The 116,168-nt window shown below is 36.8% G+C and overlaps 11 protein-coding genes and 1 pseudogene across 16 annotated transcripts; 6 read left to right on the plus strand and 6 right to left on the minus strand.

Annotated features, from left to right (window-relative positions):
- The first annotated feature begins 7,344 nt into the window (after positions 1-7,344).
- LOC113703856 (cytosolic sulfotransferase 14-like) lies at positions 7,345-8,709 on the plus strand. Its single transcript, XM_027225339.2, has one exon. It carries the CDS (start codon positions 7,360-7,362, stop codon positions 8,446-8,448), a length of 1,089 nt encoding a protein of 362 aa, XP_027081140.2. The 5' UTR covers positions 7,345-7,359; the 3' UTR covers positions 8,449-8,709.
- A 5,723-nt stretch (positions 8,710-14,432) lies between these two features.
- On the plus strand, positions 14,433-14,885 carry LOC113703858 (flavonol 4'-sulfotransferase-like). Its single transcript, XM_027225341.1, has one exon. It carries the CDS (start codon positions 14,433-14,435, stop codon positions 14,883-14,885), a length of 453 nt encoding a protein of 150 aa, XP_027081142.1.
- Positions 14,886-18,511: 3,626 nt separating this feature from the next.
- LOC113704348 (phosphomevalonate kinase, peroxisomal-like) lies at positions 18,512-26,061 on the plus strand. 4 transcript variants are annotated; one of them, XM_072061726.1, is made up of 11 exons: positions 18,512-18,769; positions 19,152-19,232; positions 19,357-19,507; positions 19,952-20,049; positions 20,269-20,381; positions 20,470-20,522; positions 21,525-21,884; positions 23,192-23,296; positions 23,847-24,074; positions 24,589-24,708; positions 25,418-26,061. In XM_072061726.1, exons 2-11 carry the CDS (start codon positions 19,225-19,227, stop codon positions 25,682-25,684), a joined length of 1,503 nt encoding a protein of 500 aa, XP_071917827.1. In that variant the 5' UTR covers positions 18,512-18,769; positions 19,152-19,224; the 3' UTR covers positions 25,685-26,061. The 4 variants fall into 4 exon arrangements, with proteins under 4 accessions (XP_071917827.1, XP_027082003.1, XP_027082002.1 ...); XM_027226202.2 differs by having other exon boundaries at positions 19,168-19,232; positions 20,272-20,381; XM_027226201.2 differs by having other exon boundaries at positions 18,513-18,769; positions 19,168-19,232.
- A 1,075-nt stretch (positions 26,062-27,136) lies between these two features.
- LOC113703963 (pentatricopeptide repeat-containing protein At1g31920) lies at positions 27,137-29,477 on the minus strand. Its single transcript, XM_027225515.2, has one exon. The coding sequence runs from the start codon at positions 28,984-28,986 to the stop codon at positions 27,169-27,171; it is 1,818 nt and encodes a 605-aa protein (XP_027081316.1). The 5' UTR covers positions 28,987-29,477; the 3' UTR covers positions 27,137-27,168.
- Positions 29,478-36,476: 6,999 nt separating this feature from the next.
- LOC113704284 (extra-large guanine nucleotide-binding protein 3-like) lies at positions 36,477-46,806 on the plus strand. 2 transcript variants are annotated; one of them, XM_072060634.1, is made up of 9 exons: positions 36,477-36,642; positions 37,111-38,427; positions 38,527-38,664; positions 41,302-41,406; positions 41,505-41,684; positions 42,835-43,012; positions 43,718-43,965; positions 44,860-45,032; positions 45,802-46,806. In XM_072060634.1, exons 2-9 carry the CDS (start codon positions 37,447-37,449, stop codon positions 46,397-46,399), a joined length of 2,601 nt encoding a protein of 866 aa, XP_071916735.1. In that variant the 5' UTR covers positions 36,477-36,642; positions 37,111-37,446; the 3' UTR covers positions 46,400-46,806. The 2 variants fall into 2 exon arrangements, with proteins under 2 accessions (XP_071916735.1, XP_071916736.1); XM_072060635.1 differs by lacking the exon at positions 36,477-36,642 and adding an exon at positions 36,664-36,794.
- A 1,564-nt stretch (positions 46,807-48,370) lies between these two features.
- On the plus strand, positions 48,371-51,051 carry LOC113702757 (uncharacterized). Of its 2 annotated transcripts, none has more exons than XM_027223887.2 (2): positions 48,371-50,016; positions 50,509-51,051. In XM_027223887.2, exon 1 carries the CDS (start codon positions 48,558-48,560, stop codon positions 49,971-49,973), a length of 1,416 nt encoding a protein of 471 aa, XP_027079688.1. In that variant the 5' UTR covers positions 48,371-48,557; the 3' UTR covers positions 49,974-50,016; positions 50,509-51,051. The 2 variants fall into 2 exon arrangements, 1 of the variants encoding a protein (XP_027079688.1); XR_003451262.2 differs by having other exon boundaries at positions 48,377-50,073.
- Positions 51,052-52,452: 1,401 nt separating this feature from the next.
- LOC140003747 (26S proteasome non-ATPase regulatory subunit 13 homolog A-like) lies at positions 52,453-58,554 on the minus strand. Its single transcript, XM_027223888.2, has 6 exons — positions 58,297-58,554; positions 55,982-56,428; positions 55,062-55,142; positions 53,978-54,174; positions 53,798-53,897; positions 52,453-52,870 (listed from the first exon to the last, which is right to left on the minus strand). The coding sequence occupies exons 1-6, from the start codon at positions 58,444-58,446 to the stop codon at positions 52,685-52,687; spliced, it is 1,161 nt and encodes a 386-aa protein (XP_027079689.1). The 5' UTR covers positions 58,447-58,554; the 3' UTR covers positions 52,453-52,684.
- A 10,964-nt stretch (positions 58,555-69,518) lies between these two features.
- Positions 69,519-74,512, minus strand: LOC113705064 (uncharacterized). The gene is made up of 3 exons (XM_027226939.2): positions 73,889-74,512; positions 72,754-72,939; positions 69,519-70,000 (listed from the first exon to the last, which is right to left on the minus strand). The coding sequence occupies exons 1-3, from the start codon at positions 73,952-73,954 to the stop codon at positions 69,806-69,808; spliced, it is 447 nt and encodes a 148-aa protein (XP_027082740.1). The 5' UTR covers positions 73,955-74,512; the 3' UTR covers positions 69,519-69,805.
- A 9,786-nt stretch (positions 74,513-84,298) lies between these two features.
- LOC113703299 (disease resistance protein RPM1-like) lies at positions 84,299-87,706 on the minus strand. Its single transcript, XM_072062144.1, has one exon. It carries the CDS (start codon positions 87,246-87,248, stop codon positions 84,471-84,473), a length of 2,778 nt encoding a protein of 925 aa, XP_071918245.1. The 5' UTR covers positions 87,249-87,706; the 3' UTR covers positions 84,299-84,470.
- Positions 87,707-89,589: 1,883 nt separating this feature from the next.
- LOC113704418 (disease resistance protein RPM1-like) lies at positions 89,590-91,409 on the minus strand (annotated as a pseudogene).
- Positions 91,410-105,090: 13,681 nt separating this feature from the next.
- On the plus strand, positions 105,091-106,694 carry LOC113704314 (CASP-like protein 4D1). Its single transcript, XM_027226130.2, has 3 exons — positions 105,091-105,298; positions 105,542-105,677; positions 106,369-106,694. Exons 1-3 carry the CDS (start codon positions 105,114-105,116, stop codon positions 106,573-106,575), a joined length of 528 nt encoding a protein of 175 aa, XP_027081931.1. The 5' UTR covers positions 105,091-105,113; the 3' UTR covers positions 106,576-106,694.
- Positions 106,695-113,766: 7,072 nt separating this feature from the next.
- On the minus strand, positions 113,767-114,702 carry LOC113704419 (uncharacterized). The gene has a single exon (XM_027226323.2). The coding sequence runs from the start codon at positions 114,700-114,702 to the stop codon at positions 113,767-113,769; it is 936 nt and encodes a 311-aa protein (XP_027082124.2).
- Between the last annotated feature and the right edge of the window lie 1,466 nt (positions 114,703-116,168).

Raw genomic sequence — 116,168 nt, forward strand, 5'->3', positions numbered from 1 at the left:
ACCTGGCACCACCTTTAGAAGAAGCACGAGAAGGCCCCCAGAGGTCTAAATGAATGTAGTCCAAAGTTCCTTTTGTCCTGTGAACTGCCGGCAACTGGAAGCTAACTCTCTTCTGCTTTCCAAAAATGCAATGTTCACAGAGTCTCATCTTTCCAATACTTTGACTACCAAGAAGACCTCGTTTGCATAAAATAGATAAGCCCTTCTTGCTCATGTGCCCCAATCTCATGTGCTATAATTTGGTAAAATCAGAATCAGACAAAGTTGATGTAGAAACAGCAGCAGCACCTGTAACAATAGATCCCTGTAAAATATATAAAGTACCAGATCTGTGTGCCTTCATAACAACAAGAGCACCTCGACTGATTTTGAGAACTCCATCTCCACCTGAATACCTGCACCCGATAGACTCAAGAGTGCCCAAAGAGATGAGATTTTTCTTCAAATCTGGAACATGTCTAACATCTGTGAGCGTCCTCACAATACCATCGTACATTTTAATCCGGATTGTGCCTTTGCCAACAACTTTACAAACAGCGTTGTTGCCCATTAAGACAACTCCACCTTCAGTTGATTCATATGTTGAAAACCAGTCCCTATTGGGACACATATGATATGAACAACCCGAATCTAAAATCCACTCATTGTTAGACCTAAAAATATTTTTCGTTGCACAGAAAATGGTTCCATCATTCTCATCAGCTGCTATACTAGCTTCAGCGGATTCAGTATTTTTCTCAACAAATTTCCCTTTTTGCTTTTCTTTATTTTTCAATTTAAAGCAATCAGAGATAACATGGCCCTTCTTTTTACAATAATTGCACACCACATTTTTATGTCTGGACTTGGATCTACTTCTATTTTCTGTGTTTCTTTTTTCAGATCTACCCCGAACAAACAAGCCATCGGCTTGACTCCCACTAGTTTTCCCAGTAATGTCCCTATCTATCTGCTCTTTAGATTTTAATGCAGATTTAATTTTCCGATACGAAATTGTTTCCTTTCAATAAATCATAGTATCGCGGAAATGCTTAAAAGATTGGGGAAGGGAACACAAAAGCAATAGGGCTTGATCTTCATCATCAATTTTCGAATCTATATTCCCCAAATCCATAATAATGGAATCAAATTTATCAAGATGGGAGAGTATAGATGTACCTTCAGACATCCGAAGCATGTACAAACTCTGATTCAAATATAGCCGATTCTCGACTGTCTTCTTCATATACAAGGCTTTCAATTTATCCCACATAGCCTTGGCTGAAGTCTCCGTTGCTACCTCACGCAATACCTCATCGGAGAGATTTAAGATTATACTGGATCTGGCCTTCTTATCCATATCAGCGAAATCCGCATCCTTTACATCTTCTGGTTTGTTCTCGATTCCGTGAATCGCTAGATCAACTCCGTCTTGAACAAGAATGGCCTCCATCTTGAGCTACCACATTCCGAAGTTGACATTCCTGTCGAATTTCTCGACAACCGTCTTTGTTATCGTCATTGTTGCCACAAAATCAGTAACTTAAAATTTGTCTCAAAAATTGGCCAAACAAATATGCAAGTCTCGTGAGCGGGCCCCACAGGGTGAGCGGACCCAACGAGATAAGCGGGCCCCACGGAGATGAACGGACCCCACAAGGTGAGCGGGCCCCACGGATAAACGGACCCCACAGGATGAGTGGGCCCCACAGGATGGACGGACCCCACCAGATGAACGGGCCCCACCAGATGAACCTGTCTTGCAAAATATAACAACCAGTTCTGATACCAGTTTGTTAGGACCGGGCCAGGAAATAGACAAATCCAAGTTAGGACAAAGTAGGCGGTATAACCGACCATATAATAGATAGGCGGTAGATACCAGCCATATAATAATTAGGCGGTAAAACCGACCATATAAAGACGGATAACAAAGCAAATAAAAGACACAGAAGATTTACGTGGTTCGGTCAAATTGACCTACGTCCACGGGCGAGGGAGGAACAATATTTCTACTATGAAGAAGAAATACAAAAGCCGTAGGAAAGTGATTCCTAGGCCAATAGGCACTTACAAAAGAGTTTAGAAAATATTTCTAAACTCAAAACAAGAGAGCCTAAAATATTTGACTGAATGGGCTAGATGACTCAAGAAGCTAATAGCCCATATAACTCTCTTGAGTGGTGCAAGTTAAAACCTTCATAAGGCTCCCTTATTTATAGGAAAACAACGGAAGGCTTTCCTTGGCTGCCATCGATGTGGGATGGAAATGTTTGCCACACAAGTCAAGCCACAATGCTTGACAATTCAACACATCAAATGGATTAGGGGCCTTGCTGTCTGGTTCTTAACAAAAGTATCTTAATCAATGCAATTCTATGTTGATAAATCAATATTCAATGTGATAATGAATATTGTTGTATGCAAAGAGATTAAGAGTAATGATATTTTCAGAATCTCTTTCCTATACCAACTTTTCTTGCCAACCCTGGATTGTTAAAGTAGTGAACATGGAAAAATAAATGGTTCGATGTTTTTCGTTTAGTAATTGAAGGGGCCACAGAGCTTCCGGGCTGGATATTCTCTTTACATCAAGAATCTAGAAAGCAAGATTTTGCTGGTCGCTGAAAGGATTTCAAATGCAAATTTGTGTCCATACTGTACAATGGTTATAAACCGTACATTAGTTTGGGGAACCAGTTGAGCAGTTTCAAGTTGTTTCCAGATAATATATGCTAATTGCTCCAGACATTGATTTTAATTGGAGAAGGAGAAGAAGGGGTGAAACAATGAGGTCAGGTCTGTGGGACTTTTAGTTTTCGGTGTTGGTTTGGTTTTAAGGATCGGGGTCAGTGTAGTATCTCTATTGATCGCAATTGCTTTTTCTTTAAAATTCTATGCTCTCCTTTCTGAACATATTCTTTTGCCTCAGTATTCTATATCAGCCAATGACTTCCTGGATAAAATTAACCAAAAATATGGCTGAAACTTTTGCATTTCAATGCAGATATTGGACTTAGTTTTTTTTTGGTGACCCAGAACGTGTCCCGACTCGAGTCATTTTGGATTCGAGCTGACACATCAAACCAGGGGATACGCCCCCCCCCCCCCCCCCCACAAGTACCTAGGTTAGATAGGGGGATTCAAGTTTAGGAAAAGATTTGAACTCAGAACTTTGTTTAGTCCAAGAGCTCATTTTACCACTAAACTATCCCCTGGAGGCTATTAGACTTAGTTTTCTTTTGTGTATACAAACAAAATTCTTCGCTGAAGTTTCTGATTTTTCCGCTTCTAGTTGTGGTTAATTGATATTATCTCGTTTAATTTCAGGATGCTAATTAATGCCACAATAATATTTCACATTGATAAATGAACACATTAAGTTCTTGTAGCACTATAATGCATTTGCACGTGTGTTTGTTGAAAGGTTAGCAGTCTTTTTGTGATACAATTCATTAGAGCTTTCAGTGAAACTTAATCCTTTTTAATACTTCGCAGTTTATTGAAATTTTTTAATGTAATTTTTATCATTAATGAAATAATTTTTTCTTTATAATGGTCTCAGCACGCAGCACCCAATTGGCTGCGCCACTATGGAATTGGATATGGAATATTTATGATCAACTATTTGGGTTTATCACACATAAATCGTAAAAGTGTTAGGTGTTAGTTTATAGGTGTGTGTGTAAAGAGCATATTGATCACAAGAAGTTTACCAAAAACAACTTTGACACAATTTTATCCTTGTGATCAAGTCCAACCTAGAGTTCGATGTCTGAGGCCTGATACAACAACTTAGCCTGATTATATGTTCAGATCTCGTAATGTAGCCAGTTTCAGTGATACATTGTCTTAAGACCTCACTTGACAAGTTTCCAGTTGTCTGTTTCACTTATTTAGACGAACCAAAAATACTCATCTTTGAAATTCGTGCCATCTCTTGTCCATCAGAACAGTAGATGGATTTTGATTGTATCCTATGCAACGGCAACTTGATTTGAAACTGATACAATTCCAATCCTAATAAAGCAACAACACGGCCTTGATTTTTTATGGGGATACGATTCAAATAAAATAAAAAAAAAGTTTACTAGTAATATGTCACGTGCTTTGCACGTGAATATGATATAACATTTTTTATATACTACATTTTTTTTGATAAATTTTGATTGTTAATATTCTAAGAAACTTTGATGGACAAAATTTAGTAATTGCCATTCATACAAAATGTAAGCATATAAAAAAAATTAAACATTTATCTTACATTCGACCATAAACTTTTTAAGATGGAAATTTAGCTAAGTTATTGTCTATTTTACTAGAGTTGCAGCAGAAAGTATGGATTAATTTTTCTGCAAATGTAAAGATTTATCCACACGAGAGCAGTGATACATTGTCTTAAGACCTCACTTGACAAGTGCCACTTTTTCTAAGTATTGAAGGTCCAAAATCTTTCCCGAAATTTGAGACCGCATGCAGCAGTATGAGAAGGACGTTCCTACGAGTATTTGAATTTAAGTATTTAATAAGTTTAAATTAATGGCGCGACTAACGATTGCCAGTCAGCAATCATTTAGAGAAGTAGTATACTGTTAGGCGTTAATTTTTTTTAAAAAATATATAATTAATTTGGAATAGTGTTTAAATGTAGGGGGTGCAATAATTATGATTGTGCATATGTAAATAATAAGTTAGATGTAGTTTTAGAATAATTCTCAAACTTATATACAACATCTCTATGATGTCAATTTTCAATGGTTTTATTGAACCAACAAGTCTTTGACTGAGTTAATATTCAGGTCAGTCAACAATTTTATCTAAAATCTTGCTAAGGACACAAAAGGGGCTAAAGTCTATTTCACTCCTAAAAGTTCTTCCTCTTTCTTCTTTTCTCAAAACCCTCACTCTTTTTTTTATTTTTTATCCTTACGATCAATTCACTACTTCTTCAATTAAATGCTATATTCCAAGTCAGGAGTTACCATCACCATCATCATTTGTTGCAGTCTTTAACATTGTCGTTGTTATCACTACCATTATAATCGTTCTTACACTCGCTGTTGTCATCAATTGACAGTCATCGTTACAAGTCATTGATTAGACAATTTTTCTCATTCCGTAAGCAGTCACTTTTTAAATATTATAAGCTATCAAATTAAATAAATTCTCAAATTTATCTTGGATTTGTAACTAATCTATTTCTTAATTTGTTTTTAACCTAGGAATTTTGGCAATTTTAAAAAGCAAATGATAATTTTTATTATTATTGAACAATACCCTCGACCCAATTCTCATTTTTCCTTAAGTTGTGCCCTACTTTGTAAATATTAACTTCTATTTTGACCTTATAGGAAATTTTCCCTAAACAAATTTAGAAAGGAAAAAAGAAATAGGAGAAAATAATAAAGTAATAACTAAATAAGACATTGAGACTTTCCAATTGTCTTCCCTTCCCTAACAATTTTGTTTCGTTCTTTAATTTGCTGGCATAATTGTTTCTCCAAATTCAGATTTTCGCATCCAATTTACAATGGAATCCCCAAATTTGCCAGAGCCAAACCAAGTAACGGATAAAAAAATTAAATTGCCCAAAATCCCAAATCAAATTATTCCTGACTTCAAGACTACCAGTAAAATCATTGTGTCGATTCAAATGTGTGGTAGTAAGTCAATGGCAGTCTCCAATATCTGATCCCAAATTCAGTCTCAAAACCAACGTTTCCCGGGCAAATTTCTGGAGTGGAATCAGCCCATTTCTATACTCTGTGAACCTTGATCTTCTTGCTGCAAACATCCTCAACCCATTAGCAGAAAACCCATGTTCTCCTAATCCAAACCAACTAATTCTTGGTTCTTGTAGCGGCTTCATACTCTTCAGCTATTCTACCTCAATATACTTCTGGAATCCCTCCATTAGATCTTGTAAAGAAGTTCTCCAAATTTTTTTAGTCATAGTTTCTTAGAATATATTATATTAACAATCAGTATTTAGCAAAGAAATTTATCATATAAAAAATGTTATATCTTCAAAAAATATATCCACGTGCAAAATACGTGGCATACTACTAGTACTAAGAAAGGTACAAAACACGTGGCATATTACTAGTACTAAGAAAGGTACAAAATCTTAATTATGGGCCACAAATTGACATTTTACCATGAAATTCAGTGGGACTTTTAACCATTAATTAGTGGACACAAGTTTGTTTCCATCTTGACTAAAAGCTGTTTGGCGTTTGTGGCACTAATCTATTCTGTGTCCCCATAATTTGCAGTAGTTACACTGGTTCTTTAATTTTTGAGATTTTTCTCCTTTAAATTGTTGTGCTTGTGATTTTGAAATGCATGCCATAACAATTTCAGTAGTTTTAGAATTCAAGCTATGAAGACGAATTTCTTCTTAGATCAATTCATCTAAAACTAATCGAAATGTAGACAAAGGATGATGGTGTAAAAAATTTGCTCGTGTAGGTTCATAGTCATCATGTAAAGCCATTAGAAATTGAACTTATCTCATGTTGTCTCTATATTTGATAAAAAAAAAAAAAAATTAGCATCTTCAAGACATCGCCATTCAGGCTCAGAGACAGCCAACTACTGTTCCCAAAGATTATTCATTTGAGAGTGGAAAGAGTCATTGGACCGACCTGACTCTTGACGAGCTATTGTATTTTAATGGCAAATTGATACCGATGAGCTAAATCGGTTGTTGTATACCTTTCTATCAAAAAATTCCAAACTTCTTTTGCACTGTCAAAACTATGGAAAAGGTACTAATGGAGGGAGTAGAAGTATTGATTAGCCAAATCAGCATATTTATCAGAAGATTCTTCCTTTTCTTGAGTGGGCTTGACACGCTCCCCTATGATGACTCACCGTAGTTTGGGGCCTTTAAGAAAGGTTGGCATCCATAATCCATAATTAGCGCCATCTAAAACAATGGAGGTAGGATGCGGGACATCGGAATCAGGATTAGATACAATTACGATAAAGCATTGGCCCAGTAATGACGTAGTGCTTGATTGAATGATGTCTTGGTGCTAACTGGCTGTGAGAGGCACCCAGATGATTGCTGTATTAGATCAAAATTTATAATGGAAAGAAAGACAAAGAAAAGTAATAAAATTTATATGAAACTTGTCTTTCAAACCACCCTTAACATGATTCTCAGGGGATTATCTTATTCTAAAACGATCACATTCATTGGATCATCACTCCATTACTCTCTTTCATTGTATAATTTATTTACATATCATAAACTATAGCGCAACTTGAATGTGTAGATAACATATTGGACTGTTGATCTGTCCTAACTTGGATGTCTAGATAATATATTAAAGGACAGTTGATCATCTTTATATAAACTTCAGCATTTCATTAATGGTGCAGCACATAAGTATTGGCTCAAACTTTGCTGGTATCAATCCAAAAAATAAAAAACACACACAGATTTTCACTGAAGTTGTCCAGGAAATGTCATCTTCAACTGAAGTGGAGCAAAAAGATGATCACTTTGAAGAGCTCTTCCAGAGGTTGCAACCAAAGAAGCCTGTAGCAGGGGGCCTGGTGGCTAATTACCAAGGCGTTTGGTTTTATGCAGAATTACTTCAAGCTACATTAACCTTTCAAAAGCACTTCAAAGCCATTGACTCTGACATTATTTTGGCCACCATGGCGAAATCAGGAACCACATGGCTTAAAGCTCTCACCTTCAGTATTGTTAACCGCAACAATCATTCAGTCGATAAGAGCCCTTTGCTCTTCTCCAACCCTCATTATCTCGTCCCTTTTCTCGAGCTATATCTGTACAAGGATGGTAATATTCCCGATATAGACTCTATGCCTTGCCCACGAATCCTCGCTGCTCATCTCCCTTATCAATTCCTTCCTAGCAGCATCTTGGATTGCTCCAATTGTCGAATCATCTACCTGTGCCGAAACCCTTTGGATGTGTTCACTTCAGTGTTGCAATTCTTCCTGCAAAATGGTCATATTTCAAGCCCATCGATGTCTATTGATGTACCTTTTGAAGAGTTTTGTCAGGGCATACACGCGTATGGTCCATTTTGGGACCATTGTTTAGGATATTGGGATGCAAGCTTGAAAAACCCTCAAAAAGTGTTGTTTTTGAAGTATGAGGATCTAAAAAAGGATATCAATAGCTCCGTGAAGAAGATGGCTGACTTCTTAGGATATCCATTTTCAGCTGAGGAAGAGGAAGCAGGTTTGGTTGAAGAGATAGCAACGCTTTGTAGCTTCGAAAATCTTAAGAATTTGAACTGTAACAAAGAGGGGGAGATACAAACTGTTTTTAGAGCTAAGCATAATTCCTTTTTCAGGAAAGGAGAAGTCGGTGATTGGGTGAATTTGGTTCCTCCATCCATGGCCAACCGACTCGAAAAACTGATGCAAGAAAAGTTTGGTGAATCAGGGTTGACACTGGATATCCATGGCAATTCTGTCGGCTGAAGATGAATGTTGGATGGGACGGATCCATGTTTCAACAGTTTTTCCTCAAAAAACAAAGAAAACAAAATAAAAGGCCTAATTCAGTTACGTTCAAATTGTTTGTTGCTTATTGTTGTGTAAGTGTGTGTTTGTATTAATTACTTTTCATTAAGTTATTGTAAGACCAAAATTATCAGTTTTGGAACATGTTAGTATATATCTGTGCAAATGCGCGTTTCCCAGGGCTTACTGCAATAGTTTATCACTTTTTGATCTTTTCAATCATTTTTTTATCTCATATCCATCACATTATAAAAATTATTACAGTGATTATTTTAAATAATATTTCAAATAATCTTCTATCCAAGCACACGCTTTATTTATTGTTTTCGGAAATCAACTATCCAAAATAAACAAAACATTGATTAGTTACAATTTGGGGAATCGCTAATTACTATGTGACCTTAAATATTTCAAATTCCTGATTTTTGGATGTGTGATCTCGCCTAATCCAAACAAGGATGTTTTGTTTACACCACACATTCGACTAATTCTTAATCATTAATTGTTTGGTTCACTACAGACTAAAACTAAAAAAAAAAAAAAAAAAACTTAATTCTTTTTTTGACCACCAAAAGTGAGAAGGGTACTACTATCGGTAAACAAAATTTTGCGCACAATTCTATGAGCAAAATCATTATTTGATTGGTTGAGACCCCAAAAATCTCCCTTGCTGGAAAATTTTTTTAAAATCATTATTCCATTGGTCCTCTCTCTAGGGTAGGAATAGTGGCCCCCACTTCTTCTAGACTTTTTCAATTTACGTAGAATTCAAACACAATTTACAAAACCATCTCCAGACTAGAAACCGCAACAAGACTTAATACCTTTTTTTAATTTTTCTAAAATGATAAGACCACTACCAGCATACAAAAGTTTGAGCACAATTCTAAGAGAAAATCGTTATCTCCATTTGAAGAAGTAAGAAAAAGAGTTAAACGGCTCAAAGTGGGAGTGAAATTTTTTATTGTACTCTAAATTGCTCAATTCCTTAGTTTGGAAAAGGCAATGCAAGTAATCTCAATTGGTCCACAAACTTTGTCATAAGTTAAAATTCTTCCCACATCGAGCCACTAACTAGCGTCTATTATCGTTCCTCTAACTCCTATGCCTTGCTACCTGATATGGGTAGTACGGCATATAATAATAATAATACTAATAATAATAATAATTACTCCTATCAATTTTTACTATAATAATTTTAAAATTTTTTGTAAGGTAGAACTTTACATCGAGATGCACATTAAAGACATACATATCATGATTATCTAACCTGTGGTACCTCACACATTAAAGCACCTACTCTATTTTCTGTAGACAGCTATGATCCAATGGAATTAATATAGAATCCTTTTCCACCAATTAAATATGACAAGACTTCAAGTATGGTTACCCTCTCACTCTCATCGACCGTATGATTGATGATTACATTGCAAACTTTTGAGTAACTATATGTGATAAAAGTGGAGGGTAGGGAGTGATAGAGTAGAGAAATGAGAAAATGAAAAGAATGTTGTATTAGATAAAATTATGTATGTCTACAAGTATATGAGGTGCCTTATATAGATATGGTAAGATATGATAAATGTAGTGGTTATGGTAGTTGGTAGATGTTGTAAATACATGTAGTTAGTAGTGGTTGAATACACTAGATACAAGATAGAAAACTCAAAAAATATGAGTTAGATAGTAGCTATATTTACATCTAACATCCCCCTCAAATTCAAGGTGATAAAGGGGAAACCAAAACTTGAGTTTGGAAATGAAAATATGAAACTGTCCCGTGAATGGGATTTTGTGAAAAAATCCGCAATTTGGTCTACAGACACCATAGGTACCAAAGAAAGAGTTTGTTACATAAGATGGTGCTGAATGAAATGGCAGTCAATCTCTATGTGTTTCATCCTTTCGTGGAAGACGTCATTATGAGCGATTTGATCAGCACTCTTATTATTACAATAGATAGGAGTACTGGTAGAGAATGGAACACCCATGTCATGAAGGAGCCAGCTCAACCATAGAAGCTCGGTAGCAGTATCAGCAAGGGCACAATACTCCGACTTTGAGCTAGATCGAGAAACAACTAATTGCTTCTTGCTTTGCCAAGAGATAAGGGAAGCTCCAAGAAAGAAACAGTAACCTGTTGTAGAATAACGGTTAGTAGGATCACCAACCAATCAACATCAGAATATGCTCGTAACTCTAGAGAAGAAAATGAGGAAAAATGCAATCCATGATAGATGGTTCCTTTCACATAGTACAAGATTCGAAGAACTGCAGCATAGTGAGTGGAACGTGGACTTGACATGAATTGGCTCACCAAGTGTACAGCATAAGCTATATCTAATTGAGTAACAGTTAAGTAGATTAGACTCCCAATTGACTGACTATACCAAGTAGGGTCACTTAGAAATTCTCCATCATTTGGACGTAACTTGATATTAGTTTCAAGTGAAGTGTCAACAGTTTTGGAATATGTTATACCAGCACGAGAGAGAAGATCTGATGCATACTTTGTTTGGGATAAATAGTAGCCTATAAAAGGACTTGGAAACCTCAAGACCAAGAAAGTATGAGACTGTTCCCAAATTCTTCATCTCAAATTGTGTGCTAAGACATTCCTTTAAGGTTTGAATTCCTACTCTATCGTCACCAATGATCAGCATATCATCCACATAGAGAAGAAGCAGAATAATTCCAGATGAAAAGTTTTTTATGAATAATAGGAAATCACATGAGCTACTGGAAAAGCCAAGTCTTCCAAGGGTGCCGCTAAATTTTGAATACCAAACTCGAGGAGTTTGTTTAAGACCATAGAGTGCTTTCTTTAGGTGACAGACTTTGTTTGGAAGATGATCATAGCCAGGAGAAGGATACGTGTATACTTCGTCAGAAAGATCACTGACGGGATTTTTGTATCAATGCAAGTTTAAAATCCGAATTCATACCCGTTGACTGCAAGTGTATAGGCCGAAATCGTAATGTAGGGTATGTATCGGGTCGATCCCACGAGGAGCAAATTAAACAAGTATTAGGCCTTTATTTGTCTCTATTATTTAGACTTACAATAAATCTGGGCAAGAAAATTATAATGCTATTGTCTACAAATCTGGTTTAATCAATGTTAAATGCCAATGGAGAAATTTCACTAAAGATTGAATCTAGAGATGTAGATTCCACTTATGGCATAAATAACACAAATGAATAGATTTACCTCTTGTTATTATTCTTGTTCAACTAGGGATTCATTTCCAATATTACTAAATCTCATTCTCATGATAAAATGGCTGACAGGTTGTCAGCCTGTGCAATAATAAAACCTGCTCAAACTAAAAGTAATTTCTGTAGATAGCGGTGAGCAGGGTCGAATCCACAGGGACTGGGAGTAATTGTTTCTTTTCAAATTCACAGTGACAAAGGGGGTGTTCTTGTGCAGAATGTGACACTCAAAGGAATTCAAATAAAATCTAAGAAACTACTAAAAATTAAATAACAAATTACTAAAATCAAACGAGTGATAATTAAGGATCTAGCCAAGAAATAACTTCAGCAATGGTTCACCTAATTGATCATCGATAAGCAAAGGCAATTCCAATTATTTATCAATAAATAGGTTATAACTGCCAAACAAGCGATGACAGTCAACCCCTCCTTACTGTGTCGGTGATCAAGGTACGCCCGTTAATCACTGCTCTAATTGAGAAATAATCCTAGGTACGCCCGTAGAATTTAATTCCCCAATTGCCTTAAGTATTAGAGGAGCCCTATTCTAACCAAATAACGCACTACCAGGGTTATTTTAGATTAGCCCGCGTATTCCCCTGACACAAACCTAATCATGCCAGTTGTCACTATTTTAGAGCAATTAAACAATTACGGATTTAATGCCCTAATTGACAATAGATTACCCAATCAACTAATTATCTGGATCCAAGACAATCAATTAATTAAATAACCATAAGCATAGCAATCAGGGAATATGCGGATACCAATAAATAAAAGAAAAAGATTAAATTAAAACGATCTCACAATTTTAGATGACCCAAAGCATCCGTTGTCCCTTGACTAGATAAGGGAAATTAGTTCATTGTTGCTAAACAAAGCCCACAAGAAATTGTAAAGAGGGCCGCGGCCATTATCACAGATGTTTGAAGAATTCAATTCGCAAGAACTAAAGGGGAAGAAAAGTCAAAGCTTTCCTCTTTGCTCCTGCCATGCGTACTAAGACCCAAAGGAAAAGTCACCAATAATGCTCCTAAGCTACAGACGAAAGACTAAACAAAGCCAGTCATCCTTTCCTCTGCTGCCGTTCTCTTTCTTTTTTTCCTTTTCTTGTGTGCGGCGGCCCTCCTTGCGTAGAGGACTCCGGAGGAAAAAGAAGCTCTGGCCCCTGCGGCGCTCCAGCCCTTTTTCTAGTTGTTGTCTTCAGTCGAAATTACCAAAAAGGTCTTGCATCTCCTTGTTCCAAAAATACCCTAGATGCCTGCTACTTGAATTCTTTCCTGATAACTGTCAAATCGGCACTTATTATGGTATTTTCGTTCTACTCCCTGAAATACACGCAAAATACTAAAAGTGAGTAGAATCTAACAATTAATCCAGATTGGGTCAGGTAATAGGAGAAATTAATAATAAAATAAATGATAAAATTGCAACCTATCAATGGCTTAGAGTTTTCCCTATTTTCATAGTGAAATACTACTACTACTCTGTTTTGTTTCATGAAATGCTAAGTAATCCACCTAAGGGTCCGTTTGTTTCGGGTGAAAATGTTTTCCAGGAAAAGGGAGGTTCAGAACTGATGCCTGCTGTGATCAGTCAGGTGGTGGAATAGTACAGAGATGTTTTCGAAGAGCCTAAGGGAATGCCCCCAACCAGGAGCCATGATCACCAGATTGTGTTAAAAGAAGAAGCCAAGCCTTTCTAGGTAAGACCATATAGATGTCCATACGTACAGAAGACAGAGATTGAGAGATTGGTAAAAAAATGCTGGAAATAGGAATCATACAACCTAGTAGCAGTCCATTTGCCTCCCCAGTGCTGCTAGTCAAGAAGAAGGATGGGACATGGAGGTTCTGTGTGGATTACAGACAGCTAAATGAGTTGATAGTAAAGAATAAATTCCCTATGCCCAAGATTGAAGAGCTGATAGATGAACTACATGGAGCCAAGTACTACACCAAAACTGACATAAGAGCAGGATACTTCCAAATCAGAGTCAAGGTGGAAGACATCCCAAAAACAGCTTTCAGAACTCACCAAGGACTCTATGAGTTCAAGGTCATGCCCTTTGGCTTGACCAATGCTCCTGCCACCTTCCAAAGCCTAATGAACCAGGTCTTTCAGGAGCAGATGAGGAAGCATGTCCTGGTATTCTTTGATGACATCTTGGTTTACAGCCCAACCCTGGAGTTGCATGTCAGGCATGTAACTGAAGTACTGAATTTCCTAAGGCAGCACCAACTATATGCTAAAATGAGCAAGTGCTCCTTTGCTCAGCTGCAAGTGGCGTATTTGGGGCATATCATATCAGTAGAAGGGGTGCAAGTTGACCCTAAGAAGGTAGAGTGCATGGAGAGGTGGCGCAAACCAAAGAATGTCAAACAGCTGAGGGGGTTCTTGGGATTGACAGGCTACTACAGAAGGTTTGCAATAGGGAGCGGAAGTTCAATCATTCAGTTGATGAGAGCCCTTTGCTATTCTCCAACCCTCATTATCTCGTCCCTTTCTTCGAGATATATCTGTACAAGGATGGTAATATTCTCAATATAGACTCTATGCCTTGCCCACGAATCCTCGCTACTCACCTGCCTTGTCAATTCCTTCCTAGAAGCATCTTGGATTGTTCCAACTGTCGAATCATCTACCTGTGCCGAAACCCTTTGGATGTGTTCACTTCAGTGTTGCAATTCTTTCTGCAAAATGGTCGTATTTCAAGCCCATCGATGTCTATTGATGTACCTTTAGAAGAGTTTTGTCAGGGCATACACCCGTATGGTCCATTATGGGACCATTGTTTGGGATATTGGGATGCAAGCTTGAAAAACCCTCAAAAAGTGTTGTTTTTGAAGTATGAGGATCTAAAAAAGGATATCAATAGCTCCGTGAAGAAGATAGCTGACTTTTTAGGATATCCGTTTTCAGCTGAGGAGGAGGAAGCCGGTTTTGTTGAAGAGATAGCAATGCTCTGCAGCTTCGAAAATCTCAAGAATTTGGACTGTAACAAGGAAGGGGAGATACACGCCGCTTATAGAGCTAAGCACAGTTCCTTTTTCAGGAAGGCAGAAGTTGGCGACTGGGTAAATGTACTAACTCCTTCCATGGCCAACCGACTTGAAAATTTGTTTCAAGAAAAGCTTGGGGAATCCGGGTTGACGCTGGAAATCAACAGCAACTAGATCACTATGCGTGTTTCATGTGAGATTTCTCATTAGATTGTCAAGCATGTTTCATGTGGATATCTCTCTCCCCTCTGGACGAGTTCAGCAAATCCTGATCAACAGTTCAGCTCCAAAAACAAGAAAACAAAAGAGAAGACCTAATACGTTTATCTTCAACTATTTGTTGCTTATTGATGTGTAATGGTTGTATCAGTTACTTTTCATTCAGTTGTTTTATTGCCAAAATATCATATATGTGTGCACATGTATGCAACTATTCTTAAGGATTAAAAAGATTACCATATCTTTATCATTTTGACAGGATTCATTCCCTTCCTTGCTTTTTTCAAGCCGAAATGATAAATATGCTCATAGAATCGTGCTCAAAATGTTTCCTGATAATAGGATTATTCTCATTTGAAACTCCAAGAAAAAAGGACAAAAGAAAATATTTGGGACTTTAAGTCACGTATTGGATTTTAGTCAGGAGAACTTTTTGTAAATCCTGTCTTGTGTTGTTTTTAATCACTAACGATGAAGTATATTGTGGTTTTCCTATTTAGAGTTTTTCTTTATCTGAACTACAAGTTTTTTTTTGTTTTTTGCTTTCGTGCTTTGGTGGGTTGCCTTCATAAGCTCATGAATAATCTGTTTAACTATGGAATCTTGAAAAATCACATAATTTTCAAACCATCCTTAGCATTATTATGGCATCATCTAATTCTAATGCTCGACTCAAACTCAATTAATAAAGCTGTGAATCTAGTACCACCCATTTGTTGGAAATTTTTTGCTCTGTCACTATTATTATTTATCCATAAAACTCTATAATGGTGTCTTCCATAGCGAGATAGACACACCCTAGATTACTTTTTTTTTTTTTTAGAATTGTGATTAAAAGATATTTTCACGAGCACTTCAGGTTTTTTTTTTCTCTTTTTTCTGAGTTACAGTCTGACAAATAGCTTCCAAATTCGATTAATTTTCATATGGACTAACCAACGTATTTCCTTTTCATTTTTCTTATTCCTTTTTTTTTTTTTTTTTTGAGGGTCGGAAGACTGGCCCAAATTTAGATTGACACATTCTTAATGGTGTGCAGAGATATATAGGTAGCTCAAGAATTGACATGGCAAGTGAATGCAAGTCACTTTCTCTTATCTGCAACAAAGCCAGAAATAAATAATCCTTAAAAAATAAAAAGAAACAAAAAAAAGTGGCTATGAATACTAAATATTGTAGCAGTAACAAGTTTAATTTGATTCAGAGTTTCAGATGATTGACACATATTTTACTTTCTTTCCTTTCTTGTGATTCTTCTGATGGCACACAATAAACCTCTACCTTCCACTTATAGATTTTTCAAGAGGAAAGGAGACTCTAATCACTAAATTATTAGTGCTAATAAACCAGTACAGTAAAATAAAGGTCGTGATAAACATTACGCTTTTCCCATAATCAATCGAAAGAGGGTATACACAAAACATCCTGGTTTGGATTAGGTGAGATAACACATCCAAAAATCAGGAATTTGAGATGTTAACGGTCCACATAATTATTAGTGATTCCCCAAATTGTAACTAATCAATGTTTTGTTTATGTTGGATAGTTGATTTCCGAGAACGATAAATAAATTTATTCTTATTCTAGGATTGATCCAACCATCAATGTACATGACAATTGAGTTTTGCGATAAAATCATTAATCCAGAGTTCAAAAAATTAACCAAACATTGGATTGCACTTTACTTGCGACCTTATTCCATTTCTTTCTTTTATAAAAAGGTCCGACTTTATTAGTTAACTTGTATCATAAACATAATTTTCAATCACATTTTTACCTCACATACATCACACCATAAAAAGTGTTATAGTGTTGTTCCAAATAATCTCTTATCCAAACACATTATTGTTTGTCCTGGGATGAGGAATGGGTGAGATAATTAATATTATGATTTTTTTAAAGTTATTTTGACTTAAATTTTGGTAACCGTAAGATTAAAATTAAACTTACGAAACATAAAATTGAATTTTTTTTTTGTATGTAATTTTCAACTGGTTAAACTTACGGAACATAAAATTGAATTTTTTTTTTGTATGTAATTTTCAACCTCAGGCATAATACTCAAAAGAGACTATAGCATTTTTACATGAATGATCCAATATGAGCCAAGCCTAACATAATTTTTTTATGGGTGGAGTCAAGCCCACACTTGTTCATATTAAATCCGCATCCTATACATTTCTTAGACACTCATGCCCTTTAGCTTTCATATATTAAATTAAAATTTTTTTAATCTTTAAATTATCTTTCTATATAATGAAGACAGGACTAGTATCATCTTTTGTAAAAAGGAAAAAAATTTCATACCATAAGCTTTACTGTAGTCCTGTATAGAAATCCCTTTTGCTGTTTATTTCATTCCAAAATGTATGTTTTCTCTGAAGTTGTTTTAATTTTTTTCTCTTTCCTTTTATAACTTACTACCTTTATTTTGTTCAATTGTCTTTAATAGTAATTTACACATAATTAGACGCTAGATATTAGCATTAAGAACTCAATATTATTTCATATTCTACTTTGAAAAATATGTAGAATTCAATTTTATGGAATTAAAAATATGTAGATATTGCTATTTGCATGCCAAATTCTAATTGAAAAATATGGATTGCTAAATTGAATTTTAATTAATGGTTAATATCCTAAGCAATTTTAAAATGTTCGAAAATATACTCTTTTGCTTCATTTGTTTTTCCTCTTCTTATGATCTGTTAATATATGTTACATAATACTAGTAATTAATAATAATAATTAAAGAAAATAAAAAATAAAAATTCTTTTACTTTTTTTTTTTTGGTTTTATCAACATGGTAACTTATTCTATTATGGGTTCAAATGGGTCAAGGGAGAATTTGGAGGGGATTGAACCACTATCGAACGAAATGAGTACAATTAGGGATGTAATCGAGTCGAGTCGAGCTCGAGTATGTCGAGTATCACCATATACAAGAAAGGTGCTCGAGCTCGAGCGAGTAGTATTATTGGAGTTCGAGCTCGAGTTCGAAGCTTGTTTGCAGAACTCAAGCTCGACTTGCATGGGCTCGAGTCAATTCGAGCCTTATTGAGCTTGATCGAGTTCGAGTTACAAAATCTCATTTTCTTGATAATTTTTGAGCGAAAAGACATTATTGACCTTTTAAAATTTTTGTACGACTTGAAACATTTCGTAAATTCAACAACTCTTTTGAATATAAGAGTAATTTTATAATAATAATATATTAAAAAATTAAAATTAAAAAGCTCGATAAGGCTCGACGAGCTTTCGAGCATTGCTTCTGAATACTCGAACTCTACTCGCTTGCTTTATCGAGGCGTTCGAACTCGACTCGAACTCGGATTGAGTTTTTGACCGCTCGCGAGTAGTTCGGTTCGACTACACTCCTATATACAATGCGCACTGATTGATAAATTTTTTTGAAAATTCTAAAAATGAATACCTGCACCCAAAGAGAGCCTCAAAGCTCTTTCTAGTGAACAACTACTCTCACTACTCTAAAAGTAAAGGTCGTTGGTAAAGGTAGTTGGTTCTTTTACACTCTAGTACTTTGTAAGCTTGATCTGTTGCACAGCGAGAAATGGACCACGTTCCCAAGTCAGCGAGTGAGAACTGAAAACTGAGAAGTAGCTACGCAGGCTTGAAGTTTTAACAAATTGAGTCAACAAAGAGCAGTAATTGTTTTATTGCCCTTGCTGCTTTTATTCCTTGTCATTGTCCCAAAAAAAAAAAACAAGAAGATACTGATCACTTGAATCCGAATCCGCGAATCCCAGAACGTACTTGAAGTCCTGAACACAACAATACCATCTGCATATTCTTCTCTCCATCCTTGCATCAGTTATTAGTAAGTTAATCTATCCCGCATTGAATCTGAAATTTTTTGGGTTTTTGACATCCAACCATCAATTTACCCCGGTTGAAGTACTCAATCTGCCGTGTCTGTTTCATTATTACCTTTCTTGCATTTCAGTTTCTTGGTCGTAGGATATATCGTTGCTGGCCAAAAGAGAAAAAGGAAGAATCTTTTCCTGCTTTCATTTTGGATGTGATATTGGGTTTTTGATGTTAACTTTATTGTTTCTGCCTTACTATTATTATGAGAACGGCGACTTGCTTGCCTTATTTTCCCATTTTGGCATTTTTCTCAGCTGCCTGGAAAAAGAGTCTTGTTTATTTTCTCTACTGGTCTTGCTGTTTCTTCAATTGAAGTAAAATTGTGACATTAGGGACTTCTGATTGCAGCTCTGCTTTGTTGAATATCAATAATTCCAAGATCAATCCATTGAGTATAGTGAAGAAATGGCAGTGTAAGTCTAAAGTTTCTTCGACATTTCATGTTCGTCTAATTCTCAGCGTTATGGTGAAAATTGTATCCTTTTGCATTCAATGAAATAGAATTAACTGATTTTAACATGAATGATATTTGAGCAGGATTGCTTCTGCTCCTGGAAAGGTTTTGATGACTGGAGGTTATCTAATTTTGGAGAGGCCTAATGCAGGGATTGTCCTGAGCACAAATGCACGATTTTATGCCATAGTGAAGCCCCTTTATGAGGAAATTAAACCTGAGAGTTGGGCTTGGGTGAGGCTTTTTTTTTTTTTTAATTATCGTGAACTTTTTCTTTCAGTAACAAGTATTTTCCACTTCATTCTTTATTATGCAATCATAAGTTTGAATACTATCTGTATGAAGTTTACTCCCTGAGAAGAATGCTTGGTTCAGTAGGGGATAAATAAACCCATATTATTTAAGAAAGTTAGAAACCCTGTGAAGTAATTAATTTGATGCCATTTGATAACCAAATGATAAAAGGACTATGTCTTATATTAGGATGGGCTTTAACGAGGTTACTTGAATTGATCTTTTATTTGAAGCAAGCATGTTATACCTAAGTTTCCTCATTCTTAATCAACCTCCTCTAGTATGTAACTGTATGAAGAGTCTGTTTTTCTCTACCTATGTATCTTTAACCATGATCAATTTATTTGCAGAATTTGAATAGAGTTTGTTCTTGTTAACTTTTAGGCATGGACAGATGTGAAATTAACTTCTCCACAGATGTCGAGAGAAACTATATACAAATTGTCCCTCAAACATTTAACTCTTCAGCCTGTGTCTTCAAGGTAAGTCTATCTGTTTTCACGCCTTACTTTTGTTGAACCATATCTGCTGATGTCTTTCCGTTTAACTTCAATCATTTTTTTGTTTGCAATTTTACAATTAGAAATATGTATGCTTTTGTGGAATTCTGGATTGGATTCGTGTTTTAAAAACCACATGCAAAGGATTCATGTATTAAATGGAAATCACTGGAGTAATGCCTTATGCTGTTGGCTTAACAGCAGTGACTCAAGAAACCCCTTTGTAGAACATGCAGTCCAATATGCAGTGGCAGCAGCTCATGCAAAATTTGGCAAAGACAGGACAGATGCATTACAAAAGATACTTTTGCAAGGTAATGTCTGACATTTCACTCTTCATATTTGTTCGTTAAGCTAAATGAATATAAATGAATCTAAATTGCTGATGGATTAGTCATGCAGGTCTTGATATTACGATTCTAGGATGCAATGAGTTTTATTCATATAGGAATCAGGTATTTCACATTTCCTGTCATGTATCTTCAAGCCGTGACAGCTTAGTGGTGTTTAGTGATCATTTCCTTCATTTCCCTCTTAACACAATGGCTGTCTCTAAATTACTGGTTGACTTGAATCATATTTATGCCCCAAAAAGCAATTTGCTAGTTGTTCAAGTGCCAGGTTTCATAATAATAAAAGCTTACTCAGTTTGACTCTTGCAATTGATGTTCTCTTAGCTTCCTTCGGCACAATCATCTATTACTTGTATGATTGTGAGGTTCCTGTTCATGTTTAGCAAAGATTTGTAGTTCAATATCTTCTTGAGATAGTCATGCTTTCTAGTTAACTAACCAATATAAGAATGGATTTTGTTATTTGGATCTTATCGTTTCGTATATGTCACTGTATACTTTCATAATTGAATGAAACTTTTCTAAGATCAACTTATATATGTGAGATTCTGAAGTGGAACTTTCCCTTGCAGATTGAGAAACAACTACAAAAAACTAAATTAGATCAGTCTTTTCTATTAGGAAATTTTAGATATTTGAAGCCTGCTGACTCTATCTAATTTAAGAAAAATGATGTACTTACTAGATTTACCAGACCCACTGATTTTAGGAACTCGTGTTAGCAAAATTTATTTTCTTTAGAACATTGATGCATACTTGTGAATTTGAATCAACCTCTGTTCCCACATAGGACTTGATAAAGTTTTTTGGATTCCTTATGCCATATGGCAATATCTAGATTGGTAGAAGCATCACTTTCTGGTAGGTTATCCAATAAGGTTTCATCCATACTGAAATCTGGAATTTGCGGAATGAAAGATTGAATTACTTTATCTTTCATCATTACGACTCAATATTTTCTTGTTCCTTTTGCTAGACTATTTAGGTTAATAATATCATATTCTATGCTTACAGTTTAATAGAATATTTGTTCCATTCTTGTTTTGGGTTTCTTGTGGAAACATGTAGACAGTTAAAGTGTAAATTGGATACATTTTTTTGTAGATCGAGTTGCAAGGTTTACCTTTGACACCAGAATCCTTGGCTTTGCTTCCACCTTTTAGTTCTATCACCTTCAATGCAGAAGAATCAAGTGGACAAAAGCCTGAAGTTGCAAAAACTGGATTGGGATCATCTGCAGCTATGACAACTGCAGTTGTTGCCAGTTTGCTCCATTACCTTGGAGTTGTTGACCTTTCTTCTGGAAAGAAAGTTGATGCAGATCTTGATATTGTGCACATGATAGCTCAAACAGCTCACTGCATTGCACAGGGAAAAGTGGGTAGTGGATTTGATGTAAGTTCTGCAGTTTATGGCAGCCAACGCTATGTTCGGTTCTCACCAGAAGTGCTTTCTTCTGCTCAGGTGCCATATCACCCAACTCCTCATGATTATCTGATGATTATGTTTGAGTGAAAGATGAAGGCAGCTTAGGTCATTTTGCTCTTAACACCACTTGAGGCATATGATTAAACGTGCACATGCACTCATGTGCGTGTGTGTGTGTACATGCAGCTTAGGTATTAGTTGTCCATAAATGAGTTCTTTTCATTTTATTAGTATCACTTGCTAAACTTTAATGTTTCTAGATTTGAGAGTGACAGTTTTTTATTGTCAAAAAGAACTCAAAAGGCCAAGTTAATTTATCTCTATGTGCGATCCATGTCGTCTGAAAAGCTTTTGTAAGTGTTTGGTTCATCTGCTAGTTTTTTTTTTTGTTCCCAGTAGTGTCCACCTGGACAGAAATTGGGGAACATTTGATTAGGTAAGAAACTAGTATTTACTCAAAGGAGTCAAACAGTGCTATAGTACCTTTGAATATGCCTCATTAAGTCATTATAGGTAGATGGTACCACTGGGATGCTTTGTTAGGCAAAGAGGAAAATAAATTGTGCCATGCCTCAAGGATGGAGAGACAATGACCAATCCTGAGCCCGATGGTTGCATCTGATGTTTTCTTTCCCAGAATCATAATGCCATACTAGCTAATGATCATCCATGGCTTCTCTAGTGTAACTTTTTCTTAAAGGGCGAGGCTTACTTGGGTTAATTTGTACTGTTTTCTGCTTAGCTTTCAACAATAGTTACTTGAGGAGTAAAGTTTGGTTCTTATGGTCTTTAATATGTGGTAAGGTGCTCTCTTAGAAAATATATGGGGAATTCCTCTTAAAATTGTGAAGTAGAGCTTCTCTTTTATATAATTGGCATCAACATTTGGTAAAGCGCACCCCATTTTTCATGTTTATCTTATAACATGACAGTTCATGATGGTGCAGTCATAAAGAAACTTCTTATAGTCATCAAAATGACCTACTTCCAGTTGTCGGATCATTTGAGCATTTTACTATTGCATCTATGACATATGATGGCTGTGAACTCCTGAAATCTGCTTAATGATCTGTACATCTAAAAACGGGTTCTTCTCAACTTAGCACAGAAGTTTATTAGTTTCAGCATAGATCATTTTATGTAGAGCTAGTTTGATAGCATGCTTTAAAAAGTAGCTTCCTTCTAAGTTGCTGTCAGCCATCTTGTATGTTCTTCTTAACTTGAAATAATTTAAATGCTTTTTGAAACTTTATAGTGCAGGACAGCTGGGTTTTCCAGACTAAAATAAAATAACTTCATTGGTGTTATTTGAGTCATAAATCAGTGTCATTGTGGACTTGCAGGGTGCAGTTATAGGAATACCTCTGGAAGAAGTCATATCTGATGTCCTTCAAGCCAAGTGGGACCATGAAAGGAAAAAGTTTTCTTTGCCTCCATCAATGACTCTTGTAAGTTGTACAGAAATATAGCATTTGATGGAATTTAGTGCCCCTGGCCCTTGTGTATATGATATGGCCTCCATGGATACCGATGGCATTTGTGCCCCTTTGCTGGATTTGTTTCTCAAGCAGAAACCAGTCGTTGATTTTATTATTTTTTTCAGTCCTTGATTACTTTCAATAGAATTAAAAGCTAAACATTGATTGGAAACCTACTGGTAGTAATGATATTAGCTGGTGCAATTGGATCTTTCCTGACTTTATGCCATGATCGTTGCCAAAACAACATACACCAACTTTCTTTATATTTCAAATAGCTGTTTGATTGTACATTACTGCATCTGTGTGAGCTCAAGCATGTGTTCAGTATTGCATTACGTGAGCTCAAGCGTGCCTCCTCCAATTCTAGATGATGAGAATATGCTTCAAATTGAAATAAATAACACCATGTTAATTTGCATCACTTGTCAAAAGCTTTATACTGGTTTTGAGGGTTCCCATCATTTCTAACTAACAGAGTATGTTCACTTAGTTTCCTAATGTTGTGATGCACTTGCAGTTACTGGGAGAACCAGGAACTGGAGGATCATCAACACCATCAATGGTAGGTGCTGTAAAGAAGTGGCAGAAGTCTGACCCTCAAAATTCTCTAGAAACATGGAGGAAGTTGTCAGAAGCAAACTCGGCACTTGAATTGCATCTGAATGCCTTGAGTGGATTGGCTGAAAAACATAGTGATGCGTACCAAAATGTCATCAACAGGTGCAGTGGGCTTACCTCAGAAAAGGTAAATCTTCAATCAACTGCAGCAAAATTTCCTGGCAATTGGTCTCTTAACAAATGAATCCCTTCGGTCTTCCTAAATTACATTATCCTGACTTGTATGACTTGCATGTCAAAGGCAGATACCTTATTCATGTGCTGCTCACATCTTGGCTGAACATGCATTTTTTCCTCCAATCTTCATAAAGTGCTAGTCTCCTAGTTCAACAATGTATTAGTTAAGCAACAGAGATTTTAATGCAGATAATGAGGATCTTTGTTTATGACAGTAATCCAAGATCTAAATACAAAAGAAATTTTGATATAAATCATCCCTGTAATTGTCTAGCTATGAATTGATTTTACGGGCTAGCAGAGTTCTTTTGAATTGTCTGCATCTGCACCTCAGGGATAACCACTTCTCTTCTTGTTGATTAATGTATTTTGTTGTGGATGTCAACTTTAATACTTTGGTGAGCATTTCTCATTATGTTGAAACCTCTCTCTCTAAAATGAGCTTGCAAACTTCTTATCAACAGTGGGTAGGAGGAGAAGATGAACCAAGCCAAGCGGTTATAGAAGCATTATTAGGAGCTAGAAATGCCATGCTTGGTATCAGAAACCACATGCGGAAGATGGGTGAGGCAGCTGGAATCCCAGTAAGTCTCTTCTTTCTGGTTTGAAACAGCACTCGTCTATGTTTTGTTGTCTGTTTGTCTTGCATGCATGTACGTGTTTTTATTCTTCTTTCTGGTTAGAAACATTATTCCTCTTTCTATCTATCCCAGCACATTCTTCATTCCAGTTGGAGACTTACAAATCCATGAATTATGAAAAGAAATGTTTAAAACCTTTCTCAATAGCAGTTTAATCTACTTAAACATATTTGTCGGATATGATGGTCTCAAATGATAAGCCGATTGGAATCTCTTTTGCCTCTCGAAGAAATCTTTAATTAGAGAATATACGACACCAAAAACTTTACACTTGATTCAAAGTGCATGAGATCAGAAGTGATACTTCACATTAGCCACGGATGTTATTTCATGCCCACAGTTAACAACTGCATAGGAAATGCAGAAAGAATTTGCATGTTAGAAAGAAAATCTGAAATTGATTTGTCCACATACAGTTGGCACAATGGATTTGGAAAAGGCAACAGCTCTCTCTCTCTCTCTGTAATTGTTTTGCATTTGAGCATTTCTTGATCTGCCCGACTTCCTTTATCTCTATAGGTGCATCTGTCCAAGTGTGAGCTTTGATTTCTTTCAGTTATCATGTCCTAGGTCTAACATGGTAGCAGGTACTGTTCACACTGCATGTCTGTAGTCGATCAGACCATCACTTCTGCCATGTTCCACTTTGCAGATAGAACCTGAATCACAAAGTGAGCTTCTAGATGCCACGATGAATATGGAGGGAGTTTTGCTGGCTGGTGTCCCTGGCGCAGGCGGGTTCGATGCTGTGTTTGCTGTTACTTTAGGAGCTTCAAGTGACAATGTCATCAGAGCTTGGAGCTCTAGCAATGTTCTTGCCTTGCTAGTGAGAGAAGATCCTAATGGTGTTTCTATAGAGAACAATGATCCACGAGCAAAGGAAATCACAACTGCTGTTTCTTCAATTAGGATTGAATAAACCTAGATCACCAGAAGTAATGTGAAAGTGAACAATCGCCCCCAATATTTTAGCAGCATATAGAATTTGCAAGCAGGTAACTTTCTAGTGAGTTCTTTTCCAAAGCTGTATTAGCTTTGAGACAATAAACACCTAATTATATACCTGTGGGGTTTCATATGTTGTAACAAATAGGTTTAACTCTCATCGTGATTACTAATGCTCTTATTAGGCTGATGAGTTTATCCAAATTTGGGCGTCTTTGGAGGCATAGATGCCTTCTGCCACCCATGTGAAAGAAACAGATTAAATAACATTATTGTCAATTGTTCTGTCTCTGACGGCGATCACTGCTGCAAGTTACCTGATATATATACTCAACATTGATGATGTCTCAAGTACTATATAGCAGGTTGCCTCTCCTCCCTCCGCATGTTTTTTTTATTTTTGCTTTTTCTCTGTCTTGTTGATTGTCACGAACTTCTTGTATAAATGGCTAATGTTATTGGGATGGTAGCACAGGAAATACAGGGAAACGTTATTTGCGCTCTCATTTTTATTAATCACACTTCCACTATCATTTTACTCGTATAGTTTCAATTATTAGACTATTGCTAAGTTTTTCTCAATTTTTTAACTATTTTAACTACAGTAATTTGAAAAAACTCTTCAAAATTTTGAAAATATACATCTCAAAATATCGATAAACATACTAAAAAATTTCCCTTCTTTCCTTTTTTCTTCTACCTTCCCCCCCCCCCACCACCCCTGCCTCCCAACTTAGATGTTGGCAAGTCCTCTTTTTTTCTTTTCTTTTTTCCTTTCTCTCGTTCTCCTCCCTCCCTTCGCCTCCTCCCCCTCTCCCTTCCCCAAGTCCCCTCCGTTTCCGCTGCCCCCCAATAGTCGTGCTGACCAACCATGCAACCAACCATCTCCCGACCCTGGGCCCCCCATCCCATCTGGTTGCAACTAGAGGAGGGGCGAGGGAAGGGATGGAGGAGGAGAGAGGAAAAAAAAGATGGGTGAGGTGGTGGTGGCTGGCGATGGTGGGATTCTGATGGCTGATAGTGGGAAGGGAAGGAGGAAGAACAAGAAAGGGAAAAGAAAAAGAAAAAGAGAACGAAGAAGAAAAAGAAAGAGAAAAGAAAATTTTTCTCCAAACCCTCAATATTATGAAAGTTTTTTTACAACTTTAATGGTAAGTTATAGTAAAATTTTATATAAACATCTAAAAAATTCACTTGTCAAACAGGGCCTATATGATAAAACAAATTATGGAGTAAAAGTAACAAAATATAGAGTGCAAAAACGTTTTCCTCCTAAATATATTGTCACACCTTTCTAAGCACTTATTTCCTCATGTTCCCTGAGCAGCAGTTTTGCATGAGGATGCACGGTTTTTTTTTTTTTTTGGGGTAAGAGATGCATGCTTTCTTTAACGTTAAAGATGGAAGAACTTAGTTAAAATTGATGTGGAAGAAAAGAAAAATTTGAACATCCTGTATTCACCAGTAATCTCCACAGGAGCAAGTTCCATTTTTGAAATGATGGAAGCGATTCCTATCTCTTACAGTAATTTCTCTTTCATAAATTGTTGAAATGAATTTAGTATATGTGTGACAGTCACTGCACATTCTGACACTTCTAACAATTCTGATGGGAGAATGCTGCGATGTATGAATCAGTGCAAAGGCAATTGCCAATTTTTGGCTGTGAGTACTCAATCTCTGTCTCTTCTCTTCTTCATCTACATCCAGCGATACTTGTGATGTATCTGGGGAATACCCTTCAAATTTCAACTGCCATTCCATCTGGTGAAGCATCTCATATACGCTCTCCCACTGGGGATGTGACTTATCTTGAGATACAAACTTAAACACTTCCCTTTTCACCTCCACAGAGCTGGATCCAGGCTCTTGGTTCAAGCCCTCTTCGGCTAATCTGGTGCGAGTAGACGCCACATCCTCCCATCTTTGAGCTTTTGAATAAAGATTTGATAAAGTCAAATAATCACTGGCATTTTGAGAATTCAGTTGAAACAGGTTTTTAGCTGCTACCTCTGCCAATTCAACATTAGAATGGATCTTACAAGCAGTAAGAAGACCTCTCCACAAAACACCGTTTGGTTCCATTGGCATGCCATTGATAAGCTCTAAAGCTTCATTAAGCATTCCGGCTCTGCCCATTAGATCAACCATACACCCATAGTGTTGAATTGTTGGTTTAATCCCATATTCATACTTCATCTTGTTGAAACATCTCAAACCTTCTTCGACAAGGCCAGCATGACTGCAAGCACTGAGTACACCGACATAAATAACATCATCTGGTGGTAATCCTTCTTCAAGCATTTGTGAGAAGACTCTTAGAGCTTCCTGACCACATCCATGCATTGCCAGCCCTGAAATCATTACACTGTAAGACATCTGGTTCTTGTTTGCCATTCTTTCAAACAGACACAACCCTTTCTCTAAGCAGCCACATTTCATATACATGTCCATTAAGGAAGTCTCCACTATGACATTGAGGCCACTCATATTCCTTATTAGATAACAATGTACAGACCTACCTAAATCCAGTGCACCTAAATGAGTACAAGCAGAGAGCACACTTACTAGCACACTCTCCTCAGCCCTCCAACAACCTTCAGAATTCATGTCAGCAAAAATCCCAAGGCATTCAGACCACATGCCCAAGTTTGCATGAGCTGAAACTAGAGCACTCCAAGAAGCAATTGTCTTTTGATCCATCTGCTCAAAAACCATACGTGAATTCCTTATATCTCTACATTTTCCATACAGATTTATCAAGCTATTCTGCACAAATAGATCTTCTTGAAAACCAAGCTTAAACACATGCCCATGAATCTGCATTCCTTCCTCAAGTGTTCTTAAAAGAGCACATGCTTTGAAAACAGCAGGATATGTGAAATTATCAGGTTCCACCCCACTTTCAAGCATTTCAAGATACATAAATAATGCTTCTACTAGGCTCATTTCCTTGATTAGTCCTCTAATTACAGTATTATATTCAAAAGTACCTGGGTCGTCTATTTGGCGAAAAATTGAGCAGGCATAGTCCATGCTGCCCCAGTCAGAAAGAGCACAAGTGGCAACTAGATTGCTTGCACAGAAAGAGCTCCAAATCAACCCCAATTTCACAATCTGGCAATGAACTTGTTTCATATCTCTGAGGCTCTTGCATCTCTTCATGAAAGCGATGCATTCTTGTTCCTTCAATGTGAAATCAGATTCTGGGATTCTTGAATGATCCTCCTGTGGTGTCATGAAATGACTCTGATAAAGGACTGATGTCCCCACCATCCTTATAACATGTCATACTATGTGAGGTGGCTAAGTTAGCACTACATGAAGTAAGAATCAGGCCCCCGACCATGCAACTTGAAGATTTTGTATGTACACGTTTTAGCTACTTTAGCAGCTAAGTAGCTCACTCCACTTTCTAGTTTTAAGCATCAAGAACAAAGACAATCAGAGATATCCAAACCTGGACATAAAAAAGTATGTTTGCTGAATTTTAAGGGATTGATCAACCGAACAGAAAATGGGTATAGTTATTTCCATAATTTGAAGTGAAATTCTGATCACTGAAGTAACAACTGTCCCAAAGTATGATGCATTTGAGCATTGGTGTGATGATACTTGGGCAAGATTTATTAGAGGCTGGGAAATTTTTGTTTGGTATTCTGATTGAAACTTTTGGAACAGTTTTCAAAGAGTTTCGCGGACAAGGAGGAAATCTCATCCATGAGATAAGAAGAGAGAATCTGAGCCTAAGGATTGTGTCCCCATGCAGCATGGAACGATGTTGGTGATAGGATAATGTTTCTGCCACTTGGCTACGAGAGATACCTTCAAAAATATCCACAGCCACTAATATATCACTGTTAAATTTCTCCTACTCTAGTAGTATCTAAAACAGCTTTTATTGGTTCAATGGTGGCTGAAATTTAGTAAAGGTTGGATTTTTTTTTTTTGACAGAAAAGAGTAGAGGTAGAAAGGCTAGATTGTGGAATTCGTCATTTGAGAAAAATTCATGGCAACGGTCCCATTGAACCATCTCTAGTTTCATGTCAAAATATAAGCAAATTTTTAATTTTCCTTGTTGCTTTGTTTAATCCTAAGTAGGCACTAAACCGTTTTAGCCTATTTATAAATGTCCTTCTAGAAAGATGAAACCTAAGGTTTTTTTCTTTGTAAGTAACAATCATAATTACAGTCACTAATCGCTCATCCATTAGCATAATCCTAGTCCAAAGGTGCATATTCTTGCTTTTAAACTTGTGTGTGTGTGTGTGTCAGTGGTATACAAAAGGAGGTATTGTATCTTGATTTGTGTGAAACTTCGAAGATATTAGCTAGAGTCTTTCCCAATTGCCTATGCACCAATGCTTCTTGAAGAACAATTAATATAACTTTTCGATGTTAAATTCTTCTATAATCAGCGAATTTCAATGCATTTACAAAATAGGCTTGGACGATCAAATTGGAATAACTTTCTCAGTTTTGGGGGGACCAAATTGAGATTCTATGCTACTTTGGAGTACCAAATTGGAATTTCTTTACCCTTAAAAGATAATATCTTTAGTTTGAGGGACCAAATTGAGATGAGATTCTATGCTACTTTGGAGTACCAAATCGGAATTTCCTTACCCTTAAAAATAATAACTTTAGTTTGAGGGACCAAATTGAGATGTTTGGTTACTTTGGAGGACCAAATTAAGGCCTTTTAGTTTGAGGGACCAAATTAACATATTGAACAAATTTACAGGACCAAAATAAAATTAACCCTAAAAATATTCCAAAACACTGGGCTAGTAAATATTCAAAGGGTTAATATCGTTTTGGTCATCTAAAGCGAATCTGTATCTAAATATAGTCTCTCAATCTAACATCTCAATTTTGTCTTTCAAACTATAAAAGTCCTATTTTGGTCCTCCAATGCAATACAAAAACTCAATTTGATCACTCAAATGGAAATTTCTCAATTTGTTACTCCAAACTAGAGGTGGCAAATCAACCCACTTAACTAAATTTATCCATACCCGCCCATGAATAGATGGGTATGGGTATCTTAAATTTTTGTATATGGGTATAAATGGGTTACCCAATAATGCCCATTTAATAAATGGGTATTATTGGGTAACCCATCAAACCCAATTAACCCATTTAAAATTCTCTTCCCCTAAATCTCTTCTTTTCCCCCACCCATTTTTTTTTTCAAATTTTTCATTTTGTCATTATGTTAACTACTTTTGTTTCATTATTATTATTATTTGTTGGTTTTATTTTATTATTTTGTTTTCTCTTAGTTTGTTAACTTGCTCATTTTTTGGCATTACCAATTTATGATAAATTTGAGCCTCTTTTCTTATCTTTCTAAAATGAAATTTTAAATTTATATATGGAAAAAATGTTAGGGGTTAAAAATTTTTGGATTAAATTTTTATATTAACTTTTATAGTATTTAGTTCAAATTTTTATATTCTTATTATTCAATTATTAAATAATATGTAATTTTGTGAAATAGAGTATAAATGAAAAAATTTTGGTAATTAGGCTTATTGAACATTATAAGTAAATATTTAAAACTAATGATGGCTACAAAGAGCGGTATAAATTGATAACTTAGTTTGCAAAAATGAATTTAAATGAATTTACAAAAAATTAAAATAAATGGGTTATAAATGGGTAATTGGGTTACCCAATTCATTTTTTGACTTACCCATTTATACCCATCTAATTAAATGGGTACAAATGGGTTGACTCACTTATACCCATTACCCATTTTATCCAACCCAAACCCGTCCAAGTCACCCATTTTGACACCTCTACTCCAAACTAAGAAGTTATGCTACGTTGATCCTTCAACTATATTTCATAAAAGGCATCAACAATTAGCTGATTACAAAAAAAAATGCAGAAATAGCAAACTTGTTTAGACTTTTAATTGTTCTACAAGTCCATGAAGCTTTTGTTCTTTATTTTTTTTTAATAATAAAGGTGTGATATTTCACAGGTTAGTTGTGATTTGGATATAAAATAATTTTGAGGTTTATCAATAGGGAAAAAAGAGTAGGTTTGCACAAATTTAATTTCACCAAAAAAGGCACTTTGACTGAAATCACCAAAGTAGGAAAAACTCTTAGTAAATAGATTACTAAATGTTCCTTTGTTTTCTTTTCAGCAGTTTGATTCTTCCATAGTTTTTTTTTAAAAATTATTCTTCCAAAGTTATCAAACCATTAATATAATAACTTTGCAGGACCAAATTGGAACAATTGTCTTATTTGGAGGACCGAAATTAGATTTATTTAGTTTGAGGGAGCAAGTAGAGATTTTATACTACTTTAGAGGACCATTACAAGATCTATACAGTTTGAGAGACCAAATTGAGATGTTTTGCTAATTTTTGAGGACCAAATTGAGACCCTTGCAATTTGAGGGACCAAATTGAGAAATTTTGTTACTTGGGAGGCCCAAAATAAAATTAATCTGAAGTTAAAACATTTTAGAGTTGCCCCCTAACCACAGACATTGAAATTGTTCGACTATAAATCAATTTGTATTTCCAATTTTTTTATAATAATTTGCATTTCCAATTTAAGAGTCATGGCTCCTATCGTTTCGAAAAAAAAAAAAAAAATTTAAGAGGCATGGCAAAAGTTCGTGGATAGCTGAACCTTTGTATCCGAGCCAATCCTTTTTTAACTAATAACTTATGAAACATGATCTCATAGAGAAGAAGGTAAATTAGCTTTTATCATCCTATAATTTAATATTTTTTCATATAACTCTTTTATTATTTAAAAATCTATATATAACCTTCTCATAGTTAGAGTTAAATTTTTTTAAAAAAAAAATTCAAGCAAAAGTTAGAAGAAGGAAAGAAAAATTGAACTCAGGGTCTTAAATTTTAGGTATCAATCTTAACCATTGGACCAAAACTTCCTCGACACTTGAGCTAAACTACCATAATTAGTTTTTCTTTTAAAACTAACAAATACTATTAAAAAGTCAAACTAATAAATTAACGGATTCATCCTTTAACTACTTTTTTTTGGCTTTCTATATTTTTCTTTTCTTTCTCTTTTTCTTTTACCTTTGAAAAAAAAAGAGATGATTTTAAAAAATTGTACTTTGGCCTGGCAAATCTAATAGATCTTAATTTTCCCCAATACAAAAAAAAGAAAAAAATAGATAAGTAAAGAAAATAGAAAGTACCATTAAAATTTTGGTTTTTAAACTCATAACGATATTTATATTCACTAAATATTTAGCATTTTTCATTTCTCATTAGCTATATTTTTTATTTTCCTTTCTTCTTATTATTTTGGTTTTCAAATTGGGAGACAGCACTATTCCAACCAATCCAGCTTGCCAAGTGCAGTTGGCCACCACCAATGACATAAAATGGGGTAGAAATATGGTGCAATCAAGATTGAAGAAGATCTATCCATAGTACCAAAAAGATCAATTCAGTTATGGACTATATCAATAATTCAACTGTACCACCATCAAGTAAATTCACTGTCTCATTGAGGAACTTGAGAAGATAGAAAGACTAGTCTTCCTTGGTCCCAGGTGACATTAATAATGTGGTCCTTTGCCTGCCTTTTTTGCCTCCCATTCATCCTTTGACATTGGATTTTGGAATATGCAGCTGGGGATGCATGGAAAAATATGCAGTAAAATAGTGATTGCTACAACTTTTTACTCTTAAAATTATCTCCCAAAACTTCCAATTAATATTCCTTTAGATACACGAACAACAAAAGGGAAGTTAATTTTTTCTTTATGTGGAACACATAGTAGCTTGCTTTTTGCATCTCAAATAAAATAGGGATTAATTTTCCTATAGTATCAATATAAAATTGTTTTTACACTAACTGGTGCAGATGCATAACACATAACATTCACGTTAATATGTACAGATACCGATGCTGTGTAAGAAAGATCAATTCATAGTATAATAATTCAACTTTGAAATACCTCAACCACTTGTTAAAAGGTAGGTTTATGGTTAGTCACATACTTAAATTTTTGGAAATACTTTGGATAACATTATGGGTAGTTAACTATATTAGCTTGAAAAATACTTTTAATAAGTTCCCAATTTTGGAAATGTATTTTACATAAACCACTTTATTCTAATGAAGCTTTAAATGATGTCATTTCCTTTCCCACATTTGGTCTTTTCAATTAGATACATTATAGGAATGCTACATGGTGGAAAGTTGCCTATAATTACTTTTGAAAGGTTTCTCTGTCAGGCATATTTTCATTTGGGGCAGTAACCAGAAAAGGCAAAATTAGACAAGGGATGCCAACTTACTACTATTGTATTGAGAACAAAGAATTAGAACTGGATGATTTTCTAGCATTCTCAGCCCATTGCTTTCCTGGAAGGGCATTTGGAGATTTGAAACTTGAAAGCTACATTGTCAAATTTAGCAAGAGGTGACAAAGGAACAAGACAAAGAAAACAAAAGCCAATAATGTCAAAGTTTTTATTGTTAATTTTTAATGTGGTTGGGGTTAATGTCAAAATAATACAATATTGCAAGTTTTACCACCATTTGATTTGATTGAATCCTTTGAATGGTCAACTGAGAAGTGAGAACATTAAGCTAACGTTCACCAGGGCGCGTGGAACAACGCGTTTGTACTAATTTTATGGGAGTTGAGATTAACCATTTCGTAGGTCACATATTTGGATATGAGTAGCATGACTTGTTGGACTGTTTCCATATTAGTATTTTGACCTAGCTTTTTAACGACTTTTTCTTTTTTATTAAAGGTAATTTTTAAAATGTCTTAAGTCTTAACTCCAAGAGGATTAATGAACATACATTTTGTCAAAGTATAAAAAAGATATAAGATATAAAAATGTAAAAAATAATAATTAAATAAATATCGACCTCTGAATTTAAAATTAGGAGTAACTCATTCAAAAGATAGAATAACCTTGACTTTTACAATTTTACTATATTAATGGAATTAATAATTTGTCTAATAGTCTAAAAGAAAAGAAGAACCAAAAAACTAAAAAAGGAAAAGAAACCAAAATGATATTTTGTATAACTCATTCTCATTGTGATGTACACTTGGCCATTTTTTTTTTCTAATGGTGAACTTGCACATTCATTAGTGATTTTGACATATTTGATGCGTGTCAAACTTTAAAAGAAGATCTAAATTTTATATTAATATTTAAATTAATTTTCTAGAGTTGATTATATAAGGACAATGAAACAATGATAAGTGACTGTTTTGCTTTCTTTTATATTCAGCCATTTTAATTGACTTTACTTTTTTCAAAAGATTAAACCTTTTGACGATCTAAATGATAAGTATTACACCTAATTAGTACATTAGGACTCTCATTATACAAATCCCAATTTTAACTAGCAAATTTTATTGGGTGAGTTTACCATGAATTCATCATAACGGATTTAACAATCATATTCCTTTTGAATTCAACTTTGTTAAGGTAGAGGTTTAGTCAAATAAACATTTTTAGAATGACATGAACAAATAATTCTTTAAAGCCTAAACTAGTTTGCCTTTTGTTTTTCATATTGTTGAACATTATGGCAAACCCCATGAAACGTAAAGCTCCTAAACTCAAATTCCAAAAATTTGGACATAAAAAATGCAAATTTCAAATTATTTCCACCAAATGATTTTGACTATCTCATTTTGTCTCGTGCAGATAAAATTTTCAAAACTACATGATGATATTCTTAAGTACTTTTCACAAAATGATTTGGGTATAAAATAGACTATGACAAACATATTTAGCAACATGTTATTTCCTTTCAAATTGTCAATTATTCCCCCCCCCCCCTCCCATTCTACTACAGTATAACACTTGATCTCACAGACTGCAAAACTACATTCTACTATTTGGAACTCGAAAATACATTGAGTAAAAATTACCTGATAATTGTAAAATCTAATCAAATTAACTAAGTCTTCTCAAGTGATAATTTTAAAAACTAATAGAGATTAGTTTCTCGGTGTATGTGATTTTCAACCTTTAGCCAAACCATAATATTATTTGAGTTTTTTCTAGAAGTAAAATGAAATAATATAATTTGATCACTTTTGAATTTTTTTTCTTAAAATGCTTTCTCCAAATGTTGCAATAGGAACAATTTTTAAGAAAAAAACTAACATTACCCTAATGCTGTAGTTGCTATAGCACAAATCATTTTAGGCTATCAAGAATTATAATTTCCGCTTCATAAAATCCCTCAATATTAATCCTACTCAAACAAATGAATGCAAAATAATTACGCATTATTCAAATTCAATAATGTTTGACTTAAAAGATCTTTCTATTCATTAAACTAGATCTCAGAGAAATTAATACAACTACTCAGCGTTTGTGGTCCCTCATACATTACCATCATCAATCATCCTCAAAAAATTCTGGTAATTAAAATACAACCATTTGCAGGAGCAAAAGGAGTTATGAGCCTCTTTTTTTTTTCCCCCCCTCCAGCGCTTACATATTCACCACCAATTCTATCTCACTCTCACCCACATCGCGTGATCACGCGCCTACACTTCAAAGAATCCCACCTGTCTCATCATCATCATCTTCTCCAGACCAGACCACCCCACTTAACTTGCAAACATAGCACACAGTGCCCGATCGTGCACTCCTGTGGACCCCACTCATCTCTTTGTATTCAGCAAAATTACCTGTCCCTCTCCTTTTTCTCTCTCTAGCTGTAATTGTATCTACACAACCCTTTGTTCGGAAAACATGCCATTCTTTTTTATTCTTTTCTGAAGATTTTTCATCTTCTTTCAAAAAGGGTATTTGTAGTAGAATCCTAAAAAGGAAGAAAATGAACTTTAACTCCCTTTTTGATTTTTCACACCTTTGAAGCTCAATAAAAAGGGGGAATCAATTTTTAACCCACTGTTGAATGTCCCTTTCTCAGGTACTTGTACCCCAAAATGCCCTTTTTTCTTCTCTCTTTACTTTTTATAATATCAGTCCATCTTTGCCTTCAAGTTTAGATTTTTCTTAACTTCTTATGCTTACATTTCAACAGTCCATTTTCCTATTTTCAGTTGTTAGTCCAATTCTGAGGTATTGCAGTTGTGTATCATTTATGGTGATGTGGGGTTGAATTTGTCTAACAGGTTGCGGCTTTGTTTAGTGGAACTTTGACTCTGAAACTTTCAACAGTTTCAACTTTTGAGAATTGGATATTTATTTCTGTTCAAGATTTCAACTTTACTTCTGGATCATTTATTTCTTTTGAGAATTGAAGCATCTTTGTCTTTTTTGGTGGTGGTTGTATACTTATTGGAGCTGAAAATTCAGCTGGTTGGACTGTTGAATTTTCTTGGCTGTCAATCTTTGATTTTTGGCATTAATTATTTTTTGTTTTTCAATTTTGTAGGCTTTGGAGAGCTGGGTTTGGGGAAAAGGCTACGTTTTTCTTTGTTGTGGGGCAAATCAGAAGGAGTTGAATAAGTGTAGGATTGTTGATTTTTTAGCTGTGATGGTGATTAAAATCTACTAACATCTTTACTTTGGTATCTGACTTAAAGGGTGTTTGTGTTCAGAGTTGTGTAGTAGCAACCCATTGGTTGAGTTGCTCTGACTTTGCTTGCAGTTTTGGTCGTTTTCGTGAAGTGGATTGATGAAACTTTTAGGGTGTTTAAAAGTATAGATTGAAAGCTTCAGGCTGTGAGGATAGATAGCTTAGGGAAGTTGGTGGTTTTGAATCTGAACGATGGAGAATAATGATAAGGGGGATTGGAGGGAGATGGTTAGGAAGATGCTTCCTCCCGGGGCTCCTATCCCTGAAGACGAGGCTAATCTTGACTATTCTATAGCTATGGAATATGAGGGTCCTCCTGTTCCATATGAGCTTCCTAGAGTAGAACCCCTTGGTAAGAATTCAGGTGAAATTCCAACTGCATCTGTTGCAGAATCATTTTCAGAGTCTAGAAGATCAGTGAGTCGTGATGTTCCTCCAGTGATAGAACCTATCCCTTTGCCAGTATCTCTTATTGCAAGTGTCACGAGTCCCCCTGATCAGAGTCCAAGGCTATCAGGGAGTTCAGAATCAGTGGTGTCTGTGTTGCATAATCCTGATTCTTCTTCTGCATCTGCTTCAGCATCGCCAGGGTCTATGCATAATCCTCCGGATAATGCTCCTAAGAATGTAGCTAATGAAGGAAGGAGAGCCCCTGTGGTTACATTTAATACCATTGATAGATCTGAAAGGAGAGTGGTAGAATCAGAAAAGCAAGTCTTCCCAGAGTATGATGGTGTCTCTACAGAAAAGAAAAAAAGGAAGAAGAGTAGAGTCTGTTATAGGTGTGGAAAAGGAAAGTGGGAAACCAAGGAATCCTGTCTTGTATGCAATGCAAAGTATTGCAGCAATTGTGTGCTCAGAGCAATGGGATCCATGCCAGAGGGGCGGAAGTGTGTTACCTGCATTGGGGAGCCAATTGATGAGTCAAAACGGAGCAAACTGGGAAAACACTCGAGGGTGTTGTCACGTTTGCTTAGTCCTTTGGAGGTCAAACATATAATGAGAGCCGAGAAAGAATGTGCTGCTAATCAACTCCGCCCAGAGCAGCTGATTGTTAATGGATTTCCTCTGAAACCAGAAGAGATGGCTGAACTGTTTGGTTGCCCTTTGCCCCCTCGAAAATTGAAACCTGGTAGGTATTGGTATGACAAGGAATCTGGTATGTGGGGAAAGGTAACTTCATTTTCCATATTAAAGTTCAGCTGATTGCTTGTGCTCTTGTTTCACTGGAAATAATAATTGCTTATGTATGCCTACTTTTTAATTTGGCAGGAGGGAGAAAAACCAGACAGAGTCATAAGCTCGAACCTCAATTTCACGGGAAAACTCAGCCCTCATGCAAGCAATGGGAACACTGAAGTTTACATCAATGGCAGAGAAATTACAAAGCGTGAACTGAAAGTGTTGAAGGTCAGTTCCCCCCCCCCCCCCCCCAATAATTTCCTTAGTTCATTGTTTATTCTTATATATGGGCAGTCAGTTTCTAACTGATAATATTTAGCAGGTGATTAGTCTGTAATAAGTTAATCAAGTGAAGTGCCACCTTCACTCTTTCTTTCAGATTTAATACTGACTTTGTCTTGTAATGGTAAATGATACTTTTGGGGAAGCCCCTTCAGATTATGCATGATTAGATTGGAATTCTAGTGCATGGGAATGAGTCAGTGATATTCGTGATGGGTTACATATTTTAACTTGCCAATCTCATGTCTTAATTTGTCTATCAAAACCTTTTCTGGAACTGTAGTAGTTCAAGAACAGAGTAGTCATAAAGTCCAAAGCTTTTTGGCATAAAAGATGTTGAAAACTTTTCAAGATTTGATCGAGCTTTGGTTGTACGTTGTTTTCGGAAAATGAAGTACATGTCAAATGGTAGCTCATATGGGTATTTCCTTATAAAGATCGCTCAAATACTTGGTCAATAACATAAATCATAATTTCCTACTTCAAGCTTTTAGAAAGATAAACTGATAGAAAGTTAAGCAATCCTAGTGGCATGATTTTTCATCTTTCCTCAATTATATGCTAATGAATTCTCATGGATTTGGGCCACCTGTTGTCTTTCTGTCGTAAGACATAAAAGACATTTCATAACTAATTACATGTTTTAACCTCAATTACATTGACTAATTAAGTAGTAGATCTCATAAGTAGTGTTTAAGTTCTTAGTTCTCTAGGATGCAAAGTGATGTAGAACAGGTGCTTTTTTTTTTTTTTTAAATTTGAATGGGAATGTAGTATGGGTAATTGAGTAGGAAAAAGAGATAATAGAGTCTCAAAAGGGAAAGGCTTGAAGAGCCAAAAATCAGGTTTATGGTCGCTCTGTGGGCTGCTTGGTTGCATAAAGGAACTAGAGGCTGTAGGGGATATTAGTTGTGGTGTTGGTTGAGATTAGAGAATAGCGTGATCTTTCCAGTCACACTTAAAATACTATAGGCACCTGTTCAGGTCTAGAATTGCATGTTAGACTCCATTGAGAGCATAAATTGGAACTTTTGATTAATCGATTACTAAAAATTGTAGAAACAGTTGTGTTAACAATTTCTTCAAATACCTATACCTAATGACACAAATGTTCTTTGATTCCAAACATTGATTCCTTTCTTGAGTTTTCTTATTATTAAAGAGACACCCCTGGACGAAGATAAAACCGAGTAGATCAAATAAGAACTGGATTGCAGCTGTTTACAACCTGAAATGAGAACTCAGAAGCCTACTTTCTAGTTTTTACAACCTACTTTTCTCAAACATTTTTCAGACGAATCAGAAAGGCCCTTCCAATTCTTTTTGAAGATTGGAATGCTTTATTTGCTTCAAGATTAGTGTTACTGTCTTTACTTGTCTGAAAGGGAGACTGTTATATGCTGTCACTATAATGCTTACTCCTCCAGTATTAACTTGTTTCTTTATTTTTGTTTCATTTGCACCTCAAATACTTGTATAGTTTGCTTACACTCTTGTTATAGAATGCTTCCTTTCAATTCATTTTTCATGAATCCAGAACCTCAGGAGTACTCATTTTTCAGCTGCGGGATGTCAAATATGTTATACCTGTTCAATGACTGAGCATATTAGTGACAAGACTTACTTATGGCCCAACCTTTAGCGATCTTTCTGGATCCACAGGTTGTGAACTGAGTGACATTAAGCAGTCAGGTTATCAAAATTCTTTTTTCTGTTGTTCTACATGCTGGACGCTCTTGAATCTGTCGAGTATTTAGTGTGGAAATCATCCAGCAAATGGAATTGAGAAAAATGGAAATTGCTCAAAAAAAAAAAGTCCCTATAAACACCGTAAACAAACCAGAAAACATTCCTTGACATCATTTAGTGAGATTTAAACTTAGTATGCAGAGATCTACTAAGTTTTAGGTGTAAGTTAGCATACCCTAGGTAGATGTCAATACTCAAAATCAGTTTCAGCCCGCGGTCCAATTAGCTTCTATTGGAAACAGTATCATGTCTAATCATGCTGTTTCTGGTACTTGGGAAATGGTTCTTTCTGCTCTCAATTGGACAAAAACACGAGTCTTCTTATTCGCTAGTGAATTTCCGACTTCTGTTTTGTTAGATATCACATGCAATAAATTGGATATGTTCAATGACTTTTGCCTCATGTTGGGAAAATTCATACGCTATTGGCTTGAGTTAATGTCAAGCAAAGTTGGTTGTTGTGTTCCAAGATATTCTTAAGCTGCATGGACAATCAGCTTAATTTTAAGAATGTCACTGAAGCCTCTTGGTTCAATCTGGATTGGCTAATCCATCCATCTTATGTTTCTTATGCTAGACTGCATGGATACATATACTTGCATTCTTTCGTGCACACCCAAAATACTAGTTGTTTAAGTTTGGCTTGCAGACTTCTGGGCTGAGCATATCTCCTTGCTGACATTTAGTTTGAGTAGATAGCAAGACAAAACATGTATTCCAACATGATTTGAACTCATTTTGAGACATGTCTATTCAAATCCAAAGCAGCTGTTGGATGAGTTCTCAATGCAATCTGGAGTTGTTTAACCCTAACATCGATATATTGTGTTTCAGCTTGCAAATGTGCAATGTCCTCGTGATACCCACTTCTGGGTCTATGATGATGGTCGTTATGAGGAAGAAGGTCAAAATAATATCCGAGGCAATATCTGGGAAAAGGTAATTATCATTATATACATATTTAATGATTTCTTTTAGAGCATACTGTCTTAATAATGTTGTATGAAATATTTAAACATTATAGCTTTGGTGAACAGGCATCAACACGGTTTGTCTGCTCTTTGTTCTCCTTGCCTGTACCCCAAGGTCAGCCTTATCCACAGAGGGATGAACCTAGTAATTATACTACTGTTCCAAATTATCTGGAACAGAAAAGAACTCAGAAGCTGCTACTTATCGGACTTCAAGGCTCTGGAACTAGCACCATTTTCAAACAGGTCTTTCCATTTTGGATTACATGCTGATGTTTGTTTAGAGCATATTATTGAAGTTGTTTGTTTAGATGGAAATTGTACGAAATTAAAATCAGTTATTCTTGTTGTGCCTAATGATACTAATTTGTAATCTTTAGACAGAATAAATGTGCTTCCATCTTTCTGTGTTTCCAAGCAAGCTAAGTTTTTGGTGCACAACTTGTTTATTTGTTAAATAATGAGTAAATTCCGTTCTTGCCTAAAGATTTTGGAGTATGATCCTTTTATAAGCCATCTGTCAGTCTGGCTTTCTGCATTTGACAAAAGAGCTGTATGATCATAAATTTCTTGTTATATTTTGACTCACTCAACCAGACATCTTAACTTCCATTCATATGATGTTCAATTTGGTATGAAATATTATCTCTCTGAAAGAGGTGGGAGATAATTTCCTCTTTAATAGTTGGAATCTCCTTGCGTATTGCGTGCCATAGTTCCACTCCCCATGATTTTTCCATCTTTTCTTTTCTACCTTTTCCTTCTGTTATGAATTTCACATCTAACATTTTTCTTTGTAATGCACACATGGAACTACACACCACATTTAATCTGCATCTTAGAAGAGTTTTGCTCTCAGCATTAGTCTTTGTGATCCCTGTGATCACCAAAATGGGAAGGAAAAAAAGGGGAAGCTCAAGATAAAGGATAGATCATGAGTGATAAAGAAAAATCCAAGATAAAGATTACACCTTGAGATGAATAGAGAAAAGTTCAAATGTATTATTTCAAATAGAATGCCTGAATCATTTTTGGTGGTTGCCATGAAACCTCAAACTGATTCTTCATAAAGTGAGATGTTTCTGATCTGCAAGACAATCTCATTTATGTAAATCAAGTAAGTGAACTGGATGTTTCCCAATTATCAAGCACTCTTTTGACATCCTCGGCAATGTTTTCACTTGCCATAATTATTTACTAAAACTTTTTGGTTGGATACATTGAGAATGCGATGTTTCTCAAAAGGTGTTAATTGGCATGATCCTTTAACTTGCGTTGACAAAGCACTGAGTAATATTTTCTCATAATTATTTCTTAACCACCTCCCATATAGAGCATATTTGTGATGTCATACACTGTACTGACTTTTTTGTGAATTCTATGTTTGGTTCAACAGGCTAAATTTATGTATGGGAACAAGTTTACTGCTGAAGAACTGCTGGATATTAAGCTCATGATCCAGAGCAACATGTACAAATATCTTAGCATTTTACTTGATGGACGAGAGCGTTTTGAGGAGGAGGCCTTGTCAAGGACAAAAGAACTAACTTTGAATGAACAGACCACTGAAACAGGTAATGATTCAAGCTATGACAATTCATGTTCCATTTTTTGAACTCCCCATCGACCAACTTTTAATCATGTGCTACAATATTTTCTTCTTCTAGATAACTGGGCTGTTGTGATTTGAGTGAAAATCATTTGTAACTACACTATCCATAAATAGATACTTAGTCTTTGTCTTGCATATTGCTATCAGTGATGAACTTCAAAACATGGGATATTCATAACACGCTCGTGATTATGGGACCTACAAATCTAAATGTAGGGTCTAAGAATTTATACAGTATACGTTTAGTCTAATCCTGGTGATACCTGAAGCTAAATGGTCATCTCAAAGCATAGATTCTCAAGAAAGAAGCTTTTCCAATAAACATAGCAAATAAAGTTTCCTTGCTCAAATCCATGTGAGAAATCTGCTGCCAGCCAAATTGCTGGTACCAAAGTTCTGTGACAAGCCTTTTATATGAGAGACTGCTTGGGGGGGGGGGGGGGAGGGACTTCTAAATTTCTTGAAAGAGAAGTTTTCATCTTCTGTAATTGCGTCTCCTCTTTTTCTTCTTGAATACAATGCCTTCTACTTTAAAATCTTAACTAGTCCTTCATCCATTTGGAAACTTTTTGATGATAAAACCCATAACTAGTCCACCTAATATATTCTCGGCTTTCCAAGTTGTCCTACCTACTGCTTCTGATGTTTGAGTTTGTACTTCACTCAGGTGATGACATTGACTCCAGTGACAGTAATCAATGTGTGTACTCCCTGAACCCAAGGCTGAAGCACTTTTCTGACTGGCTCCTAGATATAATTGCAACTGGAGATTTGGATGCATTTTTCCCTGCAGCAACACGTGAATATGCTCCATTGGTTGAGGAGGTGTGGCGAGATCCTTCCATACAGGAGTCATACAGAAGGAAAGATGAACTTCACTTCCTTCCAGATGTGGCAGAGTACTTCTTAAGCAGGGTATGGCATTTCCTAAGTTCCAGTGCTTTACTAGTTAGCCACATTTGGTAGCTAAGTGTACATGTTATCCTATATTATCTTAATTTCCTATTGTAAACTTTGCTGTTGTCCATGACTATTTATGTAGTTAGTGTACCAAAGGGTTTTGGATTTTAGGTCTTATACTGGGTTTGGATATGTTCTTATTTGCCAAAAAAAAATTTTTTGTTTGATTGCATCATAAACACGTTTTCCAACCACCTTTTTATGTCACATGCATCACATCACAAAAAGTGCTACACTTTTTTTCAAAAAATTATTTCAAATAATCTCCTATCCAAACACAGTCACAATGATTCATCTTTTTGTTGAAATTTGAAGGGTGAATCTCTATATGAATCCATCATAGCCTCAACTAGTGTGTTAGTTTACTTTGATAATTCTGATGTTATAAATCATGAACTAAGCACACTGGCCAGTTGTGTGTGTTTGTATCTGTGAGTGTTTTCCAAGTGATATCTGAGAAAGTTGCATAAAGAGAGCATACTACTGTAGCAGCTTGTCCTTTTCAAATGCCATTTTGCTGGAAGTTAGATTGCTTATACAAACATAAATACAGGCATTTCTGCTTTAAAAGAGCTAGTCTTTACTACTTAGTGAAAGGAAATTACTTATTTGGTCTTAGCGGAGGGTGAACTCTTAATCCAATAAAGATGGAGATTTGTTTTATGCAGGACTTGTGTGCCTCAGCTGCTGTATAATACATATATGTTCGTTTTCTTTCTGCATTAATTTCATTGTCTACATAGACTAGTTGTAGGTACAATGTTGCACAAGTAAAACGTTTTAGCTCCACGAGCTTGTATCTGGTTCACAATGTGGAAACTTAGTTGATCGTGATGTGTTCCTTCTCAGGCTGTTGAAGTATCTAGCAATGAATATGAACCCACAGAGCGAGACATCCTCTATGCAGAAGGTGTCACCCAAGGCAATGGCCTTGCTTTTATGGAGTTCTCCCTGGATGAGCGTAGCCCAATGTCAGAAACCTATACAGACAATCTGGATGCTCCACCCCCTCCTCTTACAAGGTGGTTATCTTTCCTGTCTCATTATATTCACATGTATTTCCTTTTATTGGGGAATAAAGCTAATAAGTTGGAGGTTTTGCTGATGAAGTTCTTCACTCTCAAAGTAATGTATTATTACAATAATTGGTCTGGTACATCTCGTAATTGAAAGTTGACTTGGGCAGAGATGCTATACAATATCATCTTTTGGGGGAAAATTCTTACTACCCTTGCATTCGAAAATTCATCCTTTTCCCAAGTTTTCATTTGTTGGGCATTTAGCATCAGAACTTGCATTAAACAATTCTTTTTAGTAAATCCAAAACTTAAGACTCGATGAAATTTCTGTGCCTAATTGTTTAGAGTCAGGCTGGAAATGTAGGTATTTTTCCTTTGACTGTGGTTAGGAATGGGAAAATGTTACTACGTCTTACCACGGGAAAATGTTATTACTTTGATCTCTTAACTGCAATCTTTCTTGTTTATGCAACGAAATGAAGACATAAGAGGCTCAGACACTCTTATCCGCAGACAATGCTATCTTTTTTCATGCATAATTTGGAAATGCTGATATCTGATAGGGGAAAGGGGCAGAATTCTTATGCATTACGGATTGGCAGAATAAAAATGGCAAAATTTTGGGGCAAATGATTTTGACCATCTGTGACACCAAATGTGGTGGAGCAATTTTCTTTTCTTTTTCTTTTTTCCTAGGACCGATAAACAGATGCAGTGTACTTAAAATACCTATTTGTGATATTTAATGTTAGCTTTCTGTTTTGCTGTTTAGATACCAGCTTATTAGAGTAAATGCCAAAGGAATGAATGAAGGATGCAAATGGGTGGAGATGTTTGAAGATGTTCGTGTAGTTGTTTTCTGTGCTGCTCTTAGTGATTACGATCAAATTTCAGTGGCTCCGGAGCAAGGTGGTAGCGGAGTTCTCCTCCAAAACAAGATGATGCAAAGCAAAGAACTCTTTGAAACAATGATCAGGCACCCTTGTTTCAAAGACACTCCTTTTGTGTTGATTTTAAACAAGTACGACCTTTTCGAGGAAAAGGTCAACAGGGCGCATCTGAGTACCTGTGAGTGGTTTACCGACTTTAGTCCGGTGCGACCCCACCACAACAACCAATCACTGGCGCATCAAGCTTACTACTATGTTGCTATGAAGTTCAAAGATCTTTATGCATCTCTTACAGCTCGAAAGCTATTTGTGTGGCAAGCCAGGGCAAGAGACCGGGTGACAATTGATGAGGCCTTCAAGTATATAAGGGAGGTTGTCAAGTGGGACGACGAGAGGGAAGAAAATTTCTACGGCGGGGAAGGGGATTCATTTTACAGTACGACAGATGTGAGCTCCTCGCCCTTTGTCAGACAAGAATGAAATAATAAACTAATCTAGATATGATTGGGATTGTAGATAGGGAGAAGAGAGAGGAGATGATTATCGAATAAACCCTGTTTTTGGAAGTTTTTCGCCATCAAAGCTCAATGCGTTATGGTGCTGTTTGAGCATTTGAGCTGGAAGTCATCTGATTTGACCATCCCAAGTGTATATTAAGGCTGTAAGTTTTCACAGGTGGACAAGAACGATGAAATTTTTATGTTGAATTTGATCCCAACTTCATGTACTTCTGTATAACCACTTCTGCCATGTTACAAATGAGCAGGGTGTCTTCTATCTTATTGTACTTGATACTGTTGTAATACATGTAGGAGATTGCTTGTATCTTTGCTTCAGAGGCACTTTTCCAGGTCCATACAATTATTATATTTCAGTGTGTTCAACAAGTCACAAATGCCTATATCTGGTAACGGATTTGTTATCCATGATGCTTCATTACTCATGAGGTGGCTTATGTAGTTATTAAGAGCTGGTTCATTGGAAGTCTCAACATAAAACATGGTGTTTATATTTAAGGGGTGTAAAATTTTGGAGATTAGCTTGTCTATAACCTCCATTTCACCTCAAAATTTGATACAAATTGTGGTCCATGTTAATATTTGTCTGAGTTGATTTTCACTTCAGTAGAAATGAGCATTGAGGATGATGAATCTCGAATGTCTTTTCATCACCTCGCTAATCTGCATGAGGTGCCTAAAGCTCAGTTCTTGTCCGAGTTTGCATGAAATGCTTATATTGTTCAAGGGAAAAAAAACTTGATTTTACCTCTTATTGTCTAAATCATGACCACCCGAAAGGCATATCTTTTGTATAGAATTAGGGGCCTTTGCTCCAAGTGTAAAGGTTAGTTGATGATTAATATATGGCTAATATCGTTTCGGAAAAAAAAAAAAAGGCATATCAAGAAAACTGCGCTTTATCCTTATCCTTCTTTAATCTTGAAATGCCCAACTACCAAAGTCGTGATTTTTTGCTATTTTATCGTAGAAATGGCAGCAAATCGAGCACCCTCTGAAATTTCTGTTACCAAACTCTAATCTACGTATTTATATATTTTATCAAACCCTATCGAATAACCCTACGGGTTATAATTTTCACAACCAAACCTTCTCACTTGCAGGTTCGGATTATCCATCGGATACCTTTTAACCTCTAAGCTTAATAGCTCAAAAAAAAATTAACCTTTATCAAACAAAAATCATTACTTATATCATGTTAAATTGAGTTTTAAACTTGGGTAAAGCCATCGAAGTTGCATCGGAAAAATCCAACATTTAGTGAAAATTTTCCCATCAACTTATTTGTCAAAGTTAGATTAATAAAAAATTTTCTCTTTTTCTAGAAGAATGGGGATAAGACCTTTAGTTAATAGTTATTTTAATCAAAGGGTTGAATAAAAAAAAACTAATAGATTAAATCTTTGAAATCCTTTGCAATAGCTTTTGTACTTTTTATTTTATTTTATAGGAATTACTTTAATTTTAAAGATTCACCAGATATTTTCTTTTGTCAACATTTAATGAAGGGTTAAATTAACATTCTTTTGTTTTTTTAATCATAATTGTCTTAATTGTGTTGGATTAGAGTTGTATCTTATTGGATTATAAAATTAAGAAATGCAATATCAGACTATAAAATTGGAACATATATATATATATATATATATGGATCCTGTTACCAAATCCTATCAAAGTACCCGATTACCCGTCGATGACCAAATTTTAAAGGATAACCCATTGATTGAATAATCGGATTAACCATCGGGTTGGACACTCACGGCTGGTTGGGATTTCCCTAGCATTTGTCATCCTTATTTCAACATATTTAATCCTGAATCGCCCTTACTACCGAAGCTATGAGTTTTAGCTTGCCGAATCAGGACACGCCTTCTTTCTCGATTCTCCAAATCGTTATTTTACCAGTAAAACTACTACCTGGAAGGCGTGATTATTAAGTGTACAAACTGACACTTCCGTGGAAAAAGCGTGGTTTATGTACTATCTCGAAGTTGTGCCTTCTTTTCGCCCCCTTACCCTTACACTTCAAGGCGTGATGGCGCCTTCTAACTCTAATTTCCCTCCACTTTCTACAAAAGCTCCAATTGGCCCCCCGCCCATATTACAAAATCACCAGAAAAATGGATCAAGCCGACCCGAAATCCAGCGACCTCCTCCGCCTTCCACCGCCCGCCGCCGCCTCCAAAGCCCGCCCCAAACGCTTTGTAAAAAACCAAATTCCGGACTCAATCCTGAACGACGCCGCTCTGAACTCTGCCATCTCCGTCTTACCATCCAACTACAATTTCGAAATCCACAAGTGCGTGTGGCGCGTTCGCTCCTCAGCCGCAAAGCGCGTTGCCCTCCAGTTCCCGGAAGGCCTTCTCATGTACTCTCTTATCATCTCCGATATCCTCCAGACCTTTACTTCCGTCACCCACTGCTTCGTCCTTGGTGACGTCACATACGGCGCGTGCTGCGTCGACGACCTCTCAGCCGCCGCTCTCTCCGCCGACCTGTTAATCCACTTCGGTCATAGTTGCCTTGTTCCCATTGATTTTACTGCTATTCCTTGCTTATATATATTCGTTGAGATATTTATTGATAGTAATAAATTGTTTAATCAAATAAAGCTGAATTTTTCGAGTTCTGAAAATTTCAGCTTTATTTTAGCTGGGACCATACAATTTTCCCATGCTATTAGGGCTGTAAAGCCCGAGTTGGAGAAATTAGGGTTTAGGGTTTTAGTTCCCCAGGCAAAACCCCTGTCCGCTGGGGAAGTACTGGGGTGCACTGCCCCTAGTGTGAGTATCAATAAAGAATTCACCCGTGTTGAGAGGGAGGGAAAGGAGGAAAATGAGGAGGTTATAATATTTGTGGCGGATGGGAGGTTTCATTTGGAGGCGTTTATGATAGCAAATCCTGGGGTTAAAACATTTAGGTATGATCCGTTTTTGGGGAAGTTGTTTTTGGAGGAGTATGATTATGATGGAATGAAGGAGGAGAGAAGGAGGGCGATTGAGAGGGCAAGAGGGGCTAAGAATTGGGGGCTTGTGTTGGGGACGTTGGGGAGGCAAGGGAATCCGAGGATTTTGGAGAGGCTGGAAGGGAAGATGACGGAGAAAGGTTTGGATTGGATGGTGGTTTTGATGTCTGAGTTATCTCCTCAAAGGATTGCATTGTTTGAGGACTCAGTGGATGCTTGGGTTCAAATTGCTTGTCCAAGGTTGTCAATTGATTGGGGGGATGCATTTGGGAAGCCGCTTTTGACTACTTTTGAAGCAGAGATTGCTCTTGGTGATTTACCAGGGTGGTGGGAGAGGAAATCAAAGGCTGGTGTGGAGTTGAGTTGCAGCAGTGGATCAGAGCGTTCTGAGAATAAATCATGTTGTGCGAGTAATAGTGGAGATAGGAAGGAGAAGGATGAGGTTGTTGTGGATTATCCCATGGATTACTATGCTCAGGATGGTGGAGAATGGAATTCTTGTTACACTAAGAAGCCAACTCGCAATCTGCGTAAAAATTTACAGGCTGCTACTTACACTGCCAGTACCTGAATATCCAATAAATTGACAGTACATTCCACATATTGCCTTGAAGGTGACTTGACATCCCATGAAGCCATGAAATGCATAAAATCGTTGAAAGCTATTCTATGTGAGTATCATAAGCATGCTATTGCCTTAAGACATTGTTTTATGTTTCTGTTGGTTGTATCTCTATGGCTTCAATATAAGCTTGTCGGTTTTACTATTGTAGTTACCATAGGCACAGAAATGTCAACCTTATTTTTTCCCCCCTTCTTTTTTTTTTGTTTTTTGGTTTCCTTGTGTCTATAAATTGGAAAAGGTTGGGATGATGCTGCGTTCCAAAGTCGTTCACTTGCTTTTCTGAATACCATTATTTTATGTTGTAAATGTTCCTTGAACACTTGATACTCTTGTTTGGTTTCATGTTTAAAGTTAAATTACGAATTGCATTTGATTGATGGGATCTCTTTTGAACTTCTTGACAGCTATATTGTGTTTAACTGTGTATATAAGCATTTTGGCTGTCATGGAGTAATATGTGTGTGTGATGCAAAATATGCAGGCTTTTTGGAGTGCTTCCTGGCATTTGCAGGCATGACGGCTGGCCACTCTAGTTCTTCATTTTTGAACTTTGTGAGCGAGTGGGGCAATGTTTCCTCTTTCTTGCTGTTGCTTGTGGATCTCTTGCTAAATGGGTTTGGAATGATCTTACTGTTTTCTGGCCGTCATGGTTCCTGCAACTTGCTGGAGGTAATGTGACACCAGGCAGTCTGGTTGATGTGTATCATCTGGCTCGCAATGTACTTCAAGCATATAGGGAAGGGATGAGACAGGATGCTGGTGTTATGGTTTCGATGCAAAAGTTAAAGAGTTCTTCAGACACGCAAAAGTTTTTTCTCTGGAAGGTCTGCTGTTTTTGTGGAATGTTAGGAGTGACATGATTGAATTCTCCATCGTTAATGGGGCCTATGCTTTGAGCCTAGTTTTCTTTTGGCTGGCTTTTGTGTTCTTCAGTCTTCACTTTTCTGTCTTGCTTTTGGGCTTTGGCTGCTGGTCGTGTGTCTTTGGTGACTATATAAAAAATAAATTCTTGCCACTTCCCAAATTTCTCGTCAGTTTCCTGATAGCCTGGATCTATTTTTATTGAGTGGCTGTTAGTATTTTGTTCTTTGATTTTGTTTTTAAATAACCTGAAAATATAGAACAAAATGTCAAAAGCAAGTATGTTTTCTTTGGTCTAATTTCCGGGACTTGCAGCTACAAAAATTAGTTATGCCCAAACAAGAGAGGGTAGATATGTTTTCTACTTTCTGATTTTCAACGTTCTTGTTTTGCTCTAAAAGTTGAAAGTAGTAAATAATTAATAGGACAGTAAATCAAAGTAATGAACTCGTTTGCAACCACACGAAAGAAAGATCTGGTTTGGTAAACATAAACTCGATTTAGCACTCATTTTAATTCTGCTATCATGCAAGTAGTTAACTCTCTCTATTGTTCAGACGATCTGAAACAAAAAATTGTTTTTCTTGGTAGGTATTTGTCTTTCAATAAGCATTTCTTTAATCAATTTTCAATGTTCCGTGACAATATCAAATAGGACGAAAGGGAAGCTGGGAGCTAATGGGGCCGGGGATGCATCCCACGGGGGGAGAGGGAGGGGGAATGATTTTCTGCCCCCTTTAGAAACGAGGCAGGGGGGCGGGGGAGTGTACGCTTGCTCACCCCCCGTCCCGCCACCCACTTAAAAAAATAAATAAATATTTTTATATATAATATTTAATTTAATTAATTACAAATTTATTTGTGTCAAAAGTGAAAACGTAACTACTTTAATTGTATTTATTTCATTATATTGAATTGTATTCAAATAACTTTTGTTTGATTATTTTTATAAGTTTTAATTGTAAAATTATAATGAATAATAATTTAGTGTTGTGTTGATATTTTATTACTTGATTATTTGCTAAAATATAATTACAATAAAATTGTGTAACAAATTTTATCAGCCTTGTGAGGGCATCCACGAGAGAAGTGGGATGGGGGGCGAGAAGAATTTGTAGGCAACGGAACGGGGGACGGGGACCCCATCCCATTGCCATGCTTAATTATTATCAGCATCTTGCCATTTTTAATCAATTGTCCACTCAATTATTCACACCAAAAAAAAAAAAAGAGAAATCTCATCGAAGGCTGCTTCTTTCTTTTATTTCATAGGATCCGCCCTCAATTCCTGCCACCTCCATTGCCATCAAACCTTCCTCTCTTTCTTGGCCATCAGCAGCCACAAAACGACCAACCACACTGGTTTTGTGTTGCTGCCGCCGCCACCATCTTAGCATCCACCAAACCATTCGGTTGATTTGATTTGTACCACAACGTTTAGCCACCAGCACACGCTAAGAATAGAAAATGCATTTTGTCCAGTCAAAGCCAAATATACGTGACTGAAATTGTGAAAAAAAAATGTTTGGAAAAGTACTTTTGGATAAAAGAACAGGTATTAAGATTATCCATCAATGTATCTTGCCCCCGTCATGTCATTAGAATGATATGAAATCCACGGTACAGAAAAACAGAGGGAAAAACAATACATTGCCAACAAAATGTGATAAACTGAACATGTAAAGCGGGGTAACAGGCCCAGACAACTAAAAAAATCCATCTTCTTTCATTTCCCAGCTGGAACATTAGCTTGTTTAGGGCACTATGTTACAGAAAATTGAGGTCAGGACCTAAACTTAAGCAGCAACTAAATCAGGTGTTTCTGCCTCAACAGATACCAAAGCAGTATGTACTTTTCCCACCCAATTATCCAGCCGGTCCCGCAAAGATTTGATCTGAGGGATCCCTAGAACTCTTGGTTGCACCCAGGTAACATGGACTAGTCCATCAACTTGATCAATGACTCCCTCAATTAAATGAACCTACAAATCATATTGAAAACATTTCAAAACTCTTTTGAAAAACTTCAGAAAAACAAATAACATATAACAAGAGGCAGAAGCGATTCAAATACATGGAAAAGTTGAATGACCATTTTAAACCAAAACTACACCATATGCCCACACCCCCTAGAAAATATGAAAAAAACCCTCTTCGTCCAGGAGACGAGGACCCGGGTGGAGGGATTTTACTGGAAATTCATTGAATTTAAATTTCCAAAGAGTCATCAAGACAAATACATGTGAGATATGTAGCGTAAGAAAGATGCGAGAGGGGAGGACAAAAAGAACTCAACAACATGAAAGAAACTAGCTACAATATTAACATATCTGAAATGCACATGCAAGTGAAATATTCCTGCAGATACAACTCCTACCATATGGAGATCATCTGTATTCCCAACTTATGCATCCAATAAATGGGACATGGAACAGAATACCATACAACCAATCAATCAGTAATTCCATATCAATAAAAATTGGTATCAGCCCGTGGCGAAACCAAAAGTGTAATTCAGACAACCTTAGACGACAGTTTCATCTCCAACAGATGTTTACATTTAAAAGAAATCTGAAAATTGAATGGAGGAAAGATATGATATCAACTTATGCGATCAAGTAACCCAAATTCGGTCCTTCATATGGCAAGCATATAAACAATTTAGCCTCATAACTGAAACAATTATGATAAAACCAATACTTAAACTGGAAGAGGACGATGTAACTAAAAAGCAAAATCAATTACTGCTATCCATGCTTTGTCCAACAAACTTAAAAGGGAAGGGCAGGGAAGGGAGAATACATGCAGCAGATAAAATGAATTTTCAATATTCAATGAACATCTGTGCTACTGACGGAAGAAAAGCAAGACTCCAGGTCTACTAAGTTTAGCAAGAAGGATAAGCTTACAGAGAGGCTCTTCATCAGGAGAAACTCCACATCTTCTACAGAAAGTTTTGTGCGCTCAGCAATCAGACTTAAGGGGATCGTTCTGTCTTCAGATGGTCGACTGCAGGCAAAGACAAATGTTTAGTTGATCTGTGAACTCAATTCCAGAATTTTTGCTAGATATATAGCAAACAGTTATACCTGAAGATTATTTCCATCAAGCAGAGAATGTTAATCTTCTCCATGAGTTTTTTCTCATTCTGCACCAGTGCTGGTTGAGAACTAAGAGCAGCTCTATGAACGTTGCATAATTCTTGATAACGAACCAAATCACCAGTGTTGAATGCTTCAAGGATATAATACAGCCACTCAACCTTAGTACCCAAAAGACTTTTGATCTGTAGAAGGGAAATGATGAATTAGCCCGGTAAGGGCATAAGTGCTCTTAAATTTACAAGAGCAAAGAATAAGCAGCATTCACTTGCCCATCTTGTGTTGGGTTGCTTAACTTTAAACAACTATAACATTTAAAAAAAGACAACAAAACTGTGAAAGCATGGATCATGATCATAAGCACTTTTAGCAGATTTAGATACGGAACAACAAAAGAATTCCAACAGAAACCCCCAAAAAATAATTGAGATCTAACTATACATAATGCTGTAAAAATAACAAACACAAATAATTAGCGCATCCAAACTTTAGCAAATTTCAATATCAAATCACCACTTCCCTCATTGTGTTGAAACATTAAAGTATCTATAGCAGAGTAAAATTTGAACTATTTCCACTGTCATTAATTGACCAATAAAGATAAGAGGAAAATTCTCTGACTCCCTTTCTAAATGGACATCTAAAGTATTGACAAAAAACAGACAGAAAGCTCCGTTACTCATTTTATGCCAAGACCACGAGTACATCCGTTACTCATTTTATGCCAAGACCACGAGTACATCTATATAGTGTAGACATAGAAAAGAATCAGAAACTGACTTATCAATCACAAACAAAAGAACTACAATCACATGACTATCAACACTGGGTAGCTGTATAACCAACAACTCGTTTCACAAGAAACTCACATAAACTTATTCCTCTGCATTTTCAAAAAGCAAACACATAATAGGAATTACGAGTGATTTCGGAGTCCAACATGAGAAATATAAAAATGTACAAAAAATGAAGAAAATAAGTTCCATCCATCAAATATAAGATGCTAGAAATATATTCATCCAGGAAAAACAAAGTCACTTGTACAAAATCCAACAAATCAGTAGTTACTTACAATTGGATGCGCAAGCAGCTCCCCAAAATTGTAAATGTTTTCTCCCAGCAATGCTGATAGGGATAGATCAAAAGCCAAATCCTAGTAGAAAATAAGCACCCATCAAAAGGATAACAGCAACTTATTTGTTTAAAGTACTGAAATAAGGAAAGTTTAAAACATGAAGATTTTTATCAGTTATTCTCTTGGCTAGATAGAAACATTGCCTCAACTGTAGCAACAGTTTACAAATTAAAATAAACAACAGTAAATATCTTTAAAAGAATAAATGCTTCACAACTTCCCTCAGTCAGCCCACAAAGTAAAAGCACTTTGCTACATCAGATTTATATCCCTAACCAGTATGAAACCAACACCTGTAACAGGCCTAAAAAGTAATCATACTATCCTTCTCCCATCAGATGGAATAGTCCATAGACAAAGCAGCTGTGGCAGTAGGATTATGTAAACATTCATGTATTCTCTTCTAAACATCTTGTTACTAATCATCACAAACAACAGCTATAAGATTAGTTTGACCTTTTTGTCTACTAATTAATAAAAAAAATCTACTTTATATCTCCTAGCTTTAAAGGAAATTATGAACCATCAGAATCAACAGCTTAAGAACCGATTATTTGCAAAATTTAAAGTTTCCTTTAGAGTATGCATTTTCCCTTGTGGTATTTTTCCGAATTTGACAAAAAATGATCATTGACTTCTGATAATAGCCATTTTCTGAGAGATCCTGAAAATGAATTTATGGACAACAAAAATGAAACGGGGAGCATATCATAAATTATTCACATAGAAAAGTGAAAGTGAGAATTCTCTAAAAGACCAAGAGCATATTTAATTAAATAAAAACCAAGAGCATATTTAATTAGGGAATCAAAGAGAGCATTCTCTAAAAACTTAGAGAAATTAGGTTGACAACTTACAAGCTTAAACGAATCAGATAAAGTTTCCACTGACGTATAAGCCAGAAAAAGGAGGGCACTCTTGTAAAACTCGGCAAACTCTTGGCGAGCTTTGTAATATTGAGATGAAACCCAATAATAGCTCGCATACACAGATGGATCGATGTCAGTCATGCTATCAAGCGTACTCTTTCCTTCATCCAAAAGTTTTTTACACTCTTTTTGATCCCCTTGCTGAAGCTTTAATAAAGCCTTCTGCATCTTAATATAGAGGATGGGTTCCTCTATACGCAACTCTCTGGTGTTACGAAGCTTTTCAATCACCCCTTCAAGATAGCTAATAGCTGCTTCTCTCTCTGAGTACTGCCTAGAAACTATAACGGCAAAATGTGCAAGCTTGAGAAGATTAATTTTCGTCTCAAAATCGGCAATGAAATTATGATACAACTGTATCAAAGTATCCCCAGCCTGAAATAGGAAATAAGAGAATCAGGACAAAAAAGTATTAGATGTCAATAACGAGCAATAAGTTGCAAAGCATATCTCTATCAAATACTCTCCAAACACACAGTTGGACATATGAGGCAATAAGCATAGACCAAATCTAAAAGTTTTTTAACGTGGTGGGATAGGGTCTATATTTTCTCTAACAAACTTTAGAAGCACGACAAAAGAGAGAAGTAAAAAACAAAAAAAGATTCCAATATGTGATTTTTGTTGAGGTGGGCTAGTGTAAATGTTAGCCCACCACAAAAAACAAGAAATATGAGATGACACGCATTTGCTAATCCTGAAAATTTTTTATTGTGGTGGGGTGGCATCGTTATTTTCTCTAACAAACATTAGAAGCACAGTATTTGAGAAAAAGATGACTGACAACCAAGAAAAGATTCCAATATGTGATTGTGTAAATGCTAGCCCACCGCAAATTAATCTCTATGAAATACTTTCCAAACACAGTCAACAAAATGAGCTGATAAACATTTAGCCATTCTGAAAGGTCTTTTTTTGTCGTGGGGAAGGATATTATTTTCTCTAACGAAATTTAGAAGCACACTGTTTCAGAAAAGAGATAAGTAACAATTAAAGGAGGAAAAAACAAATTCCATCATGTGGTTTTTGTTGAGGTGGGCTATTGTAAATGCCAGCCCACCACAAATTAGATCTATATGAAGTACATTCCATTCACACAGACAGAAAAATCAGATAGTAAGGATTTACAAATCCTCAAAGGTCTTTATTGTGGTGGATTAAGATATCTATTTTTTCTAATGAACTTTATAAGCACGCTTCCACTAATTTTTTCTGGGGTGGGCTACTGTCGAATACTACCTGGTGTGCCAAATATTTTATTTATTTTCAAGATAGGAAAGATAATAATGACATAATTGTTCCAGGCTGAAACTCGGTGACAGAGGGACATTCAATAACCCCCTGCCCCCGGCCCCCAAAAAAAAGCCAAAAAACTGGTAGAACGTTGGATTTTTACACGTCAGGAATTCAATGAACGGTCAAAATATGTTCCTTCCAAAAATTAAGAAAGTCTTTAAAAGCCGCTTTGGAATTTGAACGTTTTTGTTGCTTTTTGAGTTCAAAACGCGTCACGAGAATTCCACTATGTTGATGACAAATCATAAAATCATGGTTATTGTTCATCAATAATCCCACGTCATCCATCTCACAAGTTAACACTAGAACTGAAATACCTCAAAATTTCCAGATAAGAAATGCCTAATTCCCATCTGAAGTTTTTCCAACCTATAATCAATCAACACACAATACACCAACCCATTTTATACACTCTATGGACAGAGAAAAGGGCCATTTAGATGAAATTGGCCAACTCCAAATCCCAGCCAAATAAGCTAATACCTTGCTCCGAAACCTGCACTTTCTTCTCTCTACTAGCGCCCAAATCTTTTCCAATTGTTTGTACACAAAGCAATTGTACTCCATCTTCATTCTACCAAAAATTTTCCATTTTGTACATACCCAAATCAAAATTAATGCTAAAACTCCCCATCTACTGAATCACAGCGCATACGCATGGCACAAAGGATAACGACTTCCCTTAAAAATCCCATAAACCCAATTTCTTCTTAAACCCTACCATTCAACCCTCCCCGAGAAAACCATTTTCTTAAATCCCCAACCCTAACTAACGAAACCCACCAAGTCAAACACCCAAAACCCCCAAATTCCCCAAATCCCACCCCATTCGAATGCATCAAACCAACATTCAATCAGAAAAAAATTCCAATCAAATCAAACAAAGCCAAAACAAATGTCAATCAGTATGCCTGTCCACAATTCAACAAAATTAAGGCGGAACCCACCTGAAACACGGAAAGAGCCACGAATTGCTCGAGCTTCTGAGTGAGCTGATGCCAGAGCTTGCGCTGGTACAGATCTGCGAGGGAGTCGTACCACTCGGAGAGCTCGGGATGGACATTCCTGAGGGTCTCCAGATACTGGAGTGCCGCCATAGCTGAATGTTGCGGACAAAAAACGATGCCGAATACAGAAGAGAGCTGGAGTTGCTTCTTGTTTTGGGGAAAACTGCTATGCAAAACCCTCTCTCCGCGCCTAACTTATATATGTCTTTTCTTCCGTAAAAAGAAAGGAATAAAATTAAAAGAAAAAATAATTCTGGGGGAAGGAAATAGAAAAAGGAGTTTATCTGGGGTTTCTTGAGCCAATTGTTAGGGATTTTTTTATTGTATTTTCTTTTTTTTTTCCTTAATCTTTTTTCTGTGCCTTTGGGAAGGGTCCTTCATGTTTCTTGGAATAAAAGTATAAAACCTCCCTCTTAGTTCAATATTATACCTTAAACAACTTAGCGAAAACTCAAGTAAAGTTGTGCAAAGTTAATTCAAATTAAACATGATACTTGACTTCACACAAACCCTAATCCTCACCAAGTTTTGTGTTAAATTTGATTTTCTCACCAAGTGATCACAGTTTTTATCCAAGTTTAATTTATCGAAAACTCTAAAATATGGTAAATGTGAATAAAACTCTTGATTTAAATTATTCTAAATGAATAACAAGTAATATGTAAAATGATCATGTAATATACCTCGGGTAAAATATACGAAACCCCCTTTTGACTTCATCAAAAGATATATCACTCCCTATAGTTTAGAAACACCCATAGAACCACCTTATACTTCCAACTAAAGTGGAGTTGACTGTAAAACCAACAAGTTATCGGCAGTCGGTGAAATACCCAAAATATCCTCTTTGATAATGTCAACCAGGAGAGAGATTGAACAATTGGCTTCCTTTCTTTCTCGTCTATAGAATTAGAAGAGCAAAAACCCTACGAAATCGAGGATCTAATCAATTGGTGCATTGTTGGCAAAATCTCATGAATGTCATTGAGAAGTAGACTAGGTTTGCATCTTATTGTGAAGAATAGTTTAGAGGTAAGGACATAGAGCTGTTCTTGTATTTGTAGAATATTAAGCAACTTATTATTTTATTTTTATATTTGTGGGTATTTGTGTGGATTTAACATTTTCGGGTATAGATGCTCACATGGGTTAACTTTAGTACATATTTAGATGGTTTAACAGTCAAATTAAGGTTTAAAAAAAGTTTGTGGCTTTTTGTAGTATGTGGTCAATTTTAGTGGAAGTAGTATACAATGAATGTGTTGGCCTGATTAATATATTGGATTTGACCATGTAATTTGACTAGCTTTTGTTTACTCAGTGAATTAGTGGTCTGATTTATGTGTTTTTCTTGCTTAATTTAGTTATTATATATGAATTTTGAAATCTACTTTTTCATAAATTAATTAGGTTGGGACCAAGTCATTAGCCTTTAGAACAATCAATATCCATATGCACTATGGTAGGCGGTTTATATACAAGGCCAAGATAAGGTATACAAGTGACATAGTGAAGGTATCTCCTAGATGTGGCCCAAATGAATTATTAACATATTCGCTATTAAATTGGTACTCCAATATTGAAAAACATGTGCCCTATGCAAAGTTTTGGTATTCCCTTCCAAACCATGACCTAGATGTGGGTGTGATCAGTATAAATGATGATGTAGATATAGAGTTGCAGACTAGTTGCTATGAAGTGTTGCCCTATATGCATATTTATGTTGAGGTAGATGAAGCACCTCTGAGAATTCTTTCACCAGATGGCAAGGTCTTATTCATGAGGGTCCAACATGACGGCCCACTTGCCTTACATTACCATGAGAGTTCTTCACAAATGAACAAAGATTTGATTGTAAATGACAATAAAGCTTCACAAATTTGCATAGATTTGGGTATTGATGAATTAGATGGTGATGAAACTAGAGGACTAAAAGTTCCTCTTGAAGCAATTAAGAAGCATAGGAAAAAATCTGGTAAAACTCCAGTTAAAAGGGCATAGATAGTTGTGAAATTGGTGAAGATAACATCAAATAAATTTGTCCAAAAGTTGTTCCAGAAGAGTATACCAACAGAATCTATCGACCAAGAGGCATCATCAGTCAACAATAGCACAATAGTAGAACCTGTTGAAAGAGAGGAGCAACATGTTGACTTGGAGGCACAAATTAGAGGTGATGAAGAACAACCATGCACAAATGATGGAGAGTTCAAATTTGAATCATCACAAGGTTCATAATAGTTTAGAAAAGGTCTAGAATTTCCAGAAGATGAGGGCATGTTTGCAACTAGAGGTTTCATCTATACCCCAATCAAATTAAGGATCTTGTGCCTTTTCAAAATAGCAACAGACAAATCAGGAATCTAGTCACTTTGTAGTTAGTGGTTCATCTATACCTAAATCAAATCAAGAATCTGGTAGCTTTTCAGAACAGCAGCAGACAAATCAGGAATTTGGTTAATTTTAAGAGCAACAACAGACAAATCAACAACCTGAGAGTAATCATTGGAGAGATTCCTTAGCACAGTAACAACATAGAGATGAACATATTTAGTATAACAGTGACGATTGGAATGAGCCAATGATTACAAATGAAGTATTTCTATATTCTAATGATGATGAGAATGGTCTTGATTACTCATACTTCACGCTGAAGTGGAGTTTTAGAAGCCGAAGTTTGAGTTAAAAATTGGGAAAAAGTTCACAAGCTTTAAAAAGTTTAGGGAGATTAGGGGAGTGGAACATTAGAGAAAGCTATGAGTTTCTCTATGCTAACAATGATAGTTAGAGGATAAATGTCAAGTGCAAGAAAGGATGCTCATATGGGATCCATGCAAGAAAGGTTAATGGGGCTAGTACTTGTCAGATAAAGACTTTAAATGGAGAGCACCACTATGCAAATAGGCATACAACCTCAACATATTTGAGCAATAAGTTCTAAGAGAAGGCTAGAAATGACTCTAGTTGCAGCCTAAATGGAAAAATGAATGATGTCAGGAGGATTTATATGGTTAACGTTAGTGAAAAAAAACATATAGGACTAAGAGAAAGCCAAGGAGGCAATCAAAGGGTGCCATATGGAGCAATATAAAAGGTTGTAGGATTATGCAGCTACTATTAGACAATCAAATCCATACACACATATAGCTATACAAATAGATAGGAGGACTATTGATCAAAGGGCAACCTTTGAAAGACTTTCTATGGGTTGGGAGTCCTAAAACATGGCTTTCTAGTAGGCTATAAACCAATCATGGTTAGTTGTTAGCAACAATCGGAAGAGATGGAAATGATAATATGTTTCCTATAGCCATAGCTATTGTAGAGAGTAGTTTTTGAGAAAGTTGATTACTCATGTTGGGAGGTGAAATGGAGTGCCTTATAAATTCATTTCAGATAGATAGAAAGGGCAGGTAAATGCAATAAAGAAGCTATTTCCAGATATAGAACATAGGTTTTACCTTAAGCATTTGTTCAAGAACTTCAAGCTAAGGTTCAAAGACAATGATCTTAAAGAATTGTTATGGAGTATAGCATTAGCTACCAATATTGACGACTTCAAAAGGGCTATGGCTGATTTAGAGAGAGCTGACCCACAACATAGAGATAATTTGATTGCTGCATCTTGGTTAAAGAGGTTGCCTTTACACTTTTGGTCTAGGGCACACTATGGTACCAGTGCAAAAATTGACATACTAGTCAATAACTTGAATGAAAGCTTCAACAACCACGTTTTCAAAGCAAGAAGCGAGCCAATTGTGACTCTTCTTGAATTTTTAGAAGAAAGATGATGTAGCGGCTGATTGTGAAGAGACAAGGCATAGAGAAATATGGAGGCAAATTCTGTCCAAACATTATTGAGAAACCGCACAGGGGTATTGAGAAAAGCAGGCAGCTGTTTTTTGATGGAATTGATTCGTTAAAAGTTGATGGCTTCAACAAGACTTCAGCTGCTAATTTGACAACCAAGACATATACATGGGGTTCATTCCAGCTAATTTGAATCCATGAGTGCTTGCTATTTTTACCATTCAAAGTATGCAACTTAAAGTTGAGGACTATGTTGATAAGTGCTACAGTAAGGAGGCATACTTGAGGGCATATATGCTTATAGTATTGGCACTGTGCCTTCTAAAGAACATTGGGTTGATAATCAAATACAGCTGTTCAATCTACCACTTATGAAGAAACAACTTGTCAGACCAAAAAAACTAAGGAAAAGAGTCCTAATGAGCCTAGAGATCCCCAAAAGCATTCATAAAGGGATTGATAGTTATTGCAGAAGATATTAAAGGGCTAGATACAATTAGAGAACTTGTAAGTGGCCCCCTCATCCCAAGTGTAAATTGTACAGGATAAATTCAATTACATGACATCTTTTTTTCTACCTAATTTCTGATAACTTTGTATTTTCTTTTTCATTATAGACCCAAGCAAGCAACAACCAAACTACTTTATTTGGTGGATTGACTTCACGTGGCCCCCAAATTGTGCCGACTTCTACTTCAACCCTAGTTACACAAGCCACAAGCCCTCCATTTTCTCAACAAAATAGCACTATTAAAGCTAGTACCAGTAGTGCTTGTTCTCACGCCAAATGATCAAGAAGAATTAAAGGGTTAGAAGCCCCCCAACAGTGACCAATTGTCATGAATTCAACACTTAGGGAATGATAACATTTCAGGAACTCTTTTTTGCTATTTATTTGATGCTGTCACATCTGCACTTTGTTATTTAGTTGGTGTTGCTGGATCTTTTTGTTTTAGTGATAGTAGTGGCATTATTGCCAGGTTTTTGTAATGCCTTATTTCTGGAATTGCCATCTTTTGTAATTGAATTGAAGTGGTTATAAATACAAAGTGCATTACTGCTAGGTTCTCATCAATACAAACAGACACTATTGCCAGGTTTTTATCAATACAAACTGGCATTATTGCCAGGTTCTTATCATTGCAAACTATGGAATATAGTCATGTTTAGCTGGTTTAAACTCTATTATACTTCATATTACACTTAACAATCCAGTAAGCAACCTACCAATCATACAGGCTACAATTAGCAAATTAGCAAATTGAACTTTTTTCCATTAAGCAAAATCATTCATACATCTATCGCTTAATTTGCACATCACATTCTTCTAAAAACCAAAATGGTATCATTGTCTAATACAAGCAATAACTAGTAAGAAACAACAAATTGATAAGGACACAATCATTATCAATTTCAACATTCCTATTGTGCCTTCAATCAAGTTCATTGTCGCATATAGCTGCAAGAGGACCTCACTATTGTTCTCTTCCAAACTTCCCTCACTATTGTTCATTCTTAGAGGAAACCCACTACTTGAGTCCACTCTTGCTTCTAGGCTTTGATAGGTAGATTCATTGCCAATTAGATTGTTTCTTATCAGATTACACCATAACGAAAAGAAGCGGGAATTACTTTCACAATCATAATACAACATTTCTTTCATGGGTTTATCTAACTCGATAGTCTTGATTTTTGTTCTATTTTTGCACAAGCACTATCACTACTGGTACCTCAAATCCCTTGATCCTCCTCTAGAATTTGCATAAGTAGACATGTTGTATTTCAGATCTCCTTCTTCCTTATACCTCTGAATTCTTCATCTCTTTTCATTTCAGGCATTGATTTTTCTTTCTTTCTATCTCCAACGGCTGCAATGGAGGCTAAAAAGCTCTTTTGCCCTAATATCTTTCTTCTATTTGGCCACTTAAGGGTAATTTGGGAATGAAATTGTCATGTCGTCAAGGTCTGCTCAAAAGGATGTCGTGTAGACCTCACTAGTGGGTCACCTAGCCAATTAAGGGTCAAATTCCACATTAGTTAGAAGCATAAGATGGTTAGGTAAAGGTTTCTAAACTATCGAGGTGTGATATGTCTTTCGACGAAAGCACGGGGGGTTTTGTGTATTTTACCCAATATATCTATGATATTTAGGATTTTAAGAAATTGTTAGAATAATTATATTATTAGTTGATAAGATAATAAGTGCATATTACCTATAAGAGAAAATTGTAGTTTTGTCTCTAATGTTTGAACAGTGTGTTAAATTATTCCCTAATGTTTCGCCTAAAGCAAATTTTATCTCTAAAGTTTCTAGTTTTAGGCACATTTGAAACAATAAATTCAAGAATCACTAACGGTCAATATCAAATTGCCGTTAATCAACAACTTTAAATTTGTACTTTTAATCCCCAATATATTGATTTTGAATCATTATATTTTCTTGAATTTTAAATAATGATATTAAGGGTTTTAGAATGAAATGAGATGCAAATTAGAATGAAATTATATTAAATGGATAATAAGAATTCTAATTAAATATATTCATGCCATTAATATCTCACATACTTGTCATTTATTATTCGTATTATCCTCAGGGGAGAAAGAGGGAAAAAGAAAAAAAAAGAGGGGAATGGAGGAGAAAAGGGGGAAAGAAGAAGAGAGGAAGGGAGAAATAAGCGCAAAAAGGTGGCGAATGGGGGTAGCGGGGTGGAAGTGATGGCAACAATGGTGGGATGAGGTTAGGGCGACAATGGCGGAAGTGGAAATAATTAGGAAGGGTTGTGGTAGAAGAGACAATTGGGAATATATTTTTGGGAATTTTGGAGTGTATTTTTTAAAATAAAAATTAGGGTGTTTTAACAAGTTCCTATAGCTAAAGTTTAAAAAAAAAACTTTGTCCATTAAAAACATGCAAAATATAGGGGTGCCAAAATGGACCCTTGTTTTCGAGCTATAACTCAAGAATTTAATAGTTTGATCTCGAATTTTGACATCTCCAAATTTTGTCTCGAGGATTTAGCAGCATATTTAAAGCTTGGGCCATTGTTATGCTTGATACACATGAAACAATATGGAGAAAATTTGAAAGTTTTAAACTAATATAAGAGATTATGTATGTATGTATGTCTACATGTGCCCTTACTTGTGGGATGGGAAAGTTGGAATGGCTTGGTATTTTGTTTGCTGATTATAGAAATATGTGAAATATAAAAGAATTATAACTCCATCTCATGATTTGTTACCAAATGACCTTAATAGTCCCTCAACTAATTTAACATAGCCAGAATAGATTTAACCTTCATTTTTCCAATTTAATCCTTTTACTATTTTGTTATAGTCAATCCAATCTTTGTTGGCTAAACCATCCAAAATAGTAAGATTTTTCCACTAATGACTAGTCAAAACAGTACAAAATATGAAAGCCACCTAAAATCCTTCTTAAGAAAATTGGATTTAGGATGCGTTTGATAAAATTGAAATCTAAAAATTGAAATTTGAAATCTGAAGTCTGAATCCATTAAATTACTAAATTGTTAAGTATTGAACCTGATATATTTGAGTGTATATCACATTAATTGATGAGTAAATAGTTTATCACTTATTTTTTAGAACAAGTTTTATTTAGAAAATTTAATTCACTTAATTAATTCAGATATTCAATGTTTGGCTATCAAATGCATCTAAACATGTTAAGATTTGAACCCATTAAATTTTAAGTATTGAATTGAGTTATTAAATAGGGTCATAGTTTAGTAAATTGCAAAGAAATTGGATGAAATCAAGAGAAAAATATTAGGGCTTTGACAATAACTTTTTACTTAAAAAACTTTAATTGTTAACTATCAATCCGGTCCAATTTCTTTATAATTTTTCCAACTTAATTTGGTTTTTTTAGTTATAAGAAGGGTTCTAAGTGGATTTCCTTACTCCCACTTTGACTATTCATTATTAGAGAAATCTTAGTAATTGAATGGTTCAGTCAAATAAGGTTCTGATTGGATACAAGAAAGTAGTTTAAGAATTACATTGGCTACAATAAAGTTGATAGACTAATTTGACTTAGTAAAATAGTTGAGGGATTGTTGAGATCATTTGCTCAATGATCTCTTCATCCCTACCTACGCACTATTTGGATTGAAGGAAAGGTAAGAAAAGAAAAGAAGAGGACTTTAGTGGAAAAGAAAAGAAAGGAGAGTAGAAAAAATCAAATTCCATCCATCTTGACTGGATTAAATATGAAAGAAAACAATAAAAATATTATTTGGACTATGGAAGGAAAGAAAGTAAAAGAAATTATCACGTCTTAGTTAATTTTTTTTTATCTATAATTTAAAAGTCTAATTTGTAAATACATAAGATTTTTTAGAAAATTAAAAATTTTTTGTCAATCTTAGTTTACTTTCCTTCCATTTTCACCCACTTCTAGACTCAAAATAGGCATATAGAAAATAACTAGATTTTATCTCTCCTTTTCCCACCTCAAAAACCAATCCAAACATCAAAAACCTTATTCCTCCACTTCCTTCTCTTTCATTTTTTCCCATTCCTTAAAACAAATAGTGATTTTGTATATAAGAAATATCTTTTTTTTTTTCAATAGGGAAAAGGAGATTTAAGAAGCAAGTAAGAAGTAGGGGGATTTGAATCCATGATTTTTAATTTTTGGGGTCTCAACCTTAACTACTTTGTTGCTAGAAACAAAATTGTGCAAGGATAAAATTGCACATTATATTGTCTATCAAGGATGGAATTAGGTAACTTGTATCCTTTTTTTTTTTATAAATATCATAAGTTTAGATAAATATCAGATAAATATCTCTGATGAGATGAATATTAAGATATATTTTTATAAAAGGTTCTAAAAACCAAACCATTCATTGACCTAGAAAAATAAATGGGTCAAGAGTCACTGGTTCAACCGTTGGACTAACCATTATTAAATCGTGACATCATAAATATTATTAATAAATATTAAACATCTAAAAAACAAATATTTGTAAGAACTTAAGCCATATTGTTGAAGATAATCACTTCAATTCTCATTATATTCTTCTATGTAGTATTATTTGTCTGAGACTCAAAAATAGTCTTTATAAGTTAAAGGTTTAAATAGTATTATTTAATATATTTTTGATTTTCTTAAATTATATGAGTGCTAGTTGATGTGATAAAAATAAAAAGCTTAAAAGACATTAACAAATAAATTAAATGCATTCAAGATTTGAAACAAATAATATAGTTGTATATGTTATAAACGTTAGAAAGAGTTAGTATATAATTATAGAGTAGAGAGAGAGAGAAAGACAGAGAGAAACAAGTAAAATACGTCAATAATTGTTATTTTCTAATTAATTGGAGATAATAATGCATGGGCAATTGGTAAGATATTAAATTTAGAATGCCATTAATGGGATTTGTTGACAAATTAAAAATTGTTGGCTTAATTAAGGTTGGACTGATGCTCACAAAACCGTTCCCAGTTCAACGGTTTAGTGGTTGAATCGGATGATTCAATTGGTTTAATATAAAATTGATACTAACTAGTTTTTAAAACTAACCTAGATTGGAAAGCACGCTGGTCAACGGTTCAATCGGTTCGATCAGTTAGTCCAGACTGAGTTTTAAAACATTGTTTTTGTACCAGATCGTGTAATTTTAATTAGCTAAATCACACTAAAATATGAATACAGGAACTTCAATTGGGTGAAACTTCCGGATCATCAATATAATGTGACATAAGAGTTACCACAGAACACATGAAAAGGAAAAAAAATGAAAGAAAAAGATCTAAATCAAGATACTAAAACATAGCCAGCCAGCAGTAGTTTTTGTTGATGGTTGGAGGACTATGAGGATTGTGAAGTCCGTTTGTCCTCAACCGTTATTATACTAATGATTATTATTGTTTAGTGTTTACACGCTACAAAAGCATTATCTTATTTATAATGAGGATATAATTAAGTTTTCAAGGAAAGAAACAAAAAAGAAAAACTAGAGTCGGTGAAATCCCAGTCATCTAGATTAATCATTCAGTGTCTAGCCATCTTAATTCAGTGTATTGATTGTTGATTTTCCTGAATTAGTTTACAGACCGGACAGAATAATGACAGCAACATCACTAGACTTACCCCACCAATGAAACCAAACCAAGCAATCATACTAATAGAGCTAGGCAGCTAGCAATCAATATACCAAATGACTGCCTAGGAGCTGGAATCATTTCCAGCTGACTTCAAAGCAAAGCAAAGGTAAAGGCTACTCTCTATTTATCCTGACTTCCCAAAAAAGGCCGCACAGAAACACAAGCACTCTAGCAGAATGGTGCAACTGAGAGCCTTGCTGACTCTACTAGCTCTTTTTCTCCTTTTCTGCTCCTCCTCTGCCCATTCTGCTGCAGCAGGAGTCCATAGGAGAGCACAAGGGAAGCATGGAAGGCAGCAGAAGAGGCCACGGTTTAATCATGGAAGCTTTCGAGGGCATCAGAAACACCTTCTTGATCCCACAGCTGAGAACCCATTTCAGTTCAGCAAATTAGCTGTTTAGCTCCTTAGAGGAGAGAAGAAGGAAGTTGTTCTGTGTTATATCATATTGATGCTATCACCTGGATGTGTTATAATTAGTCCAGTGTCTGTCAACTTCATGTATCTATTCCTATGCATGGTCTCGCAATCTCTTGTATATGCACCTGTGTTCAAAATCTAAAATTTTCGGTACCAACCTGTGCCACAGCTGGAATCTTCAACTACAAATCCATTCGAATTCGATGTAGCATTTCGATTTTCCTTGAAAGGAAAGATGCACCCTCGTATCTTTAAGATGGTAAAGCAAGTTGGCCACAAATATCCTTGGTCATTCTTTTCAATAGGTTAGTCTGAACAAACCTATTAATACAAACTCAGGAAACTTTGTTTGGCATCCAGACGTATTCAGTTATGCCATCAAAGTAGTTTGGACACCTGATAGATGATAAAAAGTATCACAAAGTATACAGGCAACTCCTCTACGCGCCATCACCCTAAATCGTCACTTCATTTTCTGCAAAGTCCATTTACTTGTATGAATCAAGTATAATATATATTCTAGCTGCTCTGCAGCAGAAATCTAACATGCTGCAATACCTCATCTGGACTAATCTGCACGCATATCTTACAATTCCGGAGTAAATATTGATGTAACATTGACCGTCTGATGCAGTTATAAGCAGTCATTATACTTGCACTTCGGATAATCAGCACAAAAGCAAAGAGAATGGTAGGAACCTCAATTAAAATGGATGAAAGAAACAATTGGCCCAACTATCAGAGTAACAGAAGTTACAAGAAAAATATTACAGGTAAATGGGAATAACTGTATTTTCTGAATGATAAACATGAATGATTTGAAATCGGTGTATGTACATGCATATGGTGAAAATTTTGTTTCCTTGTACATCATTTCAGACAAAGCTGGAACTGGAGGAGGAGAGAGGAAAATTTTATAGAAGACAATTAAATAAAACAGAAAAGAGTGAGGTTTCTGTGCAGGTTGCAGCAACAGATATTGACCATGTAATTCTATATTACAGATTCTTCAAGCAACTTAAGGATGTTCTGCTCAGGGGCACTGATGGATGTTATGCTCAGATATTGACCATGTAATTCTATATTCCAGATTCTTCAAGCAACTTAAGGATGTTATGCTCAGGGGCACTGATGGATGGCAAAATCACACGGTGGGGAGGGGGCCGAGGCTTAGGTCCAGTGGTCTCTGGTTCTATGGCAGTCCCTTCTTGCATAACTGGCAGGTCAGACCTCCGTGCTCCAGCAGACACTCGCTCCTTCCATATTCTCCCATCCTAATGACCAAAGAGATATACGGTCAGAAGACAAACATACAATACAAGACAAAACAGAAGTCATAGGATATCCAGCAAAATGATTAAATGCAATCCTCAGTCCCTCCCCTTGTTTCCTTCTTAGGGTTCTAAAAACATACTCTTCTAGTCCGGTTGGCACTAGGGACAACACAGAACAACTAATGCTGTACTAAAACTTCAAACTGAATTATTGGGTAAATATAGATCATTCTTCTTTCTAGAGATCAGAACCAAATCAGAAGCCGAGAACACATTCCACTAAACTGTGTCAGTTGATCCTGTGTTTGAGAGCATAACACTTCACTAGATCATCAGTTTCTTGTGATCATATTCGACCTCATGCCAGCTTCAAAATGAACTTGATGCTGGCAGTATGTTACTGTTCAGGGTAATCTTTCTTCTACGGTGTCCAAAATCAAGGTATGCAATTCTGTAATGGCTTTTGCATTTCATTCACTTGCTTTAACTAGTTATGGGTTTCCTTAGCAAAAATTCCCTTAAGCATAACCCCTCCCAGTCACCCTCTCACCCCTCCGCACCGGTGCACCACCTTCCAGAAAAAGAACCAAGAATAAAAGCAAAGGAAAAAGGAAGGTGGCAAGATAGCCTGCTACATGGCTGTTTGTAACAAACAGGTGAAGAAATATTCATATGAATCTCTTTTTAGTCTTGCTTCATCCAAATAATTACCAAGTTCAATCTAGCGAAGGAAAATGCCTCGACAGTTTATTTAATGCCTAGAAGCATTACAAGTTCCTTAGCATGATTAAGTATTTTAATCATATGGACAGATAAAAGATTAAGTATTTTAAACAAGAGAAAGAACAAAGTCCAAGATTATAGGAAGTTATTACGAAAGTAACACAGAAACTCAAAGGGTGCACCACATTTCTAACATGTCTAAAATATGAGGAAATCAACTATATAAAAACATGAATATGTTCATTGTGGTGCCTATCCTCTTATCATAATTAAATTTCTTTGGATACTTATTTGACTCCACATGGAAATATAATTGGTTGTAGATCGCGCTTGACATTCTGGCATTACCATGTACACCACTTCATAGCTCCTGACTGCAAGAGGAATCAAATATCTAATACTCTGATATCCGACCACCTTATAAGATCCTACTACATCAGGTTTAAACAGCCAATCACATATTTAACACTGATGGAATATCAATGTTTGACTTCATGAATAAAGTCTTAACAAAACAATGAAGTGAGCCTAAGCAAAGTTCCCGAAACTTATATACGGTATTTAAATCCTTTAAAAGCTTAAAAAATGTCAAAATCCCTAGTTTTATGCTCTGTAAGTCACAGGACTTAAAAGCTCGAAGAGCCACCATGAAGTTCACGTCATCATATGGTACTCCAAGCTATTATTGCCTACCTTCTAATGGAAGACCACTACTGCCAAATTGATTGCCAGCTGACAAGATTAGACCTTTTCATTTTCTGCTTCTCCAGTAGGAGAAAAATTTTACCTATCAAATGCGGTGATTTAAGGCAAACAAACAAAAAGCATTTAAAAATATATCCGAGACCATCAAGATTAGGCAATCAATAAAACAGAACTCTTGTACTCTTTTAGCACTGAAACTGCCAAACAATTCAAAAGCTTTTCCATAATGCCTAATCATAAACCTTTGACAACACTCGGCAAAATCTTTGCTGTTAGTCTATGAACACTGTTAAAGGCTCCTAACACCATAAAAAGCTTTTCCTTTTCTTGTAATCACCATTTAACAACATACAAAGCTTTGCTGTTAGTCTATGAACTCTGTTAAAGGCTCCTAACACCGTACAAAGCTTTTCCTTTTCTTGTAATCACCATTTAACAACATACAGATGTGAAGGCCATTGTCATTACATGGTATGAAGACAGTTGGAAAACAATTAGTTTATGTACAAAAGTGAAACTGTGACAGATAATGAAAAACCTCAGGCAAGTAACTTTTATCCTTACCGATTTAAACTTATAGATCTCCAGGAGATTAAATTACAAAGGGTAAAAGTTGGCCTTTCTTGAGGTTTTCATATCTGTCACAGTGAAACTTTTGTTTGTCATCATGAATTAATTGGTCTGATGATCACCCTCAAACAATATAGAGATTCAAAGGTGGTAGTGATTAAATGGTACAAAGACAGTTAGAGAAGAATTAATTTGTGTTAAGAAACAAACCTGACACTGTGACAGATACTACAAAACCTCAACAAACTAACATGCTAGATGTTCCATTGCAAAATGAACATGAGATCAGTATGGCCCAATTTTAGTTTTCAAGGTATGAATGGTGAAGATCGACTCTTTGGGTACAACCAAGATGTAACTTTGAAGAAATTAAACATAACATGTCGTCAAGCTGTAAAACCACACGAGGTGAAGCTGGAAATATCACTTGCCAGTCAAAATCTGAATGCCATAAGCTCCACAAGTTATGAAAAAGTCAATTCACACAGAGTTTACTTATAACCAGAGGTAGTGATCCAAGTTGGCACCATACCTAATCTGTACATACCAAAAAAGAGGATCCATGACATGTATAGTGATGAAACAGACTGCTAAAAAGTGTATTTGACTGTGGTTCATCTGCACTGAAGGGCAGGCCTCTTTTATTTGACCAGGACTCAAAAGTGATTATGCTCGTTAGGCATGCAACTAACTCCTCCTAGGAAAATAAAAAATCTTAAGCGCAAGCGCAAGAAACATAAAACTATCATACTTACATTAAGAATTGAAGGCTCTGGCAATGGACATTGAATTGGTCGATCATTGTCATGAGGTTCAATTGGATGTTCTACTGGCTTAAATTCAACGGCAATTTCAATCCCATGGGTGGTAGCAGAGGTTGCCCCTGCAAGGGTAACTGCCCCTGTTGCCTCTAAGTTAGGGGGCAATACTTCCCTCTCGTCCTGCAGAAACCAAGAGATCTTAGCACATGCTAGACAACAAAACGCTAGTCAAAACAAAGACAAATAAATCGAAATGCTAGAGGCAGGTTTTCCAAATCTCTTATTTAATGTATATCATCTATTAATTATACGATAAACAGTAAAACCGAAAGGGAGACATGAAACGTGCAGCTGTAGCATAGACTTCATGGTGGATGGATACTCCACTATCGGAGCAATTTCAGACAATCAACTTCAAATTGCGCAACAAATTCTTCAAACTAAGCTAAATGCATGCATCACATGGTTACAAAACTCCAAGCATTCCTTTCCCCACTCTGGCTGGACCAAAACATTACAATTTACCAACAATGTCGACTACTATAGGAAAGTTAGCTTACAAGTTACTTAACAGGGCATCTAAGCCTCAGGTTGATTATTCCCCTTTTTGCATCATGCAAATTCAAAATAAATGCTCGTCCTTTTCAGTTATAAAACCATTCAGCTCAGCCATGACTCTACAACTAGACCAGCAAATTTCTCTCTAGTGTAAGATGTGCGACAACATATGCAATTGATTGATCAATTTCTCCACAAAAAGCTATCAAATTCTAATTGCACAAAGAGAAGGGTAAAAAACTGTGTAGCCCAAATTTAAGTCAAACTAATCCTAGAAAGCACCCCCCCCCCAAAAAAAAAAACAAAAAAGAGAGTAGTACCCAAGAATCAAAATTCAACAAATAAAAATAAAATAAAACAGACACAATCGAGTTTTTTCATTTCACATCCACTTAACCACAGGAGATACAGAAACAACTCTTTTAAGCCTAGATCACTGGAAAAAGAACAAAACACAGAAGAAAGAAATCATCAAATAATTGAACTCCTACAGAAGGTTGATTATATACATGCCTAGACAAAATGAGTAACTGAAATTAGGAAAAAAGAAATAAAGAAAGAAAATGCTTACAAGGGCACTTTGAGACCGACGATGGCCAACTTTACTGACAGAAAATCTTGAGAAAATTCCCACCATTTTGCTCGGGCCTTTTTGACTTTGCTTCCTGAACTGCAGCTCAACTGAAGCCTAGAGAAAGTTATATTCTTTGATGTTGGATGTGTCTTGTCCCAATTAAGAATCTGATGCTACTCCAATCTACCTCTCTCTAAAATATACACCTAGAGAGATAGAAAAAGAGTGGATATGATGTGAAATGTTGAGCTGAGGTAACTTGATTGGTGGGTTTTGGTTGGATTCTGGTTGTCCCCATATAATAATAACAGTAGTGTGAAAAAGAGGTAAATTAGGCAAATGTGTTTGGAGTTCTTGAGATACATTATTCAGAAGTCAAACAGCTGAAGAAAAAGCTGCGATTAATAAGAAAAGGGCGGTTGAGAGATATCATTAAAGAATAGATGCAATAAAAATGGAGTTCAATTGGTTAAGGTAGCAACTGCAGACGACACCATGTGATAGGTGTCGTTCGTCTGTTTGGTTGCTGGTTAGGTTAAAATTGTCTGTAAAGACAGGGAGCCTTTGGCATACTGTAGAGCCCAATATGGGGAAGTGCTTCCACTTTGGTCGAAGTTGATGTGCTTGTTCTGAGTTTGGTTGTATAGATTTCCATTTTAGAAAAGAGGTTTTAAACTTGGGAGTTTTCTAATTGAGAACCCATTCTAATACGTCTAAATTTCATCTAATTTATTATATATATATATACATACATTAGCAATTACTTTAGATTTCACCTTTTTAGTTGGCAAAATAGATATAGATTGAGTTAGATTTCATTTTTATGAGAAAAAATGATTATAACTTAGGTCAAATTTTACTTTTTTTTTGAGATAAAAATGAATATAGATTGGGTCATTTATTTAACTGCAACTAGTATCTAACATTTTTTATCCTAAAAAAATGACCATGTATCGATCACCTGATGGATTCATCACATAAAATTGGTCAAAAATTTAGGTTGGAATCAAATTTTGCTGATTATATTTGATAAAAAACATAAAGTTATCATTTTAAAAGTTAAGGACAAAAAATTCATTTGATGAAATATAAGGGACGTTATGAACTATTTTTCCGGTATAAAATAAGGTAATATAAGTATATGCCAAAACAGAAGAAATTCAACGAGTGCTCTATTCCTCAAGCAGTAACAATTTTCCAAAAGAAGTATTTAAGAGTCAATAGAAAAACTCTAGTGCCAAGGGTTATAATATTTTTTGCCTTTTTTCCTAGCCAAGAACAGAAAATGGAAAAAAAAAAGAAAAGAAAGAAAGAAAAAATCCAATGATGAAGATATGCCGATTTGCAATAATACAATAACCACCAAGAGTTATTGCTGCCCACAAAACAGTTTGCACAGGCGGCCACCTTTCCCCACAAGATCCCCACAAAACAGTTTTTCAAGGGTCTTCATTGTCTGCTTTTCTGATGTATATGTGTTGTCTTGAAACGTACTAATAATGTTGGTTCTAGGCATTTGTTTGGCCAATTTCCCTTTTCAATTTGAGTTGTTGCCCTATACTTTTCATGAAGCTTTAGCTGAAAAAAAAAATCAGCACTTAATGGGACCTTCTGTCTCCTTGATATCTTAATTCACAATAAACTTCAAGCAGAATCACTCGTTTCGTGGAGGAGGGGCTGGAAGACAACCGTTCCGGAAGGTTCATGGCCATGATTAGGCCAAAAAAATTTGTGCGGCTCAGATCACTCCTTATAACTCGATTTTCACGTCGTGTGAAACCCACAAAAATGTTGTTCTAGTGTTATTCGCTGTTGTTCTATTATTACACCTTGTACAGATAATGTTACACCGTGTGCAAATGGTGTTACACCTTTCGGAACGGTTGCTCTGACAACCGTTCCAGCCTCGGATCCCTCATTTAGTATATGCATCACTTGACACTTCAAAATCTAAAAGGTGGTGGAAGATTTAAACCATTGCCATTTTCTTTGTGTAGCGACTCTGATTGGATGGTTTCTAAAGTCTCATGTTAATAGACCTTAACTGAGTTTGGTTAAAGTTTTGAAGAGTTTTAATCCACTCAATCAATTCATTTAGACGTAAGCTGCGAAATGCAAAAGCTATTTGAATAATTTACATTCATGATCGGTAACATTTGATGAATTTTTAGCCATGTCATCAGACGACGTAATGTAAATGTCATACTATTTTCTGACATGTAATGCCAAGTCATCACCATTTGCTGACAAGGATAACATATACATTCCATGTTAGCCGATTGAGATGATGTGGATGCTACGTCGATAGTGCTATCTAGGTGGCTTTCATACGTTTCGCCACATCGGGAATCTGAGAGTACATATACAACATCGCATCAGAGATTATCACATAAGATGGCACATAGGGGGTTTGGGTGGTTAGTATATTAGTCTCCTGTGAGACCCTCAAAAGTTGCCGGCTTTTGTGGGTTCTCATGGGGTTAAGGTTAGTAAAAAAGTGTCCAAAAGTCTGCTGATTTTGACAAAAAAAAAGACATCAGCCTCGTCCCGGGGGAGTATGGGGTCTCTTTAGGTCTAGCAGGCTCCCTTGTGGAGGTTGATATCTCACATCGGGGTTGGGGGGGTTTGGGTGGTTAGTATATTAGTCTCCTGTAAGACACTCAAAAGTTGCCGGCTTTTGTGGGTTCTCACGGGGTTAAAATTAGTAAAAAAGTGTCCAAAAGTCTGCTGACTTTGACCAAAAAAAAAAAAACATAAGATAGCACATAAGCTGGGCCATCTTATGTGTTGAACACGTCAATGATGACATCATGCAGACGTCATTCATGGAAGATGTAGCAGCCTGATCATCATGTCTTATTGATACCACGACCACGTTTTAGCACTCTCAATTCATTGTGGTAACGTCTTAGCCATGTTAGAAGTGTCATTTACGTGGTTGTCCTCTATGGCAGCAACCCAGCCATTGTATCTTAGAGCATTCACAGCAATGTGTAATGGGGGGTATAATGCCCCCCATTACACAGCTCCATGACACGGTCTTCCATTGGAGCCGTGTCATGGAGATTACACACACAATACTGATGATATGCGTCATGGAAGATGCTGTGAGACCCAAACGGCATTACAACACTAGCAAACGTCCAAATAGTCAACATGAGACAGTATTTTACTTGGTCATTTTTTAAAATATTTTACAACGGTCATTTTTTGAACTAGTCATTTTATAACGGTCTTTTTTTACAACTGCTATATTTTAGCAACGGATAATTTATTTTACTTCCTATAAATACACAAAGTAATTTTTTTATTTCACCTCACAATCTTCTACTCCATTATCTCTCCTGCTCCCTTATTCATTATTTTCAATCTCTTTACATAATTTTATAAATTTCAGTATTTTATCATTATGGATGAGAATCTTAGTAGTTTTAGAAATATGTTAAATAGTCCAAATATAGAAAATTCATCCGCTTCACAAAATCAAAACCACCAAAATTTCCAATACGGACCAAATTTGCCAAATTATCCATTTCAATTCCAAATTACCCAAATTATCCAAATTTACCCAATTCCAATCATCCATCAAATTTCCAAAATCCACCACATTTTCCGTATCAAATTCCCATGTATCTGTCACCTAATTATTTTAATCCTTCTATGGGAAATCACTATATACCAGGGTATTATAACCTTGGTATGGGTTGTGGAGGCTCAACGACTCCGTCGGAAATAAGGAAGGATTTTGATTTCACCGGTCAACAAGATAATGCAACACCAACGGATTCAATTTCGGATTCTCAATTTCCGCCGTATTCAACACAACGTGAGGTAGAAAATATAAATCTCACAAATGAGGTGGTGGAAGAACTTGACGGTAAACGCGTTCCATGGAGTGTGGATATGACAAGATGCTTGCAAGTGCTTGGCTCACAATTTCAAATTGCAGCGTTGTGGGTAACTCTCAAAATGAAGAGAGTTTTTGGAAACGAGTTGTCGACTACTTCAATGAGAATCGAAAATCTGGACCACCGCGAAAATATAAAGCAGTGGAATCACATTGGCATTGGTTGAGTCGGATGGTTAATGAGTTCAACCAATATTACAACAGATTGGTCAACGAACATCATAGCTGGTGGAATGATGACCAGATCAAGCAACACGCACGTGAGCTATTTCATCAGAATAATAACAAGCATTTTTTACATGAACATGTGTGGGTGTTGTTGAAAAATGATCCGAAGTGGAGGGTAAATACTCCTATGCAGCGTTCTTAAAAAAAGATAAGGACTGATGAAAGCGGGGCATACACTTCTTCATCCAATACGAATTCAAATTTTGACATCGATGATAATGAAGCACGTGAAGTTCACCCACCTGGTCAAACAGCATCAAAAAAGGGAAAGAGAAAGGCAAAATCAAAGGTGAACGAGGAAAATGTGAGTGGGGAATTTGATCAAATCTGAAAAATGTTGATGCAGCAAAAAAAAAAGAAAATTTGCAAGCTATGGAAAACTTGGCAAATAAGTTAGAAAGTTATAATTTTCGAAGTGATTACGAAATCTTACTCAAGGATACCACGGGCATGACCGATCAACAGCTTCGAATTCATGAGCAAATGTGCTCCATCCTAAAAGCCAAATATAATATTTCTTAGTCTATTTTTAATTTTATTTTACTATACGGTGCAATAAGATGCAGATAAAACCATGTTGTATCATATTAATCACTTGTGTAGTACATTTATGGAGTAACTAGACACAAGCTATGAAATCCGACCATGGATTCGAAACCAAGCTATAAAATCCACCATGGATTGAAACTAGGTTATGAAATCCGGCCATGGATTTGAAACCAAACCATGAAATTCGGCCATGGATTCGAAACCAAGCTAACGAAATTAGAATTCGGAGTTTTAAATTAATATAATATTAACAAATTTATAATTTATATTATATAAATATAATTATACTTAATTAAATAATTGTAATATATATTTATATAATATATTATGTAAATGTATATAATAATTATACTTATACTAATATTATAATAAAATATATTATATAAATATATATTCATTATACTAATATATTCATTATAATATTTTTAAAATTTTCACGTTTGAGGTGTCACGTCAATAATTTATTTTTAAAAATTGAAGTTTTTAAAATAATAAAATTTTTTATTTATGGGTTATGAGTTGTACAATATTAAAATAAAAAAGGGGAGAGAGTATAATAAAAAAGATAGTGAAATGCTGATGTGCCATATGGACCCATGCTATTATACTCTGTGAATGTAATCCATTGTGGATGAGAGTGTAATAAAAAAATGAGATAGTAGAATGCTAATGTGGGATAGTGAAATGTTGATGTGGCATGTGGATTACACCCTAAAGGTGTAAACTATTGTGAATGCTCTTATATCATCATCCACATCATCTATCTTGATGACATGTACAACATGTCATTGGACGTGTCTGACATGTAGTCCACGCCATCTTACTTCCAACGCTACAGTACTGCAATGGAAGCATTCAAATATGACGTTTCTGCTAGCTAAAATCCTCATTAATCCAATGTGGTTCCACGTGTGGGTGGTGACGTGATTTGGCTGACATGTCAGAAGGTCTGTCTGACTTGTCAGCTTGATCAGCTTGCCATGTCATCCGATGAAGCTGAATTTCTGCCAATCGCGTGTACTCACATCCTTGTGGCAGATTAGACGATGGAAACGGAGTTCTAACTTCTGGCAACTTTCATTCCATTAACTATTTGTATGTGTGCAATTTACATAAAAGCATACACTTTACCAAAAGTATTATACTCACTAAAACAGATACTTTTTATGTTTATTATGAATGCTGAAAACATACACTTTACCGAGTTGTTCCACAATTTTAAATTAAAAACAAGATTTACAAATATCTATTGATATAATACTTTATCCTCCATTAATCAAAGGTTAATTTTTAAGGCACAATTTTTTAAAATATGTTATACTTTAATAACTATTAACTAAAATTACATATTACATTTAAGTATAGCACAAATTTTTTTCCTTTTGTAACATAATAAAATACTAAATTATGAACATAACTTGAATATATTACACATGTATATTGGGTAGATTATAATAGTATATTTGATGCAAAATTACATTCAATTAGCATATTTGTGTACTTTTTTTTGTCAATGTCTTTCCCTAAATAGCATGTATTAGTGTGGGATAGCTAGATTTATATGTCATGTAATAGTGACACAATATTTTATTATGTAATATTAGAAATCATTCATACATACAATATTTTTTGTTATGTTACAAAATAAAATTAGACACGACGCGCGAACATAACTGTAGTTGTCTCATTATTAGATATTTTGAACTGTATCACTTGAATCCTTATACTATATAAGAATGAGTTTAGGGTAAAGATGTTTTTTGGATTTCAACCGTAAGGATAGGGCTATTTTGGGAATGTAAGAGTTTGAAGTGCAATTGGAGTATTGAATACAAGTCATTATAGCTAATTTAGTTTTGTTGTAATTACTTAGATGTCCTTTTAGACATTTAAAGCTAGGGGTGATAGATATTCGATTGAACATTGGGTATAACTAAATTCAGCTTGTGTTTTAGTGAAATAACATAAAAGCCCTTCTAGTCATTTAATTGTATTAACATCCAAGTCTCTTAATTTCCTAAAGCATTTCTCATCAGTTATCTGCAAACTTATGATATATAGATACTAAGACACAATTAATGCCAATTAGTAGAGAAGTTTGCTTTCTTGGTCGTTACCCCCATCTGTTCATATTCATTTCATTTACATACAACTTTCTTTCACCACAATCATGTAGCCTATTAAATTTGGATATTGCTATATTAGCTACTCCTCTTCCCCATTTTGCAACACCTTTCTCAATAAGTATATTTTCTTTAGCCAATCTACTTTTTGCTTGTAAGAAATCTCAATAGGTATGTTTTCTTTAACCAATCTACTTTTTGATTGTAAGAAATCTGTAATCTTGAAGGTTGTATGTGTGATAATTTTTTAGTATTTTAATTCAATTGTCCATATTAGATAGGCATGATAGGGAGGAGATCACATTTGTTAATTATTATTTGTGGTTTAAAGTAAGTTTATCATTATAAATTTTCCCATATGTAGATTGCATCTACTTTTGTTGTTTTAACTATTAGTTATGATAATTTTCAAATTGTTTGTTATTTTATTGATGATTCCATTTAGGCAAATTTTTCACTTCATTTGATTTGCCAATAGGTTTAACTATCTACTTAAAACTATTTAGCTGCAAATCTAAAGTATGTACTTCATTACTTTTAATTGTTTTCTTGAATTGAGTGGTCTAAGATGTTTTACTACTTTATTTGACGTGGTTATTCCTCTAAATTAGCATTTTAGTTGTTGTATATCTTTGCAACTAGATCAAAAACTGATGTTTAGTGATTGTAATCCCTATCCAGAAGGAGATGCTTTACTATATGTTCTAAATCATACAATAAATCATAATTGATGGATTGGTGAATGTGGAGATTTCATGATGATATGTCCTTGGAATCAATATAAATTCAAGAATTTAGCTTGCAAGAACCGAAATTCCACTAGCAATGATTTTCTTCAAATATGCTAATTGTTCAAATCTCACTTATATGACAAGATAATGTGGTGAATTGTCCTTATATTAAGATCAAATTCAAACTAAACAATAGATTTTAATATCCATAAAGTGCATGAACAGATATAAATAGGTCTTTTATTTTATTAGGTTAGATGCAAAATAGTTGATCGTATCTTATAATTTTGGTTGATTTCATATTAGTATACTTTTTAACTCAATATGTAACTTATGATTTTTCTATTTAATATCATATATTAAAATTGTCATACTTTAATTCTTATACTACAAAATACCAAATAATAATTATTAACCATCTTTAATTATAAGTACTAAATTTCCACGCGTCGCGTGGGCTTTTCCTCCTAGTAAAAGTTATAAAACATATGGATGAATAAAAAAATTGCATACACCTAATGTACTGTTTCTTTTATGCTGAATCATTTTAAAATGTGCTGTGTATGTAGAGAGAGAGAGAGAGAGAGAGAGAGAGAGAGAGAGAGAGAGAGATTACATTTATTTGAGCATTTATGCTTGATACTCATGAAATAGAGGGGCGATGATTGCCCACTTAATGTTAAAGACAGTTTTTTATTTTTTCGCATTAGACCTTAATTTCCATATTCCAACCTGAAATGCAAAATCTATCCAACCAAATAGTCCGAATTGATAACTTCAAACCCAAAAAAAAAAAAAAAGAGAAAGAAAGAATAAAAAAGGACGACATCTAGTAATTATCATAAGATTAGGATCAAACTTCAGCTTATATATGAGTGGGTCAATTCATAATGCAGTACCTGTTTTCACTCTAACAAAATTTCTTGAATAAGAGTCACAATTTTTTTTAAAAAATTTTGTTAGGCATGGAGATTACGATTCCAATGGAATTGTAATTCTGTTGCAGACCTCTTTACTTAATATTATATTCAACATTAATTACATTATTGTATTTCCCATTAATTAACCTCTAGGCTATTAGTAACTGGACACTTACACTTTGGCTCTCAAATGTATGATGAACTTCTCAATGCTGGAGTACACAGCTGACTATTAGTTGCTCATAACCTTAAAAAACATGAAAAGATGCAAAGAATTATTGAAACCTCTGGTTTATTTATCATACATGGTATCATAAGAGTTTATACTGATCTGAATATGCTTGTGTTGTATCCGATTCTTTGTGTCTAGTTTGAGGCATAAATGAACTTTCATACTACAAACTTTTCTAATGTTTGAGGAGATAATATAAAAACCAAATAAGAGTAAGTGAGGTCTAGCATGAACAAGGCCAGGGGGTAGCAAGAAAAAAATTCTAGAATTTATGGGGTGAGAGAGGAAGATAGGATATTGCCCTCATATTTTTGTTAACAAGGGAATCCGCAGTCGCTATTTGAGAGTGCGCATTGGAAAAATCCTGTCCCGTGTAATAGTCTGCTAACCACAGGAAGGATAAGACGCGCTAAGCGAATCCTGTGCGACGAGTAGATATCCCAAGAGAGATTCAAACTTGACTTGATAGGAAGGGATGACATCAATTCTATTATCTCGACCAACTTAAGGGACATATTATCCTCATATTTACTTAACTCTAATCTCACAATCCACCTAAATTTCACTACTTATACTCCTCTATGAAACTCGACAATCCAAATAATAATAGTCAAATCAATTGACTTTTCTAATCTAAACTCCTAGGTTCTTCTAAAATAGGTTTTAAAGAAATTATTGCATATGATGGGTCTACCACGATTTAGTTTGCATTTACAGGCACTAGATATAGAGAATCAGTACTCCTAATTTTTAGCTGGTATTTTCTATTTGATACCAATTTACAACTTTTTTAGATCGCAGACATAGTTTGGAAGTTAGAAGAACTGTTGACCATTTACTTTACAACTAATGAGAATTGAAAAATTAGTTTAGGTAATAGACTACTGAAAATGGTTCAAGCAATACACTATCTCATAACATATAAAATAAGCTTCAAATGTGAATACAATTAATAGCATCTAGAAATGTGAAGGAAGATACTCAGCCCAAAACAGGAAAAAAAAAGGTCAGAAAGAAGCCATTAGAAAAGAGACTAATGACAAATTTATGCTAATATGTGAAGTTCTTTATTAAGATTGTAAAGACTTTTTCAATTGCTAATCAAAATTTTCATCAATCAAAATTAAATTAAATTTCAAAATCTTAAATGATCAACTGCGGCAATAGTAGTGGCATTTCACCCGCATTCATAAGCAAATATGTGATCCGCATGAGAGGCGCAAACACAAGTCACTAAGATCATTTTACCTGCAAATAAAAATTGGCCCCAAGTTATAAAAAACATATGAATGACAAAGAAAAATTACAACTTCTTGGCAATCAAAATAATCGAGCATTCCTGGCACCTAGCATGTTTTAGGGAATGTATCCTGCACATAGCGTGAAGCTTAGAGGTATACGATAGATACTGATGTATACCAGAATCTCTATGATATATAGCTCACTTAAACTCCCATCTTTGGAGACTGCATTCCATGAAATTGGATTCTATTAGCACTGAGCCTTCATTTTCATCTTTTCACATTCTTCTTCTGTGCACTTTGGACTATATTGCCTGAAAAGTGTCATGCATGCTACCTTGAAATTACTTTTATTCTGTCCTAATGATCGTCCAGAATTGGTTCTGTTATCTTCTTCTTTGGATGGAGAAGTCTCTCAACTAGGAATTCCAGTACCTTTGGTTAGAATTTACTCCCTTTTCCCTCTTCACATAAAATGAAACAAAAAAGTAATATAATCAATATGCAAGGTCTTTACATTCAGTTACAAACAAAGATGTATGCATTAAAAAAAAAAAAACATTGAGTCAGAGAAACTTGTATGATTGCAGGCTTTAAAGCAATCTTAAGTCAACAAGAAACTTTCCACAAAGTGATCTCTTCCTCTTTTTATAGGAAACGCTTCCATAATTTGCCATCTTTCCAGTTTGCAATAACAACTTCGGAGACGAGAGCAATTTTTTGATATTCTTCACTTCCTTTATCCTGCAGCTTCACTATCAACTCATTGCTCATATCAGCAAGCCCAAGAGATTTGAGCTCGTTTAAGTTTTGGATTCCCCATGGTAGTTTTTCCACTAATTTACACTCTGCCATGACTAGTTTATGGAGGCAAGGCATTGCGCGATCGCCCACTCTCACGCACTTCAGTTTCTGCAATCTTGTGAGCTCTAATCTCTTGAGTTTCTGAAATCCTCCAGCCATGAAATAGAGTTCCTCTCCTTCATATGCGTTATTGAGTGACACATCTACCAGATTTGGCAAACTCTGAAGAGACTCTAGAAGATCATGCCTCAACCTGCTGCCAAACAGTTGAATTGTGGTCAGGTTTTGAAGAGAAGCCACCCACGGTGGAATCATCTCTAACCGGCCGCCCAGTTCCAACACTTGAAGAGCTCGAGGGGTTGGAGAGATGGGATGCAGCAAATCAAGAGTATCATCTTCTTTAATTGAATTAACGCACAATTGTCTGAGATTAGTCAGCTTCCCCAGAGAGGAACAAAGTATCGCCCCATCAATTTTTCTCAGCTTCGAAATGCCTAACTTCCTTAATTGAGTGAGCTTTCCTATTTCCATTACTAGTGTTTTGTCATGGTCTGCATCTATTGAATGTAAAATCTCCAAGAAGAGTAAATTTCCAATTTGGGAAGGAGGTTTAACGCCGCATAAAGCAAAATCTTTGCCTATGTGATATACTAAAAGAATGCGAAGTTTTCTGAGCTGTAGAATGCCAACGGGCAGCTCCCTCACTTTGGTGCCAATCAAATTCAAGTATTCCAGGCTATGAAGCTTACCAATGCATGGTGGAATGATTTGAACTCCTGTGTCCCTTAGATTTAGAAATTTGAGACGAAATAGTTGGAAAACTTCCTTTGGGATGTTCGTCAATTTTGCTCCTTCTAAATGCAGAACCTTCAGCATCTTTGGACCACCACTTAAGATCTTAGACAATGAGGAGTTGAACAGGGGATCTGTGTATCCAAAGATCACCAAAGACCGAAGATGCCGAAAGTGTTTGCATTCTTGGTGGTTCTCATTGTATCCATGAATTGCTAAGCGTCTGGGTTTATCTGGCAATCTTGCACAATCTCTTGAGCATGAGGAAGCTACATTCACAAAGTTTTCTTCTCTTGATTTTGTCAGAATGATTTCGCGCAGAATGTCATGGACACGGCAATATCTAATACCTCCATCACGGTAGAACTCTGCCACTTGGATTAAGCTTCTGTTAACAAGTTCATTCAGATACCCCAGGGCTACTTCAGTAGTTGTCATTCCTTTCTTTTCATGTATGAATCCTTCTGCGATCCATCTGGGAATTAATAACTCCGGATCCATTTTCTGGTCTTCAGGGTAAATGCTTATATACAGCAAACAACTTTTAAGGAAGAAAGGCAAATCATTGTAGCTGAGAAGTAGTATATTTTTTACCTTTTCCAATTTGCCGATTCCTTCTAGCTCTCCACCAAGGCTCCGATGAGTCATCTCCCACTCATCCAGTTTGCTCTTGTTCTTCAAAGCCAAAAGACCACCAATTGCTACAATCGCTAGTGGCAAGCCCTTGCATTTACTAAGAATGCGTCGTGAAACATCCTCGAGATTTTGAGGACAGCAATTATCCCCAAATGTTTTAATGCAGAAAAGATTCCAGGACTCTTCAACAGGCAAAGGCTTCATCTCGTGTATGTAATCACGGGATTCTATGCATGAGCCGATGGCTATGTCAGCAATTCTTGTTGTCAGCATTATGCGACTACTGTAGCTGCCATTAGGTAAAGCATATTTGATTGCTTCCCATGAATTCATGCTCCAAATATCATCAAGAACAATGATATACCTTCTCTCTTGCAGAAAATCCTTGACAAATGCCCTCAATTGATTGCCCTCCATCCACTCCACTTGTTGAGGGACTGGTTCACGGATTTCATTGTGCAACTGCTGAATCAAGTCCTTGAGGATGACCTTCATGTGAAATGTTTGAGAGATAGTTAACCAAGCATGGCAGTGGAACTTTCTCTTCACAGTAGGATCTTCATAGACTCTTTTTACCAAGGTGGTTTTACCTAGTCCCCCCATACCAACCACTGAAATTACCTTCAGGTGGGAATCATCAGCAAGGACTCGTGAAATGAGTTCCCTTTTGGGCTCATTGATTCCAACGAGCTTGGCTTCTTCAACTAAAAGTGCGTTCCCCCTCACATAACTCGTTCCATCTTCCGTAGCATCGGAAGAGCTGGATCCCCTTCTGAAAGTACTATACGTGGACTGGTATCTCTGATGCCTTGCAGATATATCTTCTACTCGAGACCTGATATTCTTTAGCCTAGAAGAAATCTCATAGCGGACTCTTACATTCTTGACTGAGCAAAATATCTTTTTAATGCGCCCGAGTAGCCCATCAGCATGATGACAACCAAACTTCATTTCAAATTCATCAAGAACATCTTCTGTATCAGAAGCAACCTCTCGCACTTGCCTAAGCCATTCTTGAAGCTCATAGACATCATCTTCTTTAGCCTCAGCATCTCTGAGGAAAGCCCTCATGCTTCCCAGCTCATCTTTGATGAACTGCACGTCTTTTTCAAGTCCACTACCCAGATTAGTATTCTGCTGAAGGAGGAAGGTTGACAGTTCTTTAAGCAGAAAAGCTACAGAATTCTCTGCCATTACTTCTCGCACTCAAGTTTCGGGAATTTTTTTTTTGTGAGTCAGAAATTTCAGGAGGTTTGGTGAAAATTGAGAAACTAATTGTCAGTGGTTTATGGAGTGATGAAAGATGTTTGAAAGAGTTGATCTGGGTTCAACCTGAACAACAAACTTTCCAGCCCCTTTCCTAATTGTTAATCTTCTTCAAGATGATATTTGATGGCATAAGAAAGAACAAACTAATCAGAGGCAGATGGGCAGAAGAAATGGAAAATGATAATATCGTGATGTTTATACCACAAATAATCTCACCAAATGTGAAAACAAAGACAAGAAGTGAAGAACAGAAAGAAAACGGATGACAAGTGGAAATGTTTATGCAATTGCATTGAAGCAGGACGATTGACTTTAGGGAGGAAAAGACGTGAAAGTTTGCCCTTCTCCAATAATTAGATGCCGATTACATGGAAAGAGAAGACTTGACTTTGGAGAGAAAAAGCAATTTGTATACACAATCATTTGTGGTGGTTAATCTAATGGGGAAATTTTATACAGAACTTATATATCTTTTCATCTTGTTTCCTCGAAAGGGCAAAAAAAACTTTCATCCTATTTATTGAGTCAGAAATATGTCATTTATTTTCTGTTAATATTATTGGTTCGAGACTTAATTTGTAAATCTAGCAGCGACATTACTAGTAATCTGATTTTTCAATTTGTAGTTTGCAGTACATTCCTCTATTTTCTTTGGGACAAATTACACTTTACCCCCTATGATTTAGTATTTTTTTACATAACTCCCCTATGGTTTCAAAAACTATACATAACCCTCTCATAGTTTGAATTAAAGTATCAAAGTGACGAAAATGATCATTCGTAACGGAGTCATCTAAAATATCAAAAATACCCTTATGTAAAATTAAAAATTATTTATTAACCAAGGGGATTATATATATTTTGAAAATTATAAGGGGGTTGTTTAGTAAAGTATTAAAGCATAAGAGGGTTATATGATAAAACATAAAACCATACGGGATTAATGTGTTATGTATTTATAAGAATAATTTTGACATTTTAAAAAGTTCCATTTTCCGTCACTTTGATACTATAATTCAAACTATGAGGTGGTTATGTATAGCTTTTGAAACAATAGGGGATTATGTAGAAAAATACTAAATCATAGGGGATAACGTGTAATTTGCCCTTTTCTTTGACATCTTTATGTGCAACTAATGAAGCTTATCAATCACCCAAAAATTAAAAAATGAAATGACTAAAAGTCAAATTAAAAATTTGAAAGTGTTAATATCTCATTTAGTGACAGATGATACAACTTACACATTTAGTGATAGATGATACAACTGAGAAAAGAAAAAGAGAGACAAAGCAAAATAAAGGTATATAAGACTAATACAAAGGTATTCTTTCTTCTCTCTACAGGAGATGTGTCTTCCATGTACCATTTACCCAGTTTCCCAGGTCGGTAGTCGCAGGAATTTGAACAATTTTTCGATATTCCTCGCTTCCTTTATCCTGTGGCTTCATGATCAACTGATCACCTGGAATATACAAGTGAAGAGATTGGAGCTTGTTTAACTATTGGATGCCTCAAGGCAATTCATCCACTTGTTTGCATTCCACAATCATCAGTTCTTGGAGACAAGGCATTGCATTCTTTTCCGCTTTCACTGTCTTCAGTTTTTGAAGCCTCGTGAGCTCTAGTTTCTTGAACTTTCCAAATCCTCCAGCCTTGAAGAACAATTCTTCTCCTTCATAAGCCTCAAGAAGTATCATTTTCTCAAGATTGAGTACATCTTGAAAGTGTTCCAGTGGATCTTTCCTCAAACCACTGCCAAACAGGCAAATGGTGGTTAAACGTTGAAGAGAGGGAAGCCACTGTGATACCTTTTCTAAACGCCCTCTCAATTGTAGCTCCTGAAGAACTAGAGTGCTGCGAGAAATGGGATGTTGCAGATCAAGAATCTCATCATCGTTAATTGCATTAAGATATAATGAGCGGAGATTGGCAATGGAACAAATACTGTTTCCATTTTCTCTGCTTAGCTTGGAAATGCCTAACATCCTCAATTGAGTAAACCTTCCAAATTTCAATCTCTCTTACTACTTCATCATTTTCTGCGACTATGGAATCTAAATTTTCTAACAAAGAGAGCCTTCCAATCTCTGTTGGAGATCTTAGGCCACTAAATCTATAATTTTCTGAGTAGTTACCTTGATGATATACTGAGAGCTCGCGAAGTTTTCTGAGCTTGAGGATGCTAACAGGTAGCTCCATTACATCCTCAATTGAGTGAGCCTTCCAATCTCTCTCACTACTCCATCATTTTCTGCGACTATGGAATTAATATAAATTTTCTATCGATGAGAGGCTTCCAATCTCTCTTGGAGCTCTAAAGCTGCTAAGTCTATAATTTTCTGAGTAGTCACCTTTAAGATATACTAAGAGCTTGGGAAATCTTCTGAGCTTGAGGATTCTAATGGGCAGCTCCATCACACTAATGTTCTCTAAATTCAAATATTCAAGGTTCTGAAGCTTACCAATAGATTCTGGGATGATTTCGATACTTGTATTCCTTAGATTTAGATATTTGAGACGAAACAATTTGAAAACAGCTTCAGGGATACTCTTCAAGTCTGCTCCCTCTAAATTCGGAACCTTCAGCAGATCTGGACCATCACTTAAAAGCTGAGACAATGAGGAATCATTTAGGGGATTTATGTATCCATAGATTGCCAATGACCGAAGATGCTTAAAGTTGTTGCATTCTTTGATATGATCATTAGTGAAACCATGACCAACCGTCTGATGTTATTTGGAAAATTTATATAATCATTCATGGTAGCTACAGCTGTGAAGTTCTGTTCTCTTGATTTGCTGCAGAGAGACTTGCTGCAGAGAGATTGGATACTAACTTCAACCGTTGCCATTCCCTTATCTTCTTCAATGAATCCTTCTACAATCCACCGCTGTATTAATATATGCACATTTATTTTTGAATCTTCAGGATAAATGCTCGTGTACAATGGACAATTTTTAAGAAAGAAAGCTGAATCATTGAAACTCAAGAGGTATATCTTCTTAAGTCTTTCAAGTTTGTCATTTCCTAACTCACCACCAAGGCTACGAAGAATTATTTCCCACTCATCAAGATTGGACTTGTCTTTTGAAGCCAAAACTCCACCAATGGAAACAATTGCGAGTGGTAGGCCATCACATTTACGAAGAATACGTCTTGAAATGTTCTCTAGATGTGAAGGGCAGCAATTACCCCCAAACGTTTTACTGCAAAACAGAGTCCAAAGGCATCATCTTGTGGACATGGTCATGTGACTGTGTGCAAGATCTGAAGGCTGTATCAGCTATTCGTGTCGTGAGCATTATACGACTACGACAACTGGCATCGGGAAATGCATATTTGATTGCCTCCCATGAATCCAACCTCCATATGTCATCAAGAACGATGATATAAGTTCGCTTTTGCAAAAGATCTTTGACAAATGCTCTTAACTGGTCACCATCCATGGCCTCCACGTATCGAGGGACTTGTTCCTAGTCTTCATTGTACAATTGACGAATCAAGTTCTTGAGGATCAGGTCCATATGAAATGTCTGGGAAACAGTTAACCAAGCATGGCTTTGGAGCCGTCTCTTCACACTCGGATCTTTATACAATGTTGTTTTCCCCAAGCCTCCCAGGCCAAGCACTGACACTACTATCAGGTTGGAATTCTCATCTAGAATCTGGGAAATAAGCTCTCTTTTTGGCTTTGCAATCCCAACAAGCTTAGCTTCTTCGAGTAGGAGTGCATTTCCTCGAATATGTGATTCAACATTTCTACCAACAGTAGAGCAAGAGCCTCTTTCTGAAATGCCATGAATGGGCTGGTACCTCTGATGCCTTGCAGAAATACCTTCTATCCGTGACTTGATGTCTTTTATCTTAGACGAAATCTGATTGCGAGTTTTTATATCATTGATGGAGCAATATATCTTCCTAAAGGGCCAGATTACCCATGAGCATGATGACGAGCAAGCTTCATTAACAATTCATCAAGAATGTCTTCTATATCATAAGCAACTTCTCGAACTTGCCTGATCCATTCTTGAAGCTCAGAAAATTCATCTTCTTTAGCTTCAGCATCTCTGAGGAAAGCCCTCATGCTTCCCAATTAATCTCTGATGAATCGGGCATCCCTTTGAACTGAAGCCCTTCACCCAGATCACTACTCTGACTCGGGAGAAAGGTCGAGAGCTCTTTGAGTAGAAAAGCTACTGCACTCTCTGTTAGTGTGGCTATCCTATATCGAAAAATCAAGAAAGAAGCCTCCCCTTATTCAACTATAAATAAAGGGCTCCTGTGATGAAGTTAAGTGCACCACTCAAGAGAGCATTAAATGGGCTATTAGTTTCTTGGATCATCTAACCCATTTGTAGTTAAATATTTTAGACTCTTTTATTTTGAGTTTAGAAGTATTTCCTAAACTCTTTTGTAAGTGCCATTTTGACCTAAGAACCACTTTCCTACGACTTTTATATTTTCTTCTTTATAGTAGAAATTTTGCTCCTCCATCGCCCGTGGTTGTAGGTCAAATTGACCGAACCACGTAAATTTCTGTGTCTTTTATTTTGCTTTGTTATGTGTCTTTATTGGGTTGCCACAACTTTTTTATATGGTCGGTTTTACTACTTAAGTATTATATGGCTGGTGTCTACCGCCTAAACATTATATGGTCGGTTATACGCCTATTTTGTTTTAATTTTAGTTTGTTTATTTTTGACCCAGTCCTAACAAACTGGTATCAGAGTTGTTTGATATATTTTGTAAGATAGGTTTATCTAGTAGGGCCCCTTCACCCTTTGGGGCCCACTCATCTCGTGGGGTCTGCTCGTTTATCCGTAGGGCCTGCTCATTCCGTGGGTCCGCTCATCTCGTGGGGCCTGCTTACCCTGTGGGGTCCGCTCATGAGACTTACATATATATATATATATATATTTGTTTGACCAGTTTTTGAGACAAGTTTCAGGTTACAGATTTTGTGACAACAATGACGATAACAAATACGGTTGTCGAAAAAATTCAACAGGAATGTTAACTTCGGCATGTGGCAACTCAAGATGGAGGTCATTTTTGTTCAAGACGGAGTTGATTTGGCAATACAGGGAGTAGAGAAAAAGTTAGAAGCTGTGAAGGATATGGAATTTGCCGATATGGATAAGAAGGCTAGATCCAGCATAATTTTGAATCTCTGGGATGAAGTTTTACGGGAGGTAGCAGCGGAGATTTCAGCCAAGGTTATGTGGGATAAATTGAAAGTTTTGTATATGAAGAAGACAGTCGAGAATTGGTTATATCTGAAGCAGAGTTTGTATATGTTTCAGATGTCTGAATGTACATCTATACTCTCCCATCTTGATAAATTTGATTCCATTATTATGGATTTGGAGAATATAGATTCGCAAATTGATGATGACGATCAATCCCTATTACTTTTGTGTTCCCTTCCCCAATCCTTTAAGTATTTTCGTGATACTATGATTTATGGAAAGGAAATACAAAAGCCGTAGGAAAGTAGTTTCTAAGCCAAAATGATACTTACAAAAGGGTTTAGGAAATATTTCTAAACTCAAAATAAGAGAGTCTAAAATATTTGATTACAAATGGGTTAGATGATCCAAGAAGATAATAACTCCTATAATACTCTCTTGAGTGGTACACTTAACTCTATCATAGGAGCCCTTTATTTATAATTGAATAAGGGGATGGTTCTTTCTTGATTTTTCAATGTGGGATAGCCACACTAACAAATTTCCACCTTGGCGTATCCCCAACATTGACAATAGCAAAACTGCTTCACCTTCTCCACATAAGCCCTAATGGGCCTAAATCACCAACAACGAATACCAATCAAATCCAAGCATTACTTTAACTTGTAAACTGGAAGAGGCTTTGTGAACATGTCAGCAGGATTCTCCTTGGTACTGATTTTCTGAACAGGGACTTTTCCTTCAACAATGATATCTCGAATGAAGTGATACTTCACATCAATGTGCTTCGTTCTCTCATGATACATCTGATCTTTAGTCAAGTGTATGTCACTTTGAGTATTACAGTGAATAATAGTAACACCTTGATGTAGACTAAGCTCGCTAAATAAAAGAAGCCTTGTGGTTGAAGAGTTTATTTAACGAGTTTAGTCTACATCAAGGTGTTACTGTTATTCACTGTGATAGTCAAAGTACCATACACTTGACTAAAGATCAGATGATTATGAGAGGATGAAGTACATTGATGTGAAATATCATTTTATTCGAGATATCATTGTTGAAGGAAAAGTCCTTGTTCAGAAAATCAGTACTAAGGAGAATCTTGTTGACATGTTCACGAAGCCTTTTCCAGTTTATAAGTTCAATCAATGTTTGGATTTGATTGGTATTCGTTGTTGGTGATTTAGGTCCATTGGAACTTATGTGGAGAAGGTGGAGCTGTTTTACTATTGTCGATATTGGGGATACGCCAAGGTGGAGATTTGTTAGTGTGGCTATCCCACATCGAAAAATCAAGAAAGAAGCCTGCCCTTATTCAATTATAAATAAAGGGCTCCTATGATGGAGTTAAGTGCACCACTCAAGATAGCATTAGATGGGCTATTAGTTTCTTGGGTTATCTAACCCATTGTAGTCAAATATTTTAGACTCTTTTATTTTAAGTTTAGGAATATTTTCTAAACCCTTTTGTAAGTGTCATTTTGGCCTAGGAACCACTTTCCTACGGCTTTTGTATTTCCTTTCCATAAATCATAGTATCACAGAAATGTTTAAAGGACTGGGGAAGGGAACACAAAAGTAATAGGGTCTGATCTTCATCATCAATTTTCGAATCTATATTCTCCAAATCCATAATAATGGAATCAAATTTATCAAGATGGAAGAGTATAGATGTACATTCAAACATCCGAAACATATACAAATTCTGCTTCAAATATAGCCGATTCTCGACTGTTTTCTTTATATACAAGGTTTTCAATTTATGCCACATAGCCTTGGCCAAAGTCTCTGCTGCTACCTCCCGTAAAACTTCATCCGAGAGATTCAAAATTATGTTGGATCTAGTCTTCTTATCCATATTGGCAAATTCCATATCCTTCACAGATTCTGATTTTTTCTCTACTCCCTATATTGCCAAATCAATTCCGTATCCTCGCCCGTGGACGTAGGTCAAATTGACCAAACCATGTAAATTTTTGTGTCTTTTATTTTGCTTTGTTATTTGTCTTTATTGGGTTGTCACAAGCCTTTTATATGGTTGGTTTTACCGCCTAAGTATTATATGGCTGGTGTCTACCGCTTAAGTTTTATATGATCGGTTATACCGTCTATTTTGTTCTAACTTTAGTTTATTTATTCCTGGACCAGTCCTAACACTCTCGGCTATTCTCAGTCTCTCAAATTCTAGGATGGTGGAAATTGAGGGAGAAACCGGCTGCGGCAGCTTAGTTTATTAAAGGATGTTTGAAGACTTGATCTGGGCTCTATGTGAAAAATGCTTAGTACTAACTTATGCCAGCATAAAAAATGAAGAATTGTTTTATCATCTGCGACAAGAAATAAACAAATGATAGAGGTGGTTAGTACAATTTGCGATGCTTTATCATTCAACTTCCTTTACCTTGTTTAGAACTATCAAAACATTGGCTCACTCTTTACAGGATTACGTGATGAAAATTATTGTTGCAACCTCTAATTTTTTCAGTTCTATCTGGTAACCTGTCATAAATTCGTTACAAAATGATGGTTCTTCCTCATTTTTGCAGCAAGGGAAACAAAACTTACCAAGGACAAGAAGGGAAAGGTAAAGGTTATCAGAAGAGGGGCATTTTGTCTAACTTCATTGGAGGAGGAAATTGAATTTTAAGAGAAATAACAATTGACATTTGCGTATTTCTTGGGTGGATATTAATGCGGGGAGGCTGGGACTAGAAGCAGCGGAGCAGTTGACAAACTGTGGGAAATTTCTAAGCAATTGGGCATCAACCACACTAATGGAGTTGCATAATATTTAACTACCTATTGCATTGTATTACATTCCCTAATAAAACAATAAAATTACCTATTCAGTCCACGGAAGGAGAAGACTATAACTTTGGTGAGAAAATATCAATTGAAATGTTATAATTAGTATAAAATGACATGGACATTTTTAATTTTTAACTACTTGTCTACTCATGGGACATTTTTCCTTTGAACATGTCTTTTGAGAAGTTATCCAAGTACCTCTTCACACCCTCAATTCAGTCTTTCTAGGTTAGAGATCCAATTAGGCCAGATAGAATGCGGCTAATCGATCAGAATATAGACGAAAAAAAAAAAGGTCAGACAACTACGGTTCTGGCACGGGGTTTGTATAAAACTATGGGTGCCGGGCTGTGTCAGCCCGGCACCTGACAAACCAATTTTTTTTTTAAAAGTTGTCAGGTGCCGGGCTGACACAGCCCGGCACCTGACATATTTTTTTTAAAAAAAGTTGTCTGGTGCCGGGCTGACACAGCCCGGCACCTGTCAGCCCGGCACCTGACACCACTTAATTTTTTTTTTAAGTTGTCACAGCTCGGCGCCCATCAAAGCATCCCAAACCAAAGATATCCATTTTGTGTTTTGGTTGAGAAAGAGAGAGACCCGAAAAGTTGTGTTGCATGAAGATTAATTTGAAATGGGAGAACTCAGAAATTAGGAAATGAGGTGTGGGGTGAAGGGTGAAATTTGGTTCGTTTATATAGACAGTCCGAGTTCACGGATGCTGGAGCAATTTTACTTCTACTCACGTGATTCCAGCTTTTGTTTTTTTGTTCGTGGCTAGCCACAGCTTTTTTTTTTTATCCGTAGCTAGCCACGGGATGCTAAGGTGAGATTCCACCAGCTAAGAAGCACCACTTATTAGTCGACATCTCATAAGTTCAAAAACTCTGCGGCTTCTTAACAATTGAATCAGAAGACAGAAAATTGAATTAGCTTTAAAAAGCTGTCAGACAACGAAGTTTTTTTCAAAAAGCTGTCAGGTGCCGGGCCCGGCACTCTTGGTGATTTAAAAAAAAAAAAAAATTTTGGTCTGTCAGGTGCCGGGCCGGCACCCATAGATTTATACAGACCGCATGTCAGAACCGTAGTTGTTTGACCTTTTTTTTTTTCGTCTATATTCTGATCGATTAGCCATAGAATGCAAGCTTGTTATATTAATACACATTGGAATGAGGTAAGGCTTTACTTTGCCTTTTCTCTTGTTAGAAAAATTAATAGAAGGAATGGTTTTTCCTCAACTATTTATCACTATTTTTAGGGATAATTTTAGAAACCTCCCCTCAGGTTTCTGACACTTTCAATGACCTCTCTTGAGGTTTCAAAAATTACACTAATCTCCCTTGAACTTAAAGTTTTGATAACAAATCAATCCAATTCAGAAAAAGTACTATTAAAAAAGTATTTTGAGGACTGAGATGATAATTTTCTTCCACATATGCCGTTTTCAAATTGTCCTCAAGTTGTATTAGTAAAGAATAAAATAATTAATAAAAGTCAAGGTATATATGTAAAATTTCAAAAGATGTAGCAACTAAAACTTGAAGCAAAATGGTCTCTGCACATAGCCAGAGCAAATTGTAATGGCCATAATTTTTTGTCATTTGCAACTACATATACAAACACAACTAATTCTATAATGCTAGTAAATTATTAGTATAAGCATCTAAATTTGGGTAAAAAAATTAATCTTTTTATTTTAGTTTGACAAGGTGAAAGTAAAAGTATTGGTGCAGAAAACATATAAGTCTTAGTCAACAAATCAACAACAAAAGGCATGAATAGTTTTGTCTAAATACAAGATTCAACAAAATAAATCAATTAGAAAATTCTTCTATTTCTCTTGCTCATAAGATCTGTCTGTGCAAATTATATAAGGTTGTCTATTCTGATCATTGTCAAGTGATATCAATCACAAAAATAGCACAATCTTAGGATAGCAATTGATGCCATTTTTTTTTATTGTAATTATGGTTGCTAATTTGAGATGAAATAATAATTTTTTGGTTTAATTATTTAATCTTATTTATTTAGTGCCCTAACTTTTTTTGTCAAATATTTATTTGTAATAATGCATAATGCCTTAGGGCAACGTAGTACTTTCACTATATCTTATGTAAGTAATGGGTCCAAATTTTTGACGAGAGAGGTTAGTGTAATTTTTAAAACCTTAGGGAAGGTCAGTGAAAGTTTCAGAAATTTCAAGGGAGGTTTTTGAAATCAGCCCCTATTTTTATTGCTGCTTACAAATTCTTGGCCTATATATTTGCTATATAACCCATGAAGGTCATTCTAAGAACTCTAGCAACAGAAAATGCAACCGTCAAAACTCACTCAAAAAAGAGATGTTAGGTTATGATTCCTAAATTCTATCCTGTTGAGCTGCGTGGTCTGTCTCTCAAGTGTTACTTATTTAGTGGTTTGATTCTGCGTAGACGCAATACCGTTAAACCTAATTATTAACATGTCCACCACTAAGTAACTCTTTTTTTTTTTTTTTAAACATGTCCACCGTTGATAAGCTGTTTGTTCCTTGGTAATTTTTACCGATTGCCATGTGCTGTTCGCGTGGTCATTTTCCTGACAATTGAGAGTTTCTTGTTTAAAGCTATGTTTTCAGACTCGAACTGGATATCGACTCGGTCGAGCTTAGGGGTCAATGGATTTGATCGGATTCGATCAGTGTTGAACTGGATGACGTCATAAATAAAAATTATTTAAAAATTAAAATATTGTATGTAAAATACTTAAGAGCATGTTAATATTAATAAATATATATTCATATATATTTGATGTTTCAAATATATTTAATAAGAAAATATAAAGAAATTAGAATGATCAAGTGCCAATTTATATTATTAGATGAACATTAACAAGTTTATAATTAAAATTATGGATTTGATTGAAAAATAACACCAAACTTTAGGACAATATTTATAAAGTATGAAATATTTGAGATATATTAATAATTTTTAATAACCTAGGAGCCAAAACATAATATTGAAAATGCTTTGACCTTTTCAGAAAAAAAAAAAAAAAAAGCTTGACATCAAACCGGTTCATCCGATTTTGCCGGTCAAACCCGATTTTGACCGAATTTTTATATACTTGATTTTTTAGAATAACTCGAACTGGATACTTGGCCGGTTCCCGGACCGGCTGGTCCGGTCCGAGTTTAAAAACATAGGTTTAAAGTTCTTAATTGTTTGAAATTTGGAAACATAAGGGGCTGAATGTGTTTTTGTTGAGACATTAAGAATTAAATCCGTCCACACCTTAAACGTTGAGAATAAAAAGTGCATTTTTTCAGTTAGACTAAAAGAAAGAACGAAAAAAAGGAATCTAACCTCATGTCTTCATTCTCCCACTCTTAATAGGAATTGCTTAATATCTTACGGAGACAATGCCTTCATCTGCCTCACAATAGGAGGCGCCACTTACTCAAGAAAACGCGCCTTCAGAATCCACGACAACAACAATAAACGGGTTCTAATTTAATCACTCGTGATGTTGTTCTCTGGTTCTCTCTGTTACATAACAGGGGCATCAATATTCCTTAATTATTCGCCTAATTATATTGCGCATCTTTAATCTTACATGATTAATCAACCTCCAAGCGAAACTTAGTTGACTTTCACTATAATAACGTTTAAAGAGCTATAAATAGATAGTTGGTTTGGCTAATAAAAAATTTTCATGAACAAATAAATAAATGAGTAAATCTTATATATTTGACCGCCATTAGATCTATGATATATGTACAAAAGTTGAATTTTAAATTCAAATTTTGTATATTTGTTATTCATCCAACACTGATAGTGTCAGTGTTGGAAAGATTAATCATAAATATATAGGAACACTAGGGGGGAATGCCCGCGCATCGCAAGTTTGGCATGTGTGGTTAAAGAGGATGCTTTAGTGTCTGTGGTGAGCAAATAAATGAAAATAAAAATAACAACGCATATTAAGTAATATTAAGGAAATATAGCTTCTGTTGAAAGCCATTATGAAATATTGAATGTAAAGGTTGAAAAAATAACGCAGTCCTAGAAAGCCAAAAATATTGAATGTAAAGGTTGAAAAAATAACGCAGTCCTAGAAGCCAAAAGGAGGAAAATTGAAGAATGTGAAGGAGGAAGAATTGAAAGAGCCATAACTGAGACAATAACTTAGTAGCATACCCACATTATTGGCCGTCTAATTAGGATATAAATAATATTTTATTGCAAGTGTTGATATAATTATGAGTGTTTCTGACAATTGAAATAGAGTTATACTGTAATTACTGACAGCAACATGGCTCTATTTTAATTACATAATAACCCGATTTCAGTAATTGCACAAAAGCACATGCTTATATGAATTGGACCAAATGCACGAATGATCGCCAAATAAACCCACATTCAACAAATACCCAAATGTGTGTATAAATACAAGCTTTAAATGTACAAATATGGGGCTTTAATGTAAAAACACCCAAACACATGTTGCAAATCAGTTGTATCAAAGTTTGAAAAAACAACACATTTTTCAAATTTCCAAAATACCCCTCCTCATGCGGTTGAAATTCAACTCACCCCTACTCATGCGGTTGAAATTCAACTCGCTCTTTGACCAAAACTCAATCTTATATAGTATACGGATATTCTTAATTGTGACTTGTGACAAGATCTTCTTTTCTTTTCTTTTTTTTTTTCTCTTTGTAAAAGTTTGGTGCTAGAAACTGATGTCTATGATACTGTCACTGTCTGTAACAGTTCAACTTCTTAATTAGTTTTATACTATCTAAGAATTAATTTAAGTTGTATCACAAAATCACTCGTGGGTGGTATAAGTTTCATTTTCTTCTCATTAATAAGACTTATAAGTGAGTATGTCTACCTTACAAGAAGTTGAATCTTTCCAACTAGTTTTTTTTTTTTTTTTTTAGCTTTTTGGTTAAGAAAAAAGGTTCATAAGGAGAGGCGGCTCACCCAATTCCAAAATCCGGACTTGGTTCTTCAAAGTGGAGGACTTGGTTCTCCAAAACCTTTCTTCTCCTTGTTCTTCCTCCTTCCTTCTTCACGATTTGAACTAAAGTACCAAACCGATAGAACTTGCCCTTTGTAATAGAGCTGGCTACAATCTCAAAAGTACCGAAATATCAGGAAGGAATATATTTATTAACCATAGGGAGGTTATATATAGATTTTGAAAATCATAAAAAGGTTGTGTGAAAAAGCACTAAATTAGAGTAGGTAAAAGAGTGATGTATACTACATTTATATATCTTGACCATTTCAGCCATTTTAGTTTCTGAACGAAAGTAATCTAAACATTTCAACTAGTTCGGTTATAAGAGACAACTTCGACAATTTTGAAACTTTAGTTCAAAATACGAGAGGGTTATGTATAGTTGTTAAATCTTAAGATGATAATATGGAAAAACGTTAAATCAAAGGAAGGTGGACTGTAATTTATCCTTTTCTTAATGGTGTATGAGCGTGATGCCAGAATTTTTTTACTGGTTGAGCATGGGGGTAGAATGTGTACAACATAAAGTTACACACCTTTTTTTTTTTAAAACAAAAAACCCCCTGCTTTATATGTAGATATGGCTATTAAATGAATCAAACTAGTCACAAGGTCCAGTTTGACTAGTTTAAACTTGAGTTCAGCTTGTTCATTTAATTAAATGACTCGAGTTCGAATTCAAAATCAATCTCATTTATTAAACGAGTCGAACCAAGCTGGGGTGACGAACAATTCATTTAGACTCGTTCATGCATTTGTTAGAGCAAGTATGTATAATTTTCATTTATTTCATATCAAGATTCTTCCACAATTCTTATTATGAGGTACAACAATGAAAATATAGATCAAATCAATTGCATCTACGAGAATATGGATGATATTAGTGATCTTTTTTCTTATGATGAATGCGAAGTCTTATTTGTATTTCTCTATGATTATGTGCAACTGGGTTGTCTTGATTGTTTAGAATTTATTTTGTAAGGAACTTTTGGCACATTCTTATATTTGGTGAAAATTTTCTTATTTAATTGGTTAAATTTGTTGTTGCAATTTATATAGGATTTTCAAGTTAATTCGAGCTTTTATGAGTTTGGGCCATTTGTGCTATAATAGTCTAGCCGGAATTTGAGATTTTCTTTAACGAGTCCAGCGCAAGCCCAATGTTGAGCTTGCCAAATGAATGAGCGGAGCTTAAGCGGGGCTTGTTAAATAAACGAGATGAGCTCAAAAGGCAATTCTTAGCGCAACCTAGTTCGTTAACAGCCATGTAGACAGATACCTTTTTTAATGTCTTTAGAATTTAGAGAATGAGGCTAGGCTTTATGTTGCATCTTCTCGTGTGAGAATGCAGGGGAGGAGTCTCTTATTTCAAAATTCATAGAAGCTCATTTTAAATAGAGGTATAAATGATATCGTCTTGTGTCTTCTGGGGGGTAGGGGCATAAGCGGAGTGGAAATAGTCGGGTCCGGAAATATAATCCGTCGAATCCCGGATACCCACTATGTCAGCAAAAAAAAAAAAAAATAGAGGTATAAATGAATCTAATCAAATTGAATATCTTAATGTTCAAGTTTAGCCTAATTAAACTGACATATTGAGTTGAACTCAAACGAGCTTTTATCGAATTGAACTCGAGTAGTCTAAATCTTTTACCTATACATTACAATTTTATGCTAATTGAGCCAAGCTCTATCCGAACTTGAAAAGTTACTGAATACAAAATATTGTTCAAGTTTGGTTTGATTAGTTGGAGAGTCAAGCTTGAAAAAAATTCTTATCAAACTGAATTCCATTTGAATACCAAATAAATTGATTCATCTTTTAGTCCTAATTAATCAGAATCGCAAGAGTCAAACTGACTCAAACAAGAAATGTTAGGTTTCAGTTCCACAACTCTTCCGCATTAAGCTGCTCGGTTGGATCCTAAGTCAATGACTTATTGGGTTCTATTAATTTTAACCAAATATTTCATTTATAAATATGTTTTGTACAAGTCATTTATTTACTTGTCCAGCATTAAGTAATTTGTGTGGCTTAGTTAATTAGTAAGATACTTTATCTGTAATCAAGGGTTCGCAAGCTGAGTCATCTAGTGGATAAGTGAAAAATCACTATTGATCCTTTGAGTAAAAAATAAGGAAAAGTAAAGTAATTTGTGTAACATAAATTTCTTTTTTCTGTAAGATTGATTTTATTTTGGTCATCAATGTATATCCATTATATCATGTTTGGATTGTTATTTTTTGTAGAAAATTTTTTACGTTTTTCATGAACACATTTTTAATCACATTTTTATCTAATATACATCTAATAGCTACATTACATTTTTCTACAAAAACTCCTAAAATAGCAATTATAAGGAGAGTAGCCATGTTGTCTACTATACCCTAATGGTTTCTTCTTAGTCGTTAAAAATGCTGAAGAGTGAAGTGATCAGGTAAGAGGTCATTGCATGATTTGAATTTCTTCCTTTTTTCTTTCTTGTTTGGCTGAGAATCGAGGTTTAGATCCTTGTTCAGTAAGGTTATAGGTTGATTACATGGTTGGTCAGAAGCTGTGAGCATACATAGACAATCTGGTAAGTCATCAACAAGACACGGTGATAAGCACAGGCAATTGTTGTTAAGGAGGTTCCCACTAATTAATATGTTTACGAAAGTATTACCAATAATTTTATTGTGTTTGGATAGCGATTATATGGCCAAAAATTATTTGCTTGCATTACAAACACAATTTCCAACACACCATTTTATTTTCTCAATCATTTATTTATCTCATATATATCACATTATAAAAAGTGCTGTGATAATTATTTCAAATAATCTCCTATCCAGACACATAGCTAAAATGCCAAATTTATCTATCTCATAAATCTGAAAGTCTTTTGAAAAACTTGAATATTATTTTCCACTTTCTCGACAAAAATGCACGTCGGATAGAAAGGTGATAGAAGAATATCTTTGACAATTTTTTTAAAAAACTAAATACCTTCAATATAAATTAGAGTATGGTGAGTAAATTTGCTTCATTCATATCCTTTTCTTAATTCATTTTCCGTAAAGGTTTCTTGAAATATGTAACGTAACACTTAGTTAGAAGAAGTATACATACATATGACAAAAAAAAAATGATTTCTATACATGTCAAAATAGTCTATCAATTTCAATTTTTCAAATAGAGCAAACCAAATAGATTATCCCAATTGCGCTTAGCTTCTGCTGTACTGCTTAATAGAGGAAAAGAAAATTCAGTCTCAGGCTCTCAGCCTTCCTTGATCGCGAGACGAAAGTCGTCCTTTCGTTTTCACAGGTCGATTGTTGACTTCCAAGTCCTATCGGTCGTTTCCAAACGAAATACCCGAGCAATTACTCTGCCCGTGGCTTACAAAGGAAGCAAAAAGAAGAGAAAAGACACAAAAAAATAAACCAATATTTGATAATTTAACCATGGAAAGCTTTGCTGGCTATAACCTACAACTTCTATTTTTATTTTCACAAATTTTTTGCAACTAAAATAAGAAGAAAATATTAAAAATAAGCCTTTTTTTAAGTTTTTCACAATTATTGAAATATTTTTTGTGAAAATATTAAAAAAGCTTTTTGTTCAATAAGTCTTTTTTATTCAAAAAAAAGTTTAAAACAAGACTCTTTTTCACAAAAGTTTGTCACAATATTAGACAAAAGTTTTTTATTCAACAAGTCTTTTTTTAATATTTTCACCGATTATATTCACAGACAAACAAGACTCTTTTTTGTTAAAAAGAAAATAAAATTTTTTTTTGAGTTATCTATTTTAATTGATTTTGAGTAAACTTGTAAACGAATTATTATTGATTTATTTAAGTTTGGATTAACAAAAGGCTAGAGACAAGTGACAGCTGTACAAATAAGGGACAGAGGAGACAAAAACTACTTTGGGGACAGAGAATTCGAAGCCATCCAAAATATATATTTTTTAAATAATAAGTTAGATGAAATAAAAAAAATGCCAATATCGAAACTCAAATACACCTCAAGTCCCTTTTGGGTTCTACACTTCTACCATTCACGCTTAAAAAGGACTAGAAGACTAGTCTGTAATGTTAAACGTATATCTCTTATCATAGTGGGAAAAGACTGCAGAACTGGTTGACTTAGTACTTAGGGAGTTGAAGAAATATTTGAAAAACTGCTATTAGGTTAGTCATCCAAAGTTTAAAACCTCACACCCTGAAATCCACTTTTTGAGATTAGTTGATGTTTGGATTGTAATTTTCTATCAAACAATACTTACATTTTTCGTAACACATTTTCAACCATATTTTTACATAATATATATCAAATTACTATAATATATATTTTTTTTACAAAAATTGTAAAAGATAGCAATCCAAACGGAATATTCAAGCCATCCCCACATACAGCTAATATTCACTCCTTCCATGCCATTTCCAAACCCCACAATTATTGGACTTCGTCTTTCAAACACGTATAATTGAAATGGTTCAAGTCCTTCCAGGATTTTGACGGTTTATTAGAGTACAAAAATTTTTGGACTTAGTCACAAACATTAATGAAAGTTAGCTAGTACTAGATGACACCACAAAATGTTCTAAAGAAATACTTTTCCTACATTACTTTTTCTTTTGCCCCACTTTTGGTTTTTGAAAAAGGTCCACCACACACTTTTTTTTTAGAAGGTAAAAGGACTAAAAAGTCCCATCATATTTCTGTATATATAGGGAGGCACTTGCATAAGAATCTAAACAAACAAATTCACCAAGTTTTGAGAAAATCTAAAAATGTCTCAAGTGCGATATGATGGATACTCTGAGCCTCGTTCTTCAAAGGTGCCAATATTCAGTCTGGCGGCTAGAGTGGCAACCTTTGCTTCTCTCGTAGTAACGGTTGTGATTCTTCAAACTAACAAAGTTACTCTAAATACTGGATTCAGACTCACTTACTCCAGCCTCTTCCACTCTTACAGGCAAGTAGTTAGTACAAATTACCTAGGAGGCTCAACAATTATCCAAAAGGAAATTGTTCGAGACAATTTATGGTTCAGATCAGGCCGCAACACAGCTCCCAATCTGGGACTTACTTTCAAAATCTATTTATTTTCAGCTAAAATTTTTTAATGTCATTCAACACAGCTCATCAGTACTGCAAAAACTAATTGGCTTTTACCTATCAAGTTTTAGCTGATAAATGCATTTCTTTTTGTTGGCAGGTACATGTTTTACGTTTCGATATTGGGATTGGTGTACACTGCGATGCAAATTCCTCTTGCTGTTTACTACTTAAGGGCCAGAAAGCGTCTAATAGAGCGCTACAGCTTGCTGCATATAGATTTTTATGGTGACAAGGTAAACTAGCTAGTAATCCACTCCTGTAACATTAATCTTGGAAATAACATCTATGGATGCCTGATAGTTAAGATACTGGCATAATTTGGTGAGATAACTAAAACTTGTATTGCAATTTAGTTCTAACCAAAGGCTTTTTACTTCTTGTATTATGCCTAATGGCGAATTAGTAACTATTCTGAGCACACTTTTGCAAGTAATGTAGAAAGCAACTTGAAGAGTACGGATGGTTAATTATTCACTCTAAAGTATGAAAAAAAGCCAAGTCTACCGAAAAGGTAGGTGCAAATATATAATGGAAATCTGTACAAATAGGTATTTGGACCCACTTTTGTGATTGAGTTTATATTAGAAATGGACAAAATCTTAAATTTTAAAGGGCAATGTGCTGTCGGTGAAGGTGTTATATATCTGAATGATTCAATGGTCAAAAGACTCAAAACACCAAAAACCAGCAATTCAAGTACGTATTGTAACCTTGCAAATGTGTGCCTGAGTGTGTTTTTTCCGTTACTGCCATACAAATACCAGTAGTATACTACTACCTAAAGGACAAATCAGACAAGGCCGTTTTTTACTTCGAAATTACAAGACGTTTTGGCTCACTAATATCAGCATGTAGATATATATCTTTTGTTACATACTTCTTAATTCATGTACTAATTTTTAGTGTTGGAAATTGTGCATTTAGATCATGTCACTGCTGCTAGGAGCAGGAGTTGGTGCAGCATTTGGGGCAACCAGAGACCTAAACAAGGCATACGAGGAAAGCAACGTGCCTAAGATCCATGACTTCTTTGATCTAAGTTATGTCGCAGCAGTATTCATCCTCATTGGATGTTTAGGTTCTGCAATTTCTTCAATCTTTTCATCTTTAGCCCTGTCTAAGGGTGAATAGTCACGAAGAAGAAGCAATAGCAATACGACATGTACTTTTTGAGGTTCTCTTTCAATTTGCCATCTCTTATTTGTTTGGTAGAACGTTCAACACAAAATAAAGGGTCATTTTTACTCGCCTTCTGGGACTGTTTCAATTTTTTTTAATTGTGTTTCTTGCCGCTTATTGCCATGACAAGCGTCTTAATACCCAAAACACATGGCAAAAGTTTTCAGGGAGTATTTAGTGGAATGCCAAAAACCGTTCCCCTTCACACAATCGGTCTGTTTGGATTGTAAATTATTTGAGATATTTTTACTGTAGCACTTTTTGTGATGTGATGTATGTGAGATAAAAAGGTAATTGGGAATGTAAAAAGGTGTGTTGGAAATTGTAATTATGATGTAAGCAAATAAATTTAATGTCCTTCCCTGAAAAACAAAATTTTGGATTACTTGCGGTGGACCCTCTGCTGCATGAATACTTCAATCCAGTGCAATAATACCCAAACGAACAGTGACGAAAAAGTAATCTGAAAGAACTAATTTAATAATCACGCAATAACTATGTAATTAATAAGGAGTACCTCTAGACTTATCATCGAGCAATTGGTGATTTGCGTATACTGACGTAGCCAGGACCCAGAGTTTTGGGTGGAGGGGCAATCTGTTACAGAGTCCATGTCATTAAACGATGCCAACAGGATAAGTTTTAGTTGCCGTTGATAGTAAGTCTTTTTTTAAAAAAAAAAATTCTCCATTCACATGGTGAATTTGTAAACTCTCAATCGGATAAAACTAAAAGTTCCATTCCTGTAGGGGTAAATGTAAATAATAATAGAATTTGAAAAAATTTAGGGAGGGTGGGGGAATATAAAAAGTAAATGCAGTTTTAGAAAAGGGTAATACACACTTTACCTCCACGTGGTTTAGTGACTGATGCGACGGCCAAGAACGCAGTCCGAGCTGATGCTATGAACCGAGCTGGCTGGGTGGAACTGAGATGAGGGGGAAAAGTTGAACAGACACACCTGCAAAGAGAGAACAACGGCGGGGCTCGGGTCCCCGGAATAGCTCCGACGGCCAAGTCAGCAGAGCTTAAAGAGAGGGTAACAGTATAGAGTACTGTTGAAGGTGTACCTTAAGTTGTCGAGTAGTGCTATATTTATAGGTTTGACGAGTAGTAGTTTCCATGTAGATGTGGGTGTCCCCATAGAGTTCGGAGTTCTCTTAGGGTTTTGTACGATAGCCCCTGAAGGTTCGGAGGCGGCGGCCAAGGCCGAGCTGTCCTCCCTTATTCCGAGCTGATACGCCCAGGCTGCGGGATCTCTATTGCCGACCTGGCGTGTGCCGTCAGCCGAGCTGACACGTGTTACGCATGGGTTTGCCCGACTACACTAGCCCCCCATTGAGTTTAGAGTCATTGTGGAGTCATGTGAGTCTGGACCAAATTACGAAGCGTCAGGTCGACTGGACGTAGGACCCACGATCCCTTGGTTACACCTCACATTCTGGTAACTGCCACGTCCATCATTGTAACTGTCACTTCATGGGTCACGTCCTCCAAAAATGGCGGCTGTCAGCTCAACCGTCTCCCTAGGTGGCGGTTTCTTAGCAATAAATTTGAAATTTCAATTCGGGACTCTTCGTCTTCCCGCTCTGGTGGCCTATAAATAGGTCCCACCAGACGTCATTTTCACATTTCCTTTCTCACTTCTTCTTCTTCCAAAGTTCATCAGCTCGCTCCGTGCCCAGTGAGTTCATCCGAGAGTAGCGTCTCCCTCTAAGCACCCACCAGCTCCTCTTCCTTGTCCACTAGTAAGTCTTCTCTCCCTTTTACGTCTTTCTCATCCACACACTCAGACATCACCAGCTCAGCACCTAGGCGTAAAGTAGTCCGACCCCGTTCCTTTACCCCTGCCGGTGGCCGAGCTGGACCGCCTGGTCAGTTCACCAGCTCGGTTGAAGGTGAAGGAATTCAATAACGCACAGCTCTGGTCGGCAGGACTGATCCGCGCAGAGGTAAACGACCCTGCACCCGACCTCCGACCCCTCACCCACGAGGAGCTGACAGCTTGTAAAGTCTTAATCTCAGCCCCCTTTTCTTTGTGAGCTCAACTATGTTATGCGAGCTGACTCTTTTTCCCGTCTTTGTAGTGAAAAGATTTTCCCAGTTGCTGAACATCGGGGGAACCGGCAGCTCGAGCACCCCGGCTCAAGAGCCCTCTACCGTTCCTGGCAGTGCCGCTTCTCCTCCTCCACCAGTGCCCATTCCTCAGATTGCAGCTCAATCATCGCCAGCGGAGGAGCCCAAAAAGAAGAGGAAGAAAACGGTGGCCAAGAAGGCTCGGACCGAGGAGACCTCCTCTGCCGCCCAGACGCCGCAACCAATCCCCATTGACGCTCTCCTGGAGCATTATGGGGTAAACTCAGCAGAGCAGCAGACCTCATCAGAGTCGCCACCAGTTATGTGGCGCATGAGGAACGTGATTCCTCTGAATCCCCCCGCCGAGCTGAGCACGCACCCACACCTCCTGCACTTTTGCCCCAAGTGGGGGTTGTCGATGAATGACCGAGCTCAATTTCCAGAAGCTGCTCGGGAGCTCATCAAGGGCGCGATGCTTCCACGGGATCACCACTTCATCCAACTCGCGTCCAACCCCGAGCTGCTGGAACACTTCTACCTAAGTGCAGCCCAGGTATCTCCTCAACCGGTGCTTCAACGAAATTTCTTTGACTTGTTGGTTTCTTATTCTGTGTTTGATCTGCAGCTCAACGTCGCTGGGGCCGAGCTGGCGCAGCGATACGAGAACATGGGGGAGAACCTCTCCCAGGCTGATGCTGCCAAGGGTAGGCTGTCAAATCAGCTCGAAGCAGCCGAGGCAGGGTTGGAGTCCGTGAAGAAGCAGCTCGCCGAATCTCAAACCGTCTGCGAGGCGGAGAAGAAGAAAACGGCCGAGCTGACCTTGCAGCTAGAAGCAAAGCAGAGGAAATCTGCCGAGCTGTCCGGCCAGATCGAGGCGGCTAGCGAGGAGGGTCGACAGCTGGGGTCAGGGATTTCAAAAAGTCTGAAGACTTTATGTAGGACTTGGCCATTCTCAATGGGCCAGTCCTGCAGGTAGGGTATGCTCAGGCTATGCATGATGTGCAATCTCTCAACCTGCCTGGGTTCGACCTGAGCAGATGGCCTGACTACAACCCCCAAGCAGTCCATCAGATCGATAGGCTCGTAGAAGGCTACTCGCATGGGCGCGACCTGGCCGCGCTGGTTGCCGACTCTTCCCTGCCTGCGACCTCCCCTGAACCCGAGCCTGAACAGCAGGGGAAAAATTAGGGAGCGCTTAGCATAGGCGTAGGTAGGATTTAGAACAAGATAGGGATCGAGTTGGCCAGATCGTTTTTGTATGGCCCCCCTTATGTACATATCTTTTTTTTGAAATGGAATAGATAGTCTTTTCATCCAACACTTGGTAAAAATTCTTTATTCCTTCTTAAAACCTTGAATACATTCTCAAGAGACCAAGTACGGGGCTAACAAGTTGCCGAGCTGACCTCTTCAGCTATTACCTAAAAAGCCCTTTAGCTTACCGCTGAGCTCTAACGAAAGAGCCTCAAATTCGAATTGTGCCAGGTGCGCGGAACTTCATCCCCATTGAGATAAGCCAATCTGCAGTACCCCGCGCGATCAGCTTCCCTTACTACGTAGGGACCTTCCCAGTTCGGGTCTAGCTTGCCTACCCCCGCAGCTCGGCTCACAGAGTTTCTTCGCAATACCAGGTCCCCTGGCTTGAAGTAGAGGTGTCTGACCCTAGCATTGTAGTACCGCGTGATCTGACCCATGTACTTAGCCATTCTTATGCATGCCTCTTCCCTACGGTGCTCGAGCAAGTCCAAGTTAAGCCGCATCTCCTCTTCATTGTCTCGGGCCACAAAGTGCTGCACCCGTCTTGAGGGTATTCTGATCTCCGCCGGGATCACTGCCTCGGTCCCATACGTCAGGACAAACGGAGTTTCTTGAGTGACCGTCCGGGGTGTAGTCCGGTAGGCCCACAATATGGTGGGCACCTCATCAAGCCAACCAGTTCGGGCAGACTCTATCCGTGTTTTCAAGCTGTACAGGATGGTTCTATTAACGTTTTCAACCTGACCATTAGCTTGTGGGTGCCCCACGGAGGTGAAGTGCCGCTGTATTCCAAGCTGGGAACACCAATTCTGGAGGGAGCTATCCGCGAACTGTCGGCCGTTATCCGAAACTAGGACCTGTGGTATGCCAAATCGGCAGACTATGCTTTTCCAAAGAAACTTTTGGATTGACCTGCTATTAATCGTGTTGAGTGGCTCGACCTCTAGCCATTTAGTGAAATAGTCAATAGCTACTACCAGATGCTCATGACCTCCGAGAGTTCGGGGGAATGGACTTAACAGGTCTATTCCCTATTGGAAGAATGGCCATGGGCTATAGAGAGGAATCATCTCCTGAGTTGAGGCGTGGGAAATACTGGCGTGCAACTGGCAAGGCTTACATCTCGCCACCAGCTCGGCCGAGTCCCAGAAGATGGTGGGCCAATAGTACCCAGATAGCATTCCCTTCTTGGCCAGTACCTTGGCCCGACGTGATTGCCGCAGATGCCCTCATGCAGCTTACGCAAGATATATCTTCCTTCCTCTGGTGTTACGCACTTTAGTCATGGCTACAAGTAGGACTTCCTATAGAGCACCCCTCTGTAAGTACGTACTTTTTCGATCTGAGAAGGACTTTGCGGCCCTCCGTCCTGCTCGAGGGGAGTTCTCTGTGGGATAGGTACTAGACAATGGGGTCCATCCAAGAGTTTACCCTCTGAATGACTGTGGCGTCCAACCGCTCATAGGCGCGACTCTTAACGACCTCCACCAATATCCCTCGATTTAGGGTATTAAACGAGGTAGAGGCCAACTTGGACAGGGCATCAGCTCTCTTGTTTCGGCTCCGTAGGATCTGCTCCAGGACGACCTGTTTGAACTGGTCCCTCAGCTCGCGTACCCTGACGACGTACTTCTTCAAAGGCTCTTCTTTGATCTCATAGCTTCCCCCCTACCTGGTTCACTATCAGCTGCGAATCGCTGTAAACTTTTATTAGTTCAGCCCCTAATTTCCGTGCCATCTCCATCCCCGCAATCAGTATCTCGTACTCGGACTCGTTATTAGAGGCTCTAAAATCGAACCTCAGGGCGTAGGCCAGCTCCTCCCCAGTAGGGCTGATTAGGAGGAGACCTGCTCCATATCCTTCCCTACTTGATGCGCCATCTACGTACAGCGTCCAAATCGGATCTGTCCGTCCTGCAGCTTCTGTAGCCCCTCTGGTCTGGGCAGCCCTTCTGGCTAATTCAGCCTTGACTGCATTTCCAGACTGTGTGACCTCGGCAGCATCTCCGACCTGACCGACCTCGGCTGCTTCTCTGGCCTGTCCGACCTCCGCAGTTTCTCTGGTTTGTTCGGCCTCAGCTGCTTCTCCGGTCCGTCCGACCTCTGCTACCTTGTTGGCCTGGGCGACCTTGGCAGCGTCTTCAGCCTGCAAGGTCTCATCTACCTCTCTGGTCTTTGTGGCTTCGGTAGCTTTCTTGGCCCGTAGGGCTTTGGCTGCTTGTCTGGTGTGTGCGTTGTCGTCGGAGTCTTTGGCCTTCCCGGCCTCACCTGCTTCCCTGGTTTGATCGACCTTAGTTCCGCTTGACCCAAAGGAAACACTCTCTGCTATGAAGTCCGCCAAGGCTTGAGCTTTGATGGCCGTTCTCGGCTGGTACCCGAGATAGTACTCCGACAGCTCCACGGCCCATTTCACCATTCGCCTCGAGACGTCGGGCTTAGAGAGGATCTACTTCAGGGGTTGGTCGGTTACCACTACTATGGGGTGAGTCTGGAAGTATGACCTGAGCTTCCGAGCTGCATAAACTAATGTCAAGACATACTGCTCCACCACCGAATACCTTGCCTCAGCCCCATGCAGAGCTCGGCTAACATAGTACACAGGTTTCTGGACCTTATCTTCCTCTCGTACCAGCACCGCGCTAACAGCTTCTTCCCCCTACCGCTAGGTAGATGAACAAGGTCTCTCCCTACTCGGAAGAAGTTAGAGTTGGCAATCGTGCCAGGTGGGCCTTTATAGCTCGTCGAACGCTTTCTGGCACTCGGAGCTCCACTCGAATTGCGGACCTCTTCTCAAGACATTGAAGAAAGGGGAGCCCCGAACAGCGATTTAGACAAGAACCTGTTCAGAACCGCCATCCTCCCAGTCAGGCGCTGAACCTCTTTAATGTTTCGGGGAGGAGCCATGTCCATGATGGCCTTGATTTTGTCCGGGTTAGCTCTCACCCCTTCTTTGGAAATCATGTAGCCCAGGAACTTTCCCGACCTGATCTGGAAAGTGCATTTCTTGGGGTTCAGTCGCATCCGTGAGCTTCGAAGGATCTCGAAAATTTTCCTAAGGTCAGTAATGAACTGCTCCTGAGTCCTGTTTTTTGCCAGCATATCATCCACATAGACCTCCATATTTCGACCGATCTGGTCCTTGAACAGTTTATTGACCAGCCTCTGATAAGTCGCACCTGCATTCTTCAGCCCAAACGGCATGGTGACATAGCAATAGGTGCCGCACTCAGTGATAAATGAGGTCTTCTCCTAATCCTCCTCGTCCAGGGCGATTTGATGATACCCCTTGAAGGCGTCTAAAAAGCAAAAAATCTCGTATCCCGAGGTTGAATCCACGAGCTGATCAATCCGCGGGAGGGGGTAGCAGTCTTTTGGGCAGGCCTTGTTCAAATCAGTGAAGTCCACGCACATCCGCCAAGCCCTTTCTTCCTTCTTGACCAGCACTGGATTAGCCAGCCAGGTCGGGTAGAAGACTTCCTTCACAATCTTGGCTTCTAATAGCTTGGCTATCTCACTTCGGACGACCTCGTTCCGCTCAGGCGCAAAACTGCTCTTCTTCTGTTTCACAGGTCGGGCGCTAGGATCCACGTGTAGCTTATGCACCGCTAGTTCGGAGGGGACCCCTGGCATATCATCCGCACTCCAGGCAAAAATGTCCGTGTATTCCTCTAAAAGGGATTCCAGAGAGTTTCGGGTCAGTTCACTTAGGCAGGTGCCGACCTTGACCGTGTGCTGAGATCGGTCAGGTCGGACGGGCAGCTCAATCAGCTCCTCATCTGTCTCCAGCCTCTCTCTCTTCTCCATAGGCTCCTAGGGCTCCAAGCAAGCTATTTGAGCCACCATTTTTTCCTTGCCCTTGAGAGTTGCAATATAGCAGGTCCTAGCCACCTTCGGATCTCCGAGCACCTCAGCTACCCCAGTTGGAGTAGGGAATTTCATGCTGAGATGTAAGGTGGAGCAAACAGCTCGGAGGGCGTTCAGAGTGGGTGGTCCCAGAATCATATTGTACAATGATGGCTCTTTTACCACCGCAAAATTTACTGGCACAGTTCGGCGCTTTGGTGACACCCCCACCACGACCATGAGGGTTATCATCCCCTCTGGTCTTACCGGAGGACCAGCAAAGCCAATCAAAGGAGTTTGGACCGGGATGAGCTGTCTGTCCTCTAGCTGCAGCTCTTTAAAAGTCTTGTAGTACAACATGTCGATGGCACTGCCATTGTCAATGTATACCTTCTTTACCTTGTAGTTGCAGGTGATGACCTCTATCACGATGGCTTCATGGTTATTGGAGGCCAAGGGCACTGCATCTTCTGGTCCGTAGATGATCTCCTCGTACATTTTCAGTCGTTTGCTCGAGCTTTCTTCGCTGGGAGGAGGGCGGTTGTGCCGCCGACCCGTATGACTATCCCCCCCAACCGGTCCTCTTGCAATAGTGTTGATCACCCCACCCAGATTCTGAGCTTCCGGCTCGGGAGTTCGGCAACGAAGCCCTTGAGGCGGGCCACGGGAGTAGCTCAGGTGATCTGATTTGGGCCTCCCCCGTCGCTGGTCAACCCGTTCGTCACGTATGAACTGACCGAGGTGGCCTCGTCTGATCAACTTTTCAATGTCTTTCTTGAGGTGACAACAATCCTCCATATCGTGTCCCACATCCCGGTGATATGCACAGTATAAACCCTGATCCCGCCTGTTTTTGTCCCCGGCCAAGGGTCGGGGAGGTCGGGAGAGCCCTTCTTGCTCCATCACCGCAAGGACCCGAACTCGGGGCACTGTGAGGGAAGTCTAGGGCTTATCTCCCCCCAGGGGCCGACTCCTAGGCGGGCGATCATAGGTATTCTTTCGCCCCTGGTCACGTCGCACGTCTCCCTGGTCGGCATTCCTTCTACGTTTGTCGTCCCTCTGCCTCTCCTGCGCGCTCTTCAAGCGATTGGCTTCCTCAATGTTGGCCTTCTCATGAGCTCGGTCCAGCATCTCCCGAACTGACTTGGGAGGTCTCTCTACGAGCTCAATGTATAACTTCTGCTTACGCAGGCTGTTGATGAAAGCGGCCACGACCACCTTGTCGTCTCGATCGCAGACCTGGAGGGATTCATTGTTGAATCATACCATGTATTCGCGTAGTGACTCCTCGGGCCTTTGCTGGATAGTCATGAGGTGAGCAGTGCTTTTAGAGAAGGCTCTCGACGCAACGAACTGTGCTGAGAACAGTCGTGCGAGTTGGGTAAACGATCGGATCGACCTGGGGGGAAGTCCCTGGAACCAGTACCAGGCCTTTCCCTCCAGGAACATTGGAAAAGTCTTACACCTGACCGCGTCCGCGGCCGTTTGCAGGCGCATCTGCGTCAGGAATGCGAACAGGTGGTCCTCCGAATCCGTAGTTGCATCATAGGATTTCATGTTTGGAATTTTGAATTTCGCGGGCAGCGGGTAGTCCTCAATATCAAGCACAAAGGGGGAAGCAATGTACCTGTCCGCCTCAGGATCCAACAGTAGGTCCAGCTCATCTTGTACTTGTTGTCGCTCTTTCAGGGGGGAGAGCTCTCCCCTTGAGAACCTTCGGATGGGCTTTGGGTGCTCAGTTCGGGAGTTCTTGTGGGAGGGTTCTACGACTTCGACCTGCTCACGCGTGAGTTCCTGGCGCTCCCGCTTTGCCCGGGGCTTGGGGCTCCCTGTTCGGGACTCTGACCGCTCTACTCCTTCTACTCCTTGGACCTTAGGCTCCTTGTCCGGATGACCTCCCGACTGTCCTTCGAGATAGTTCATGATTGCCTCGAAGGTAGGCATGTTTTCCGCCACCGTCTGGACCAGCTGTTCAGGCGGGATTCGTGAGGGTCCCGTCCCCTCTTCTCCAGGAGTTGGACCCCGGGGGGGGTTTTGGGGGCCACTTCGTTCGGTCCCCTTGGATCCGTCAGCGTTCCTCTGAAACCTAGTCCTTGGCATGATTCGCAAAAGAAGAATAACGTGTTTCCCACAGACGGCGCCAATTGATGCGACGGCCAAGAACGCAGTCCGAGCTGATGCTATGAACCGAACTAGCTGGGTGGAACCGAGATGAGGGGGAAAAGTTGAACAGACACACCTACAAAGAGAGAACAACGGCGGGGCTCGGGTCTCCGGAATAACTCCGACGGCCAAGTCAGCAGAGTTTAAAGAGAGGGTAACAGTATAGAGTACTGTTGAAGGTATACCTTAAGTTGTCAAGTAGTGCT

The sequence above is a fragment of the Coffea arabica genome, chromosome 8e (assembly GCF_036785885.1).
Source record: "Coffea arabica cultivar ET-39 chromosome 8e, Coffea Arabica ET-39 HiFi, whole genome shotgun sequence".
Taxonomy (NCBI): domain Eukaryota; kingdom Viridiplantae; phylum Streptophyta; class Magnoliopsida; order Gentianales; family Rubiaceae; genus Coffea; species Coffea arabica.

Coding starts and splice junctions, on each gene's coding strand:
- LOC113703856 (XM_027225339.2), top strand. CDS start 7,360: ATGGTGCAGCACATAAGTATTGGCTCAAACTTTGCTGGTATCAATCCA.
- LOC113703858 (XM_027225341.1), top strand. CDS start 14,433: ATGTCTATTGATGTACCTTTAGAAGAGTTTTGTCAGGGCATACACCCG.
- LOC113704348 (XM_072061726.1), top strand. Junction 19,508..19,951: donor AACCTGAGAGTTGGGCTTGG/GTGAGGCTTTTT, acceptor GTTAACTTTTAG/GCATGGACAGATGTGAAATT. Junction 24,709..25,417: donor GTGAGGCAGCTGGAATCCCA/GTAAGTCTCTTC, acceptor TCCACTTTGCAG/ATAGAACCTGAATCACAAAG.
- LOC113703963 (XM_027225515.2), bottom strand. CDS start 28,986: ATGGTGGGGACATCAGTCCTTTATCAGAGTCATTTCATGACACCACAG.
- LOC113704284 (XM_072060634.1), top strand. CDS start 37,447: ATGGAGAATAATGATAAGGGGGATTGGAGGGAGATGGTTAGGAAGATG. Junction 43,013..43,717: donor TGAACAGACCACTGAAACAG/GTAATGATTCAA, acceptor TACTTCACTCAG/GTGATGACATTGACTCCAGT. Junction 43,966..44,859: donor CAGAGTACTTCTTAAGCAGG/GTATGGCATTTC, acceptor GTTCCTTCTCAG/GCTGTTGAAGTATCTAGCAA.
- LOC113702757 (XM_027223887.2), top strand. CDS start 48,558: ATGGATCAAGCCGACCCGAAATCCAGCGACCTCCTCCGCCTTCCACCG.
- LOC140003747 (XM_027223888.2), bottom strand. CDS start 58,446: ATGGCGGCACTCCAGTATCTGGAGACCCTCAGGAATGTCCATCCCGAG. Junction 56,429..58,296: donor TGGCTCTTTCCGTGTTTCAG/GTGGGTTCCGCC, acceptor TTCCTATTTCAG/GCTGGGGATACTTTGATACA. Junction 52,871..53,797: donor TCCTGATGAAGAGCCTCTCT/GTAAGCTTATCC, acceptor TATGATTTGTAG/GTTCATTTAATTGAGGGAGT.
- LOC113705064 (XM_027226939.2), bottom strand. CDS start 73,954: ATGGTGGGAATTTTCTCAAGATTTTCTGTCAGTAAAGTTGGCCATCGT. Junction 72,940..73,888: donor GTCGGTCTCAAAGTGCCCTT/GTAAGCATTTTC, acceptor TGGTTTCTGCAG/GACGAGAGGGAAGTATTGCC. Junction 70,001..72,753: donor CAGAGCCTTCAATTCTTAAT/GTAAGTATGATA, acceptor TTTGGTCATTAG/GATGGGAGAATATGGAAGGA.
- LOC113703299 (XM_072062144.1), bottom strand. CDS start 87,248: ATGGCAGAGAATTCTGTAGCTTTTCTGCTTAAAGAACTGTCAACCTTC.
- LOC113704314 (XM_027226130.2), top strand. CDS start 105,114: ATGTCTCAAGTGCGATATGATGGATACTCTGAGCCTCGTTCTTCAAAG. Junction 105,299..105,541: donor AGCCTCTTCCACTCTTACAG/GCAAGTAGTTAG, acceptor TTTTGTTGGCAG/GTACATGTTTTACGTTTCGA. Junction 105,678..106,368: donor TAGATTTTTATGGTGACAAG/GTAAACTAGCTA, acceptor TTGTGCATTTAG/ATCATGTCACTGCTGCTAGG.
- LOC113704419 (XM_027226323.2), bottom strand. CDS start 114,702: ATGGAGCAAGAAGGGCTCTCCCGACCTCCCCGACCCTTGGCCGGGGAC.